Source organism: Sylvia atricapilla, chromosome 2 (assembly GCF_009819655.1).
Source record: "Sylvia atricapilla isolate bSylAtr1 chromosome 2, bSylAtr1.pri, whole genome shotgun sequence".
Taxonomy (NCBI): Eukaryota; Metazoa; Chordata; class Aves; order Passeriformes; family Sylviidae; genus Sylvia; species Sylvia atricapilla.
The window spans coordinates 71,447,383-71,591,561 of NC_089141.1; positions in this window are offsets into that span (position 1 = coordinate 71,447,383).

Here is a 144,179-nt window from a genome sequence, read left to right on the forward strand (position 1 = left end):
TTAACAAATAGTCTAAAGTGAAATTAGGCCAATCATATTTTGAAACAGTCTCATTAGAGATGAAGTTAACTCTAAAGCTAAAGGTTATCCTGGGATTGCAAAACTACAACCAATCCCCTTTTCAAATGAGATGTTAATATCTTTCATGTTCTTTGAAGCCCTATAATGTTCAACCAAAGTTAAAATAGCTCAACAATGTCAAAGAAGTTTCTTACTTCAAGAAACTATCCAGCTTTTTCATCTGTCCTCTTAGGATGAACTATCTGCCTTCCTCATTAGTTCCTCTTCATTAGCAGTAACATATGGTACAAGTCCTGCATCTTGGAAATCCATCATAGGAATACTAACAGAAATCTTATATCTGTATCCCCTCTGTCCTTCTTTTTATATGTTTTGTTGTACCTAAATAAAGATGTGCAGGATTCATGTGCATCACTATTAATACACAATTATTTTGAAGACATAATGCACAGGTATAAATACTTACCTGAGCCATAAATTATAAATCCAGATTCTAAAATCAGCCTTATAGTATTAATTTATATTGATTTTTTATAAGTGATGATACTTTTGAAAGACTTTTTTCCACTGTACTTTAGACTAATTTTTGACTGGATGTGAATAACTTCCATTTATAGGACATGGTAACTTATCTCAGCAAGACATCTCAAGGTGCTTTAAAAGAGATGTACAATAATTAATAACGCAGCTTGCAGTGCCAAGCTAATGATGGGAAGCAAAGAGAAAAACAAGTCAGTTTTCAGTTTTGATTTAAAGCACTCTGACATTCATGGCATTTCTTGGCAGAGAGTGTTAAACCAAGGCTTTTTGATATCTGAAACAGCAGCAGCCCAATATAGCATCTAGTGAGATCTTAGCAGGACAAGTACAGCACCTTGATATGACCTAGTTGTAAAATGTGTGAGTTTTAGAAGAAAATTATATGGGAGGCTTTTTTTTTGTTTGGTTGGTTGGTTGTTGTTTTTTTTGTTTTTGTTTTTTTTTTTTTTTTAGCTGGCTGGTTGGTTGGGATATTTGTTTACTTATCAGAGCCTGTGTGATTCTTAAAAAAGACTATTAAATTAGCATTGTTTGGAAATTAGTAAGACAAACATCTGTCATATTTTTGAAGACAGAATTTGAGTTATCTGCTACAGATCTCCAGTCAGAATTCTACAAACATTATTTTATTTGTACAAGTGTGGAGGATGTGTTCATCTGTGCATGGCACAATTGTGTGAGGAAAGGGATTCCAAAATAACTCTAAAAAAATAATGTCTACTTTCAGCATGGTATATTCCAGCCTTCTCAATATATGAAATATTTTGGAATTTTTCATGGACAATTTATCACAAACATAAAGTCTTCCGATGTAAATCATTGAGAAGTGTCAATACAAGAGTACACATTTCCCTAAAATTTCTCTAACAAAGAAACTTAGAAAAGTACTGTCCAGAAGTGGTTGATTCTTCCTAGTGACTACATTTACTGTATGAAAATACTCCTATTTACTACAAATACTGTAGGCAGATTTATGAGGCACCTAAATTTATGACATTTGATATGATGGCAGAGGTAAAAGATCTGTCTACATCTAATCTCGTATAATAATATCTAATAACAAATATTCAGATAAATGTTATAATGAGCAGTCTATATCTGATGCACCATCTCAACTTCTGAAGATAGTGATTCCTATATGAACATCTAGATCATAAAATTTAATAGCTATTTCTCTATTTATAATAATTAAAACTCCACACCATCTCATACATTTTAAATTCATTTATGTTTTTGTCATTTGCATCTTTTTGCTATGTGTTAACTAATTTAATTACAATTGGAGTGGAAAAAACTCACTATTTTGATTCACTTTCAGTCTGTCAAATTAAGCTCAATATAATCTTTCTAAGCAATGATATAGCAAATTACTTATTCTTTATCTATATTTATTATCATTCATCATTCTATAATTTTTCTAATGCATTTCCCCACATCCATCACTTCTTCTAGTTGCTTATTTATATTCTCAGAAGTAGACATCTGATACAATAATTTATTCTTCTTTCCCTCTTCTGTAACTTTTTTTCAGTTTAGATTATATTTTATGAACTTAGTGGGAAGACCAGAATTTATTTGATTTTCAAGACACAGGTCCAACATGGAACTATGAAGTGGAAAACCTATGTCTTTTTTCCTCTTTATAATACTTTATAATACTACTGTGATGTACTGATCCCACCTGACAACTAAGCCTCCACTCAGTCACTTGCTTATTCCATCTCAGTGGTTACAGAAGACAATAAAAAAGACAAAAAGTGTGAGAAACTTGCAGATCATGGTAAAGGCAGCTTAAAAAACAAAGCAAAGTTTCAAGCAAAACAAAATAAAGAATTCATTCCTTATGTTCTGTTGACATGGAGATTAGCCAGTTTATGGGAAGGAAGATCTCATCACATGTAGTGGCTTTTTGGAAGACAAATAATATAACCAAAATCTACCCCTATCCTCCTCTTTTTCCTGAACTTTTATCGCTGAATACATCATATGTTATGGAATATGGTTTTGGTCAGTTGGGGTCAGCTGTTCTGGGTTTGCCCTATTCCAAATCCTTGATCACTCCCCCAGCCTATTCACTGGGGTGACAGAGTGGAAGAAGTTCAAACGGAAATAAAAACTAAAAAAAACCCACCCTCAATTCTATGCAAGAACTATTCAGCCACAGTCAAAACAATGCTTTTTTCATCACAAATCTGAAATGCAGCACCATATGGGCTGCTATGAAGAAAATGAAATCTATTCCTGCTAGAGCCAGTACAGACATGCTTCGGTTTGTGGCCTCTGCCCTATTCTGTTCAGAAGATTATGTAGGATGACTCTAATACCCTTTTCTCAAACTGCAAAATTTAATTAACAACATATCACTATATATATGTGACTATAGTTGCTTCTCCTATTCGTATCTGCTTTGTATATAAAATACTGAATTGCACTCATCATTCAGTCTTTCAAACTTCTGAGCTTCTTCCAAAAATATTTACTAGTGTTTTAGTTTTCACTATTCTAATTGTATCAGTAAATCTTGTTGCTTTGCTTTTTCCCCCCTCCCTTTTTCATAAACTTTATAAACATGTTAACAGACTCATGCTACTTTTTGAACAACTTCGCTGTACCTTATCGCTATTATGAAAGCATCAATTCATTCATCTATTTTTTTACCTTTCAAGTATATTTTACATATTGAAAGACATTTTCCCTCTTCTGTGACTGTTAATTAAATTAACTTAGTAACAAGACAACTAGTTTTTATTGGTTTCGGGGGGGTTTGTGTGTGTGTGTGGTTTCTTTTGGTTTTGTTGTGAATGTTGTTGTTCTTGTTTTTGGGGTTTTTTCACAGATCTTCATATGGTATGGCTGTATCTGCCCTTACATATTGTCTTCAGCATACCTTGTGGTGTTCCCGGCCATTTTGAACTACACCACAGCCTTTAAGCAGCCTGCACACCTAAAGTTCATCCTCTATAGGCAGCAGTTACAGAGGAGAACACACAAAAATTCTTGTTACTGTGATCTTTCCCCAGTAGTAAATGCAATTGTGACCATGCCATCTTGTCATGAACCCTGTAGCTGACCCTGTTTGATCAGGGCAGTTGTACAAGTTGACCTCCAAAGGTGCCTTCTAACCTCAGCTTTTATGTGACTCTGATACAGTGTGCATAAAGTTCTAGAAAGCTGGAAATGTTTCTAGATAAATAATACAGGATCACTGAATGGATAATTTTTCTTCTTTCATTTGACAACTTCTTAAAAGATGTCTGACGCGATAATTACTTGTGAATGTTTTATTCTTGTCCAAATAGACTATATGTATAAACAAAAACATGTATTTATATTCATGCTATGATTTCAAACATGGTATCTGAGAGTTGATTTCTGGTTTGACTTTGTTCTCTGATTCCTGTGTCTTGTAATTTACCTCTGATTCTATTATCTGCTGCATTTCTTCTGCCCTATGGTTCCTCAGATTAGCCAAAGCCTTTCTAAAAAAGTAACATTAAGGTTAGGGCCTTCCATTCCTCTGTGGAAGAGTACTTAGGATGATAGACACCACATTTAAATGTTGAGTGATTTTAAATCGTCTTTTAGAAATACTGTGTAAACAATCCTTAGTTCATGCAATGTCTTTTTTTTTAATTAATTTTGTTTTAAAGATGCCACCATTGATACAATTGAGAAAGTTTTTGAGACTTACCTTCATAAAGATGAATCTTCAGCTTTAAGGGATATGATATGATTTGATATGATTGATATGATTCAAGGGATATGATTCAGCTCTTTGATCCTACTTCTAGTGATGTCAAAGAAAATTTTATCCCAGCCCATTTTTACTGTATGGCTTGTCTTAATATTTAAGTTAAAAAGTTTATTCTATGTCCACTTCATTTTGTATGCACTGTTTATTATTTTGAATTATCTTTTTTTCTTCTGCAAGACTACATATTGCTGTTCAGTTTGTTTGTTTTTCCATTTCACTTGGCCTAGTTTGTTGTTTAGTGATACTCTTGTTCAAAGTCTTTAACATGTTAAATTTCAAATTAGTTATTACTACAGTGTCATTTGATGAGGAAAACTTATCCTTTCCACAAAGAAGCTGAATTTGAATACTTTACAGCTATTAGCACACTGGACATTGGATTCATCCTTGTGCTGTTAAGAGTTAGATCAAAATGTGCTTTTCCTCTTGCTAATCCTCTAGTGATTTGCTCAAAGAAGCATGGTCCTTAAATGTCAAGGTTCTTTAGTAGTAGTATTTTTCTCTCTATACAGGTCAGCAGCTAAGGACTGTCATCTGTATTTCTGTGGGTTTTATGACACAATAGCAAGAAAAAAATCTATCCCACATACCAATAGCCATAATTCAAGCACTGTAGTGTTGCAACACAATTTTGGTTATCAAGGCGATATTCACCTCTCATTACCTCTGTTGTACGATGTTTATTGTGCATTCTGAGACAGTTGTCTCCATTGTTTCTAATGGCAACAATGAGAAAAAAATATAATTCCCAAGAATACTTCAACTTCCTTGAAACGGGAAGATGGATTTTGTGAAGTTCTTGCTATCTCCCTATTGTAGCATAGACTGCATAGATTAATAGTTTGGATTTTCTAGTCCTAAATTTTAACCTCACATTTAAGTATCTGAATTTAGGAGACAGACATCCCTTCACTGGGGAATAACTTTTCTTACTACAGTCACATTGATTACAAGGAGTCATTAATAGCTTGCAACAAATGAGACATCCGTCACGGTCCAACAATGTAATTAAGACCATGTTTAGCATTAATCAATGGAACTGACTTCAGAGAAACTACTCACAAACTTAATGTTAAGTAGGCATTTAAATATCCAGGAAATCAAGGGTTAGAAAAAAGTAAAATCAAGACTTCAGAAATTCAGTAGACAGTACCAAGCAAATGTAAGAAAATAGCACAGCTAAATATTAAAAGTTTAAAATTATTTAAAAACTCAACCATCTTCCCAGATACATAGTGTCAGATTCAATGTTGGGAATAATAATTTAAAATGCTCAAGGATAAATAATTGCTGTTGGAAAATTAGAAAAATAAACAGATCTAATGTGATCTTCATGGAGGCTATGCAAAGACAAACATCCATGTTTCATGCTGCATGATAAAAGGGACACTAAAAGGATATCTGTGAAAAATGACCCCCACTCCCCAATAGAATTTTTAAAATTTAATAAAGGACAATAGGGAACAAAAACAATAAAGCAAAAGTAACAGCATTGGGAGTGTAGCTGTAGCCAGAAGCACACCAGCTAGCCATAGCAACTCTTCTTATACATCCCTTCCATTGCACTGGCCAAATACATATTCATAAACAGTTATACATATTCAAACATCTCTCTGAACTAATTTACATGTTCTAGGAACTTTTAACATGCCTCTCTCCTGATCCACCCTTTTAGAGCATGTGCAGTAATCTTGGATGTGGTTTTGAGGGTGCTGTGTCACCTCCTGACAATGGCCCCCTCTTCTGTGGTTTCAGCAGGTGACAGTGGCTGATAGTCCAAGTGTCAGTAGGAGGGGTCCTCACACCTCACACCTGTTCCTCAAATGTTATCTGACCATGCAGATAGTTTAGATGTCTAAATGACATGACCTTCTCTTTGACGATATAGAGATTTTACTGTAACAACTGAAACAACTGAGTAGTAGGTGCACATTGATTGCTTAAGACAAGGGATGAAATAAGGATATACCACTTGGAAAAATGTTAGCTCAAAAAATTGGAATAGTTAGTAATCCTGTGCATCAGGATGTGAATGCTGACAACAGAAATGGACGCTAGACAAAAGAGATTGAACTGACACATATACATTTCCCCTTACAATATAAGCACACAATGAAAATACCATGCAACAGACTTGTTTCATTCTGGGCATGAAGCCACATTAGATCTTATTCCAAATCTACCATCAGCATCTTCAGACTAAGCATTTTTATTGCTGTAGATATTTTAAATTATGGGTGCATTTGCTAAGGGATGTCAGAGGGAAATTAAATAAAACTGTCCTTGGCAGTGACTAATATGCTATTGCTTCTGTTTTGGCATGACTTGTTTTGGTTAGCCTTTTTTCATATTATGATATTGCTTCAATAATCAAAAGATAAAGCAGTTTTGAAATTAAGTCTTGAAATCAAGACATGCAGTGGCTTAAAAAAGAGAACCCCATCATAAACTTGGATCAACATGAAGACAAATTCAAACAGAACCTTTGTCAGAAGCAAATTCTCTCAGCAAGTTAAGGATGCAGAAATATTATATTCCCCCACTTTTGCTTAATTGTGAAGGATTAGCAGAAAGAGCACATAGAAAGCCACTTAAAAGTTTCTTTTTTCCTCAGAAAGTGTGACCATGTGTCCTTGTCTCATTCTTTAATAAATGTGCATGAAGATTTAGTATATGAAAACTACAAAACATGAACAGGAAGTCTGGGAAGATCACAGATATGTGAGCAAACCTCAAACAGTATTGTTTTTCACTGTGTCTTGTGGTCAGTCATAGTGACTACAGGTTTTAGGAAAAAATCCTTAAACTTGATGATTTATGAGTACGTATAAAAAAAAAAGAGAGATTATTCCTGAATTATTCCTGAAATTATTTCTGAATCATACCTCAGTAATTGTTTTATAAGTAATATATTATTTGTATTTGTGAAGATTTAATAAGCAAGATTTAAGTTGATGTTACTCACTATGTCAGAGCTGACACTTTTGTATTTGTATTTTTCATTATTATATTCTAAAAAAATATTAATCAAAGTAAAAAGTATCAGTTAAATTAAACTTAGTCTATTGATTTTTTTCATTATTTCATTAATTTTATGTCCTTTTTTCCGACATGAGAATTTAATAATTAATTTTAGAGAAGGATAAATGACATAAATATTTGACACTAATCTAGTCTTCTATAACAATTTCTAAAATCTGAGTGTTCAGTTGAGATGGAATTTATTTTAAAATAATGCAAAATTGGTTTAGAGCCAATAGCTCACTTCCTTGATCCAACATTGCAGGTCCATGAGTTATTTCTCAGTAACTTTGACAGACCATTTAGTTACCTGGCTAACCGGTCATAAACTGCTAGTGTAAAATCTAGCTTAGCACTGTTAATAGTTGACCCTAGATACTATGTTAGGACATGGAAAGACTTATATGGAGAGGCATATTGGAAAATAAGTCCCCTCCTGATATTATACTGTATCTTGAATTAAGCTTCCTTCATCACTCCCATAATGCTGTTTCTTTTAAGTGAAATGGTTTTGTTATTCTTTGGGGATTTGTTTGTTTGTTTGCTTGTTTGTGGGATTTTTGTGTTTTGTTTGGTTTTGTTTGGTTTTGTTTTGCTTTTTGTTTGTTTGTTATTTTTTGGAGGCTTTTTGTTGTGTTTTTTTGTTTTTTTGTTTGTTTGGGGTTTTTTTAGTTTTTTGTTTGTTTGTTTTTGTTTGGGTATTTTTTCATGATGATTCAAGTTAAGGTGTCCACTTTAAAATCTCAAGGGTTTGTACCATAAAAAAAATAACACATGATAAAAATCACAGAACCACAGAATTGCTACATGGACTGGAAGACATTCTCAAAGAGGAACAACTCCCCTGTTTAGAGCAAGGCCAGTAAAGCAGGATGCTCAGGACCATATCTAGTCAGTTTATATTTCCATGAATGACAAAAGATGTTCTCAGTGTCCTCTTTAGAAAGTAGCCATTTATTAAAAATTGTTCAAAATTAGTTCAGGAAAAAAAAAAGGCTTGAATTTTGCAACATCAGTTTATAACTCCTAATTTCTTCATACATCTCTTTTCAACTAGGGAAAAAAATACTTAAGTCTCAATATTTTCTCCCCTTTCGGAGAAAAAAAAAAACCCACAACTTCTGCCAGAGCTTTTTTTGTTTGTTTGTTTTGGTTTGGTTTTTGTTTTGTTTCTTTGTTTTATTTTTTGTTTTGCTTTGTTTTTCATTTCATAGGACCTACTAAGATTCTAAGAGAGGAAAATCCTCACTTTAAGAAGTTTCATCTATTGCACAAATAATTTTGTTTTTCTCAGTTCTCAGTTTTTCAACATAAATTTTTAAAGACAAAAATAACAAAATTATATTCAGAATTAACCTATTCACCTACACCATAGTACAAAGGTAAAATCTATGCATTTATTCTGCTTATTTCCTATTTTAGATTCAAGAATAGTGTTAGCCAACACCGTCTTAAGACCTCTCAGCTGTATAGAAAAAACTGTTTCTTTGTTTTGTTTTGTTTTGGGTGTTTTTTTTTGTTGTTGTTTTATTTTGTTTTGTTTTTGTTTTTGTTTTTTTGGTTTTTTGTTTGTTTTTTTTTTAAATCTCAACTATTTTGAAAGTCTGAGGAAAGTTTTAGAAATCATAGATGGCAGTGAGGGACTGACTGCCTTTGTCTAGTTCATTTACCTTTAGATTTCTACTGTTAAACGTTGCCAGAGACTGAAAAAGTTTGTGCCTCAAACATTGATATAAATTTTTCCTGGTCATTAAAAAAAAATGTATAAAGAAGCTAAAACCAAAGAAGCCTCCCTGAAGATACCTGACAGGGACTTTGGACTGTCAAATTGCTGAGATTAAATAAAGAGAAAATCCATTCTTCAATCACCTGAAACAAACAAGTCAATAAGGAAAAGAATGTGAGCCAAACACAGCAGCCATGGAAAGAATCATGTTTGACTTGCTTCAGAGGAGGGGAGGCGGTAGCCCACAGACCCATTTGCTGGGAGCAGGTTTTCACAGCTGAGGAGGGAGGAAGTTGGGGTGTGTCATAACCTCTGCTCAGGGGCAGTGAAGCCATTCCTTAGACAAACTGGCTATGGAACACCTAGCCCTGGGAAAGCTACATCCATGGGACATTCACGTGAGAGGCAGCTGAGGTGCAGCCTTAATCCATCAAAGGCCCCCCAAAGTGGCCCCCAGAGCCATTCCTGAGGCCTTCCACCACAAGACTGCATGTGATACTAAAAATTTGGAGTCTAAGAGAACATGGCAAAGGTCCCCCACTCCCAGGAAGGCCTATCTGGCCTGAGTGTATATTAACCCATCAGTCTATGCTTTTTGGAGAGACATTCACCACCAAGAAGACCAGCTGGAGAGTATCAACAGAAGTTCGTTGGGATCCACAGAGTGGTGATATTTTTCTTACTCTGTCTCTGTCAGCCACCTTCTCTTCCCCCCACATATTTTCTATTTCTTTCTCTCTCTCTCTTCTCTCATATTTACTATCAAATAAAACTCACACTATTGTTACTGGCATTTGGTCTTGTTTGCACCTTAATTCAGGCAGAGGCATTTCTAAGAACTTTAACAATTAGATCATGACAGACATAGATGATAAAGACCAGTCCTTCTCACAGGACCTACTGAAACCCTTTCCACTCTTTGTGAATGTTTCCCTCGTCTTCCTGTATGATGTTTTGATTTCAGTTGCAGCAGTAGATTATCTCAGTCTTCTGTTTCTCCAGACACTGGAAAGAGAAAAGGGAAAGAAAGATAATACAAGATGATAAATAAGAATGCAAGAAGCCAGGGAATCTGTCAAAGTGCTGTGAAGTTCATTTTTATATAGTAATTAGGAAGAGGGACCATCTATCTTGCCTAAATTTGACTCACATTGAGTACAGCAGTTACTGGTAGTGTGAGATAGTGATGAGGTTTTTTTGTTTGCAACTAATTCTATAAAACCCACCAATTTGTTCTCTATTTGGCACAAATATTTGTTCATCAGAAAAGACCATCCATCCATCACTGATTTTTAGAACAGTCTCTATTAGGCATGAACCTGTTCCTTTTATGTCTTTTATTTTAGGTATATTAAATTGCATTATTAAATTGCATAATTGGACTTAGCTTATCAAATTATCTGATTATCTCTCTTTGATTTGTTCTTGTTATTACTCTTTGTATCAACCCCTTTTACATGTACAAGTGTTATCAGTAGTGATTTATAATTCTGTCCAATTTTTTAATTAACAGCAGTGCAGGTAGCCAGAACACAACTGAAAAATCCCCACTTGGTGATGATCCTTTTTGGATAAATAGTTATTTAGATAAATTGTTATATCCCCATTAACTGTTCTAAATAATTTTAACTGAATAATTTTTCCCCCAGACAGTGCTATTAATCAATCAAATCAGTATATGTCGGCCACATTCTTATAAAAATATTACTGATCTACAATGTACCTGCATAATTTCTTTGCTAACCAAATCTGCAATCTCATCAATGAGGAAAATTAGACATTTTTGTGAATTTGTTTAGCTCGAAATCTAAACTGACTGGTACTAGTTACACTCATATTTTTAAACTCTGCCAGACAAAGGGTCTCAGCTAACAAATTCAAGTTGTTTTCTCAGTCCTTCCTCGTTAAGCAAAACACAGTCATCTGGCAGCATTGGTTACCCTGACTCATAATTGTATTCATAGGATCCTTTGTAAAACTACCTCAAAAATCCACTTACTGGTGTTTTCCTATTCATTATTTCAGCTGCACTGTGTTTTTCAGAAGAATGCCTTTTGATTGTAGAGAGTTATGATGTAGCACAAGACAGACTGTGTGTTTGTCTTGTTGGGCAAGGAACAACGAAGCAGTCTGAGTCTCTCAGGACAGGACTTGGCAGCCAGGTGTAAGGCAGCTGAGGAGCACTGGCACAGTTCCCACCCCAGCTCTGGGCATAAGTCACCTCCCTGGGATGTGGATCAGCTGAGTCTCAGACTGGGATATGGGCCTGTGAATTTGGGTCAAGATCAGACCCATGGTCCCTGCACACAGGATGGCCTGGCAGGGCCATGGAAATGGGGACAGGATCAGGCCAATTCGACACCTGGTGATGGGGTGAGGGGGAGTATGTCAGCCCATGGATGAAGCTTTAGATCCATATTAGCAGTACCATAGACAAGTGAAGGCAGGGAAGAAGTGCCAAGTAAAGGGAAAGAGCTTCTGGAAAGACTTTTTCCATACCTTTACCTTTATGAAACAAACCTTCATGCCAGTATCAGTCAGATGGTTGTATATTTTTACCCAAATCCAAAGGGAGGAGACTTGAACCCTGCTGAAAATTCTTCTCTAAGCCAGGTTCACACAGCAACACTACCTATCAAAGAGATGCTCCTGCTTCAGTTCTGGGATGTCAGTAATAGAGACTGAAATTTTAAGAGGAAGGGAGGTGGAAGGAATGTGCCCGTGGGAATGAATGGTTGCAAGCAAAGGCAAACAGTTCTGCTAACAGGACAAAGCTTGCTCAGAACTACTTTAATTTCCCCATGTATATTTCCTAGCAGGACTATAGGACTTTCTTATCAGAGCGGAAATATATGGTGAAACTCTGTATAGCTGAGAATAAGGAATACATTGTGTTGTAATTAATTTGAGAAAATTTATCAAGTATGCCAAATACTTCCATTATATGATAAAAAATGGGAGAGAACTATCAATTAATATATGGACATAAAAATATTTTATATTTAATTTCTAATTTGTTATGACATTTAGAACATAAAAATAAATAACTAAATAAAATCCAAAAGTGCTTTTATTTGTTGGAATATTTTCCAAATGATAAAAGATTTGGAGAAACTTCCATGTATATTTTTCTTAGGAAAATAGATGTTTCGCTGTGAAGTTATTTAAAATGCATCTAGTATCACATTATTGATTAATTTTATCATCCCATAATATCTTCACTCTCATAGAAAATTCCTCATTTAACTTGTTTGAGATGCACAAATTCATTGCTATAATAATTAAATTCTGTGCATTGGCAGGTTCTCTGGCAAATGATTCCATGTGATAATTTGCAGAGAATCTAAAATGACAACCAAGTCACGTTCTTTTTTGTCAGAACTTCAGAATTGTGGCTCTGCCAATGTAATCATACAGACAATGAACACATGCAAATAAAAAATTATATCCATGCAAACTGCTTTAGTTTTTTTCAACACGTTTCTTTCTGCCTTTAAGGAATGTGAATTCATAACTGTACTGGAACTTGCTATAAGATTGTACAATTTTTTTACACAGGTTGTCATGAACATGATTAATTTTTACATTTAGGAAATTTGTTTGGTCTTCTGTGTCAATAATGTTATTTGATCAAGAGTCCATTTGCTTTAAGGGTAATTATGATGAAACTGGCTTTCACTCATCTCCTCTTGCCTTTGGCAACAATAAGACTGCTTTATTTATAATTGTTACTAATTTTACTGGGTCTTGAAACACTGCTGAAATAGAGAGCACCCTTTGGCATTATTTCCTTAGGTCTGTGTCAAAATGCTGAACAGCACTTGCAAACCAATTTGTATTCTAATTATTCAACTTGGGAACGACCTTGTAAGGTTGATATCTTGCCAGTATTTTAAAGGATTTATGTAAACGCTTTCCACATATGAAGCTGGAGAAAACTATGCAGCTGGTAAAAAAGCTTCTTGTCTATACATGAAGGCAAATTAACCTCTAAAGTGTCTCAATCAAATGGAATAGCTTTTTCACAGAAGTGTTTAATTTTTTATGTATAAATAATAAAAAAACTCCATAACCTGAAATAGAGAACACTTTTGTTGCTGCTACTTTTTAAATCTGGAGAAAAATATTTTTTTCTGCTTCATGAAAGCTTCACTTAAACGATTTGACAGATGGTAAATGATTTACAGGTGCGTTCTCTGTATTATTGTATTCTTCTTTGCATATGGGTAATATGGATTTTCTGGAAGAAAGGAGACTGCTTCTGGGGAGTAACTATGCCTGTGAGTAAGAGAAAGCACCACAGATTCCACAATATGGCAGTAAGAATGAGGAGCCCCTGCAAGAAAATGCAAGACTGTAGCTGAAAACAATGCTGATAAGACCAGGAAACAAGCCCTTATTTATTTTTCTTTTGTTTTGCTTTGTTTTGTTCCATTTCTGTGCTGTCCTTCTTGATATTTCAAGATTTTTCATTTAAAATAGAAATTTTCTGCTTCACTTTTTTTTTTTTTTTTTTTTTTTTTTTTTTTTTTTTTTTTTTTTTTTTTTTTTTTTTTTTTACAGGTAGCTGATTTTTATTGTTAAAATTGTACTTACTAACTGGATTTGCTCTCCATCTTTCTAACCCTTATTCTTGGATGCTCTTAAAAGTTTTTCCTATTGATCTTAATCTCCTCATGCTCTGGCCTGAAACTGAACAGACAGTTTAGGACAGGAGGCTAGAAGTGCTCCAGCAAAATCTGAAAATTTGAAAGGACATTACATTAGACAAAGTAAATTCATTGTATCGCATTGAAAGGCCCTCACAAATTTCAGATTTTCCATTTTTAGAAGGTATTTGTGGCTACAATAAGTTAATGCAAGTGATTAACTATGGATGTGATTTCATCTACTAACTAAGAAAGTTGAGCTGGAATGAAAAGGAATAAAAGCAGATAAATTTAGCACTGGTGCATTATTTATATTCTTAAAAATACAGAAGCTGACTTATGGGCCCCAGAAGTGAAAGCCAAGAGCAAGACTTATTCACCTTCCTACAATAACCTGAAAATCATTTACATTAAATGTACTTGCCCCTAATCCTGTCAAAAGTGAAACAAACATCCCCTTTCACACATTCACAGGTGATTAATATTGTGTGGTTTATAAAAAAACAAACTAATACTGGCGAAAGTTTCTATGAGTAAGTGTATTTGTACTATTTTTAAAAGAAAGGGGAGAGGTCTCTTCAATTTTGAAATATCATTAACAGTCCATGTTTTCATATTGGTTACATGCAGAACCTTTTGACAAATTGAAATGTTATGCAAGTACAGCATTATCAAATGTCAAAGCAGAAAACACTATTTTTGTTTAAAGAGATTAATCTTTTTTCTTCAATTAATTATGTTGAAATATAAACCTAAATATATAAATATATATTTGTTTTTGTCATTATGAAATACGTGTGCAACTTAAATATAGAGTTATTTATTACATTATAGGATGCTCAAATTACATTCTAATTGGCAGTTTGCAGGAGGCAAGTGTGCACACCAAGTTCTTGAAACTGAAGGATGAATCATGTTGCTCTCAAGTTAACTGACAAATGCTGGTCTTGAACATTTTATCTAAAACAGATAAAATTAAATAGTGAGAGGAAATATTTTAAAGACTATAATCAAGGTGATATAAGAGAAACACCAACTCTGCTCCCCTTCTGAGTCTGATATGAGAAAATACAGATGTGCCAAGGTATGCAAGAGATGGACTTGCTTCAGGTTCTGCTAAGTTCCAGGTCAGAAGGCTCAGGCTTTCAGAGATGAGGAAGGATGGCACATTGACCCAAAACATCCCCTGCTTCTGGAAATTCACACTGATCACAGAATACAAAATTATTAACAAAAGAGACAGTACAGGCTGGTTTAGCCTTAGCAAGATGATTAATTAAACCTTCATGATTTCTTGTGTTCAAGGACAAACTATAAAGATACTTTCATTTCATTTCATACCTTCATTTTCATACTTTCAGTTTAACATATTTTATGCCGTAGTATATGTCTTCAGCTAGTTCTTTTAGGATATAAAAAATGCACAAGAGCATCTATATTTAAAAAAGAGATTAATCAAAATTTTAAATCAAAATTTTATACAGCTTATTAACTACACATAAAATAGAAAACCATCAGAGAGGAAGTAACCATTTCTTCTTCCAGAGTTCTTAACCAGTAATTATAATATTTTTTAGACTGTGTCTTTAAAAGAACACTTTTAATAAAACTTAGAAGTTGTCCACCGTGATAAGTTTATCACTACCCTCATTCAAACTCATGATTTACTTAAAGGTTTCTATTGTAATACTATATGTAACAAAAAAAAAAAAAAAAAAAAAAAAAAAAGCAACAAGAATTTAATAAAATTATCTTTATTCTGCCTTTTTTGTAAATTCTCAGGGCAGTTTGGAGGGAAATATTCCTTCAGAATCACCTCAGAGGAAAATTATGTTGCATCTTTACTATCAAAGTTTCAGCTCAGTCAATTTAGGAATTTCCATTTTATTAAAATATTCCAGGTGCATACTTTTAATTGTGGTTTTACTCCTAAGTTTCAAAATTGGTAACTTCCAGATTACATTATTTAGATCTCCCCCTTTATGGATAAATCCAAGTGAAATTGATTTCTTTCTACTTTTTACCTTTTCGAGATCATCACCAACACCTGATCCCTTGTGTGTTATTGTGTCACTCATGATTTTATTGCACAAAGTCTCACACCTATTTATTTACAGTATTCCAGCCACAGCATTTGACTGAATTTAAAACTTTTTGCACTGTTTGGGAAGAATTAAGAAGGAAAATAAGAGAAGTAAATATTTAAACAGAATATACCTCATCTAAGGAAAATTTGTTCTTCATACATAAAATATTACCATTTCCTGTTTATTCAGAGACAGGACAATTTTTCATTAATTTCCTTTACATCAATGAATCAATGATTTCAATCTGTGCACTGAATTAGCATTTTTGTATCTCATTTGTAAGTTTCTGACAAATTAGGTGGAATGGTCAACCTGTGTCTGTTGTTGATATCTGAGAGCGGAGTAGGGCTTTCCTATGTCAGATTATTATGAACACAGATATGTTGTATCAAAACAATCTGTGTCTTGATATGTTATGCTGTGGCGAAACAATCTCCCCTGTTTGGATGTTAGGTTTCATGAGATATAATTTTAACTACTTTGTATCTTGCATGTTATTTGCCAGTAATTAGACTATGTTTTTAAATAGCTGTGAAACAAATGTCAACTTTCAAGGCTCTTGCAGTCTGAAAAAGACTGTGTACTTTTGGAAGCATTTGGCAGTTTGCTCAAAACTGTACATATGTATTGCTTGGGGAAGGGAAGAGTTTTCTAAAACCAGTGCCAGTAAATATCAATAAGAATTTTAAAAATTTAAGAATAACCATTTGTAAATCTAAGCTTGTTCTTGATATTCTTCTTAAGGGTAGAAATATCTTTTTAGAAAATCTAGACTTTTAAAAACTGTTAGTGATAATAACATCCGTATCACTAATAAAGGTCAGGTCATGTATTTAACATGGGACAAGGAGGAAATGTATTACTTGCCCCGCCCCCAAAATAAAGAAAAGAAAGAAAACCTTAACACCCAGAAGTGCATTTGTACTTCTTACACAGGATGAAGTTGCAGATACTCAAATTTTACTTTTTCATATTTGTGATGACTGCCATCAAACATATTTTGAGTGACTTTAGATGTAAGGAAGTTCATTTTTTTCTCTTTTGTGAAAGTGAATTTTATATGATATATATTTAGTATGATGGGTGAGAGGCATGGGGTGGCAGGCTAGATGGCAAAGCTAACACTGTTAGCTAACAGTCTCCTTGTCTTGTCTTTCCTCTCTGCCTCAGACATGTGCAAACCTGACCTGTGAAATGTACAAGACCATGCTATTTAAAAGGAATTCAGGATGTAAAATGACAGCTATTTGAATCTATATTTCTGGAAATGTGTTGTAAAAACTACAGGTTTCTTTGCCAGACCATGCTTGCATGTCAGCGGAATGACATACCTTGTTATCTTGAACATGAGGGGAACATGCTTGTGCTATAAGGCCCAGGTTCAAAATAAGCAAGATTGACCAATTTATTGTGTTATTTCCCTTCAGATTGTCTCCCATTCTGTTTTTGCCTCCATGTATGCCATAGAAAATGTGTTAAATAGAGGTTTTCTTTTGCTATATGTTCAGATACAAGAAATGTAGGAACAATTTACAGGAAAAGTGCCACTTAAATTTCCTCCTCCATTTTCGTTTCAGAGAACACCTGTATGCTGGTTGCCTTATGCGCTTCACTGCTTTAGAAACTTCTGCAGATTTGTGATATTCACTGTATGTAATTTGTGAAGTGCTTCGAGATGAAAAGTGCATTACAAATGTAGGGCATTATTACAGTGTACATCCAAGACTGGAGAAGCTTCTCCAGGAAGATTATTTTATTAGGTTATCTCCTAAGTAACTGTGATTCACTGTAATGATAGTGACTAGTAGTCTTTAAATTGGACAGTAGTGGCACAACTACAACCTAACAGGAATAAAATTACATAGCACCAAATTAGGTAATGTTGATTAACCATGTACTAAATGGATATAAAATTATAAGTTCTGGCTTCTTAATACACATATATTTGCAATTCAGTCTTAAAGGCTCTATTTTCCAAGATTCTCCAGAGGTTTTTACAACTGCAAGAAGTTACTGCATTATCATATTTAAACTTTTGAATTTCAATTGCATTTAAAATATTTAAATCACTGTATTATTTCGAAGTTAAAAGTCATAAAAAAAATGCTTCACTATGCATACTTTATCTATATTGTTGAAGCAATTGCATGGTAATTAAGACCTCAATTCGGCAAAGCTAGTAAGGAAAAAGACTCACTTTTCTTGTTATTTCTGGAGTACAATTCACACATTTGAAGTTCGTATTTGCATAATATGATAAGAAGCCTTTGGATAATCAGATGTCATATTCCCCCTCCCACTGAACTACTACACCAACACAAACTTCTTTCTCTCACTTGTGCATAACATTCCCTCTATATCATCAACCTAACAACTCATTTTAAAGCTTTAGCAGCACAGCTAATCTCTCTGCTGACTTCCACAAAGGATGACTAAGAAACAGGTCACTAAAAACAGATAACAGATTGTACTATACATTCTCTGAGATACTAGACCAAAGACAAAACTTGTCCCTTATTACTATCACCTGTCTTTATCAGCACCAGGGAAGAAAAGCCTCTTATTGCCTTTCAGACTTCAGCAACAAGGCCATGTTCTGGTAACTGCTTGACTTTTTTATTGCTGGAAAAAGAGAAATTTATGCAGGCAGTAGAGGTAATTCTCCACTTGGTAAAATGGAAAAAGGTTCCTGTATGACAGTGAGAAAGCTGAGAGATGTGTTGACAAACTACAGGTTTCTGCCACAAATGCAGCCATACTATAGGGATCTACCTGCAGATGAAAGAAATAAAAGATCTAAAGAGATTTCTAAAAATTTTGTGACAGCATACTTGGAATTTTCTCATGCAGTGGTGAAAGACTCTCTTGATCTTTCTCTACATCACGAGTATACAAAGCTTGAAAAATGCATTCCAGGCGATCTTCTGGAGTACCTATTAATTCTCAGTTACTCAAGTGGGAAATAAAAATTGCCATAGATTTAGATAAAAATGTTAGCTCTTAAATAGGTACTAGGAGAAGTTTAAATAAGTAAGACATGTAGAAACAGTTATTTATCTGGATTATCTGGATTATCAGAAAATGTTTCTGATGTTGATATTTCTGATATTTCTGATGAATTAAGGCATAGGAAAAAGGAAAGAAAAGTGGCTTACAAAGATAAACTTATATTACAATTCAATTGCACAAATTTAAGTTTTAAAGATTTAAATCTAAGCCTGAACTAGTAGAATTCTATGTCCTTATAGTAGATGAAGAGAGAAAAAAATAAGCACTTAAAGGTACAATAAATTTAATCATAAGATCTTAAAAATTGGTGCAGATGCACTACACTTGGGCTATTTATACTGATATTATTTGGGGAGGGAGGAACCCCAATACTTACATGTCCATATTCATGCTCTTTTGTGGCGTCTAAGATATCAATAACCCTGAATTCTCTGCTACAGTATGGATTCCCTCCCCTGTCTCCACTGAAACACTAGAGGAAAGGTCCTCACTAGCACACTGTCCCTCAAACATTATTGCGTTGCCCCCTATGTTTCTCTCCAGCCAGAGTAGGTTTTATCCCATTTTCCCTTCAAATGTAGTTCAAAACTCTTTCAATGAGCTCTGCTGACTCTTGTCTAAAGACCGTTTTCCCACTTTGAGACAGCCTATCTGTCACCATCTGGCCTGGTGTTGCATAAACTTACCTGTGGTCAACATCCCCCCACACCAAATTGCATCATCAACACCAGACTCTGAGCCAAGTGTCTATCTGCTGACTCTTCTTATACTTCTCTCATCATTTCCTGAAACTGGAAGGATGGAGGAAAACACTATTGTGCTTCTGATCCCTTAGCCAGTCATCTCAAAGCTTCTCTTGATTCTCCTCAGGTTTCTTGTAACTTCATTGCTGCCTACCCAAACTAATGGACAGAGATCTGAGGGCTCTACGCAGGTAGGAAGTTTCCTCTTCACTTCTTCAACACAAGAAGCCCTAGGCAGCCAGCAGACTGCACTAAGAAGCAGGTCCAGGCTGCATATTGGGCCTTCTCTTTCCCTCAGGAGACAGTCTTCTATAAGAGTGACAAAACTTTTTGCTTTATGAAAGGATTTTTGGTGCAGGTCATAGGCTGACTTAACGTTAGAGATATTTCCAAGCTTGATGAACCACTGCACTCATCATTGTCTGGTTCCCCTCATATCTGTTATGCCAAGGCATCTGGGAAGGTTGGGCAGTCACAGAGGAAATGTGTCAGCTGCACCAGGAAGGAGTTTGTTGCCATTGCCTCCTATGCCTTGACTCACCATATTTATCCAGGTAGTGAGAGGATGGGAGTACTCTGTGGCATGCATCCTGTCTATTGGGCCTGCCACAGGGAAAGTAGAGTGTGATTCTAGTATAGAAATGATAGGAAGTAGAGAATAAAACTTTTCATTACTACTCTATGGAGGCTCACAGCTCTTGTTTTACCTGTTAAATTGCCTTTATCTTGCTCCACAAGTCCTTTTTCCTTCCTTTGTTTTTCTCCTCATCCACAGGAGAGGGGCTGACAGAATAGCTGTATTAGTACTGGAATGTCAGTTGTGGTCAACTCACGAAACTTCAAGTCACACTTTCTCAGAAACCTAATAGAGGAAATGTGACTTCATGACTTTTTTTTTTTTTTCTTTTTTCTTTCCTTTTTTTTTTTTTTTTTTTTTTTTTTTTTTTTTTTTTTTTTTTCTTGACAAACTTTATGTGAAAATTCCGGTATAAATCATTGAAACAGAATACTAAGTAAATGTATTGACAAAGGCAGTTGTCAGTACAGTTGGGTGGGTCTTGACAGGTAATAATAGAATTTTGACGATATGTAATAACTGGGAATCTGGCCCTTCATATCTTTCTCTTAAGAAAGCTGCACTATGATTGCTTAGGTCTTTAACTGAGAAACAGTGGAAGTAGTTTAACTTGCAAGAAGAATAGATTATTTGGAGGCTCAGTCAATAGCATATGTAGCATGAAATCAGAATATTTGACCCAATTGCTGCTGCTCTGGTCTGCTCTGCCCTGCCCAGATTTTTGTGTACCTGGGTTACTTTTAAATGTGCTTGATCTGATTTAATTTGTTTAATAGGAATGAACAAGGACAAACATATCTATGGTGTGGTTGTTCCCACTGAAATTGTAACTCACTAACAGATACATTTTTTGTTATTGGTATTATATATTTTGATTATTATTTTGTTCAATTTTAGATTAGATTTCAGGAGGTGTTAGATTTTGATGTCTCTGTTATTCTATTAAAGATGCCACAAAATAAATATCAAAATAACTAATTCTGTAATACTTTGCATAAGGCTTAGAATATGGTATTTTTCAATAGTTATAGCTGAAGAAAAAATAAATAATTTTATCTTCAAATAGTACTTTTGTTTTATTTTACTTTTATCATACTTAATTTATGCAACTCCAAAGGTTCAAAGTTTTTGCTAAGTTTCCTTGTGATACTTTACTAGAATAAATGAAAGGTGCAGTACAACCTATAACAGCGTAAAAACGTAGAATCAAGGTTGGAAAAGAGCTCTGAGATCGTGGAGTTCAACCTTTGGACACCACCATGTCAACTAAGCCATAGCACTAAGGGCCACATGCAGTACTTTCTTGAACACTTTCAGGTATGGTGACTCCACCACCTCCCTGGGAAGTCCCTTACAATGCTTAATTTCTCCTTTAGTGACAAAATTCTTCCTGATGTCCAACCTGAACCTTTAACAGGTGTCGTAAAACTACTTCACAGTGGTCATAAACTAACATTAGAATATGTGTAGGTAAAAGCCAAAAGAGATGAACAAATTGTTATGGATTTTCCTAGGAGTCTGTGGAAGAATAGTGTTGAACAAGAGATATGCTCTTTTTCCTGTATCAGTGACTCCACACATGCCAGAAGGCAGTGTCAATGTAAGAGTTACTGCTTTATGGCATGTGAAACACAGAAGACAGAGGCAAGGATACTTTTTTACCAAATGTATTGAAATGTGTCAAAACACAATAGCTTATGAGTTGTTTGATACCCGATGATTACTTTTGGTATATAACACACCCACTGCATCATTGGTAATGAAGACTTAACCAGTTAGATGTTCTCTTCTTTAGTGGGAGATGGAACCTTGGTGACAGTTCTTACACTCTTTTTAAGGGAAGATGCTGTCTTTCAGAGTGTGAACAGAACAGGCCTAGGAATCAAACTACACTACCTTCTACATATATATATGGGAAACACATTACAAACATTATCAGAATATGTATATTTGGCAAGAGAGTGAAGTCATGCTTCACTTCATCCTATTTTTGAATCAAGCTTTTCAGACCTGCAGCAGTTTCCCTTCAGTGAGCTAATATCTCACATATTCCCTAAAAAATCCTGTTCAGGAAAAGATTAACTATATCTGAAATTATCAGCAAAATAAGACTGTAAGAGTTTATGCTGAATTTTTCTGAGTGATGAGGAAGTCTGTATATCACTTCATGCTTAGACCAGCGTTAAACAAAGCAGTCAAGTGACAACTTTTTGGCGTACCTTCTGCTCATTTAGACAGATTTTGTAGCTGTGTTATCAAGAGTAAGAAGTCAGGATTAAAAAGGTGTAGATATTCTTAATAATATATCTGCTCAACTAAAATAGGTTGGATAAATAAATCATGTGAATAAGACTATGGCTTGTTCCACAAATAAAGCGGAAGAGAAAAATGAACCAGCTTCTAAATTAGTCACAATGTTGTTCTTAAGCTTTCCTTAAAGCTATTTGGTACAAGCCTATAAATTAAAATGAAACCTGACTGTTATTTGCAAGAATGAACACAAGTTGCAGCAGTGTTACTTCTTCAATTGTTGTCCATCGACCACTTTGAGGATTTTTACTAAAAATACATCAGTAATACACAAAAAGAAAAAAAAAAAGTAAGAAAAAGGGAAAAGCCTTTCCAAATAATACAGATAAATCTAGAATTTCTACAATTGTTATAATAATCTTATCTTAATGATCTCTCTCTCTTTTTTTTTTTTTTTTTTTTTTTTTTTTTTTTTTTTAATTATATTGAATAGACAGGGGTATGCACCAGGATTTTGTAACTGTGGTCCTAGAGTATTTCAGTGTAACAATGAATTATATAATTCTTTCCAATATTTTGCTGTTATCTTCTCATATTTCTTAAATCTGATTGAACTGCGACTCTACACACTGAAACTGATGTCTAAGAATTTTGATTATTTTCTGACATAACTTCTCAATTTACAGTGTCCACATACTTGTTGCTTTACTTTGACTACTATCTGAAGACAGAGCTCTTCATTTGTCAGTGTAATAGATACTGTGCAATTAAAGAGGAGATAGAAGAGAAAATTTTTTTACTGATCAAAACTTAACTGTCATATGCCTTTAGTAATCCCTTTAGATCTGAATTATTCAGCAAAAATCACTAATGAAAAATAACATCAATAGAGTCACACATTTAAAAAGAAAGGTTAATTTAATAACTCGTGTGAATCAGTTATCATTGTAATTTATTCTGTAATAATGTTCAGTGAATGTTGCATTTTGCAATTTCTACTCTTGATACTATACAGATTATAATGGCCCATCTGACAATACTTTTAAAAGCAAAGCATTCAGTACCTGACCTATTTTGGTGTAAGAATAAATTTGGGAGAGGTTGCAATGGCATAAGGTGTGGGAGCAAAAAAACCCAGCTGTTTGTTCACTGGATTTTTTTTTTAATTTGTCAGTAGCTGTTTCATAAGACAGTGTCCATCTATGATTCTGCCATCATGTATGTATACTGACTGTCTGTCCAAATTTAGCAGGAGCATTTTTAGTTTTATATAGGGTCTTAAGTGGACAACACAATTAAAAAAAAACAAAACTTAATTATGATTTTGGTAGAGGTAGGTCAGGCTTTGCCTCTGTTCTAATGAATTTCACACTTTTTATTTTCATCTATGTTATCTGATGTGTGAACTCTTCAATGGCAGGAATTATCCAAACTGTCAGAAAGAAAGAAAGAAAAAAGGAAGGAGAGGAGAGGAGAGGAGAGGAGAGGAGAGGAGAGGAGAGGAGAGGAGAGGAGAGGAGAGGAGAGGAGAGGAGAGGAGAGGAGAGGAGAGGAGAGGAGAGGAGAGGAGAGGAGAGGAGAGGAGAGGAGAGGAGAGGAGAGGAGAGAAGAAAGAGAAGAGAAGAGAAGAGAAGAGAAGAGAAGAGAAGAGAAGAGAAGAGAAGAGAAGAGAAGAGAAGAGAAGAGAAGAGAAGAGAAGAGAAGAGAAGAGAAGAGAAGAGAGAAGAGGAGAGAAGAGGAGAGAAGAGAAGAGAAGAGAAGAGAAGAGGAGAGGAGAGAAGAGAAGAGAAGAGAAGAGAAGAGAAGAGAAGAGAAGAGAAGAGAAGAGAAGAGAAGAGAAGAGAAGAGAAGAGAAGAGAAGAGAGAAGAGAAGAGAGAAGAGAAAAATACATATAGAATCCATTCTTTGTACATTTAGAATTCAAATCTTGTTTTACAGTCAATTTTGATGTGAAGTTTGTCTAGTCCAGCTCATTATGCTACCAGCTGGAAGACCCTATTTTGTCAGTGAAGCATAGAAAATTGAGGTTGATGCAGTGAAGAATTGAGCTTAATATCCAGAAAATGTTCCACTTCTGTGTTGTTCTGTACTGCCTGGTGCAGAATTGATGTTGACTACACAAGTAGTTGTTAACCTGCCATTTTAGTAGTACATGAGATGGTATTAATCTGCCCTTCTTGTATTAGGATTGGTAATTCAGATACTGTAGTTCTGCAAAAATGGGAGAAATAACCATAGGTCTACTGGGATTCACATTAAAAACAGGAAAAAAGAAACAAGAAGAAGAAGTGAAATTTCTCACCACTGAATCTGCCTGTTAAAATATTCTTTACTTACCTTTGTATTTGGATTTGGGGTTATAGGATGGCTATCTCAGACATCTTGTGAAGATGCCATTTATGGGGATGTAGAAAGTAGACAAATGCAAAATTCCTCAGCTGTGCCTCACTTGCTTCACAAAGCAAGAGCTACCAATTGTTGCAGATCCATTACAAAAGCAGATGATAACTGACCTATTCTGGAAAACATATACGAGTACAGTGGTGTACTTGTAAAAAACCTGTTTAGCTAGCATCATAAACATGATGTCCATTTTACATAGTGGTGAAAACATAAAATTAAAAGGTGATCATTGGTTACTTGTTCTTTTTCCTGTTCTTATGGCTTAAAAATATCTCCTTAATGCAAGTCAGTTAGCTTGGAGATCAAATATGTTATGTCATAGACCTGCATCAGGGGGTTTGACTCTGTTAGTTACTCTTCTTCGTAATAAAATATGTCCACTACATTTTTGGATATAAACAGCAATGTAAACTGTCAATGGTAGACAAATATTTTGTTATTGCTAATGTTTCTCGCACAGCATGGTGGTGGTTCATCCCCCGTTGTCTTTAGGGCATCTTATAATCTCAAGACCAAGAACACTGTTCACACCAAAAGCTTCTGGAACTTCGTTTTACATCCCTGCTCTCAAAAAATATTTAAAAATTTATTCTAATCTGATTTTCCTTTATATGCTTCATTAATGTAATAAGTAATTGAAGGGTCCTTGTAGCTGAAGACAAGGCATAGCTCATGCTTTCCCAAATTTATATGAAACCTGGTTTTGTTAATACCTTTCATGATGATGTTTTGAGACCTAAAGCAGTCGTTTGTGATAAATACTGAAGTATTTTCCATTTCTCATGCTGCACTTATGGTGAGGCAGCAAGAAGTTGGTATTGACAAGGAAGTTGGGAAGTTACATACTGGGACAGCTGACCCCAGTGGACCCAGTTCAGCTAAAACAAAATCTATACCATGTCTAAGTGACCATTTGCATTTAATCACACACAAACACACATATACACACAGTATTCTGAGTTGGAAAGCACCCAAAAAGGATGGTCAAGTCCATCTCTTAAATGAATGATAGTAATCATTCTCAGCAGTAAAAACTACCGAGGAAGGAGGAGGACGTAGAGGACATTTGAAACTTAAGATATCTGGCTACAGAAGTACCTATTACATATGACATAGCTCTGCTTTTCCTGGAGATGGCTAAACACATGACAGCTGATGGGAAGAAGTTAGTAAATTTCTTGCTTTGCTTAGCTGTCATATGCACCTTTATCTCTTAAAATTACTTTACCTCAGAACACTTTCACCCTTGTTATTCTCTTCCATGTCCCGTATCAGGAAATGAACAAAAAACTATGTTGACTAGAACAAAAAAATAGTCAACTTGTGTTGATTAGCTGCCTACCAGGTTTAAATCATAACACTCTCCAAAAAAGAGACAACCAAGTCGTTAATATTTCAAATTCTTAAATGTATGTAAAGAAAATAGCATGTAGAATTTACTGCTTTACTATCACAAAATATAAGACAAACTCATCTACAGCACACCAGCAAGGATGTATGTAGCTTTTGAGTGCTAAAGTTTTTAGAGAAATTAAACGTATAATTGTTACTGGGAAAAGTATGTCTTCAGTGCTAGGAATTAATTTAAATAATCATTATGAACAGTACAGTGGTGCTGAAATGTTAATGAAATGGTGATAAATTTGAATTATTGATGAGTGCTAAAACCAGAGTCACAGTAATGATTTTAACACTGAATTGTGAATTTTTTATGTGGAAAAGTAGCAAATTTTCTACTACTTTGTCATTGAAAAGCATAAAAAAAAGTTATAATAATGTTCTCGTATTAATGCTTTAGACAGACCACTGACTGGTATACATGGGAAATCCATTTTAAATTTCAAAACCCTTTTCGTAGAGCTCTTGTGTTTATCAATTCCAGTCGCAAACATCTATTAATATTATAATATAGTGAAATGGCACTCTTGGTGCTCCTGGTTTTTTGATTTTATGAAGTAGGTGTTATCAAAATCCATTAATTCAAAATGCTACAGTACATTAACTCTGAAAAACTAGAAGTTGTTACAGGCACTTTTTTCTGCTGATCTTTGATAAAAGATTTTAATGGCTGAGCCATCAAACCAAGGTGTAATAATGTCTCAGGGCATACCAAAACTACTGGTTTGTGTTTTTTTTTTCCATTGGAATTGGAATTGCACTACAGAGGTGGACTTCCAGTATTCAAAGCAGGGATTGTGATTTCACCAGTTCTTCACATAATCTCATTACTTCTAAGACATCCATCACCTCACAATTGCCCACACAGTACATATTAGGAATAACCTAATTGATTTAAATATTTGCTAAACAGACCTCACTGGGAGATTGAAATTACATTTTGAGTGCTTTAATAATTTTTTGAACTGCAGAGTATATGCACTCATCCACGATATAAGGCCGTAGTCATTAATATTTTTAAACCCTTTGAAGCTACAAAGTTTTAAGGATGGATGGGAAATATTTTTCTGACTTGAAACTTTTTTAAGGCTCTTGATTTACTTATTTAATCAAAAATATAAACTATGTCTGTCCTTTACAATACTTTTACCTCTGAGTTCATGAAATAATCTGGTTTCACTCCACTTAGTTATTTTTAAATCATACATATTTCTTTTGAGTTAAGAGAGCTTCTGCACTTATTTATTCTACTTTTATATAAAATAAATACTGTAATAACAACTTCTAAATTAAATAGTGGAATAACATGTCCTTCACAGAGTCTATAATATAAAATTCACCTCAACATCCTGCTTTCAAGCATAAAATTCACTTAAATCAATGTCAATAATGTAACCTTTGATGTCAGGTGTAATACTAGCAATGTGTACAAAAGATATTTGCCATTTTGTTTAATGTTTTGAAGTATCCAGTTATTAAAAAGTTACTTTAGGGAAGAAAGTAAATCCATGTTTTGTCATTGCATTGAACTTTAAGCCAGGTTAAAATCTATGCTAATAAATTAGAGAAAAGTAATTACAGGAAGGTTTGATTAGATCTCGTTTAACAATGTCTGGTGTTACATTGTAGAAAAATGACTGTTTGCTCTTTCAGACTAATTGTAACTTATGTTTGAAACATACCCTCTAACTGAGCTTTTTTTTTAAAAAAATAATGTTTATACTAGGAATTTGTTAAAATTTTGCTTATGAAAGACATCAAGAGTTTTAAAATTTTCATCTGCAGGCAAATTTATAATAATTAATTCTATATTAGGATTGTGGATTTAAATAATTTATTTTCTGGAAAATATTGATACAAAACTGACGGCAGAGTCAAAGTGAAGATGAAACAGTTCATGTGTCAATGAGATTTCCTCTATTAAATAATCAAATAAATAACTTTAATTCTGTTAGGTGATCATTACTCTGTCATAAATTAATATTTAATACATATTGGAATAAACCTGAAGGCAGATATCAAACACTGGCTTGACAACAACTGTGCAGATAATCAGCAGTTTAGCATATGTGATAGCCCTGAAAGGTCACTGGGTTTTGATCTTATTTCATTTAGTTAATCTACTTCTACTTCAACTATTTCAAACATTATTTTAAGATATAGTTAAGCCTAGATAGTCTTCCATGGAAGAAACTGATGATTACCATTTAAATTATCATTTTTGTCTACCTAATTTTCTTTTCATTTTAAGAGTGTTTAAAATTTTATTTTACTACAAGTACTGTTCTTTCTCATTTTGTAAGAATATATGACTGCTCAGCAATGAAAAGTTCTGTAGAGTTTTTTTTTTTTTTCTTTTTAATCTCTGAGTTCTGAAAAAAAATGGTGAAAGGGCATTAATGAGAAACTCTAAAGCCAGCCACTTTCAAACCTGATTCTGCTACAGACACTTATTTTCCAATGTCTTTATTTCATTTTTCTACTCCTTTTCATTACAGTCATGTCCTTTTCTCCTCTCTTTCTACTCTTGCTTTTCTTAAGCTATATGCAGTTCTTTCCTTAGAATCAATGATAACTGAGGTGCAAGCAGTGTTGAAAACAGCCTCACTCACTGTATAATTAATATAATTATATTTTATATTATGCATATTATATCACATATACTGCATAATTAAGAATTCATTTTTATAATGTTTCCCATGAAATTAAGTTATAATTTATTGCAGGATTCCTAGTTTCATGTTCTATGGTGTATGCACAAGGATTGATGAAGATTGAAGCAGTAGAAAGTTAGACATACTAGAATAACCAGAACAGTCAAATATGTGCCATAGTTGTTAGGCTAAGAATTACTCATACTTCTATCTGTCTCAATATTTATCTACTGAGATATATATATATATATATATATATCTTTACCAGAAAGATGGGATTCTCTTCTGTTGAAGTCCATTTTTAATTCTCCCAATAACTGGATTTTAAGTCTCTCATCCTACATAGACATCTCAGTTCTAGGGCGTAATATTCTTTTATTAGAGAAAGAATTATTTTATTTGGGTTTTACATGTTTTCTACACAGCAAGAACCAATGCAAGGATACTTCATAATCCATACATACAGTTCCAAGAATCAATGGTCCAAATAATCAAAGGTCATTTCAAATTTTGAAATATATAAGATATTTCTTGAAATCCCACTTTTTTTTGCATTTTCTAGCCATCACTACTCTCTACCTTTTGAGAAAGTATGTCCTACTAGTCTGCCCATAGGTACACTCATGGCTGCTGCACATTAGTTCACAGGGACAGTTGTAGCTAAAATACATGCATTGCTTCCCATGGTTATGACCCATTGAGAATTATCAGTGACATACATCAATATAAAATTACTGAAAATAAACTCCAACCTGTGATTCTCCTCCAGAAAACAAGAGCTTTGCCTTCATTTATCTGATTTTCAGAAATACTGGTAGTGGTTAAACAGCCCTCAAGATGAAGGAGCACAGTAATTCAGACCAGGTGGAGATACTGTGCTTCCTTTAAGAGTTCAGTACTCGGCATCTTATCAAACTGTATATTCACAACATCTTTATTGCTTTGAAATTATGTGTACCTTTCCAATTTATTTTGTTAAATCTTGATTTAATAAAAGCACTTCATTAGATCAGCCATTTCAGAAGCATATTGATTTTATATCCCTCCTCATTTCTCATACTTCTGTTCCCTCTTTAGCATTTTCCTCTTGATACAAATGGAAAGTTCTTTGACCTGTCCTTACCTTGTTACCATCCCAGGCTGTAAAACCCCGGGCCTTCTTGAGGAAATTTTACTGAGGGACTGTATAAAGATATAGACAAAACATAAAAAGCAAGTTACTTATTTGCTACATATGAAGCTACTGAGCTACAATGTTCTGCACTATTATTCTCACCAATCCAGTGAGATCTTTGTTAGCTAGGCAGCTGCATTGTAGGAAAAGAAGATCCCTGAAACAGTTTGATTCTGGTAGTTACTGATTAACCACCCTCTGGATCTTTTAGTTATTTTCCCTTTTGATGCCACTGATTTTTGTCTTGAGTCCTTGACTCGCCAGTTAGATTAATCTCAAAAATTTTACCTTTGTCTGAAATTTTACTTTTCCTATCTTGTAAGGTTGTAGTCCACATGCTTTGTCATGGACCTTTTTCACAATACAGCAATTCTTTTCAGAAATTCAAGCCAAGATTTTGCAGCAGCACTGCTAAGTGTTGGAGTACAGTCAACTGAAGCACAGGGAGGTGGTAGATGATTGCTCTATCTGCTGTCAAATTATTTTGGGAGGATGGGTTTTGGGGGAAGGATAAGTAATTTTCTGAAATGAAGACTCAGTATTTCACCTTTTTTTTCCTAGCACCCTTCCAATGTGCTCTGAAGTAACAAAACTGTTGAAACTGCAAGATGGATAAACCTTTCAGGACTTTTCAGTTTCATCAATACAGAGTTCAGAAGAAGCAGAGGAAAGGTGATATAGAGAAGGAAGGAAGAAGGGTTTTGAAACTGTAGAAACATTTCCAAGGGACTTGTAAGAATAAACTTCACTTTTATACATTTCTTTAAGTGACACTTCCAAAGAGACTTGAAAGATAAATTTGATAATATTCTTGTTTTATTTTCAACAAAAGAATTTATTTGATTTAATTATAATCTTTAATATTTATATTATGATGGATAATCACAACAAGTATTCTGGATTTGAACTACATATTTGCTGTATTTGAGCTGAATGAGGAAATGATTCAATTAGACACTCCCTGCTTCAACCCCGAGGAGACAAGTCTACCAGAGGAGAGAAAGTAAAGCTATTCTGCACCACTGAGCTGGCTAATTCAACTCTCTGTACATGATTCAGACATCAAAGCAGCTCCACCTTTTTTGAAAGTCTCTCCCAATGTTCTGAAGTTTGTCTGGTTCTTTCAGAAAGTCAGCTAGAATTAGGAGTAAAGGAACCTTCATTATTAGTCCAGAAGAATTTTTACTTTTTATGCTATGAAACGCTGTACATTACTTGGAATATTCAAACTGATCCTATTACTGTTGCAATTAATCTACATATTCTTCTATTAAATTACATGCCAACTTCTTCAGAACTGCCAAAGTTAGAAAGCAAGTATTGCAGACAACATCTTCCTGTGTTTGTTTTTGAATCTTCCATCCTGAAAAAGTCACAGAATTTATATTATAATTATTTCCTGAGTGCTTCACAAGCTACATTTTGCTTTCAGGTGTCATTCTCAGTGTCATTGAAGATTTAATTAGTATTATTAAAGAATAATTTACTTCTAAGCAACACGCTTCATTATATCAAAGACCTTTTTCATGTTATCAAGTATAAATAAATGTTGCTTTAGCAAATAGATGTGCATAGCCTTTCTCTCCTCCCCAGAGGAATAATACTAGAATGGCAAGGACATTACCATTTAAGTGAAGCCCAGCAGATGAATTATGATAACTTATTCAGACTTTCTGACAATGTTTAAAACATTCATCTAGGAGAAAATAATGTGATAGATAGCCCTTCACTGGAGACATTTGTCTCCTTTTTTGAGGAGATGTGAATAATCAGCATTTTCTTATTGTGGCCATGATAATCTGATAAGATCTTGTAGCAAAGCATTGTTATGAGCAATGCCTTTCCCCATTTCTGTTATGGAAATGTCACTGTGTTTATCCTAAGGGTAGATGTAAAGAAAATGTTCCTCCAAATCCTAACAGATTTAATCTTTCTTGCTATGCCTGAAAAAGAATTTTTTTGACTGCTGTGCTCTGTCTATGAATGGACTCACCAGGAGTGCATCATCACTGTGCCCAATTCATTCACCCCCTTCCAGTTCACTTCACTGGATCCCAAAGAAGAACATGGGCATGCCAGAGGCAGTAAACTCTCTACAGAACAGCCTTACTGTTTATGGAATTTCTTGAGAGAAACAGCATTCTGTGGACAGAAGGGAAAAAAAAAAAAAAAAAAAAAAAAAAAAAAAAAAAAAAAAAAAAAAGGAGGTTTTTCAAATCATTTTATTTTGGGATAGAAAGAAAATGGGCCACTTCTATACAGAAGATTATTTTCTCTAGCCAGATATTGTGATCAAGGGATTAAATAATCAGATAGCATTCAACTCACAACCTGTTTTGGTTTTTTTTTTTTTTTTAATTTAATTTAGAAATCTTGACCATGCACACTATAATAATAAAAAAAACTTAACTGGAATCAGACAAATGGTTTATCATATTCCCTATTTTTCACTACATTCAAAAATGAGGTAGTGAAGGGGAGAAGGTTGTATAAAATAACGTTTTTTGACAGCACCCACAGTGCAAGTGTGAGAGGTTGCTGAACCCAATAGCCTGATGAGTATTAGAGCGCTGTTGCTCTTTGTCCTCAGGTCCAGCCAGTGGCAAGGGTGAGCACAAATTCCTGATAGGCAAGCATGCATGAATACACACAAACACAATATACGTACACATGGCTAAACATATGGATCAGCAGAGACAAAAAACATAGCACTCAAACAAGCATGGATGGGCTGCTAGCTGTCTCCTGCTTCCTGAATAAGGCTGGAATCTGCTGACAGAACACCTATACATATAAAAATATTTATTTACATTATAAATTATTGAAAATTAGCCAACCCAGTAGTTGCTTCCAGATCCCCAGATCTCTCAAGCTGTTGGCATTGAAATGTACAATGTCCCATGACTCATAGCCCCACTCCATCACCAAGTTCCAGACCTAAGGTCTCCACAGTGTTTGTCTCTTAGACCTTCTTGCCATCTACTTGCTAACTACTCTGGCTTGAACTACATACATGCAGAAGCACAAATGTTATATAAAAATGTCACACAGGGGCCCATTACTTTTATAATCATAGAATATCCTGATTTGGAAGGGATCCACAAGGATCACTGAAGTCCAACTCTTGGCCCTGCAAAGAACAGCCCAAAGAATCACATCATGTGCTTGAGAGAAATTCTTCTTAAGACTCTATCAGGCTGGTGCTGTGTCCACTACCTTGAGGAGCCTGTTCCAGTGCCCTCAAGCTATCCCCCAAGAAAAGAGCCTCTTTCTAATATCCAATCTAAGTCTCCTGTGACACGACTTCAGGCCAATCCCTTGGGTCTTGTTACTGGTCACCAGAAAGTGAGCAACCAGTGCCTATCTCTCCACTTCCCCTCATAAAGACGTGTAGAGTGCAGTCAGGTCTCCCCTCAGTGCCTTCCAGGTTCAAAAAGCCAAATTACCTCAGTCACTCCTCTATAGGCTTCCCCTCCAGACCATTTACTGTCTTCAAAGACCTCATTTGGACACTCTTTAATAGCTTTTTATCTTTTTGTTTTTTTATTATACATTTTGGTGCCCAAACTTGCACACAGAACCCAAGGTAAGGCCACACCAGCACAGAGTAGAGCAGGACAACCACCTCCCTAGCCTGGCTGGTGATGCTGTGCCTGATGGACCCCCAAACACAGTTGGCCCTCCTGGCTGACTCATATTCCATTTACCATAGACCAGGACCCCTGGTCCTTTACTATGGTGCTACTCTCCAGTGTCTCATTACCCACATCTGCATGACTTTTAAATACTCCTTGGGATGCTGACTCAACCACTTCTCCAGGAAGCCTGTTCTTATGAAGAAATTTTTCCTCATATGCAATCTAAGCCTCCCCTGACACAACTCAAGACCATTTCCTCTTTCCCTGTCACTTGTTACTTGGGAAAAGAAACCAGTACTCACCTTGTTCCCACCTCCTTTCAGGTAATAGTAGATACCTGTAAGGTCTCTCTGCCCTGAGCCTCCTTATCCCCCAGCCAAATACTGCCACTTCCATCAACCACTCTTCATAAGACTTGTGCTCTGGATCCCTCTACAGTTTTTGTGCCTTTCTCTGAACTCACTTGAGTACTTCAATGTCTTTCCTGTAGTGAGGGGTGTGAAATTGAGCCCTGGATTCAAGATGCAGCCTCACCAGTGCCCTACACCCATCCAAGCCATGACCATCCAGTTTCTCCAGGAATCAATGCAAAAGATTTTACTAAAGGCCACATAAACCATATCCAGTCACTTTGAATCACCCACTACATGGGTCATTTCTTGTAGAATGAAATCAGGTGAGTGAAACATGACCTGCCTTTTATAAACCCATTGCCCTTGGACTTCTAGTTGCAAATTCATCACTGCCTACCTGAAAAGCTAATAATCTAATGGCTGTACCAGTGTAGGAAGCTTTCTTGCTTTTCTTCAACTTCCTTAATATGTGGGTCTGGGCTGCATATTAGGCCTTTGATTGCCCTCAGAAGACAGTCACCTATGATGACAAAGAACCATCTTTCTGCTTTATGGAAGCAGTTTTGACATAGGTCTTGGGCTGACGTAACTTTGGAGATGCCTCCAACCTTGATGAACCATTGTCTTTGTCATAAGTTCCACTTGCCAGGGCACCTGAAAAAGTGGAGTAGTGTGGGAAGACAGAGATAGTGCTGAAGGCAATCTTGCCTCTGCTATATTGCAGCTGTGTTAATTACCGAAGAGTGGGAACAGCCCTGCCCTCACAGCTGGGTGTGATAAGAGTGAGTTAGGTGGGAGGGAGTTAGAGTCTGCTGGCTGTGCTGTGAGAAGGAAGGGGCAGGAGGTTGTGTGAGGGACAGATAGGGTTAGCTAGCCATGCCAGGGACAGGAAGGACAGAGCAGTAACTGCAGAAGACAAAGAAGAAGGAGAGAAAAAGCCAGAGGTGTGTGGAGCTGCATGTGGGAGGCTACACAGAAAAGGTATGAGAGATTTTTAGATAATAAGATGCTGATGCTTGAAGCCTTCTTTTGTGTCAATTATAACTCCTCTGTCAGGGCAGGATAGAGAAGATGCATCTGCTGTCCCAGGCAGAAACTTCCCATTGCCCTCTACATCTTTATGTTTCCACATTCAGCCAGGTGGGGAAATTATAAGGAATCCTCCCTATCATGTTTACTGTCTGCCTCTGAATCCTGTCCCAGGAAAGGTAGGATGCAATTCTGCAGTTCCAGGAAGTATTTCAGTGCAGTTTCAATTGCTGAATTCCTGATGCTTCTCAACTCAGTCTCTTTCTCCCAAAACAATGTTGCTAAATGCAGGAGTTCCTTTGCCTGGACACATCTCCTGAGGTGCTGGTGTAGGAGCAGGGCACACCCTGCATCCTGGCACCCAGGTGGCAGCATTTTCCCACTATAGCTCTATATGGGCAGCTGTGTCACCATGGCTGCAGCACCTAGAGTTGATGTGGCCATGCCCTCGCTCAAGTGCCACACCCTTGTTCATGTGCCATGCCCAAATTGCCCATTCTGTTCTCAGAACTCCTGGTCACTAGTAATATCCAGAGGCTCTGTTTGCTGAGGGCAGTGGCATATTTTTCCACTGTTGCTTCTCTCCCTGGCAAGGTCCATCAGCCACTGCCATGTGAGCTGTAGGCTTCAGGCCTCTCTCTCTGCTCTTCTACAGATTCTCCAGTTTGGGAAATCTTTCTATGCACGCACTAGGATGCCCCTCTGTGCGTGATTCTGGCACCAGATCTGCTTATAGAGTTACACATCATATCCTATCAGCTTCAGAATCAAATCAAAACAAATTAAGCTCATTTCAATAGAGTGCTGGAGTGATAGAAAGAAGCCTCTGCTGCTCCTACCAAAATTAACACCTTTTAACTCAGGTCTGACATTGATAGGTACGAATTTCATTCATATGTGAAAATATTTCCCTGCTGTTTCACAAAAAAAGCCTCTTCATTTATTGTCATGTTGAATGAAAAATTCTCAAGAAAGTAAATAATAACACCCTTTGATTTCCATTTTCTTTGAATGTCTAAAAGGAAATATTAACTCGCATCCTTACTGAAGGATTATTCTCATCAAACAAATATAAATTGGCAAGGTGGATTAATCTCACCTAATAGTTGTCCACAGCACAGAGTCTTTATCTGAAACAGTCATGTAAAACACTCATATAATCAATAGACAGAATAGGTACTTACAGGGTCTCATTCAGCTGACCTATTTTAGATACTTATATTTGAACAAATATCTATTTCTCTCCAGTGGCTAAGAAAGGAGCTTAGAATGACTAGCTCCAATGTCAAGCAAACATACTTCTAAGGAACTGCAGACTCTAATGAACTAGGATCAAATTAGGACTTGACTTATTCCCACTGAAGTATAAAATTGGATTTTAAGATTCCTTTAGAGCCAGAGAACATCAGTGTTACAAAACACATTAACTTTTTCCCAGATGTCATTATCACACTTTTTCCTAACAACTTTGAGTTACACGTAGATTAATCTAGACCTGTCATCACGTACTTGGGTTTTGCATATGATTGAGGACAATTTCACAGGTAAACTGAGGGTTTAGGCATTTTAGTTTTACAGAAAATTTCTAGACCTGGAATTCTGGTCTAGAGTCATACAACTAAATTTAAAATTTAGAGATCTATAGTTCAGAAGTTCAACTCCAGAATATGTGTACATTTGCACTCATGTGTGAGCATAGGATTCAAATTGATTCAGAACTGGTGCAGCTACTGTCATTTAAGGTGCCTAAATGCGCCCAAAGTATTCAGCTGAGCCTAGCAGTTGTGTCACAAGGCATACATGACCCTGGCCTTGTGAGGCAAACCTAAAAACACCTGTTATTAGATGGCAATTACTTGGACCACATGCCTATGCTCAGGCAACTAAACAAACCTCCTACATGATCCAGTCACCAGTGTCTAAAGAGCTCTTTTGTTGAGCCATATACTGACAAACCGAATGGAGAAGGGAATAGCTACATCTTGACATTTTTTTCATTTGGCTGGGTTTTTCTTCTGAAAGAATGAGGACTGGAAAACATATTAATGCTTTGTAATCACTTTAATAAAATAGCCTATTTGTTTCTAGCAGAAAAATTGACTAAACCTAACCAAAAAAAAAAAACCAAAAAAAAACTTTTAAACCGCAGGAAGTATTTGTAGTTTGAGCAACTGCCTTAGGAAATGGTACAACAGATTAGTAAAAAACAGTTGTGCAGAGGAAAGACAATGTGGGAAAAGAGGAAAACGCATTGTCCAACAGAATCTGTCCTGGTAAACACAACATACATGTGCTGGATTTCTGCTTTTCTTTTAACGGACATCTGTACCTTAATTCAGTGAGAGAATGCTGCATAATGATTCTTCAATTGAATTCATATTGAACTTTAAGATACAGAAAAGTTATGCTATGCAAACTAAATGACCATTACTCTGAGTTATATAATAAGTGTCATCAAGAGGGAAAAGATAACACTTTGCAATTAAATAGAGCTTTTCTGAGCAAAGACAAGTGTTTGGTTTTACTATATGTATGATTTACAAGTAAAGACAAGCAATTTCTTTTTTTAGATGTTTAAATTGAAGAATCATAAAATCATAAAATCATATAATGTTTTGAGTTGGAAAGGACCTTAAAAATCATTATTCCAACTCCCTTGCCAGAGGACAGAGACAATTTTCAATAGACCAGGTTGCTCAAAGTCCCATCCAACCTTGCCTTGAGCACTTCCAGAGTATCCACAGCTTCTTTGGGCAACCTGTCCCACTGTGTCATCACCCTTGCTGTAAGTTCTTTCTTCCTAATATCCAATCTAAACCGACTCTCTTTCAGTTTGAAGCCATTCCCTCTTGTCCTGTCACTACAAGCCCCTATAGCAAAAAGCCTCCATCTTTCTTGTGTCCCTCTATAAGGTACTGGAAGGCTGATATAAGGGCTCCATGAACCTTTCCTTCTGCAGGCTAAAGAATCACAACTCTGTCACCTGTCTTCATAAGAGAGGTATTTAGGTGTTTCAGCCCTCTGATCATCTTCATGACCCTCCTTTGCTATGCTGCAGACCCCAGTGCTGACTCCAGGTCAGGTCTTAAAAGAGCAGAGTAGAGGAAAAGAATCACCTCCCTCAGCTTGCTGGCGACAGTGCTTTTAATGCATCCCAGGATACAGATGGCTTTCCAGGCTGTAGGTGCACATTGCTCAAGGCTGTCAAGGTCCTTCTGAATAGCATCTCTTCCTTCCAGCATGTTGAGGTTCTTACTTTGCGTGGTTCCATTTTCTGTATATCAAAACTTTGAGGTATTTGTATTTTAATCTATTAATTCACGTCTGGATAGCCAATATGGCAAAATTAGGCTTTAGAGTTTGACCCTGCAATAAATCTTCAGAGAAGAGAAGTATAACTCTACTGTCTAAGCCACAGTTGAATTTTTTTTCAAATTGCATATGTGCAGTAGACAAACATACAGATAGGTGTAGTAACTTCAGACCTCTGAAGTCAGATGGCATATAGAACCATAAAATTTAAAAAATAATTTAAATTGGAAAAAACCTTGAAGATCATCAAGTCTAACTATTAATTTAACATTGTCAATGTCACTTAAACCAATGCCACTAAAACCATACCATGTATGTAAGCTTACACTTCCTAATGGGACTGTTTTTCCTTTTCACAAAAAAAATGTCATTTCCTAAACAAACATTGCATATAGGAATAAGAAGGCTGCATTATCTCCAGACAATTACGTGAAATAGAAAATAACTGACTCTTTTCTTTCATTTTAATGACCTTTGAAGTGGTAGTGGTGGTCAGAAAACATATAAGCATTGTGTTTTACATTTAGCACCAACTGTCTCTGAACTTTATTTGGGTGAAGAGTGGTTCTTTACATAAATTCCACACAGAAAAGAAGAATACTACAGCAGAATAAAAACACAGAAATAACTTAGCTTGTATCTTAATTAAGAATAAAGAAATCTACAAATCCAAAACAAAAGGTACAAAGGAAATGTTTCTGCTTCTTTGACTTCCCACATATTCTTAGGAAGATTAACTGTCTGATTATTCTGTGATGTTAAGGTATGAATTTTTAACTAGTTTTTTTTATTCCGAGTACTAAGATACATAACACAGCTGGGAAAAGTGGGGTTTTTGCTACCTAAAAAATACCACTTGACTATCAGAAATACTTTCCACATTGCATAATCATATATTGTGGTACCTATTGAAATCAGTGAGGGATGGACTTCTATTGATATCTCTTTTAATGAAATCAGGACAATAGGGTCTCCATTAGAAGTCCATCCAGAACTTCAGGAATGATGAGGTCTGTGAGAATTTAACTTTTTCAGAAGAATATGTCCCTGATTCCCTTAGGCTGATGCATCCATAATGAATGTCTCTGGATCTATGCTGAGCCCCATGAAATCACTTTCCCGGATACAGAAGTACATCCATATGAATCAGGCTGTTGATCAGACCCTGTGTACTGGCAAAGAGCATCATATTGATGCACAGACAGTCTGGAAGTCCCATTTAACAACTTCAAATAGACTGCAAGTGAGAACTGCTTTATAGGTTTCTGAAGGCTATTCACAGAGGTAATTACACCTTAAGTGAATGTACAGGCTGCTCATATCTTTTATACAGTCTCAGGAATTAATAAGTTTCCTTTGTTCAGAGAATTTCTTAATAATTTTCGCACTGTAGATTTCTCATGGAATTGTTTTGTGTCTCACATACTGATAAAGTTTTATACATGTATGTTATTTTTATTAAACAGCAATTATCAATTTATCACTGTTAGAGAGTCAGAGGATTATGATATTTTTTCATTGTATCAAATCCTTTAGTCCAATACAGGGAATAAGACAAAGTTAACCTGTGGTGTGCTGTATTTTTTCCCCCCTAGAAAGTAAGAGGCATATGTATCACTTATCTCAGATTTCTCTCTGCCTTCACTTACGCTAGTTACTTCATCAAAACCTTCATTGCAAGTTAATTCCAATAGAGATATAACATACTCACACAGGAACACTGAATCATTCAGAGTAGAAGGGACTGCTTGTGAACATCTGCTCCAGTTCCCTGTTGGAGTAGGGTCAGCTACAGAATGGTGCTCAGTACTAAGTCCAGCTGGGTTTTACCAGTTGTCTTCAAGGATAGTCTCCACATCTTTCTGGGCAACTTGTGCCAGTGTTTAAGTACCCTCATAGTAAAGAAGCATTCCCTCATGTTAAGATAGTATTTCAAGTATTCAAATATTTGACATTGCCTCTTGTCTTGCCAGTGGACAATGCTAAAAAAACTGGCTCCCTAGTATGCGTTGCATCCCTTAGGTGTTACACAGATTGATAACATCTCCCCTGAGCCTTATCTTCTCCAGACTGAACAGCTGCAGGTTTGCAGCCTCTCTTCATGTAAGAGATGCTCCTTAATCATCTTTGTGACTCTGGGCTGGACTTACTCCAGTTAAGGTCATATCTCTTTCATACTGGAGAGCCCAGTACTTCAGATGCAGCTGGATAGGTCACATGATAGAAAATTTACATTGCAAAGGTACTATGAAATAGTAAAAAGCTAAAAAATGCACAGAGTACCTCAGACCTCTTTGTCAATGCATATTATTTAGGGCTGAATGTTCAATAGATATAATGGTTAGATATGTGTCTTGTAAGCTTCTACTTATATAAGAACTTTAGTTCTTGTGAAATGCAAATTTTGATAACCTTGACCCTCAATCCTTTTATTCTTATCATATATGATATACATACTTATATGATATTAGAGGACACAAATGAGGGTCTGAATTTACTTTTATCTGCTTGTACTCTAAGTAGAACCTGTGTCTGTGGCAGATTTATTGTGTTTATGCAGACAGTTCTCATTAGGAAATTTCTCAAATGTTTAAATTTTGACAGAGTATTGATTCACAAGCCAATACAAATCCACAAGCCATTGTAAAAGAAACGATTCTGATAACATTTTTATAAATAGCAAAGTTTATTAAATACAGTTAAAATGTAGGAAATTTGGGTTTATATGTAACATTTCTATTACTTATGACTTTTAGAAATATTTTTTCCTGGTTGAATTTATTGTAAGTTTTTTTTTTTTCCTGTCTTCATACATCAACAGATTTTACAAGAAAGAGAAGAGAGAAAATCCTTTCTGAAAGGATAGCAATACATAGTTGTTTGCAATATTAGCTCTCCAAAATCATTAATAGACTATTTGATGGTAAAACTTTTAGACTAAAACAAGCATGAGTATGACAGGTGACATCCCTAATTTTCAGCTAATAAGCTTTTTTGCTACAGAAAATCTTTTGTTCACCACTGGTAGGACCATGACAGGAAATATGTGTTGCCTTGTCTGACATACTTCTAGCATGAAGAGACTCAATGAGATTGAGTCCACACGAAAAAATACAAAATGATTAGGACTTCTTAGAATTTAGCTGAGAAAGTAGCTAAGGGATAGAAGGGGTTTGTTTTTGTTGGGGGTTTTGTGGGTTACTTTTGGGTTTTTTGGCTTTTTTTTTTATGATTTTAAAACTTAAATAGCAAAAGTGAAAGTATTTTCTGTGTGGATGACAGAATGTAATGACACATTGAACTACAGAAAACTTCACTTGGATGTGAAACAATTTTCTACCAAGAACAGTATTAATTGCTTATGTAGGCTGCAACAGATCCTTTGCTTGTAGGAGAAGGGAATACAGGTGACCTCACTCCTGATAAGTAACAGCTGTGTTAATTCCACAATACAACCTTGCCCCTGATGAATCACAGCTATATCCAATAAAGGTAAGTGTGATAAAAGGGAGTGGGTTAGCTGGTGAGAGGAGGATCATGAATGGGGGAAATCATGAAGAAGAAGAAGGATCCTGGGCAGAGAATCACTGCTGTGAGGTCAGTCTGTGTCTGCAGTTAGAGCCTGTTGTTGGAACCTGCAGTCACAGTCTTGCTAGGCAAAAGCCTGCAGTCAGAGTCTGCAAACTAATCCCTGAAGTCATAGTTTAGCAGGAAATAACCAGCAGTCAGAAGCTGTGAGGAAAACCTACAGCAGGAGCTTGCTGCAGCCAGAGTCAGTGAATAGTTGGAGTCAGGATGGCCAAACTGGAAAAAGGATAAAAAAAACAGGACCCTTTTCATGCTGTAATAAACCAGAAGAATCTTGGCTCATTTCTACCCTCGAATAAGAGAGCTGCTGCAACATTGCTGATTTTTTTTTTTTTTTAAGAAGTATGCTTTGTATCAGGAGTACTTAGGGTATGTTAGATCTCACAGCTGATACACCAAAAAATAGGGCTGAGTAAATGTTCAAGGTTTGTTTCTCTTTTTCTTCCATGATATTTGTTAATTTAGTGAGAGTGATGTTAGTGTTTCCTACTAGTTAAGATTTATCTGTTAATCATAGAATCACAGAATGTTTCACATGAGACCAGCCTTTTTCATAGTATTTCCTGTCTTTATCCCACAGACTGCTGGCCCTGCACATTTTCTCATCAGTTAGCATAGCCACTCTGACACTTTGCAATACCCTGGACCCTCCTTATTAGTTATGTAGTTGCGGCTGGCCTGTAGTTCCTGGACAGCCTGTGTCTTCATGTGACTGAGGATATTTATGTCTTGTGTTTGTCTTCAATGCATTGATTGTCAACTTTGTGTCCATATGTTTTGTTTATGGCTTCTCCCTTTTCCACAGTATCCCATTTGACAAAATCTCTACCAGTTAATCTTACTGAAATAATTGTTCCTTAATTCTACATACAATTCTATTATAGTAAGCAGGCCTGCTGGGTCTTGTTAGTGCCTGTTACTGTCTCTCTAATCCTGGTCAGAGAGTTTTGTGTCCGTATATCTTCTTATATATGGCTTCCTACTTTTCTTGTTACTCTCTTTTTGCATTTAAACTGCCCTTGATCTAATATCCTTGGAAGAACATTCCCTCTCTCCTCCCACATGCCCTTCAAAGTAACTGGGCTAATATTGCTAAATTTATTATATGTCAGTCATGTTCAAATTAACAAAAAATTCTTGACTTCAATTGTGAGGCCTTTTCCACCTCTTGTCTATAAGATTTTAAGTGTAAAAGTGTTACCATACAAGGGACAATAGCACAGATGAGTTATATCTTTCTTCCTTTTTCTGTCCGTTACTAAATGGAGTATATAAATAAAAAGTAATATATATAGATACAAATTCATTGTATTTATCTTGCGTCCAAATAGATACTTGAAAGAATTTGGATTTTTTTCACGCCTTACAGAAGGTTTTTCCAGAATAATTCCTATTTAGGTTAATGTGACTTTCTAACTATTAATTACAGCAAATGCAAATTATACAAGGAGATCTAATCTACCCAAACTCTATGAATTAATGTTGCTCTGGAAACAGATGCTTTTCTCTTTTGAGCAACACTCTGATTCAGAATTTTTAAAAGAAGTGTAAAGCAAGCTTTCATGCTTAAGGTATGGAAAGAAAAGCAATCAAGTACTAGTCTGTTTTTTGAAAGACATATTAAAAAGCTTTTGAAAGAGTGTCTCTAAATAAAACCTAATATTTAACCAAATGTTTGACACCAAGTTTCATGCTGATCTTCTGATTTTTAGTCTGGCTCCTGTTATTTTAAGAACTTTTAAAAAGAATAATCTTTGGGGAAAATTATAAGGTTGGCCAAAGGGTAAGTAAAGCTTCTATTAAATTATTTTCTGCTCACTTGATAATCTTGGTGTTATGACCTTTCTGAGCAAAAGCTGAATAACTGAATATAGTGAACAGTGGAGGACAAGGCAATGCAAACCAGGAGGTAACCAATGGTACCATCATGGAGTGATTTGGCTGATTACCTACCCAGACCCTGGTTATAAACCCTTACAATCACATACTGTCACCATCGTGAAACACACAGAAGTTGGGGACTCAAGTCATTGATGCTGAACTCTGTCCAGAGTCTGATTCAGAGACTGGGGGAAGTGGGTGTCACGTGTCCCCAGGCTGGCCTGGTCTGACTCACTGGGGCAGGTGTCAAGTACCTGCATTAGCTACCCATGCATGTGTGCTCCTGTAAGAGTGTCTGGGTAAGTGAAATGCCTCTCCTAACCCAGCCTATTCCATTTCATGTATTCATCTTAGCAATGTCCTTTTCCCACAGTGACAGACAGTTAATGAATTGAAATAATTTATCTTTACACATCTGGACATATTTGAGGTGATTAGGTGAATTTTAGATTATCTCAGATACATTTTTTAATTACAGATAAAAAATAAATTGTTGTCCAACTTGATCTTTATAAATACAGATAGCAGTCCTAATAAAACTGGCCAGATACACAAAACCTTTCATAAGTAAAAAGTAGATGGTCTACACATCCACAGTGGTATAAATAAGTTGAGTTTTTGTGACATTAAAAGAAAACTACAGTAGAGAAAAAGTATATTGTGATTCAAAAGGTAAATAAGTAGCATTATTAAAATCAGTAGCTGCTTGAAAATTAAGGGAAGATCTGTGGGACATCATGTAGTTTTTTTCTGGCTTTCTAAATATTAGTAAACTAAACAAATCTTAAACTATTCTCTTGTAGTGACACTAACCTGTCAGCAATACCATTGAATTCTCTTGCTCTCTCAAATACTGCAACGACTGCAAATTGTATGTTGGAAATGGCTACTGACTGGTCCTTTCTAAAGTATGTCCAGGAAAAGTGTCTGCAATTTTGGCATGAAAGCACACCAGCAATTTTTCCACTAAATAATCAGGATAATAGATACTTTAGTCTGGATGCTGGAGAATTGGTGCTATTTGTTTTATTCTTAGCTACATGAAGCTCAAGGCTAAAGCCTACTTTCTAGACCACATTGTTTAGCCATCCTGTCCATGTGCAGCACGAACCTCCTGATCTCTGCCTCCTCTCCAGCAGAATTAGAATGACTAAGCACGCCTCTATTAAGTTGCAGCATGGGTCGATGGTGACTCACCACAGCTTTCCTGAAGTCTCTGCAAAGAGGGCGTTCAGGGAGACAGGCAGCAATCACTCACAGGATGCACACAACCACAGACAACTTGCCAAATGACAAATGAGAGCAGGAAGAGCCTTTGCATGGAGTTTCAGTGGGGTTTACCTTCCCTGAAAACCAAAGGAGCCAGAGGCAAAGGCAAGGACAGTGGCAGGGTCTAGGCCTACATATGGTTAGAAGGGGGCGGAGCCAATGGCAACAACCAAACATCAAGATGTGCGGGTGGGAAGGAGTACAATGACCAATAGGAAAACATGAGGGTAAATGGACAGTGGTACAAACCAATGGAGTTACAAATAAATTGATAGAAACCTGACCATAGATGGTCACTTGGGGTGTAACTGTAATATGTTCAACAGGGTGTGTGGTGCTGGGGTTGACTGACAGCATGTCAGATAAAACAAGGGGTCCATGTGAGAAGTTAGTCTAGGGAGCATTCTTCCAAGGCATAGCCCCAGAAAGTCCCCTAGCAGGCCCACAGGCCTCCACAACATTACAAAGCTGGAGTCCATTATTGAGCCTTAAAAATATATAAACAGCTACTAATAAAGTTGTATCAAAAAAACCGTATACTTGATATGTAGTTCTTGTGTTTTCAAGAATCCAATTTCCACTGGTTTCAGATTTTTTGAAGTTTCTGAGAGGCAAAAAAATCTATTCTGCTATACATTTTTAATGCTTTACACATTCCTGGTAACAAATATGATGTATTGTTTAACGATTAATGCTGTATTTACTTGTAGTGATATCTTAATGACCAATGCCTTTAGCATTGTCATTAGGTTTTGTATGGAATGGGATCTGTTTGAGTATAGTACTGGAAAATTCTGGAAAAATTACTAACTTTTTAAGGATATTTAGATGAAATCTAGAAATGTTTGGTATAGTCAATGGAATGCTTAAAACCTAGAGATTGTATTCATTTAAAGGAAATCTGTTGCATAAAGTTTCTGAAGAAAGAATTTTATTCAGTGGATTCTTGTTGAAGTTCACATAGTATATTTAGTTTAATTATAGTCCAGCACCCCAAAATTCTACACTGTATGAATTGCAAATGGTCCTTTTAAAGTACAGCAATATTTATATTACTTTTTTAAAGCTTTTCTGAAAACTGTGAAGATGACACATTGATTTGCCTGAACTTTTATTTTATGGGCAGAAAATTGAACCAAACATGATAACATAATTAGATTTCCATCTGATATGAATATCTATTAGTTCTGTTAGATTTTATTTTTAATCAAAGGCCACTTTTCCTTTAAATACAAGCAATAATTAGTTGATGGTAATCAGACAGGCTTTATTGAGTAAGTGGTTAAAATTCTTCTGATCTCAAATCAATAAATATACTAACTATATGCTTTAACTTTAAGCACATAATTTACTTCTCTAGTGGACCAATTTATGTACTGGAGGTGCATTTTGTATTCAAGTGATTCGGTTTTTTTCTTGATTTCAAACAAAGGTAAAAAGACTAATCCCATCAAAAATGTCTTTTTCATTGTTCAGTTGTTACCTGAATTAAATTTCAGAAGGCAGTAACTTTAAGCATCCTCACCCTCTTCTCTTGTGTAAATAAAATACAAATGATCATATGAAAGTTTCCTTTAATCTCCAAACAATTAAATTTTAATTTTTTTACTTGCTTTCATTAAAATGGAGAGGGGAAATTAAATAAAATTAAATGTTTATGTAGCTGCATTAGTGAGACATGAGCATATTGGTTGTGTTTTTTGACTTTCCACTACCCCTTTTACTATAGTTTTGGTGCAGATTCTTAGAGAAGGGTACAATTTTAAAAGACTGTGTTGTCTTTTACTGAAAACAAGATTTAAAAAGATACAAAGCAGCACTACAATAAGCATATAGAGCATATCTTCAGTTTAGAATACTGCAATTGCATATCAGAGTATATTATGCAAATAGTGTGGTAATGTAATACAGAAAGTATTGTTTTTTCTTTACAGTTTGGAAAATTTCTAAGGATTCTTAGCTTAGATTAATGAAATTTGTCTGCTTATGACTTAAGCAATAGGCAATCTACTTATATTCCACTACCTGTTCTGAAGGGTCTGAAAAATTGTTTTACTTTCATGTATCAACAAATTATTTCATTCTTTTAATAGTTATCTTATTCTGCTGTTTAGAAATTCATGGCAGGTAGATTTTTAAATTACAGCACCTCCAAAAATAAAAACCTGATATTACAATTTTTATGACATTTGAGAGTAGCTTTACTGTTGAAGATAACTGAGTAAGAGGAAAAATAATAAATCCTTGAAAACAAACTGAAAACATTGTAGCACATATAGTGGATAATAGGTTTTCCATTATCTGAATAATTCTTAAGCGTGACAAGATTATCTAAATTACTCTGCAGTTGTATGAAAGCTGTTTTCTATTAGTATAATCATAAATGTCATGAAAAGTGATGTTGGCATATTATACAATCAGAATTTACAGAATATAGCTGCCAAGGTTATATCTAAGCTTTTTCAAAGGAACTGGTGTTTAAAATTTGAATCTGAGTTTCTACTTCTTGGAGAAATGGAAGTGTTGTGAATTGGTGTTGTAAGATTATATCAAAGAAATGCTGATTAGAAGAGCAGATGGCCTTCAAAACTTCACAATATAGTTCATAAAATTCTTATTTCTTCAAGATCATAGCTCAGCACTATTCCTTTTTTCTACACCTGGGCACCATTCTTAATCTAGCTTTTTGCTTTATATTTTGTTCGGCCTTGATTGAGGAAAAAAAGAAAAAAAATCATCGTCTTCTGTTGTCCATTCAAGAAGCCTTGATTCTTAGGTCTGGGTTTTGTTTTTTTTTAATTTAATTTGATTCAAAGGTAAATTCTTTTTCCTCTGCAACATCTGTAGGGTTATTGTTCCTGTGAAGCAACAGAGGTCACCGAGTTATTTAATCACCTGTCCTTTCTTATTTTTCAAACCTATTCTTTGTTGGACTTCTCTTTACTCATACAAATAGGAATGCAGTGGCTTATTGTCCTTCGAAGCTGCTGTAAGCAGTCCTTTTTAGAGCTTCTAAAGACCTATAGGTTAGTTTCTACGTAATACTTTGAAATAATAACCTGGGTTTTTGGGGTTTTTTTCTCATTAGCTATCAATTTGCACTTCTTAACTGTTTTGTTTTTTTTTTTCTGACAGGAGAGCAACTGAAACTCTGACATGTTTCTGTCACTGAATGAAAATACTTCTTGGTTACCAAATTAGGTAAGAAAATTTATCAAAAGTACTTACAAATTACCTAATACTTTATTTCTTATTTAGGAAGAAGATTTCCCTGCAATGTCTATTTACAATATAGCTTGGCTAGTTATCTTCAGAGAAAAATCACAAAGTGTTCTCAGTTCAGGAATGCAATAGCATTGTTTATATTCAGTCAAAGAGTCCGATAGCTCAAAGATGCTCTTGACCACTAAAACCAGTCATCATTCCATGCTTCATTACTCTGATGTGAGGTGCACAGAGAAGAGAAAAACACTGGTTGGTATTGCCTATATAGTTTCTTTTAGAAGAATGGGAACACATCCTGGAGTCTTTGTAGATAATTATCCAAAAGCGTGTATTAAATGGTCATTATTAATCTACTTGGCAAATAATGTATGGATGTCTTAGAAAATGAAGAGAATGAATAACATAAGGCTGTTCCCATAGAGACCTATGAGGGATACAGCCCTTGAAAATTGGTTGAAGTTCTTACCACAGCAAAACAAATACGTAATAGTTGCAAAGAAAACCGAGGGCAATCAGAGATAACAAATGCTTTTCATAAGAAAAGAAGTAGATAAGCTAGGATCCATCAGCTTGGAAAACATTGGCCAGCAGAGGGTATGCTTGTGGTCTAAACTCATGGACAGAAAAGGCAAACAGGGAAAACTTGCTGTTTCTCATTATCTTAAATTAAAAGCAAAACAAAACCTCTACAAAAACATTTATACTAAATAATACAGAGTTTAAAACAACTTTTAAATGCATATATATATACACATACATATATATATAACAAGATTACTGTAAGAATTACACTGGCAAGTAAATGTAGAAGCATTTGAAAATAAAATATCCAAATTTAAAATTGATTGCTTTAGACTACAGTCCATGTAAACACTATAGTCAGCAAGATTTTAATGACTAGAAGCTTGTAGGATATTTTGAACAGAAACTTATTTGCCTCCTTTTTTCTTATTTTTGTGTTGTAAGACTCTGTAGATCAAAGTCAAAAACAGAATCCTGGTTTCATGAAGCATTTGTTTTGCCCTAATATGATTGTTGTTGTGTTTTTAATTATAGAGTAATCCAACACTTTAGCCTGCTATGTGCAAGTCTTGTGCCGTTCTTACTCTATGATGAGTAGTACCAATAAAACTTCTTTTTAATAATCTCATAATCACCTGCCCAGAAACTGCAATATATTTCAAACCTCAGTATATATTTTTGTAATGTTAAATTACTAGGTGATGCACAGTATCTATTAAATATTTGGGGCCTTACTGGGATACTTTTGCTAAGAGATGAAAACAATTAAATGAGTATTTGACTTTTCAATAAAGGTAATTGCAATATTAACAGCAATAATATTTTTCCAGTTTTAGTGTAAGCAAACACAGCCATTTTCCCTATAAATTCTTCCTAGCCTTAGGTTTTTGAGCAAATGTTGAAATCATCTTCCTCCTGCCCCCATCCAGAGTGTGCTGGCAAGCTTCCTAATGAGAGCACAAATTTTCATTATTTCTAGGAATTATAGCTGCAATAGAAACAATAATTCAACACATTTGAATTTAATGACCTATTCTTTCAAAACTGTAGCATTTACTCTAGAAAAACCTTTCTGAGTTAGTACTTGTTTTTTTCTTCAATATATTTAGGGTTTTTGAAACTTGATTTTTTGCTTACACAGAGAAGTTGGTCTGCTCCACTTACTAGCCTCAAAGTGAATTGCCTACCATGACTTGTGTTTAGATTGATCATGACAAGCCACCCAAAAGCCATAATATGGCTGTGTGTCACTTGCTTCTTGGTTTTCTTCAAGTTTTATGGGATACCTTTGGAATCACAAGACAAGAGTATTTTGTCAGTGCAGTAAGTTTCTTTTCAGTTCAGAGTATAGGATCTCATGAGCATAAGGTATTATCGGAAGGGTTGGGACTGAATATATTTTGTTGGTGAATCAAATTGGTGGGGATGGAAGTGTTTAAAAGATTGAAAAAAAAAAAAAAAATTTAAATCTTGAAACCAAACTTCGTTGCATTCGTTCATTAGCAACATATGTTATGCTATGGATCAGTTTATACACTGTGGCAAATATGATGACAGGATACGTACCATTATCCAGCAATCTTTTCTTAGGTTATGTGTGAGTACACAATGTCATAAAGCTCACGTTCAACCATTTGTGCTGTTGGCTGAAAGTCCTTGGTAGCTCCTCCTCAGGGTAGAGGTGACTAGAGGTGATCAGGTCTGAGAACTCATCAATGAAACAAGTTGAGGATGAAGTATGCTGGTGGCCACTCTCCTTTTTCTTCTGGTTTGCTTTGTTTGTTCATGATAGTTTTTTCACTGCTCCTGTGTTACACAACAGCACTCAGAGTAGAACAAAGAAAAGAAAATTATTTAACATTTTCCTTGAAAGAAACTGTTGATTTTGGAGTAACAAAATCAGTGAATTTTGAATAAAAACAAATATTATTTTACCCATGTTCTGAAATTGTATTTTTAAAAATGGTATTGAGGGTGTATTTCTGTGTAATATATAATTTCTATTATACAGTATTAAACTTAGCACTTCCACCAAACCTGTTGAACTTCAATTAGCAGTTCTGCTAATGATATTTTTTAAAATATCTCACTGCTTAAAAAAAAAATACTATTAGAAAGTTAGTGTACTGATATAAAGAAATTAAGTTTTAATCAGAGATAGCCATGGAAAATCTATGTTTACTCTTCCAGTGACACAATACCAAGTATTATCTCTACCAAAAATATTTTCAAATTGATAGTCAAGAATAAAAATCTGTCTATTTCCTTATTTATATTTGACTATGCTAATATATAGTTTTCTTTATGAGGTACACCTTTCATGAAAAGAACTTGATAATCCTATTAGAAGTAGTCAAATCAACAATTCTTCAAAAAGAAGAGGAAAAAGAAAAAGAAGATGACCTCTTTGCACTACTTCTGTGTAATTTCTCTCATTAATAGCAAATAGTTTTTCTGGGGGTTTTTTTGTTTTACATTATTGTTAGGGGTCTTTTGGTTGTATGTTTTGTTGTTTAGCTGAGAGGGTTGAGGAGTTTTTGGTTGTTTGGGGGATTTTTCTCAAATGTAGGCACTTCCAATGACATTCTAAATTAATAATTTAGCACTCAAATGCCAGGGTTTTTTTTTTCCAGTGGAAGATCTTTGGAGTGTTTTGTCAATAATTTAAAAGGATTTGTCAATATCAGCCAATTCTTGAATATGTAGTCAATTTTATTTCATTTCCTAAGCATGTTTCAAATCACACATGCATGCACTGCACTATGGTCATATTGTACAAAATTTTAAGGCCGATCAGTGGAGACTTCTAAATTTACACAGCAGTCTGTAATAATTGGTAGGTCTTAAAGTTAAAGCCTCAAGAAAGTTCCTTCTAAATTGGCTCTGATGCTGTAGTGTATAGCTGTCAGAACTGCATAAGATATCCCAAGATAGGATGCCACCTCAGTTACCACCTCAGGCTGTGAACTTTAATTTTCATTTTGTAACTGCTTGAACTTGGTTTAGTTTAGCTTCTTTTTTTATTATTATTTACTACCAGCAGATCAACACAACAGTGCTCCTACTTTGAAGTAACTGTTCAGAGATGGGTTTAAAGGAGTATCTTTTACTGCAGTCTTAGTAACACTTGCTGTATCAGTGCCTTTCTCTGATCTCATGTATTTCCCACTGTCCTTTGCAGATCTCAAGCTGCCCACTCTGAGTTCAGTGCTTCACCAAAAAAAAAAAAAAAAAAAAAAAGGAGAGAAGAAGGAAAAAGCAATGTGTGCATGTGTGTGTGATTAAATGCCAGCTTTCAGTAAATGTGTCCAAAGTCATGCCAACAGACCAAGGGCTTGCAGACAATAGTGAGCCAGAAATAATAATGATATATTGTTATTATGCTGAGTACTTAGTAACTTGAATAAATGGATAAACTTCAATGAGACTGCTTGCTCAACAGGCATGTATCACCTTAAGATTTGCAAAGTTTGGCTGCCATAGGTGCTAAATTTTAGTCCTAGTAGAGAACTAAAACATTTTTTAATAAAAAAAAACATGATCCAGGATATTTAAAGTAATCTGGACATAAAAGCAAATAATATTTTATGAATATGCATAAGGCATATACTAATTGTGCTTTTATATTAAAAAACAAAAAGCAAATTAGTCCTCTATATTGCTGCATGAATAAACATGTTGCACAAGATGAGTTGCAAAAGTCAGAGTATTTTCTTCTATTATCAGACTCCTGCAGCACCAGCATTTTAGCATTTATTAGGTTAGTAGAAATATACTCTAAAAAAACCTTTAGGGATAGCTTTAATTCTTGTAATGCTGGCTAAAAATATCATTATATGTACCAAATACATTTGTTTCCAATTACTTTTTTAATGAATACTGGCACTTTAGACTGTTATTATATATAACTTTTTATATTCCCAATTCTTTTTTGTGATGTCCAAATATATCAGCATCATTCCAACATTTTTTAAAATCAAATTCCGTATGTAAGAACTGGGATCCAATCTCTTCTATATCTGAACTTAATTTTCATTTTTCAGAGCTTTAAGGAGTGCTCTTCCTCGTCCCCTGGCTTTTACAGAACTCTGTGTAGGTACTTCTCTTCTTCTTGATTGTAGTGATGATCTGGTCCTTCTCAGAACCGCTTCCATGAAGTAAACCAGATAGATAAGAAACCAGATTTACTTCTGTGAAGCCTTTCTTGCTTAAGAAGAGTAAATCCATCTGCCACTTAAACAGTTGATAATGTCTGAACATAAGCAAGTTGCCCCCTCCAATGTGTTTTCTATCTTCCTTTTCAGAGTTGGAAATTCTAACTCAGTTTGTCAGACTATGGAAAGAAGTACATGTAAAGGACATATTTTGTTGAAAACAGGCAAATATATGAAAATATCAGCTGACAAAAGTAATGACTTCATTGGTACCATATTGTGTGACATTAATGGCTGGTTGATGAAATCTATACTGGCCAAAATTAGTTCAGGTAGAAACCCTATAAAGCTTGGGGGCTGATGGGTGTGAAAGGCAAACCCACAATAATTAATACAGTTTTAGATCAATTATTCTGTCAGTTGAGTCAGACTTGGCATGGTTTTGGTTGGAGTACTGTATTTCTCATGCCTGAAGTATGTGCCACTATGTTGGATATTGCTAAAGAAGTGAGGAAGATGGGCAGGTGACAGTTTCCTCTACCCTATCTGAGTTCAGCTTGCCTTCAGCTGAAGAGAATAACAAACAGCCATTTTCATAGAGCTGGATGAACTGCAAAATTCTTGTGCCATGACAAAGTGATGAATGAAGTCTAAACAGACCTTTTATAACTTTAAGTGACTTTCGTTAAAATATAGTATATTTCTATACAGGAGGTAAGCCATGGAGGATTAATTATTTGGTTTGGAATGTAGATATCTTTCTTAAAAGTGAGACAGAAACCAAACTTAATTTTTATTCATCCCTATGCTAACTTTGGTAAGTTCATTTACAGTATGACACTTAGTAATATTAAAATATTTGCTGACTATAATGCGCAAAGTCCAAACCTCAGAGGGCCATCAGAAGGAAATAAAGAAGAGAAGGAGAGAGGACCCCACACTGAAGCAGGCTGGCTGGCAGGATTTATGACCCCATGGGGCAAACCAACACTGAAGCAGTCTGTTCCCAAAGAACTGCAGCCTGTGCAACACTGGAGTGATTCATGAAGAAATGTGGCTCATGGGAGGGATCCCATAGTGAATCAGGGAAAGAGAGAGCAACGAGTTCTCTCTTTGAGAAGGAAGGAGAAGCAGAGACAATGTGTGATGGACTGAATCTAAAACTCCATTCTTATTTCCCCTGCACTGCTGAAAGGTAGGAGGTAGAGAAAATGAAGAGTAAAGCTGAGCCTGGGAAGAATGGAAGGAGAAGATGTTTTAAGATTTGTTTTTCATTCTCATTATCTATGATTTATCTAATTTGATTAGGAACAAATTCCATTATTTTTCCTCAGGTTGGGTTAGTTTTATCTGTGATGGTAATTGCTGAGTGATATTTCCCTGCCCTTATCTTGATCCACAAGCCTTTTGTTGTATTTCCTCTTCTTCTCCCACTGAGGAAAGAAGTGATAGAGCAACTTTAGTGGGCACACCTGGCATTGGCCAGGGTCAACCCACCACAGGAGTTTTTAACTTTCTCTCACATATGGCCAAGAGGTTATAGAACCACTGCTCAAAAGGTACATTGTGAAACTCCCTCCATTTTGTTATACACATTCTATGTATATACTATATATTTACTGCTTCTCAGTAAAAGCAGACAGAGAGGGAAGCCTTTAAAGGAGAGATTATTAGATTTTCATTTTTCTGTCTATAAGTAGGCTTAACTGTGGGTCTCTGGGGAAAAGTGTGCTCAGTAATGAAATATTACAGCAGAACACGCAGGACTTTGGCAGATTTATCTTGCTTTTCTTTATCTGTTAAAAAAACAGAAGCCTTTACTAGCTTTCTCAAAGGTTATAAATTTTTTTTTGGAAAAAATTCCTAGGTTCATAGAATATCCTGATTCCTCAAAACTGATTTTTTTTTTTTTAATTTGAGACTATGTTCCTTGTTTTCCTTCCTTCCTTCCTTGTTTTGCTTTGCTTTTCTCTTATTCTCTTTATTTTTCCTCTTTTTATGCATTCATCTGGTACTGAATCCAATACTTTACATTCAACTTTCTCTTGAAAAAGTACAATTTGGACAATAATTTATGTATCATATCAAGTCATTCAAATGTGAATAATTGGGGTAAAATAGACTTTGAAACGGGTCAATAATAATGTACAACACACTAATGTGTTTTCATAGACTAGATATTCACCTTTTTATTGGTGATGAAGTCTCATCAATAGCTCAACAACAGCAATTTCAAAGATGTTTAATTGAATCTTTTTTGTGCAGTTTGGATGTGTGTGAGTAAACTAATCTTAAAAATTATAAATCTAACTCAGCAAGAAGTACACTATTTTGCTATGAGAGTTTCCTGAACAACAGAGTTGTCTGTTTCTGAAAGACTCAGTATAATTTTCTAAAATAAGGTATTCTATTTTCAAAGCATGTAGAATGTGACAAATGTGTTTAGGTTTCAGTTTCAAGACAGAATTTCCAAATTTCTCAGATAAATGATGTAATACATTCTTAGATACATTTTTTAAAATTTTCCCTTATTTCTAACTCCCCCCATAAACATAAGGGGGGGAGAAATGGCATTACTGAGGTGTGTTTTTGTTAGAGTATGTAACTGCATTCTTTCTATTAAAAAGATCACAAAATTTTGTAGATCAGATCCTCAGCCTGCAGAAACCAGAGTGTTTTCATCAAGCATCCAGTTGAGGGTGGATTCAATACCTTTCCTGGCAACATAATTATCTGCTACTACTTCACTGCTTCATGACACAAACAGACATAACACACAGTGGTTAAAGAATCAACCCATGACAAGTGCTGTTTTCAACTTCTGATCACTTTCAATGGTATCTTCTAGAAAATATGATGAAAAATTTTTTTGTGATCCAAAAAAGTACATATAACTGGTAATAGTGACTGCTCTGCAAAGATACTTTTCTTCAGCTATTGCAGGAGTGTAGTGTAGCTCTCTTTTTTTTTGTATCTTTCAGATACACAAGAATTTTCTTCTTGTCTCATTTGTATTTATAGGTAGTATACACTAAACCTATAACCCTTTTATTGAAACACCTATTTGTCTCAGGGTTTGGGTGTGTCGTCTTCTATACACATGCTTTTTTAAAAACACAATACAAATTAACAGAATGCCAGATAATTTATATTATTCATTTTATCTTCTTTCCCTGGGAGAGAAGTAGTCCTGTTAAACTGTAGGAATAATACATGTAGTTTCACGCAATCAAAGTAAATTTGGACAAAGTGTAAATTTGTATAAATGCTTAAAAGTCAAACATAGTAAATAAATGAATGACTGATATTGATCTGATAAACATCGTTGCAGGTTGTAGAAAATTAGTAACGATAAATCAACAAATTAAAACTGCATTATGACTATCCTATATAGTGATTTATAGTATTGCGAGTGATAGTGAAAGTAGCCCTAATTTGATCTAATTATCTACTTTCAAAAAACTGAAAAGGAGTATTCTATAATTATGAAGACAATGGGGGAAGGGCATTGTGGCTTTTGTGTTTTTATTTATTTGGTTTTATGAACAACCAGATGTAGGATATTTAAAGTAAAGGTTGAGACAAAAATGACCAGAAGGTCTGAACTGACTCCATTTCCACATAGCTGCACTACTCCTGTTTTCCCTAGTCTACTCACTGGTTTTCTGAACTCTTTAATTCTTGTGTTACTATTTAAATGGATGTTTTGTCCAACTTAGGAAGGAGTTTTGTTATATTTAAAAATAAATTCGTCTGTGTTCTTAACAGGACATTTATTGTTACCCCTAATTTTTTAAGTTTTGTTCTAAGTTCTTTACCTACAAAGAACTTAGAATAAACTAGATCTTTATACACAGAATTTAGGTATGAAAAAAAATTTAAAAATTAGAAAGTCACATATAAAGAACCTTACCAAAGAAAAGAAAAGCCTAGAATACAATCCTCACTCCAAGAAATCTGTATGCATTTTGCAGTAAAGAGATATGGAAACAAGTGTGCAAACAGTGTTGAGGGTTTCAGCAATAATATTTCTGCTGTTTCCATAGTACCAGCCTAGAGTTAGCTTCTGATTTCTAGTTTTCTAAAGTTAAGAATTATGTATTTTTCTTCCATAAAAGAATGTCTAATAGCAATTTTTCCCCCTCCAATTACATCTCCTGTATCTTCACTTTATATTTTGCCTGTTACCTTAATAAAACTGCAAATTAAATGTTTGAAACTCCATTAGTGGAAAGAAATACAGCAGACTGTTCCTTCCTATTGTGGTCATTTCTAATTAGTTATGAAATAAGTTTGTGTGAGAAAAGAGCAAGCATTATTAGAAGTTTATTGAAAGTATTTTTTTTTTTTTTACTGAACCAAGGAACAGCAAGATCTTTCATGTGCTCTGAGAATAATTAGCAAATCGAGACACTCTAAGTCCTGGGTGAGAGAATATTTCTCTCATGAAACCCTAAACAACCTTAGATATCATACAGATTCACCATTTTCAGGCATGCAGAGGAACAGGAATTGAAAAGCTAGTAGCAAAACAGATGACATCTCTTTTTATGAATATCTAAATAATTAAGTGGGATTATTGTTGCATTAGCTGCTTCTCATTCCCATCAAAAATGTGAAGGAGAGGGAAGCTTGATTACTTGTCTGTACCATGCTATCCAAAATATATTCTATTGGTTTTCCATCACAGTAAAAGTTCTCAGTAATCATTCAAGTTCAAGAGAAAATTCAGTACTGATTCAACCCACTAGCAAGAAATGAAGAACTGAGAACTCACAATTATGGATTTCATAATTCATAATTTATGAATGGATATATACATGTGTGTGCATATACTTGCACATGTATGCATGTAATATCAGTTATATGAGGTTGATTCTACATACATAACTATGTATAGAATAAGTATATATATGTGTACATATATATCTGTGTAGATATACAGATATATAATATACATTGGAATGAAGTCAGCCACTGAGAGCAGCTCTGAGGAAAAACACCATAGGGCACTGGATGATGAAAACCTCAAAAAGATCCACCTATGCATGCTTGCAGTCCACAAAGCCAACATCATCTTGGAGTGCATCCCAAAAATTGAGTCCAGCAGGGCGAGGCAAGTGATTCTCCCCCTCTGCTCTGCTTTTGTTAGACTTGAGGTACTACATCTAGCTGTGGAGGTCCTAACACAAGAAGGATTTGGACCTGTGTGAGAGAGTTGAGAGAGGGTCCACAAAGATTATCAGAGAGCTGGAGGACTTCTATGAAGACTGGGAGATCATAGTTGTTCAGCCTGCAGAAGGGAAGGCTCTGGGGAGAATTTCTAGCAGCCTTACCTAAAGCAGTGTACAAGAGAGCTGGAGAGGAATTATTTTTACAGTGGTTGATAGTAAGGAAAATGGCATCAAACTGAAAAAAAGTTAGATCTGGATTAGATATTAAGAAGAAATTATTTATTGTAAGGGTGAAGAGACAGTAGAACACATTGCCCAGAAATGTTGTGGAGAATCTGGAGGAGTTCAAAGCCGAGTTTGATGGGGCTTTTCCTTGTTCTAGAGGAAGATAACCTTACCCATGGCAGAGGGGTTTGGAACCGGGTGATCTTTGGAAGGTCCCTTCCAAGCCAAATCATTTTATGATTTGAGGAAGTATGTTCTTCTCAGGAGATGAAAACACTGTCTTCTGACATCTTCAATTAGATGACCTGTTACACTAGTAAGACTAATGTGAAATTTTAACTCTGAAGACTTCCCAAGCATAGTATCACAATTTTACTTTAAAGTTGGGAGTGAACATCTTTGCTCTGCAGCCAGGCAACATCCACAGATGACACTGTCTCTTCTACTCAATTTCGTTTTCTGATGATGCAAGGAACTGTTGTTAGAGAAATGTCAAAGAAGTGAAGAACCTCTGAATAATGTCTGTTTCACCACAACATGTTACACATTACACTTCAGTAATTTAATGATATAATTAGGTTGGAGTAGTGTTCACATTTAAAGAAAGAGGATTCATGTGTGTCACTGTTGACAGGAGTCAGGCCCAACTGACAGCACACAAACCCAACTTAACCCTCTGGAAACATACCTTTAGTTTACCCAACCCACTAGACACTGTAAAAGTCCCAAAGTATCAAGAACTTCCCAGAAGCCAAACTGAGAGTAGCAACAGCCAACAACTTTTCTGCTGGACTCCATCACCTCTCTTATGGGACAGAAGGGTCAAGTAATTTTTTAAAAAATACTGTGATTATATCTGTATATCTATATTTGTGATTGTATCCTCTGATTAAAGACCCTCAGCATCTGAGTCCATACACTATCCAGAGTAATTTTTATCTTAAATTTCTCAGAAGGAAAAAATTAGACACCAAGTATTAGAATGTGTAAATACACAAAACAGCTTCTTTCTCCTGATATACCTTCCTCTTATATTTTGCTGTCTTTTTATAATTGCATTGAATTTTCTGTTATGTCCATTTTTTTTTTTTTTTTTTGCATTTTGTGTGTAGACATCTTGCTAACAAGTGCAAACTTTGCTAAATTAAGCCAGGCTGATAATCTATAACAATCAAATGCTCTTTTTTAACTTAGCCTTTGAAGTGTTCTTGAAAGGCTATCAAATGCTGAAGAAAATTTTAGCCCTATGAATGTAATGGCAGGAAGCTACAAGGAACGTAGGTTAAAAAAAAATTAAAATAAAATAAAGAAAAGAGGAGAAGATGCATAAATCAAATAAAATAAAATAAGGTCATAGTAATGAAGTTTGATGTACTTACTAAGTGATCACCAGGAAAATATAACCAATAGAAATGTAACATCTTATCAACCAAAGCCCTGAACATTTGAAAAATGTTTTAAAGAAAAATGTTAAGTGTAACAAATAAAAATAAAAAATTAAAATGAACATCAAAAGCACTTTATCAAGATTGCCTGGACTGACAGTATACATGGCTGAAAAAAAATATCATGAAAAAAAGCAAGTCAGCTGAAGAATTGCTGAGATAATTTAATGGTGCTTGGGGATGATAAGAAACTTATGGGCCCCTACCATCATTACCATTATCATCAATAGACTATGAATGATGAAAGGCCATTTACTTATCTTTTTTCTGGGTTCATTTTTTTTGTGTAACCAGGTGAGACAGCACATATGAGGTTGGTGGACAAAGGATATGAACATGTGCATATTTCAGAATTTTAATCCACAGAACAAGAGATTGCACACTATATTTAAAATTTCTACAAAATTTCTTATCTCTGTCTTCAATCATTAATAATGAACTCTATGAATTTCACTAGGGCATGTTTCATTGCTAATGCTATTTCTTACTACCAGGATAAGACTGTGCTGCAATTAATACAAATAGAATCATTAATGATCTCAAAGGTATTTTCCAACTTAGTTAATTCTCTGATTTTGTGATTTGTTCAGAAAATAACTGAAAATAAAATACTGCATTTAGAGAATGTGGACTTGCATACCTATCCAAGGATTTCACTGTTGTTGCAACAAAACTATGATATATCAATGCAAAATGAACAGGTGAAACATACTGCTGCAGTAAATCAGTGAACTGTGTCAAATTTCTTAAGTTATATCTGTTGGCTACATGACTTCTGATTAAAGTTATCTTTTACCTACTGAAAGAGATCTGAACTTACATATATTTTTGCCAATTATTTATAGTGGTATGAAAATATATGGCATATAATAAGATATTTTACTCAAGGTAATAGAGACAGTGTGTAATTTGACACATGCTATCAGTATAATCACTTGTAGCTTTTGTTCAGGTCCCTTGTGGTTCTAAATTAAGTGACTTCCTTTGTGTTTCTTTGACTATCCTTAAAAGCATTTCACATTTGGAAATCTGACTTGTCCTTTTTTTGGTACCTTGATGACATACTAAAATATTTATTACAGTTGTAGTAACTATATGTATTCTAATAAAATACTATTATTTTTGCTATTATTACTTCTACTGATACTTAATATTAATGATATTAATGTAAAATAATTTGAAATAAAAAATCAAACCTTATACTCAAGCATTACATTTTTGATAATAATATTCTTGAAGGATGATAAAAAGACAATAATAAATAAGGATTGAAGAAAATAATAACAAATCACTATGTAAGATGAAAACACCTGAGTTACAGCACATAAAAACTTATGATGTTGATTCTTCTGAAAAAAGATGATGAAGAGTTTTCAAAGATTTCTGCTCTATTTCTTTAAGTTATATCATCTTTTGCGCATTTACTGTGTTTTAGAGACACTTATTTTCATTTAAAAAGTAATCCTTAACTATATAACTAAGAAGATCACTTTTAAATGTTGCTTATGGGCAATTAAAGACAAATCTTAGCATTTGAAATTAAAATTAGCACTTCAAGATTCAGAAATCTGATCCTTGCTGTTAAATTCATCTAACTGTGCAAAAGAGCCCTTATATAGACTTAAGCATATTTGATATATTCTAAGCATGAATTTCCACTCATTTGATCAAAGGAAGCAATAATATAATTTGTCTGATATCTAAAGTATTATAGCACTAATGAATCTGTTCAGACAAGTAATTTGAGATATGATATCCATACCTGAGCTAGGCAGGTGGCTCTCTTTACAGACCCTGACAAGAATTAGCATTTATAGGCTGTGATTAACCTTATCCCAAAATGACTGTCCAAATCCTGACCGACAGATAATTTGCTCAGAGTATCTGTTTCACACTACTGATTGTAAGGCAAATTCAGTTCAAATTTATAAACCTTCAAATATGGGGAACAAATCATATCCTTAAAAATAAAAAAACACCAGACCAAACCTATTTGTTTAGTTTTATATTTCTGTTATGAAAAGAAGATAGAAATACAGAGCACATGACAAGATATATTTATATTTTTTTTTGTTTTGAATTGACAGTAATCAATTGATTATTAGAAAAAATACCTTGCTTCTCATAGAGTATAACTGGGTGACCCCTAAGCCCTGAACACCTACGTTGCATAATTGCTGCAAGAAAATATTGTGGTGTATCTTTCCTCATCATCTCATTAAGTTTTCTGGCCTTCCATGTCAAATTATTCCTTGATCTTGAGTTACCATTTCTGAGCATTCATAGTTTGAATTTTCTCTTCAACCTATAAGTATTCATAACACAGAAGTTCTATTTCAACTTGATCTAGACAGTTTTAAAGCCATACAGCAGTCATAGTCATTAAGAGTATGTTTCAAGGGTTAAAAAGGTTTAGCTGCCTTAGTAATATCCTCTTCAGCAAGAACTGATGGCAAAATATTTACAAACTTGTTTTTAAAGGAAAATAAAAAACAGCCAAGTTAGTATGGTATAATTGCTGTTCTCCTTTATCCTAGATGTGTGGGTTTGACTATTCATTGATCACATCTGGCTGCTCCAAAAATTCCAGTGATATCCATTCTGGATTATGGCACAGCCATATGACAAGCACAATGGTTACTTTTTATAGTACTGCTGAAACTGTGCTGATAATATTTTACTTGTGTTGGCTCAGTCACATAGTCAATATGGAAGTCCTCAGGGTCTCCAACTATGTCTTTTATAACTGCTTTTTTTCCACAAAAGGATACCTGCTGTTTAACAAGGACCTTTTAAGATACCCTAAAACTAAATCTGTCCTTTATATGTTCTCAGATCAAGAACTTTATGGAAAGAACTTTCATATCAAGACATCTCGAAGCAAATCATTTATGATGTACAAAAATCTCTGAGGCAAAGCTGAGTGAGGTAGAGGTAAAAAAAAAAAAAAAAAAAAATGTTCAAAGAGAATTAAATACTGTTTTTCAGCTATAAGAAATTCATATTCCAAAGATGAAATTATATAGGTCCCTTGTGAATCTTTTGTTCTCACTGCATTCAGCTCAGAATTAGTGAGATAGATAGCAGAATCACCCAACAAAAATAAGCATGGTCGTTTATGTAGAACAGGCATGCATACAAGAAGTAAGGACAAAATGAAAATGGGGAGTGTGAAACGCAATATGAAAGATAAAAGAGTAAACTGAAGATGTAAGCATTTTATATCAGTTTTATATAGGCTGTTTAGTTTTAAAATTCTGTCCCTTTCACACTGACAGTGTGTCTTGAAATTAATCAATAGGTAAAAATATTGACAAGTTAACAGTGGAATTTTCCATTTTAAACATAAGGGAGTGGGGTTGTCTGGTTGGTTGAGGTTTTTTTACAAGAACCATTTTTAAGTAAGCAGTTATTGTTCTGCAGACAGTTTAGAAAGAAGTAGCTAAGTAGTGGAAACAAAGGGTTAATATTTGCACTTTTGCTTTATCACAGAGAAATTTGTAGAAGTATTTCAAAGTGTTCTAGTGAGAAGGTATATCTCATCTATTTGGATATTTCTTTACAAGAATAAAGACTAAATTTCTCTTGGTATTACACATAGTCTCTGACTCATCTTAAACAGTTCAAATCAGAGCAAAAAAAGTGGAATTTCTTCATATTCTGTTTCAAAGAGGAAAAAGTAGACTTCATTGTCCCAAATCAACTTAACCTGAAAGAGTTATTTTTTGATTTATTCTCTATGAGAAATATTTTATTAAATGGGTGAATTAGGACTACCTGTTAGTAGTTATTTCTAATCCGGAAATAGCTAGTAAATATGAGTCACTAAATACTCCAAATTTTCAAATATTACTCCACTAGTTAATGCAATCAATAAAATACAGATGTTCCAGTGCTGTTCAAGTGTTTTGTTTTGTTTTTTGTTATAGATTGTTTACAATCTCTAAATGGCAGGCTTGTAAATTTTCTGGAGTAGACTAAAAGACAGCTATAATTTTCCTTAGATGAGAAGCTATATCTGTGGAAAACCAAATTTTTATTCACTGAAGAACTGCATAGTAATTTTCTGTCTGATAAGTGGATCTTGCTGATATAGTCCTGAGTTTAAAAATTATCCAATTTAATAAGATTTTTCAGGATTTGTTTCCTACTCTTATTAATATCTTAGTATATTATTATTCAGACTAACAAGATACTGTTAGTAGTAAGCCTTTTAATTTCATATAGTTGCCACTTGTTTTATTCTCACTGGTCTGTTGCTTATCCTGCTTCTTATATCTTTAATTCTTTTTGTTATGCCACTTGCTATAATATTGGAGGATTTAAAAAATACTGACCTTCATTAAAATAATGCATGATAGAAATTTTTTAATTTATAAGACTCTTCCACTGAGGAGAAGAGAGATATAAATGTCAGAAGTAATTTTTTGACATTTTTAGGAATTACCATCTGTTATCTGAAGCACCATAGATGCAGCAGGCTATATGAGCACATTACTCTGAATTTGACCTCTCTCAGATCTGGCAAACCTTTAAATTTGCAATATTCAAAGGGCCATTGCTGATGATGAAGTCTAGACTGATATCCCCCCCCCACACACACACACGTCCATACCCCTTGAGGTGCTCATGGGAAACATAAAAGGATTTAATGTCTTTCACTGAACTTTGGAGGAATTTTTGATATGTACCTTTACATACAGAGAAGTGTGCACATCACCTTATCTATTGTGAATTGATTATGGTATGAATGTCACTATTTAAGTCTACAAATAAGTAATTTTTATAACTGTAATAAAGCCTCTAAAATTGCTTTGCAAGTGTCAAAGTACTCAATTATTAAATGCTGCTGAACGCTATTGCACCCTTATCCTTGCATCCATGTACTTTGCACCTTAGCCCCCTCTTCCATTCCTGATTTTTGTGTAAATCATTCAAAATTGCTTCTTAATTGATCTTCCTTTATATGCTTTAATGTGTGCAATAAGTAGAGTGAACATTGAAATGGAGCTATGTAAAGTTTTATTTCCACAAATTCATATTAAACCTCCTTTTGACAATATCTTTTATGGTATTTCTTTCAGCAGTCAAACCATTTGTTTTCGACACAATCTAGTGAGGTCTAGATTATAGGTCTTCAAAGGCGCTGCTTCTTTTACTTGTCTTTTCAGTGAATCTTATCAGGTTACATTGTTTTCTCTACTAGATGTAAAATATTGACATGGAAGTTCTTAAGGTAGACCCCCTTAGTAAAAGTGGAATTATTCCTTCAGATCATGCACATATTTACAGATTATTAGCGTTTTACCAGTAAATGTTTACATTTGGTCTCTTCAGCAAGACCTTTAATGCACATCTATGAAGCAGGTCTGTTGTAGATGCAAGCAACCACAGAGTTGATTTTGGCCCTCCAATTTTCATTACTATCTAGCTATTATTTTGAAATGTTTCATATTTTAAGATTTTTCTGAAAAATAATTGCTCCAGTCATACTTCCAAAAATGTGTGTACAGAACATGCATTTGAGCAAATCAAAAATAGAGCTATTAATGCTGACAAATAACAGTTGAAACAAGGGTGTTACCGTTAATACTTAATATCTCATAAATATTATGGAGTTTTGATTAGTTTGGTTTCTTTCCCACTTCTGTTTATGAAAAAATACGGTCATAACGCAAATGTACTGGTGATAAACTTTTATGAAGATATTAAGAACACTTTTCAACCAAATCTTGGGGCTATTATATTGTAAGAAACAAATTTAGGCATACCCTAATACAGGCTAACCCCAAACCATTTGTTTTTCACAGGAAAATATTTTTGTAAATTATTTTCAAGTATAGTACTGCAAGATAATTTGAAATAACTCTGTGCCTTTTATGAAACATCATTTTGAGGATACACTTCAGGCTACTAAAAAAAAAAGACTGGGAAGAGTTATGCTAGTTAGAGACTGTTTAACTGTGCAGTGATGCAGTGCATTGCAGACTTTTCTGTTGAAGAAGAAAGAGAGAATTTCAGGGGAATCATTCTAAAATGTGTTTGATTTTTTAAAATTATTATTTGTTTTCTTATTGTGGATTACCTACTGTTATGAACAACCTTTCAGATTTTGACATATTCTAAAATTTTGCAGTTCTGTGAATGAAAACTGGCCCACAGGCCAAAAAAATCCAATGTAGTAGTTTAGGACTTCTTTTTTCTTCTGATATTTAAATGCAAAGCATAATTATAATCTTTTTAGGCTGCCTCAGTGTTTTCTGTCAGTCAGCATTAGTCTTGCTGTTGCTTTGTCTGACAGCAGACCCCTGGCCTGTCATGGCAGAGAAAATAAGAGGGAAAATCTCTTCACCACTGAGTAAATGTGAAAGCAAAGTTAGAAACAAACTGTAATTTTAAATCATCATTGCTAACTTGCCTTTTTTATTTAGAGGTATGAACAATATAGGAGTATATTATGGAAGACTAAGAAAATAAATTGTTATTTATTATTACACTTACTGTTTTTGAAATTAGGTTCTGTTAAAGATATGCAAAGGAACGTTTCATGAAAATGCATATTTGTAACAGAAATCAATCACGAAAACATAGAAACAAGAGTTTTCTATTTGTAGAGGAATAGAAAATATACTTTGCTATAACAGACAGATAATGTTCAGACCTCTGTTCTATTTTCTTTCTTTTTACTTTTTTTAATACATATATTCACTATTTTTTTTAATCAAGGGAAAATTGCCTTTCTAACCCTAAATGAAAAAAAGAGATGTGACTGAACTTTGGGTTCTCTTTTCATCTTTCTACTATAATTCATATTTCATCGTTAATTTTTTTTTTATTCTAACCTTTAATTACTTGGTCTAAAACTCTAGGTAAAAATGCTTCTCATGTTCCTAAAAACAGAAGTTCTGAGAAATTCCCTACCATTTCTAGGAACTCTGAAAGAGAACTTTATAACATACATTAGAGAGAGATATTTTAGTTCTTAACAAACTAGAATTCTGATAATGCTAGCCATCACAGGTAATGCAGTGGTAATGACTGTAATACACAGCATTTCCCTTCCACTACCAGTCCTATTTAATTGTCTGTAACAAACACTTCGCATATTCCATGTATAAATGATGGCTTTAAAGATAAGGGTAGATACATCTGGATTTATGTTAGCTGTTTTGAAGGTCAGGGTGGCACTGCTTTCTAGAGCAATGTCTGCGTTTAGGACTCTGCAATAAAATCATGTATTACCTTCAGGTCTCTTCAGTCTGTTCACCTCCTGATGAAGAGGGCAACCCGTCCTTCTTCCCCCATCCCTTTTAAACAGTCCGTAGCCATGGATAGCCACACTCCAGTTATGGAATTCATCCCACTAAATTTCAGCAATGACATCTAGGTCTTAAATACATCCAGTTAAATCTAACCAAAAGATTCAGTAATGTACACAAACTTTATGCAGTAATTTTTGTTATGATGGGGTACATAATTTGGTTTCAAGAGGCTCCTTGCTTTCCCTTAGCCACCAAAGCAGAAGGCCCCGGCTAACATATCTAATGATCTTCTGCAGCAATCCGTAACACCTTCATATATGTCAAATGATACTGGACAAAGATTTTCAGGCAGCTGCAGGATATCAGTAAAACCAGTGCAAAAGGGAAAAAAATGCGGCAAGTTATTAATTCTCTGTGTATTTTGTGTCTCTGGTGTGTAACATCATTGGCTATTGAATGATGATTGGTATTTACCCAGGATTTCATACTGAATTGACTTATTACTGAAATTAGCATAGATTAATCCCACTCCCAGGTTGATGTGGAGAGGGATGTTTGACTTTTTTTTTGTTTTCTTTTTTTTTTTTTTTTTAGTTTTTGGGTTTTTTGTTTGTTTGTTTGGTTTGTTTGCTTTTGGTTTTTGGTTTGGTTTGGTTTTTAATAGCAAACTATTATATTCATATGTCCCGCCATTGGACTTTGTAGCAACATAAAAATGATACCAAATAAGTGCAAAACTTTTTGCTGTATTTTATTATACCCTGACTTGGAACTAGAGTTTTATACATAGAGGCTGTGTAAAAATGCATTCCTCAAAATTGAAAAGAGAAAAAAAACTGTATTTCTATCTGCCAATAAAATTGAATGGATTGTGAGAAAATTATTAAACTGACAATAATACCAACAGTAGACTGTAATAAAATGCTGGTTTGAGCACTCTGCAAGATAATAATAGAAAAAAAATTAATAGATAATGTAAATGTGTTCAACGTTCCATATCTAGATTGGACCTCTTTGAAAAGACTAAAGGGTACAACAAAGTTTAAAACACTTTCTTAAGAACTCAGCAATCCAACAACTGGTTATTATATTCTTTCTGAAGGGTAAGAGAATTAGACTCTTTTTAGCCTCTCGTAAAGAAAAATTAGGAATAGAAGCAACCCATAATTTTAAGAAAACAGCAATAATATTGGCAAAGTTACAACAGTAATATAAATTAAATACCTGAAATATTTCCCTTTAACAAGTGAAAAGAGAAAATAGTACTATAATTTACTACTATTATTTATTAATATTCATGCAGCAGTTTATAATTTAAGGATTTAGGATTCAGGAAACAGCTAGGTAAATTTTTTAAATGGGCAACTACCTTTCTAGAGAAAATGTGATAAAAAACTGACTGTAGATATTTCTCTAAAGGATTGATTTTGCATATGATTATACAGAGCATTTTTATATTATATACATGTACATAATCTTATTTTTTCTGTATCTATATATTTATAGTATATTTTAGTATCTATTTATATAGTAAAATGCTGTATAATTATATATTTAAAATATTTATAATACATGTTACAGAAAAATAGTCATTACAGCTGTTACATTTATTCTTTAGTTTCCTTGTTATTCACAAAACTGGGGAATGTGCTTTTCTGTTCTCTCAAAAGGCTTTTGCTAAATCCCAATGCTGATGACAATCAATTCTACTCCTACAAGCATGAACTACCTTCTGTTTATGCCAAATATAATTGTAAATAGTGTGATAGGGACCAGATTTTCTTTTAACTTATAGATTTTGTGTCCTATTTTGACACACAACCTTCATCTATGAAGCTGTGAACAGGCATTTGGCCCACCACAAATAACCAGCAAACGTTCATGTCATCCAAAGTTCCATAGTTCAGTCCATCCCTTACTTTTTGACTCAAACTAACACGTTTATTTCTGACACACATACAAAAATTATTTATTCATGCTTTCTAAATAGCACATAATTTTTTGTAAATAAGTTTTTTTTCCTGTAATCATTACGGTATTTTTTTTCAATGCTTTAAATAAACTTCAAACCCATCTTCATGGGTGGGGTTTTGTTTGTTTGTTTGTTTTCTTTTTTTTTAATAAATTGTGTAATAGCAAGTTGGTTTGTGCCACATAATTGAACACTGGGAAAACACATGATGTGACATCAAGCCTATTATTCTTTGCATGCTTGAATGCACGGCACACAGTTCCAAATGCCTAGTGATCTCAGAGGTGATCTTTTGGGAATAAAAAGCAAAGAAGTATTAAGCACAACAAATAAATAGTGCATAGGTCTTCTCCACTTGATAAATAATAATAGCTATGATTTTGACATATATTGCACATAATTATTACACTCTCTTTTATAATTAGACAGATAAACATTTTAATTAAGTGGGGAGAATAAACATTTGACTTGATAGTTTTAATTTCCACTCCATGAAAAAATTTAAAGGGTTAGAGATACATTTTAAAACGTGCATTCAAATACATACATTCAAAAAAAGCCATTAAATCTTTTCCTCTTTTTTTTTTTTTAATTTGCCTTTTTTGTTTGCTTAATTTTGCACAGTGCACCAAACTATCCCTTACTGACTCTCCCCTTACCCTCCCTGTTGGACATTCCATAAGAAGATCCATTTAGGATTTTTAGGTTAGATTCTGCTTAGTTTAAAGATGAAACTTGAAAAATTCTATGTATATAGGTAAGTTATAAAAAGTGTGATGAGGTTAACTGCATAGAATCAAACACTAACTAGACCAATAATGGTATTATAATAAACTTGTATGCAACTTTTAAATCATAGATTAAATTAATTGTAAATTAAACATTAAAATCTGCAATTTTGCATTTCAAATACTGAGTATTAAGCAAGAATTTGCAACATATTCAAATCAATTAGGTAGTTAGCACTTTGTCTTAGTTTTTACAGATTAGAAGAGAAAGTAAAGTTTATGCATTGCTAACAAATTGTTAATACAGAGAAGGGAGCAAACTAGTATATAGAAAATTAAAAAAGAAAAAAAATAATTCAAAAGAAAGTAAGAACATACCAAAGCTGTTTAAAAAGCATTGCTTACTTTTGATATTATGACCACGTTGAGTTAAAAATCTCAGAAAAAGCTGGTTTGGGTCCTGTGGCACACTATGATTAACTTTTAATCATTCTTCATAGTGTAGTGAAAGAAGACAGCCTATTGTATTTACAGATCAAGATAAGTCTTCAGATCAAACACACTTTCTCTCTGCTTTGTGTTTTTCTAAATGCAAGATTCCCAAAATACTTCCAAGGCTATCTGATAGTGCCTGAGATTCTTTTCAGTTATATTTAGAATATATATATAGAATGCACCATGAAAATAATACACTTGAAGGTGTCTGTTGCAGAAACATGAAATTTCATCTTCATTTGAAATGCCTAACTTCAATAATCTTAGGCAGTGGGTGTTTTTCAAGGTTATTCTTTTTTTTTTTTCCCTTTACTTAAAATTAGGAAGCTTCATTTTAGATATTTTCCACTTACTATTGAAACAACTATAATAGTTGCCAAATTGCTTATTCCTACTCTGCAAACAAAAGCATGTTGCCCAAATTATTTCTGGGAAAAAAAAAATAAAAATGGAAACAGCAAGTGTTACTTCTACACTAGGGACTAGAGTGAATTTTCAGCAATATTTCCAGTTTCCTTGTCAAAATTGTGGTTAGATCTATGACTATGTAATTGTGCCCAGCAATTGATTTCACAATTATTACACCAGATAAGGACTCAATACAAGACAAGGACTCAGTAGCACTAGGCAAAAAAGGCTGTGTTCAAATATTACTTGAAAGAAAGATTTAAAGTAAAGTATAGAGCTGTTTTTTATACTTATGTGAAATCTTATCAGGGATGGTAGGATACACTTTTCTTAGAAACTGCATATAAACATTAAGGGAAGAGAAAATTAAAAAAAAAAAAAGTATTCTCTTGGAGTCCTAACAGGTCTTCAAAGCTATTAAGCCTCATCTTAGTAGAGGAAAATGTGAAAAACATCCATGCCTGCAGACTTATATTTTTATATTTCATCACTGGTTTCTTCAGGAGGTCAGGCATGTTTGTTTAATATATATATATATGTATAACCCATATAAATAAATTAAGGCAGTAGTGTACTGAACCATGTTTTAGGACATAATCACATCTTCAGCAACATATTGAAAAGACTGAAAGTGAAAGGCAACAGTCAGCCATTTATTAAATTTCAATTACACATATAGCTCACAGTTGGACATCAGAAGGAAGAGATGATGAAAGATCCATGTCTTTAGCTAACTGAGTGTACATCAGAGGGATTGCTTAGCTATAAGTCAAATAAACTCAGAGAAATGAAAATAGACTAATTGTTTCATAATTAGTCTTATAAATTTAGGATTGTAAAAAGAATTATGATCTTGGACTTACACTCCAGACCCTTTACCAGCTTTCTTGCTGTTCTCTGGACACAGTCCTGCATGTCAATGTCTTTCTTGTAGTCAGGAGCCCAAAGCTTAATTATTTTTATCTTTAATTGGTTGTTTTTTTATTATTGAATAATTTAAATTAAATCCTTCTGTTTGCCTTTGACCCTTTTAATCTTGCTTCTCCACATTATTTGAATTTTATTATGTACAGACAAAATAAACTAATTTGCTACCAGATTATCATATGCTTCTAGCATCTTCTTTCCTTCTCCTTGATTTTCTATCTCACATTTCTACTCTTAGTGATATATCTGAGGCTTTTTATTTGTCTGGTCATTGTTTTCTCAGCTTAATGAAATGATGCAATTGAGAGAGAACCTACCTTTTTTATAGTATAAAACACATAGTAGACAAGAATTCATGGTCTGATTCATTTACCATGGAATGACACTCATACTGGATACTAGGGAATCTGCAGACACCTTTTCCTATGCCATGAGAGGATTTAAGTTTAGCATTTGCACAACACAACTCCCCATGATATCTGAGTCACTAGATGGTTTGTCAAGAATACATCACTAGAGACTTTACTTCTTAGATTACCACAATTAGAATGTAATATTTCAATCCCCAGAATCTGTAGTCAAGTGGAAGATAGAGTCACCACAAATTTTCTTATGCTTCCTTAATGGTTAAACAAAAAATTGCCTCTATCCGTTGGAATTTCAAATGTCTTCTCTGCATGAGAAAGAGGATACAACCTGTTACTGACACTTGTGAGGATTTATACAGTATTAACAGCCCAATGTTGAACTTGAAAAGGAATCACAGACTCAATTATGCTGGAAAAAACCTCTGAGATCATTGAGTCCAACCTATGACCAAACATGACCTTGTCAACCAGACCTTGGCACTGAGTGCTGCATCCAGTCTGTCCTTAAACACCTCCAGGGACTCCACTACATCCCTGGGCAGCCCACTGTAGTATCTAATCACCCTTTCTGTGAACAAATTCTTCCTAATGTCCAAGGTAAACCTTTCCTGGCACCGATTAAGGCCTCTTGCTGGTCACCTAAGGGAAAAAGTCAAACCTCATCTGGCTGCAACCTCCTTTCAGGCAGTTTTGGAAAGCAATAGGTTCCCATTGAGCCTCCTTTTCTCCAGGCTGAACAACCCGAGCTCTTTCAGCTGCTCCCCATAGGCCATGTGCTCTGGACTCTATGCCCTTCTCTAGGCATGCTCCAGTGCCTCAATGTAGTTCCTGAATTGAGGGGCCCAAAAGTGGATACAGTTCTTGAGGTGTGACCTGTGGAGTATAGGGGAGGATTCCCTTCCCTAGGCCTGGTAGCTACACTGTCTCTAATACAAGCCAGAATGTGTGGTTATAACTAACCTCAGAAGGAATATTAGTCAAGAAAGGCCAAAATGCTCTTGGCAAGCTGAAATTATGACAATGAATTGTTTCATTCTATTCAGCCTCATGTAGGCCCTGTGTTTGAGGAATGATAGAGCCTAATCTCAGAGGGCTCAGAGGAGAATAGAGTGTGATCAGCAGGAGAAAAAAGCATAAGGCAACATGAGCCCTGTGAGGCAAAGCTGAGGTTTTTGTTGATAACTTTAGAGCAGTGGTTTAAACATATGTACTGTTGATGTAAGAGAGTGGGGTTTTTTTTCTCAGCACTTAAAAAAAAATGTGGAAGACATTAAGAAGCAAGTCCAGTGTTGACAGGCTTATATTGTCTGTATGAAGACCTTAATTTTCATTGGAAACTAATGATATGAGAGATATGAAAATATTTGAAAGGTTTTTTTCAGGCGGCAAAAGTTTAACCTAAGTTCTCTTGTCCAGATACCTTTTTTGGTATAGGTCTACTCTTTCAACTGTCCTGGTGATACCAGAAATAGGAAATCTGAAGCCTATGGCTCAAACCAGCTTTGATCCTAATCATCCTGGCTTTCAGAAAAATATAGTAGGTTTCTGAAAAAACAGTCACATTTGAAAGAGAACTTCTTATTACAGAAAACACCTGCAAGTAGTTCCATTCATTAATGTTCCTCTGTTAGTCATCCACTCTGAGAGGAATCAGCATGTTGCCAGGAATATTGATTTATTGCAAGCATAGGACTCCCAAATATGTTGCTTTAAAACTGCAATAGTGAGATCAAAAGTTTACCTCACATTCCTCAATTATCAATGTTCCTGAAGCCATAGGTTTGTATGGGAGTATTTCTCACTGAAAGTGTGTGCTTGATAGATAATCAAGCATATGTTTTCTTAACACACAACATCAGTTTCTACTGCACGTAGGGAATCTCAGCACACCTAGGGAAGCTCAGTTACAGAGGATTTTTACAGTCATGTTTACAAAGCTTACTGTGCCTCAGAGAACGTGTGAAGAAGAGAATTGTCTTGCTTCTTCATTTGTCCTGATTTCTCTGAAAATCTGACAAGGATTGATTTACATTGTCTTCTTTTGAAGAATTTGGTCTTTTTTCAAGTGGCAAGGCACTCAATTCATCAAAACAAGCTCTAGTATCCTTAAGTTTGGATTCTAACACTTGTTTCAAATCTATCTTCTCCTCCCCTTAAAATTACCTGTAAAGAGAGATCTAAAGGACAATCCTGACAGCAACAATTTAATTATATTTATTTAAAAAATTGAGAAAATTTATATATAATTTCATAACTAGCACCAAACTAAATCTATTTGTTGCACTTATTTTGATGCATGCATATGGTTATGAACTAGCACCACTCTTTACAAAATGTGGTATTTAAATATTACTTTCCACCGACTGGTGATTTGTCATCTTCAATATTGTAAAATGCAGCATTTAATCATTCTCTGCTATAGGCATGGTAAATGTGAAGTAGTTATGAAGAGTGGTATTGCTGCTTCAGTGAGACAATACCGAAAGTAGTTATCCATTTATTGTGTAAATTGAGATCATTATGTAGCAGAACTGCTGCAACAAAATCTCCATAGGCTAAAAAAATCAAATGGGTAACACAACAAGTCTAATGCTACCTTCAGTCACTGCAGATGCAGATATTTACACCATCATCTAATAAAGTATGAGTTAACATGATTCTGTATTATTTGAATTTGATTTCTTCCACATTTCTGTTTAATGTTAAACTTTCATATTTCCATGAGACTGTTTAATATATGCTAGGGAATTTATTTCTGTCAAATACTTTACAAAAATGTTGGAGTTCACAATAAACTGCACTCTGGTGGGGAATAAAAAACAGTAAAGTCTTTAGAAATATTTTCTGATGGGTATCATAAAATTCATTATCATTATAAGTGTACACACTGTGTTAAAAAGAAATTTAATTTCTTATAATATTCCCATAGAACAGATTTGTGTCAGAATGGGGTATACACTACTTTAAATTCTGCAAGCTTTTGTGTACTTCAGAGACTCTAAGGGTTTGGTCATACTATTTAGCTTGAGAAGAGCTGTGCTATTTTGAATGAAAAAGAACCAGCACTTGAATATCTAGAACTCTTTGGGACAATTCCCTTAGCTAAAACACTCTTCAGAATCAATATTCACACTATATTTGAATTGCTATAACTGTTGACTTTAACCATTAGTTTCCCCATTTGGTATTACTTTCTGACAGGAATCAGTGAAATATATTATTTACAATAATTTACCTGGAGAAATTAGCTTTTATGTAGCTATAGGAACACTTGAAAATTAATCTACTCTTATCTTGATGAAACACTGTAACATTTGTAATATCATGACATTTTCTTCAGTTAGAATGGAAATCTTTTTTTGTCATCTTTGTTGGTCCTTTTTTCTCCACCTCCATCTCCCAACATAAATGGATGGATTCAAATGCTACAGAAAATATGGGTCTGCTTTGTTAGATTATAGGCTAAATTTTTCCCCCTCACAAGAGGGGGAAAGCTCATTTTTATCATGCTATAACATTTACATAGAGTCTGACTATTAACAGGATGTGAATCAAATGCCTTTCTTTTTGATGTTTAATCTTTGCTAGCATGCAGCCCAAACGAGGAGGTGGGACAGTTTTTGTTATGGCAGATAAAAGAATTGATTCTTCCTTTTATCTGTATTACCTCTGTAGTTTCTACCAAAGATCTACGAGATCCAACATGACCTCTCCACTGATATCCTCCTTCCATCTTTTGGCCCTTGCTCCTGCCTGAGACTCCATTTCTTCCCACTTCAACACCATGACTTCTTGAGCCCTGCTGCCCTTTCTCCTGTTTCTTCTCCTAACAATATAATCATACTGTAATATCCAGCAGCTTCCGAGAGTCAACCCTTCCATTCTCCCTTTCTTTTCTGTATCACTTCTTCCCTTGATCGGTGAACTCCTTGAACTCATAGATTAGAGCAATTGCCTCAAGTTCCTTTCCTCTCAATCCAACATAGATCCTCTCTAATTTGACTTTTATTGTGCACCAAGGACATGCTAACATCAAGGCCTACAATGACCTTTCCATGTCAAGTCTCAGGGCCTTTGCTCCATACTTGAACTCTGCTGTTTTTATCATGACTGATCATACACTCCTTTTCAAAATCATGTCTTGCCTTTGCAACTCTGTCCTCTCCTCACCATTTAACTACTGTGAGTTGAACATGTAACAGATGGGTCACAAGTGGTAAAGAAACGATACTGTATTAGACCTCTAAAGCTGTGTTAAATAAAAATATAGATATTTTCTGAAAAATACACTTTCATATTGCAATGTGAATTTCTTAATGCAAGCAACAAATGCCTGATTATCTGCAGCTTCTATATTTCTGTTGTCTTCAGCAATTTTGTATTCCACTTCTCATATTACTTTTTGAGTTGTGGAGGAATGGGGCAGGCAGAAGTGTATTAACCCCTGTTCAGGCATTCTTGGCATTTTTTTATATATACAAATAGTCCTGAATTATCATGTCATGACACAATATACTAGTGTTTCAGTATCATGACCTTTATATCAAGCTTATGAAGAAAATGGAATTGCTGATACAGCTGAAACAAAAATTGCTTACTTGCAGCTAAATGAATATATATTTTAAACTTTAGTCCCCTGAACAATAATGAGTTCATATTTTGGACCTGCACAATCAGTGAGGTCCTATAACTTCAGTGGGTTTTTTTATTAATCACAGCTCATTCTCAGTTTTGAGCTCTCTCACTATCCCCACATACATCTGTAAGTATTCTAGGATGCTGTCAAGATATTTAAAGTTTTTCTGAACTTAAAAGTAGTGCTAAGAGAATGCCACTGTGAAATACATAAATGTAATAGTTCTGTGAAGTCAGAAATAGCATGGGATTGATTTGTAAATACTTTTTCCAACATGATTTTGGTATTTCTTTGATATTTTGAAGATTATCATGACGCAGTTAGAAACAGAACATGACACTTCGAAAAGAAGAAAATGTTATTCCAGTTTATTATTTTACCAGTAATCCAGGAAACATATTTAGGTCTCTAGGTGAAGAAATAAATCTATGTTTATCTTTTTTACCCTAGAACAGAAGATTTATGCCTCTGACCAAAATGGATTAATTCTAACTGTTAAATAGGCCTATTTAATAACTTCCATAGAACTTCTGAAGAGGAACAAATTTCAGCTGCCAGAAAAAGCGAGGCATGACATAGAACGGTATTTTAAGGGCTTGCAACATTTATCATCATAATCAACATTTCCACTTAAAAATCACAAATTTGCTTCACAGTCTATAAGTAAGATATTCAGCATAAATGTTGTTTTATTTGGTGTGGTGTGACTATACAATATGCCATAAAATAAAATGTAAGGAGAGGGAAGGGAGAATGCTGCAGGAATTAAGATGACAAAAAAAATACAGTGTCTGACATGATTATTTTGTATGGTAGGACTAAGTCTGATTTTCAGTTTAAGGTGTTTAGTAAGTATCACACATTGTGGAAGTGTTGTCAAAACACTAACGTTTACCTAGATTTTTCTCAATTGCCACAGTATGTAGGCACAAGAATAAGAAATCTTGAAATAACCTGATGCCATATCCTTCTCTAGTCCTATTTGTACCTCTCTTTTCACTAGTTATGCAAATAGAAGGAAATACTCTCATTTCTGTCAACTGTGTAACCCTCTTTTCCACTCCTCTCATGTTTCTGTCCATAGCATTCCTTAAATTATATTCTGTCTTTTACTCCCAAGAGCTGATCTACCTATCAAGTTGGCTCCACATGGGAACAAAAGAAAAATTACTGGGAAAAGAAATGCCAGGTGCAAAAAACCCCCAACAATCAAAACCAAACACAAAGCAAACAAACAAAAAAAAACCCAAACACCCCACCTTGCAAAACAAAGAAAACATCAAACCAAACCAAACCAAATCCCTGCACTGTGCCCCCCAAAAAAGGAAACATATCTGCACTGGTATATAGGCTACTAACTCTGGAGGTGTATCATAACTATAAAGCATTAACATCACATCATCAGAAGTCACTTACTAAAAGCAGTTCTGGTTTTATTTGCTGGTTCAAAGATGTCAGCACAGCAAAATATATAAAAATAGTAAACACTGATTCCTTTAAATGAATGTGGCTTTCACAACAAAGTTAAAAATAGAGACATCACAGCTATCAAGCTAGTGCTTGAATGAAGTTTTAACTCCACCTTGCTGAAATACAGTAACACAGAAGAAACAGAAAGCACAAATAAAATAAAATAAAATAAAATAAAATAAAATAAAAAAAAAAAAAAAAAGCTGTATTTCAGCTCCTTGAAAAGGTTATGCAATGCATCTTAAGGAAATTTGTTTCTTTCATGACCTGTACTAGTTTGTAGTAGATTTTATTTATGTTTCCCTCAGACAACATATTTTTTAAAATTCTGGTTTGTTTTGATACTAATAAGCTAAATGGTGCTAGGGACATTCCTCTGACTCAGACGCTAAATGATAAGGCTTAGCTGTAACTGCACAGTTAATATATCTTCCTTTGGAACTGAATAGCTCTGGTTAGGATTTTTGCTTGTGGTCTTTGCTAACTGCTCCATTGGACCTGGGTATTATTGAAGACAAGTAGGACTATAATCATCCCACAAACCACACGAACAATTTAAGTGCAGAGACAGTTATGTCCTACTGCCTCACAGTACTTGCTAGTATAGCTGAAAAACACACATCATCATCTTGATTCTATTAACCTGATGAACAGAGAAAAGCATTTCAGTGTTGTTCAGTGAGCCTGGAGGGTGCATTGGTTCAGTGGATGACTGAAGCTTACCAGCTGTACTGATGGTACTTCCCTGACAGATTCTGAGGTGTTTGTGGGGAGTTTTTTTGTCAAGTCTCAACAATGTTCTTTTGCTTGTTGCCTCTTGTGGAGGCTGGAACTATTCTGGAATCTGGCAGATACATATCTAACTTGATGTGACTCTTCATTTGCATATACCTTTATTTCCCTTTCATATGTCGTTTAGTCAAATATACAATATATTTCTGGACATTAACTTTTGATTCTCTTGTCAGTTAGTAGTAGAAATAAGATCAGAGAAAAACAACATGTATTTAAACAACAATAAAGAAGTATGATGCAGATTCATCTATTATGAATTTATATAAATTTAAATTCCAGCTTTAACATGAAAAACTCAATATAGTTAATTCATTTAGACTTATTAGTATTAATTCAAATGTTTTATGTTTGGAGGCTCAGTTGCTTCTCTTTTTAAACTCTGGTTATGGAAATAAACAAATTCCGATAGGATCTCTCACAACAAAAATCATTTAAAAATATGAATACTTATTAAAAATGCACTTGGAAATAAAACTACCAAGAGAACAGTAGAGAAATGTATTCTTCATTCAGGAATACATCTAAGGTATCTGTAAGAGAAAAAACTAAAAGTGAAGTAAAGAGAAGTTTAAAAGAAGATGGTATTTTTCTATCATAACAATAAAAAAAAAGCACCACATAGAATAATTAATTTTGATTTGCTTCAATTTGTTGTTAATTTAAATGTGTAAACTGAATTTCCTAATGCTTGCACTTCAGATGTTATCAAATATACCTGATTTACAGAAGTAAATGTGTGACCTTGATGTCAATGTTTTCTCAAATTAAGTACATTAAATTGGGAATATGATGAAATGGAGACATAGTTTATACATATAAGTGTATAAATATCAAATTTGGGACTATATGGACTATTTTACCAGGATTAATAATTCTGTGTCACAGTGATTATGTTGAGTTTAAATGCAAACATTCCCATAAGTTATGTACTTGGGAGATCTATTAACTGATGAGGATCTTTTAATGGGTCACTTTGGGGATGACATTTTGATCCCATGTACTTTAAAGTACTTTACATCCTGAAATTTAGAGTGAAGGCCATCTAAGACAGTCATGCTCCAGCCTTTAACTACACTTGATAAGATACATTAAAAAAAAAAACAAAACAAAACAAAAAAAAAAAAACCAAAACAAAACAAAACAAAAAAACCCTCCAGAGCAAATGCAGCAATGGAGAACCCAAAATACAGTCAGGATCAGTTGTAGAAGTGGAGTGGATTCATTGGCTCTGGCTTTTTTTGCTTGCATGTATGGTTGATTTGTTTCTAGTATGTACCTCATAGTCTTAGCTATTCTGTGGGTAACCTAACGTTTTAATGAGAGTATACTTCAGCATTGTCATACTAGTTGCAAGAGAGCACCAAAATAGAAAGACAATAATGAAAAAGACTAGCACTATGTTAAATAGACACTGAAGACAGCAGGTATTAGTGGAAGAAAAAAAAAAAAAAAAAAAAAAAAAAAAAAGTGGTATATCTTTATATCTTCTTTCTCTTACTTTGCTGGCCTCTGGATAACTTCCTTGATTCCCTTTTTGCCCTTTCCTGATTACATCACTTTATGGTTGTTATTCAGATCTTGAGAATATATCCTGATTATTTCAGCATGTTTAGGTCTACATTTGTCTTCTAAACTCTTTTGTGTTGTTTTTTTTTTTTACTTGTTGCTTTGTTTTGCTTTTTTAATTTTTTTTTTTAATTCTTCTACACATGGAAATCAACCTGTGTAAAGGTTCAGTTCTGCATAATTCCTGTGCATCTAACTCATCTATCTCTCACTCCTTGTCTCTCTCAACCTGATAAGGCTAAGTTCTTGTTGTGATTTTGAAAACAAACCAAGTAAGAGGCTCTAAGTCAGAAATAAAATTTAATGAGAAGAAAAGGAAAATAAAATAGAATAAAATAAAATAAATACAAAAAGAAAAACCACTGACAGAGTCAGAATACAACCTGATCAGGGTGATGGAAACAGTTCAGACGAGGTGGTCTTCTTGAAACAGAAATCTTGTAGAAAGGTCTGGTAGCTCCGGTCCTCTGGGAATCCAGGGGGTGAAGGCTGCTTCTGCTGTCCCAAATCCCAGCTTATATCCAGGTGAGAATGCTTGGCTCTTCCCCATGGGCGGAGCATCTCACAATGGGATGATGAGTCATGGAAGAGAGCCTTAATGGCCCATTAAAGAGAGAGATAACGCCCGGAGGGAGTTATCTGTGAGTCATGCAAAAGGCATTGATGGGCCATTAACTGAAGATGGTGATAGAATACATCTTAAACTACAACCCAGGACAGTTCTGATTATCTCACTTATATAATTCTGATGAGTTCTTTTGAGGCCAAGGAAAACTGAATATTCAATTACCTGGGATATTTTGTCAAAACTCAATTTCTATCTAGTTAAGTTCATTACACTGCAAAAGTTAATAGATAAAATCACAGACCTACTTATCAGAATGTTCCTATTGATCAAAAGCTGTATCCACTAAATTCAATCGGGTTTTCAAAGTACTAAGATTCCACATTAACATTAACATCAGCATCATCTTGACACTCTGCTTTTCATCTTAATAAATTTTAATGTGAATTTTATTGCATGGAACATTTTTATCTGCATTTTTAATTGTCAATATAATTGAAACTTCATGTGTACCAGGAAGATGTACCAGAGGCAAGAGAATTGGTTCCTAAATCAAATCCAAAGATCTTTATATTTAATATATCACCACCAACCATGTTTAAGAAAATTTAATGTTCAGAAACACACATAGAAAAAGCAAGTCAGGATTTTAACTTTCTTTAAAAGATTTTCATATGCTACAGAAAATGTATATGAGTAAATAAAATTAGATTCTTTCTTCTTCAAATTACATATTGATTTATTATTTCACATTCTCATAAAGAACTGAAAATAAAAGCATTACAGTATTTATTTCAAGACCATAGATGAATATACGTGTATGTATATATATATATCTCATTACTGAGAGTGACATAGCAAATTTCTATTAAATAATATTAGCAGGTTCCAAATATTCCTTCTATTGTCTGTTGACAAGACAAAACTCTTAAGTCATGAAGCTCTAGTAGTGCTTTTTTATCTTTTAATAAAGTGAAAAAATAACTTTCAGAATGGAGGAACAAAGCCACAAATATTTATAAAGACATTGAAACATAGCATTTAAAATGAGATTTCATGCCCAGTAAAACCCTTAATTTTTGATTGTTTTCTAGACAACTTTTTTTTGTCTAAATGGGATATGTAAGAATGAAACCAAAAATATGGAATGTATTTATTTATCTGTTTATTTTTTCTCCAAATGCTCTAAATAAACTATTATCACAAGCAGTATAAGACCACATAGAGGAAACCTACCCTGTTTAAAATGAGACTGAATAGAAGTAAATAGAGCAATCTCCGTTAATGTGTTTGCAGCAACTGAGATGGAAGATAATGGCAGAGACAAGACAAAGTCCCTGAAAAATCTCACAAAATATGATTTTCAGTTCTCAGAACTCCATTAATGGATTGAGTTGTATTTTTCAGATCAGCATTCTTGTGTCTTCCCTGCTTTGGTATCCCATGTCACAGGACGAGTAGGTCTGTGAGCATTTCAAACATCTCACCTGGCATACTGTCCAAAAAGAAGAGTAATTAGGCAACATTTTCTTTATGTTACACTTATAAACAATTGTGCCACAGCCATGTGGTACAAGCACAGATTCATTATGGGACTGGGTTCTGCTCTCCATCACCTGTCCTGACGCCTATATCAGGACTTACAATCTTTTCAAGAGGTCCAGTGCCCATACACATGTGTAAGTACAAGTGTTGGATCATGCATATGGATACTTCAACACAGTTAAATGTAGTGATAATTTGCATCGATTCACAGCCAACACATACCATTAAACACTCTTCAGAAGTTCTCATGCTGTAAACTTTTTCTCTCATTTTCTAACAGAATTTTCCTTATATGCTCTTCAGATTATTCAGATATTAATTTCTTGGAGTGGAGCTGGGAGAAACTGAAATATATTCAATGACTGATTTTATTTTGCCATGATTCTATACTTTTCCTATTATCTAGAGATTTTAAATGTATTTGTATAAAACCCTATGTCCATGTTGATGAATTGTCCCTCTACAATCATTAAAACCTAAGGCAATATTTCAAGTACTATTGCTCCATGTGTGAATGTAAAAAGAATTGGCACAAGAGAATTCTCTAAAAGAAGGATTTGGCCTTATGGGTAGTTTTTCCTAAATAAACCTAAAAAAAACCCTGAAAATAAGGATTTTGTCTCTAAACACACTGGATTTTGAAACAGTTTTGCTGTCATGACTCTCTGTGATTTATCTAGAAATTATGCTAAACATTTTCACTATTTGAAGTGTACAGGGAGTTTTTCATAGATAACATTCTTTTCTACAATTTGAATTGTCATGTAAAAAAAAAGATAAAAATGTCTCTAAAACAGTTAACTTAAGCAACAGATTTTGAGGATTCATGGGAAGTTTAGAGAAACTCAATGGAATGAAAAAAAAAAGCAGCCAACCATGTTAAGAGAACTATCTTATGCCAGTAAACAGTGTTACATAACATTAGCCTGGAGCTATGTTAACTTCAAAATATAGATGTATGCATTTAACTTTCCAAGACACTTCCAGACAAGTTTAAGTTTCACAAATATAAAACTTCCAGTTCCGCCTGAGAGTGAAAATGTTGAAATTTTTTGTTTGTTTGTTTGTTTTTTCCCAGACAAGTTTGATATAATTTTTTTTTTTAGTGTATTGAACTAAAAACTTCTAATAAAATATTACTTTTACTTTCTTATGAATGTCTATGGACTACAAGATAACTTGCTCATTTGAAGGTGTTCTATGTCCTGGGGGGGAAAAAAAAAAAAAAATGTAATCATGCAACAGTTATTTTTAACAGTAGTTCTTGGAAATTGGTATACACATGAATGTAGAAAAGAGAAGGAATGGAAAGGGTATTTTTAACATGACTTGTAACAAATGTGAAAGAGGAACATGGGGTTTTCACAGTGTTTGTGATTAACAAAGACACAAGGGAAGGAAAAATGTATGAGTGGTCTATTGCAGTTGTGGGGTTTCTTTCTCATAAATATCCCTTTTTGTCATATCTTATCATTTTCTGATGAGAAACTGAAATAAAAAACCTAAAAACCTTACCTATTACTTTGAAAATATACATCGTGTTAAGGGTAATACCTACAAAGGTAAAATGTTCCTTGTCTATTTCTTTCCTCACTTCAGAAATACATGTTTAACTCTGTCTCGCTGGTACTTAATTTTATCCTTAAAACTAAATGCTATGCAATAAAAATGTTTTTAGAGATGAAAGAAATACTATTATATTTCAGAGCTAATGTATAATGTTCTGCTGAACCTAAGCTCTTCAGGTATTTTTTTAAAATTCTTTATCCTTTTAAAATCAACCTCACATGTGTAATGAGAGAAACTAAATTTGATTGCAATAAGTACTCTGTAAGCTATAACAATAAAACTGTAGTAAAACTATGTGGTAAAAAATCTAGCCAATCAGTTACTCAAACATCAGCAAAGGAAGAAAATTTTAAACACGATAATAGTAAAATAATTTTACAGCTTCTCAGAACTGTTCATCTGGAAGAGGTAGCAAAGAGCTATTGGTTGCTGCAAACTCATTATATAAGAATCCCTCATTTACTCTGAGTTTTACTGTCTATTCTATCACCAGAGTTCTTCTACTAATCTTTATAAAGCACATCTTCGTGCCATCTTACTATACTTTTTCTCTCCTTCAAGTTTCCATTAAATACAATAAACATGCTTTGGTCTGTTAGCAACTGGACTTTGATTTTCTCATTCTCCTATTTCATCCTCAGGTTGCCAAGGAAGTTCCCTTTCACTCCCTTTAAGGACAAGGCTTAAATGATTTATTTTTAAGTAGCTGAAACTTTATGATCTTTCAGATGTAGATTTTTTTTTTATTGATATCTTTGTATTTCCTTTATGATTTTTCCTACAAATTGCTTCAGGATCTTGATATATTATTGACTTATAGTACTGGCTGGTACAGTACAGAATGTTCAAATATTATCCAAAGAGTAAAATTTAGGGCCCAGATCCTAAAGATGTTTCATACAGCTTCTAGATACATTGATGTCTTCTTTCCCCTTAATTAGAGAACCTAATAAACTGCATTACAGTGTTAAGACTGAGGCTTCTGCAATGTATAATAAAATATTTTTTTAAAAACCAGAATTATTGGTCTGAAACATTAAGTAGATATGAAGAACAAAATCATCATTCATAAAAAAATAGTATTTTGTCATCCCTTTTCTTTCTGTGACTTGTAATATAAAACATTCTAACAATCATTTTTCACAATACACATGAAAAATTCCCTTGTCTAAGTGTCAGGACATGTCCCCACCCTCTCTATCACAGATAGTTGATACACATGAAAGACCTAGTAAGGGTTGTTACTAGTTCAGGAGTATGCCTGTGCATAAAGAATCTTAAGACACAGTCAGAATAGCAAAGCAAGTAAATTTTAATTGTCATGTTAACCATTAAATACGTATGACCCCTGGATGTTGGAGAAGTTGTCAAGCAGGAGGACGAGAAAGAGCATGGGTCCTGAGCAGGAGGGGCAGGAGGGCAGTGCACTTTCAGGGAGTCCCCTGGCTGGAAACATGTCATTCTCTCTCCTCCACCACAGGACCACAACTTATATCTCCTTCTCAGGAGCGGCCAGTTTCCCCATCATGTCACACGGGGCCAACACATGAGATGAGGTCACAATGGCCCATGATCACACCTCCATGCCAACAACGGCTTTATAGTGTATTGTTCCCCTTTCACAGGATGAATCCCACCAGGTGACCAATACATAGTTTCATTTCTGAAGGTTAGCCCTACCAAAAAACAGTAAGTTCTTCCTCTTCATTATCTTGTCGATGTGCACAATTGCAGACCAAATATGTCAGGCCTCAAGACCTCGCTTTGGTCCCTGACACAAGGGGTCATCTCTGGCACCAAAAGATCTCAGGCTCCAGCTAAGAATCAACATCTTAGTCTGGAGATCAGATGTGGGAAGAGATAAAATAAATATTCCTGACTGAGAGACACTGTTTTACAAAAACTATAAAATTATCACAGAGGCAGAAGTAACACAAATTATTACAGAGGCCAAAGTCTCCTACACACACCTATCCTGACAAGTGTTCAGGACTTCACCCAGAATTTAGACACAGATTCTGGGGTTACTGTCCTGAGAATTGAGGGAAAGGATCTCAATGTGTGCCCCACCAACAACTGGATGGTAAGATGCATTGAATCCTAGGTTATATTATTTCTTCACTAGCTGTAAAATTAATGGTATCTTTAATGTCATGCTGTGTACACCTACTAGTAGTTTCTTTTTGTCCTTCTTCTTATGTAGTGTATAGTTTGTTTTAAGTCTTATGTCTGTTAAGAGTTTTGTGGCTCCTAAATAATTCACTCTATAATAGACCACATCAGCCATTATTAAAGAACTTGACAATGAGAGTGGGTTTTCGGGTGTTGGCCACCTCACCTCTGCTGGTGGAAGCCTGGGAAAAAAGCAGAGACTTATCTAAACCCCACACCCATTTGTAACACTCTGTTTAAAACAAAAGGAATCTAAACCAACATCAGGAGTTACCTTCAACAAGCCAAAAAAAAAAAAAAAAATCCTAAAGAAAAAAGGCAACATAAAAAATCCAAGCACATAATTCATTCCAGAGGTGGATGCACTGATATCAAATTGTAACCGTGGAGGTGGTATTTCACAGTATCAGTCTATCTAAAGCATCTCTCTTTAGGACAAAAAATCCAAAATTTTCTGCTCAGTTTTCTCTGAATAAAAACATGGAAAACTAGGCCGGGGGGGGGGGAATGAAAGGAGAAGATATCAAATATTTTAATTTATTAATCTTTTCTTATTTTATCCATTTTTGATCAGGTCATGAAAGTAGTCAAATGTTCAAACCTCCATATTATCACTATTACTGCAAGACAAATTACATATTGATGTCAGAAAGTATATATTCTCCTTTATTTTCTGAGACTAAATTAGAACATGTAAAAATGCTTTTTATTCCTTTATTTTGTTTTGGTTTAAAAAGAAGCAGGTATTTTTGCCAAGTTTTAGTTCCTTAGGAATTAAGTAATTTGTTCAGCATGTGCTTTTTAATTAATTACTAAAGAGTAGAATACTAATGTATTCTTACTATTGGGATGAATCTACAGCTTCTGAATTGGTGTCTTGTTAAAAGTAATTCATAAACCCACACACTTTGCTTCTGGTAGTTTAATTGTGAGAAATTCTTGAACACATTGAATATAATAAGCTATCTTTACCATTAGGGTTTTGAAATAAAATTTGCCCATTTATAGAATCCATGAAAAACATTCTCCATTACAGTTTCAATGTCTATTCTATGATATAATAAATCTAAGAACTCACAATACCATTTGAGACAAACACATGATGTTGAAATATGAATACTTGTACAATTTAATAAATAGAGTGTAAATCACAAATCAAGTCAAATAAAGATTAGAATGGCTTTATAAAAAAGAAACTTGCCCTATAGTTCAGAAAAAAACCTGAATGCATATTATAGAAATTGTAAAAGAAGATGTTCTTAAGAGTATAGGATCATATGCATCACTAGCGTAAAATTGTAAAATTTAAAAATTTTAAAAATATGGAATCCTAGAGTTATGGCTCAGAAAAACAGAAAGACCAGAGCTCCAGAGCTCTTGTCTAATATTATTACTGCATACATGGACTTTCTCCTTCTTTTCCCTTCCAAAAAATTCATCAGACAATCTTGAGGTGCAGAATGATAATGAGAAGTTTAAATTCAGTAGTACAGAATACAAACCCATGTGCTTAGTTTGAATTTTATTTCTTCTATTGTTTCAGGGAAAAAAAACTACTCTCCTCTTGTGGTTTATATAAAATCAGAATCATAATGGTTTATTGATTAGTGACATAACATGAACTACACATGCAAGGTAAATGTAACCAATAAAACAGCTAAACCACGTATTAGACACTTAACAAATGTTAGTGACTCTCTACAAATTCCATCTACCCGGAAGGGAGATGCTCTGTAAGGGAAAGCGCTCTGGAAGCCACATGGGTGTCCCCAGGTGAGACAGCAGGACCTCAGCACCCAGACTGAGGAGCAGGGCATGCTGAAAGCGCCATCAGGGACAGGAAGATAGCAGAGTTTAGGAGATCTTAGGAAAGTCTGAGCAGGATAAATAAAACCTGTTAGGAACTCTCAGGGTCCTATAACTAATGGCCAGAAATTCTAAGCGCCTTACACACATGCACGGAGTGCTACAAGCCCACCCTCCATCACAGCCTTGGGGTCTCCCTTATGCACACGTGGTTAGACAGATAGAGACAGTGCCAAAGGTAACCCTGCCCCTGCTATATTTCACCTGTGTTAATTACCAAAGAGTGGGAACAGCCCTGCCCTCACAGCTGGGTGTGATAAAGAGTGAGTGAGTTGGTAGGGAGTTAGTTGGAGTCTGCTGGCTGTGCTGTGAGGAGGAAGGGACAGGAGGCTGTGTGAGGGACAGATAAGGTAAGCTGCTGTACGAGGGACAGATAGGGTTGGGTGGCTGTGCTGGGGGCAGGAGCAGTGAGCTGGAACTGCAGAAGGGAGAGAAGAAAAAAAGAGCCAGAGCTGTGTGGAGCTGTCCATAGGATTGCTACATAGTAAAGGTGTGAAAGACTTCTAGATAACATGATGATGATGGTTGAAGCTCCCTGAAGTTTATATTAAAGTGCTCTGAGTACATGGATGTCTCGACTGCGACACACATATCCTTCCTGCAGGAGACATGCTGCCCCAGTTTTTTGTGCTCTGCTCCTGCTCCTTACATGCTGTTGATACATCCACCAGTGAGGAAGTTCCCCAGGAGATGTGTTTGCTCCCCAGACTGGAGTCCTGCAGACTGCCTCTATGCTGACAGCCTGTTGCTGGGTAACAGCTGTGCTGTTCAACCTGGGCAAGGTTTAGTGTGCCCCAGGGCACTGCCCATGGGGACAGAATCTCTCAGATAGCTGCAGCTGATCAGTCAAAACTTCTTCACAGTATGATCTTTATTTAAAATGTCTCCAGGTAATTCCCTCAATGGTGTTTAATTCTGCTATTATCTGCTTAAAACTGATACTATCTTTTTCCTGGTTTTGACAGGTTTTGGTGAACAAGCTGTCCAGAATAGGCAGGTTTGGGTATTCTATTCACACATACTATCTGAATTTAGTTTTTATCATATCAGTTATTTTTTACTAAAAAACATTTTCCTGAAAGGAGGTACTGCAGATTTCCCCTACAATTTGTGTATAGATATCAAAAAATGTTGAAAGTTGTAGAAATAAATTGTTTGGATTTCCTCTGTATTCATTGTGGGGACAAGTTTATTACAACTGCTAAACATTTATATTTGAATTATTTTCATTACTCTTATTTTATTGACTGAAGAAGTAACAAGACAAATAGACATGCTAACTTTTAAATAGTTAAAATGAGATAAAATGTAGACTGCATCAGGGATGATCAAAACTTCTTTTACCTGCCGAATGTTCATCAAAAGGAAAGAAAAGAGGTAAAGAATGAGCTGATTATACCATGTGATGAGAAGGAACTGAATTCTGGCTTACAAAGGCTTTATTGCTTTCTTTGACTTAGACAAAAGAGAGGTGTCTGCAACCATCTAAGAAATGCCAACATGCTCCCTGAATGGAGCCTGCAACGAGCATGAATCCCTTTGTAGTAAGACAGTGACTCAGATAATCACTTGGTTAGTGTCCATCAGATTCAGGTTCTGTGATAGGAACTGGAAAGTAGCATTGTGATTGTACAAAGCGCTGGGGAGAACACATTTTTCATTAACCTGTGCTCAAAACAGCTCACTCAAACAGCAGTGAGTAAATAAGAATGTTATTAGAACAGTCACAAGAATGGATATTCTGACTTCCAGGAGGACTTTAAGAGATCATAGTCTACTAAAGTTCAAAGTGGTGTTGATAACAGACACAGCAGAAAATGTTTGTGCTGAAAATCAGGTATTATCTTCTGAAAAATAATAGGATAAGAAATGTAATTACCTTAAAAGTAGAACTTTGCCAGCTTGTAAACATAATCATAAAAAAAATTCTGGAACTGACACTGAAAATTCACCCAGACCATGCCCAGGCACCATGGCAAGAACAGCAACATCCCTGAGAATTTTCACCTAATTAAAAAACAAACAAAATTATTAAAACTGTACAGTTTCCCATAGAAGTCTGTTGCATTGTTGGTGTCTATTTCTTTCTTTTTTTTTCCCCACTAATGTCTAAGGAAAAAAGTCTTGATGGCATTAATTGATGTCTCATTCCACTTGATAAGGAAAACACTACTATTGATTTTTTTTGTGTCAGCCTTCCCCAGAACACTTGTCATGCCTGTGACAAGCTTGGTCTTCTCTAAACCATCAGAAACCTAATTCTTTCTGTCTTCCTTACATTTATTTTGGTTTTGTCTAGACTGTTACACAGTTGTTGTTAGACACCATATCACAATTTCTTGCCATAGCTGAGGTCTTGAGTTGGTGACATCCATGGTGAAATCATTTAGTACAGACATTGTTTATTTTCCTTTTTCCTTATCTATCTTTTCTTGCATTTTATGAACAGTACACTATTTGGTGTATTTTTATTTCTTTTCATTTGAACAAAGTAGTTTATAAGGAAAAAAAAAAGAAGGGGGGAAAAAAGATCATACTTTGTTTTACCACCGAGGTAAGTAACATCTGTAAACTTTAGATCCTAATTTCCTCAAGAGGCTATGAAAAAAAAATTGTTATTAGATAATTTTCTAATGGTCACTTTCTAAAGATGTTTCAGATTATGGAAAGTCCACATTTAAAATTGAGAAAGGCATAGCTCTAATTTTCAACAAAAGACATATTTCTGTATTTGAATATACTATCAATCTTTTAAGTCTACCATTCAAAAGCTACATCACTATAGTGGTAATTAAGGACAGAGGTTTTCATTTAGAATATAACTCTTCAGACTTCACACTTTAGGGTTTCCATGTCATATTGTAATTTTTTTTTTCTTAGAACTATTAAGAGAGTGAAAAAGGTTTTTTAGTTTCAGGGACAGAAAACAGAATGTAATCCCTAATGAAAAAATGTTCTTCAAAGAATTGCCTGCTTACTGGGCCTTTCCCCCATATTTCTCATCTCACTTGTTTTGAGCAAGTTTTTGCAATGTTTCTATGACACTAAAAGGAAATAACAGAATATATATATATATATTAAAAAATCCAGCATAAAGATAAAGATCTCCCTGTGCTTTTAACTGAAATGCAATATACTTGATTTTGCTTTTATTTCTCACTGTTCATATTTTTGCTGCTATTTAAAACTGCCTCCTGTTGTACTTGTTACTGCTTGTTCTACAGTTATTTCACTAAAGTGGACTCCTGTCCCATACTAAAATCATGAATTATGCTGGGAGTGCCCTCCTGGTTTATATATACCCATGAATATGAGGATTAGAAAGCAGTAAAGGTTTTGGGGCTTTAAACTTGCTTGCTGCTGGTCTAAATTAGGAACTAATTATTATTCTCTTGAAGCAAGGAGAAGTAGGGGGGGAAAAGTGACCATGAAAATGGAAAAAAAAAACAAACCCAAACAAATCCAAACAAGCCTCCCATTTCATTGTTTGAATGACTTAGAATTGTATTATGTCTTGTAGGGCTGTGCTTAAGACTGTTATTTCTACTTGATTGATTCCTGGTTGTTAGTCAGGGTAAATCTGACCAAATCTAGTTTAAAATTTTAATTACAACAAACATATTTTTTTTTTCATAATATCATAGTTTTCATCTTTTCATAGTATCTATTATGTGAAAGCAGTAAGTGTTTCAAAAGTACAACACACTGTTACTATTAACAAAAACTTCAGTTTTCTATAAATATGAAGCTATCATAGTAAGTTCATGCAAAGGAAACAAGTAAACAAACAAAAACTTGTGCTAAGGTAAACTTAAGAATTCCCATAGGGTTGAATTCCAGGTAGTAATTATAGGAATGAAAGCCATTTTTTTTTTTCTGTGACTGCAAAGCAGAGGGTATTTCCATCAAGATGTCTAAAAATCCTTCGGTATAACTATATTTATGTCTGCTTATTTATAGTCTGGGAGTTTTCTCCCCTGAAAGAGAAAATTAAAATTCACTGTATTAGAAAGAAAAGAAATTTAAGTTGTTTTGTCATAAAAAAAATTCAGTTTGGATGGAATCTTGAGAGGTCTCCAGTCCAACCTCCTGCTCAGAGCAAGGTAAGCTCTGAGGATGCCTGGGTATTTGTCCAGTTGAATCTTGTAAACTCCAAGGGATGAACTCTGTGGGCACCTGTAAGGAATTACAGAGCACAGATGCCCATGTCAAAACACTGCTAAACCTAAAATAAACCAGGACAGAGGAAACTTGAGATAAGCACATAAGGGAGAGATTTGCATCAGGAAGACTCTAATTCCAGGCCTCATGGAGGTAAGATCTGTTCAGCACATCCGGGTTAATGCATCCAGAAAAAAAAAATCCCTCTGTGGCAACAGTGGGAAAGGAAACCACTGCTCATACACATAACACCTTAAGTCATTTGAATGGTATCTGTGCCCTGTGGATACCTGGAACTTGGCCTGTATAAAAGTGGTACCACCAGAAGAACAACTCAGAGACATTCACTACCAAAAAGCCTAGGGTGAAGAAGGATCAATGGGATTCTGCTGGATCTATGGCTGGTGACTGCTTGATCTCACAGTTTCTTTCTCCCCCCTCCCCCACTTTTCTGTGTCTTTCTATCTATCTTACCTTTACTATTAGATATGACCCATGTTGTTGACTTCAGCATATGGTCTCGTTTGCACTTTAACTTGGTCAGAGGCATCTCCCACTAATCAGATCATATTAGCACCTTGATTGCCTTCATGACTATTGTTTCTAATCATAACGTTCTCCTCTTTCGATTTATGCCCTTGTCCTGTCACCAAGCAAGTCTGTAAGACCTTGGCTCCTTTCTGTCATTGCCCTCCCTCATAGCCCCTCTGTGAGGCACTAGTTTTAGGCTGTATTCAGCCCCTGGGAAAACTTTTTTTGTTGTTTTCCTTGGGCCACATTTCTGGATACATAGAGAATTAGACTTTGGGAATAGTTCAAAAGTAAATGGTAAGCTAGACCTAGACAATCTGACTGTCCTCTTCAGGAAAATAACTGGGTTGATGGAGGAGAGGACAGAGAGAGAGTCACTGACTTTGAGTTCAGCGTTTTCCCATTCCTAAAGCCTAGCTGGTCTATAGCAATGTGGGTGAGAAGACAAGCAGAGGAGTAAAGCACAGCATGAATTGAGGTAGCGGCTAAGGGGTTAATGTTTGTGAATGCATTAATATTTGGAGAGGATGTGTAATGCATGAAAGAAATTAAAAAAATGCAGGGAAGAGTTAAATACACTGTGGGCCTGCAGCAGCCGCAGTAGGGACAGGGCAGGGCTTCCTCTGGGTCAGGTGTGGTATTGACTGTCTAGATCTGGCTGGAAATTATTAAGACCAGTCAGAGATGGTTGGATTTTCCCTCTCCTCTCCTCATTTTGTTTCCTAATGAGACTTGGCTAGGGGACTGCCTCTGACTGGCTGGGGCGGATGGCTTGACAGGCATGTGGTGGAGGAATATCAGCACTTTGTGTCACACGGTAGAGGACACCAACAGCTCCCCACAGATGTTCCAGATGAGCCAAACATCAGGCCAGGGAGGAAGAAATGCAATCACAAAACCTTGAGCAGGGCTCTAAGGTTGATGATGGAGGGCAGTCCCACCCTTGATATCCATGATCACCTTCTACTTCACCTTAGATCTCTTGGCACAGTTTTTTGAAGACAGACATTCAGAAAAAAGCACAATGTCAAAGGAAGAGAATAAATTCTCCCTCTTGGGTTTTGGCTTTTTAAAAATTTATTTTTATTTGAATTTAAGTTATTTAAAGCTTTTCTAGTGAAGACACTGTGCAAATAGATAAGCTGGCTAATAGATACAAATCACACATGCAGGTAATTAAAGTGTTAAAACATTCTTTGGTTTTACAAGGTTTAGATCCACTCATATACCCTGTGTTCCCTTTTGCCCATGACAGGATTTAAAAAAAAAAAAAAAAATTTAATTTATGGATTTTTTTTAGACATCAGTGGCATTTCCATTAGATCTGTCAGCTAGTATTTCCCCAGTCCTAATTTTTCCTGCCATACCATCATTCCCTTTAAAAAGCTATTATAAACTTGATGTTAACAAGCTGCACTCCATTCCTAAACTGAAAAATCATAAACCCCCTGTCAGATTAAAAAACTGTGCTCTTGAAATCAGAAGAACAGAAGAAACTTCTCCCCAAAGTAAAACTTCTTCAGCTTTTTCTCGAATACTTTAATTGAGTCATAATTTTCTTTAAACCACATTAGCTGTGAGACAGTATAAGGAATGGAGAACAGAGTTATTGGGATCCTCAGGTGGCTTCAACTACATAATCTAGTACTTAGACAACTTTTCTCAGCTATGGAGGGCACAGGTTCAATCAATTTTGGCTAAGAAAGGAATGAGATTTACCTATATTACTTCTTTTGCTGCTCAACCATCAGATTTGTACAACACGAGGGTACTAGGAATAACTTTTTGTTATAGCCTTACACTAAGGATTTTTTTTTTTCTCAAATCAAGAGACTGATACATCAGTCAATGCAAGAAGTATAATTTCAGATGATGAAATGGAGCTCTGGGCCCAGGAGCACATCTTTTGTGAATTGGAATCTCAATAAGATATTAAATTAGATATACTAGATTATACAAAATTTTTTCTTGTTCAATTTTATTTTACCTCTTTTTCTCCAGACTTTTCTCTAGCCAGTATTTTGAATTATTTTAAAGTGTTCAATTTTATTAAATCTGTTCTATATGTAATGACTTCTAACAGGCAACTTGGGAGAACTGCTAACATGATATGTGCCAAAATTATACAAAATGAGATAGAATAAATATAATTCACTGTATTCCTGAGAATTTTCTGTTTCAAAATCAAGATATTTAATGGATAGCTTCCTTTATCATCCTTACAATTAATTATCATAACTTTCAAGGAATTTGAACCTCATATGATTTGAACAGCCACGCTGAAACAATATTCTTCTAAGGGCAATCTTATATGTGAAGCTCTTGCAGAAGCAGAATATAAGGAGAGATAAACCTTTTATTGATCAAGCTTTGTTGAGCAACATAGCTCTCCTTATATGGCAGGAAATACCCAATTAAAAAATCCCAAACAACTAAGCACCCCAATATTTCTAGCAGGTAAACACCACTTAGAATTAACTTATGCTTGCAGAACTATGCAAGCTCACTTTCTATCTGAACTCATATGAACTATTGCCTTAAGGGTCAGCCTGATATCATTAATTATTCTAGTCTCATTAATTTCAAAAAATTAGGATTTTTTTCCTTTGTAGGCTTCATATTTCTGAATCATAATAGAGTATTTTGCCATAATTCAAAGAACAAGCTGAATTTATGGCATGCACTAACATTATTTTCATGAACACATAATAACCATGGTCATTTTCTTCATCTTCCATCTTCAGTGACTTCATTCCATTATGGAACTCAGTATTAGCTTGAACTGCTGTAAACGCTCAGAGGGAGCATTTTTAGATACATTGTGGTCTCATATTGCAGTAATTTTTAAAAACCAAATAATTCTAAAAATACCAGACTATTAGACCGTTTCCTAAAATATTCATTATGAAGGCAATAACAAATAGTGGTCAGTGATACTATTTTTTTGAAAAACATAGGTGATTTCAGATTTATGAAGCAAAAATTGATACAATGTGAATGAAAAAAAAAAAAAGTAAGCAATATGAACAAATCAATATTCTAGGTAAGATAGGTCCTGAAACAAAGAATAATCTGTATAATATCTAGTTCTGTCACAGAACTTGGGTCTTAAAAAAAGCAAAGAGATACTGCAGAAATGCATTGTCTCAGGGAATTAATCTACTAGAAAAGGAAGAGAAAGAGGTATATACTGTGTTCCCATTACCACTTCTCAGCATTCATATCATAACAATATGGATATTTAAAACATTCTGATTGCAACAAAAGTCTGATTGTTCTTAAATGCTTTCAAATGAAAATACATATTACATGTCCATGTAATATGTTCAATTCTTTATTCATTTCTGCTTACTTCAGACACGTAGACACGTACCTAATAAAGCGACCACATACCATTTTTCAACAATGCTTTTTGAATAAAAGAATTACTTTTTTTTCTTTTTTCAATCCTACCAACATGTAAAAATTGTTATCTTATATTTACTAACACTTATGAAAAATGTAATCTAGTAAATCACACCTTTATGAAAAATGAACACAATATCTATCTCTGGAGACCTAAAACTACAAGATTAATTGATATTTATTTTATATTTTTCTTCTTATAATTTTACTACTGGGATTTAATGTGTAAAATTAAAGCAGCTAGTTATGACTTTCTTTATAAGTAAAATATTGAACACACATTGCTATTATCAAACACCATATTTAATGTTTAATTTCTCCTTCAGATTACCAGTGAATGTTATTTACTAAAAGTGTTTTGAGATGCTCTTTCTTTCTTCTTTTTTTTTCCTTTTTTATTTCTAAAAAATATTACAGTAATATTTTGCTACAATAATTACAAAAGGCAGTATAATATTTTAATAAGCATTTAGTCTGCCTAATTGTAGGCTTGTAAGTGAGGTACTTATATTGTGACTATATTTTTTGCTGGGAAGTGATAAGTTGTGGAGGATAGTTCACATAAGTAAAAATTAATTATTTCCATTTACCCAATAGTGAGATTATGGCAAACACACTCTTATCTCAAATATTCCATTATAGTACTAAAAGTTAGATGAAACATATCCAAACCAGTTTAACAGACTGCGAAAGGGTTGAGGCTGATTACATTCCTTTGAGAAAAAGTTTCTATCCAGTAAGGATAAGAATGGCAGATTAAGGATATAAATTATTTTAAATTTTATCCTGAAAATATAAATAATTTTATTTGCTATTATTTTTTCTAAGAATAAAAAAATGTTCATATGTCTTTTTGAGAGACTCCTAGATTAAATACTTGAGAATTTTTTAACTATAGAGGTCCTTCTATTTTAAGGAGAAACAGAAACTCTGAGTCTTAAATTGCATTACTTAAAATATTGCAGTGCATTTCTCACACACAGAATTGCATAACATTTCTTCACAGTGTCTCATACATCATTGAAATAACCCTGTACATAAAATTGCTTTCACCTTCATAGGCAATAGGGAAGGTCCTGCTTTAGAACTACAACACAAAAACTTTGCATCCATTTTTTTTTTTTTTTTTTTTTGTGTATGTGTTTGATTATATCAGATGAAAGAACATTTACTTGCAGGATGATATATTTTGTCAAGGTTACATTCTAAAAGTCGAGACCCCTGTTAGCCAGCAAATGAATTATAGAAGTTACATGATTTTCATAGAAAACAAGAACAGGTACAGAACAAATTCTGGGTGACCTAACATTCATAGAAGTGAACTCTGAGCTGATTAACAGTTGTTAAATTGTGCAGTGCTACAGGACCCAATGGAATAAAGTCATATTCTCAGGACTAGAAGTTATTTACTTATTGTTGTTTTAGTAGTAAGTTTAACAATCTGAAGTTAATTTCAAATGTCGAGAGGTTGTTTTTTTGGTGGTTTTTCATGCCTTATTTTTTTTTTTTTTTTTGTGGCTGGCTCTTTCATTGAGCTGGAGCATCTCTCCTATGAAGAGCAGCTGGGAGACATGGGTCTGTCCAGCATGGAGAAGAGAAGACTCTTGGAAAGATTCATTGCATCTTTCCAGTGCTCAAAGGAGATACATAAAAAGGACAAGCAATTGAAAAAAGATAGGGTTATAAAAAGGAAACAAGCAAAAGACTGTGATTGGCATGTAAGATTTTCTTTCCTAGGTAATTGTTACATAGAATATGAAAGCACACAAAGTGACTTTATATAGATTTTCTTGTTTTTCTTTTCATTCTTTTCTTGGTTTAGCACTATTTTTTTTCCTGAAAATTGTACATTTAAGTAGCTTTTTAAGTAGCTTTCTGGTTGTATTTTATGTTCATATTGCCGTTTTTGCAAACCAGCTCTACATAAAACTACAAAATGTCACTGGTGTTTCTTTTACTGAACAGCTTTATACTCAACAAACTTTCATAAATATGTTTACCTTTATCAAACATTATTTGGGTATTTTTTCAATTCTCTTTTCTGGGTTAACATGATTTATATTTTCCTGTAAATCCTTCCAGCATTACTTGCCATTGTTAGTTTCTTTGTTTTAGGCTTTTGATGGTTTTGACCACCGTGACATCCAAACACTTGACGAATGCACGTGGATTTAATCCCAGATCATGTCTTTCCTTCTCCAGATGGAAGCTGGGACTAAGTTCCAGACCTCTCCAAAAGAGCTCATTTTTCAGTTTCCATCAAAATCAATGCTTTTAGAGACTCAAGAACTAAACAGTCAATTTAATCACTTTTCAAAAAACATGTACACAGAGTAAGAAATATGTTAAAGACTGAGCTGAATTTGGTTTGATGATTCTGGAATTGCAACATGTAGAACAATGCTGCAGGAAAAACAAACGGCTCTTTCAGAGTCAGAGTATATACATAGCTAAAAACTGGCTGGAGTCCAGATGCTGCTTTGTTGTTAAATATGTTTATACTGAGAAACAGAAAAATAAAGACAACAATAAAAAGAGAATGTGACTTGAAAACCCATCTCTCTCTGCAGAAAACATTGCCCACAAATCAGAGCTGATTAACAAGGCCAGGAATCTTTTCATTGCCTTTCTTGCAAGCCATCGAATAGCAGCTGAGCTATTTTGCAGCTTAAAATCTCTGGCAGCTCTATCAATTCAACTAGTAATCTTCAACATGAAAATGGCTATCACATAATAGTGGCACATCCATAGCCATTCCTTTCAAGGCCTTTCACCATCTTCGTTGCCCTTCTTTGGACACTTTCTTATAGTTTAATAACTTTCTTATGTTGTGGTGCCCAAAACTGCACAGAGCACTCCAGTGAGGTGAGGCCACCCCAGTGCACAGCAGGACAATCCCCTCGCTTGCTTGGATGATAATTTAGTACTTGGTGCACCCCAGGACATGAGTGGACCTCCTGCCTGCCCAGGCACTGCTGACTCATATACATCTCTGTATCTACTGTAGGTGAATAAATTTAAAGAAAAGAAAAATCTGTAAATCCTAGAATACCATAAGCGTTAGGCTTATGTGAAAAGAGAGCTCCATTTTACTCAGATATTTCTCTACAGAAACAGCTTTCATACAAATAATTTATTTTACTGTTTCTTTTTACTGTTAATAGCACTCTACTTCCCAGAGTCTTATATCAGAACTAAGGTATGGGACTGTGTGAAACATTCGTTTTACACCTGGAACTTGTTGAACTGGAGCCTGATTTTTTAATTAAAATAGACTGTGTGTACTCCTACAATAAAAAGAAAAAAATCATATAGGCAGATTACAGTATCAAGGCACATTTGGTATTTTACCACAAAATTCTTTAGTATTTCCTGGATTTGAAAACACACAATGACTCCTTATTTCAGACTGTGATGTTGTCTCACTATGCAGTCATGCACTATGATATGGTACCTCATCAAAGCTGAACTATAATACATGCATTAACTTACAATCAATATGTTGAATAAGTTTATAATAAGAAGAATAATAAGAATAAATGTTTTTGAATACTTGCTAGAATGAGTCTTGTTAGAGGACGACCATGAAAAAGATAAGAGCATTGGAAGTTGGAACACCTTTCCTATGGAGGCTGAATGAGTTGGGGCTGTTCATTCTGGAGAAGACAAGGCTCCTGGGACACTTTATTGTACCTCTGCAACACTTAGAAGGACTTATAACGAGGACAGAGAAAGGCTTTATCATGGTCTGAAATGACAAGATAAGGGGCAATTCTTTTAAACATAGAAGGTACATTTAGGTTGGACATAGGAAAGAAATTTTGCTGTGGTGGGGAATGAGACACTGGAACAGGTTGCTGAGGCAATCTGTAGATTCCCCATCATTGGAAATGTTCAATGAGATTGAAAGGACTTTGAACAGGAAAAGTTAAATTAAACGATTTTCCAAAGTTCCTTGCAACCCAAACCCTTCTGTGACTGTATGAACTTTAACCCACTTAAAGCAGAGTTATTTGAAACTTCCTAGAGTGAAGTTATTTAAACTGAATCCTTCTTTTTTATGGACGCTATCTCCCCAGAGATTCTGCTTCAGTGAAGAAACAAACCTGTATTGCACACACATCAATTGAGTATATATAATGAATAATTTACACAGTAAATACAGATATTTAGGAAGAGTGACAGGATAAATATATGAACAAATGAAGGTAAGAGTTTATGTGTAAGATGGGCAGAGAACAGCTGTCTGAAATTCAACAAAAGCAAGTGCAGAGTCCTGTGCCTAGGGAGGAAAAATCCCCTGTAGCAGCATGGGCTGGGAGCTGGCCTGCTGGGAAGCAGTTCTGTGGAGAACGACCTGGGGTCCTGGTGGACAATGAGCTGTCCACGAGTCAGCAATGTCCTTGCAGCCAAGAAGGCAAATGGTATCCTGGGTGCTTCAGAATGAGCATTGCCAGCAGATTGAGGGAAAGTGATTCCCTCTCTACTCACCCCTGATGAGCACCCGTAGGGAGTGCTTTGTGCAGTTCTGAGCTCCTTAGGACAAAAGAGGCATAGAGCTCCTGGAGCAAGTCCATCAGAATGCAACTAAAGTGATTAAAGGACAAGAGCATCTCTTTTATGCTGAAAGGCTGAGGGAGCTGGGCCTGTTCAGCCTTGAGAAGAGATGTCTGATTACATCTGAAAGGAAGGTGTCAGGAGGATGTTTCCAGGCTTCTCTTGGTGGTGCTGAGCAATAGGACAACAGGCAATGGGCAGAAACAAGTTCCACCTGAATAAGAGGAAGAACTTTACTGATTGGGTGACCATGCACTGAAACAGTTTGCTCAGAGAGGTTGTGGAGTCTCTCTCACTGGAGAGATTCAAGAACCGTCTTGAAAAAATCATGTGCCATATGCTCAGGGATGACCCTGCTTGAGCAGGGAAGTTGGACCAGATGTCTCACTGTGGTCTCTGTTAAGATCTGATTAGTGAGAGATGTCCCTGCCTGAATAAAGGAGCAAACAAGACCTTATGCCAAAACCAGTAATACAAATTTTATTTAATAATATGTGTGAAACAGAGAGAGAGAGAAAAAAAATAGAAAACAGACAGGAGAGAGAGAGAAAGACCAAGAAAAATTAAGTCAAGAACCATTGATTCAGCAACATTCTTCATTCCAAGCTTTCAGTGGCAGGGCTCCTGAGGTAATTTAAAACTTCTAACTTTACTCATCTTGTGATGCTGTGATTCTGTGAATTTCCTATGAAAATATCAACATAAAAAGGATTAATTACAGCTTAATCTTAAGAGTCTCACTCTTATGCTTTGTGAAGTATAAGAGTGAGATTCAAGTAAAATGAAGTTCCTTAGTGATCCTTGAGGGCTTTTGTGAACTATTCCTGCTGAAGTTAGCGTCTAGATTTCTGCATGTGCAAAGAAATGTATATATGTATTATATTAATGGACTCACTCAGAAGTTCCATATACATAGATTGGTACTAAGTAAGCAGAAGCCTCCTGGCCCCCACAATCAATATGATTTATTTCTTTTCCATCAACAATATAAAACAGTTCATTTAGGAGGAATGCTTTAATAGTTATCTAAAATATTATCATGTATTAAGTACCCTAAATTAAGTACCCTATTCCGTGAAATAGAATTTGCAAATGTTGTACAGATCCCCATAAGAGTCTCCTTAGTGGCTTGAGAGTGCTGAGAATCAAGGATTCCCTATAATTAATCAATTACATAAAGTAAGGTCATTTATTAATACACAAGAAACACAGAATTATTTTGTGTGTCTCTGTCACTAACATTTCTCTGAAATGAGGATAGAAAATTGTATGACCTACTGTGAAGTTGGGCTGAGGATCTGTGTAGTAGAAAATATTTACAGATTGATCAGACTAACAGCTATTAGGGGAAGGATTAAACTTCCAGAACTGGTATTGACATTTTGAGCTGCCCTGGAGTATCTGAGAAATCTCTCCTGATCTGGTAGATATGCTTTAGAAAATCATCATGCTCCTGAAACCTCAGTTTACTGTGAGGTAAGCTGCCAAAGGGTATCTCAAGCTTCATTCTATGTAGAAGCAACTGAGTCAAGCCTTAAACTTTTAGATAAAATTACTTTTCTCATCCAATAACTGTGTTTACTAAATCTATAGTGACTACAATAAGAATTTATAGACTTAGTGTGCATGTAAATGCATGCAATACAAGTCAAGATGCCTAATTGCAAGTGCCCTATTCCAAAACAAATCTCATCAGTGGATTATGATTTTCTTTCAAATACTAAATGATCTTGCCTTACAGCCCCAGTACTTGGGCACATCGGATTATTGTCTGAGGAGGACATACATAAAATAATAGTTAGTGATGGAATGCCTTTGTGTTTAAAGCAAATTATCGTGTAGGTACAGCATAGTACATGTACATGTGAAAGTGGGATTCAGATCTCAAATACTCTTCATGTTCTTAAGGTTCTACATCAATTTCCTTTTGAAGAAAGTGCTCATAAAACACCTAGAAGTATTCTGATGACAGTGCAGCAGAACAGTACCACAGTAGCACTGTTATAAAGACTGAGGAATAAATAATTTTAAAGTGAAGCCATATTAAATTACCTGGGAAATAATATAGGAATTTTTAATATAGATATTTAAATAATTCAGCAGTTGATTTCTCAGTTTTAATGCTCTTTTCATCTTGCATGTAGAGAAATGACATATGATGATTTTTCCCAAGCAATTATATTTGTGTCAGGATGATGTGAAGTAAACCTTTAGTTTCTAAACTTTTGTTTAAATAAAGGGACTATTTACTTTAATACTACTAGACTTCAGACAAACAAGAAAACAAACAACAAACAGTTTGGAGAGTCAGGCACCAAAAACATCTCAGAACAACAAGTTCATAAATAATTTCAACATGGATGACACTTTAATAACAGCAGCAAAATGTCAAGTACCAGTAAAATAAGAGTAGGAAAGAGAAATTTAAGGAATTAGGACTGCAAGCCCAAAATAATTTGTGTTGCGCTATCTTTCTTTATACAAAAAATAGCACATCTTATTGTGCATAGTTGTTATACATTTTTAATGTATTCCACATATTTATTAATGTATTCATATGATGTATTTAAAAAACATTGAATCGAAAATAAATATTTAGCTACTAGATCAGCTATAGATATTTGCAGCTGTTGTGAGATGTGATAAATGACACAGTTTCTGAATAAAACTCTCAATTCCAGCTTTTAAGATTTTGCCTACATTCAGCAATTATCCAACTTTAAAAAGTATTCAGAATGTTTTAGCCTCTGTTCTATGTCTGCAGCCAGATAGGAATTTACCTGTGTCTGAACCAGAGACCAGCAACGACAGAAATTGTTGCAATCTGTAAAGAAGAAGTTCTCCTCCATGAAAAAGAAATAAAATTTTCTTCTTTTAAAGAGAAGCACCCCAATACATGAGACCATGCCATAGGAAGTATAGGGAGAGAGAAGGAACATGAAATATTTGGGAATGACTGTGGAACGTAAGTTATGAGCTAAAGACATAAAAAGAAGGAATGCATCACAGTGATTTAGAGAAATGAGGAAGGCCAATATTTAATAGATGAAAGGTCCTGAAGGCTGATAGAATTTGATATATTAGACAAATAATCTATTTATATTGAATTACAGTGAACATTGAGGGTGACTCAACCTAATTATTTGCCCAGGAGAATTAATGTTTGTAAGAAAGTATACACAGAACTAGGGTTTCTAATGACTAATGTGCTTGAGGCTGCTGTAGCCTATTCATTTGAGGAATTTTGAATTCATGGTACTTCAGTTTCGATTTCTGCAATATTACAAAAACAAGTCCACTTTCTTATGAAAATGTCAGTTTTCTCCACCCTTTCTTCAATTTGAAAAGTGAGTTGCAGAAAAATAAACACAGAAACTACATCTATGAATGCCCGAGTAGCACTTCCTTATATAAATAAAAGAAAAATGGTAAAGGGAAGAGAGATGTCTGAATGACTGTTTGTCATTAAGAAAACCTAAAAAAGTTAAAGCTATGCTTTCTCCCTTCACTGATTTTTTTTCCTTCTATTTAACTCTTGTCTCTGACTATTGTACATATTTGTTCCCAGAAAATTCCTTTTTCATGTAGTTTGAAATGTTGTATCCTGCTCTTGTAAAAAAAAAAACCACACAGCTAAAGAATGAAGTAAGGCTTATTCTTTATTTAATTGTTCAGTGTTCTACTTGCTAGAACATGAAGGTGGGATTGATCTGCAAAGCAATTACAAATAATTATCCCTTGGTTTTTAAGGCTAATGAGACCAAGAATCTTCCCTAAGAATAAATGTGCTTGAATTACACTGAAGTTGCCTGTTTTCCTTAATAGGGCATACTGACAACTGCTCTTCAAAGTTCTTTTACTTTACATTTTCTGGGAGCTTGTTTCAAAATTAATGCAACAACAAATTAAAAAAACTCATCAAAACAAAACAAAACGAAACAATAAAATAGTAAATTCTCAGAAACTATGTATTTACAGATCTAGTTCATGAAGCAGCTGCACAAATGCGAAGAGCAGCAGAAGGAAACTATCAGGTTAAAGAGGAAGTTTCCTTTACCTGAACTTCTATAATGTTAATGTGGGAATGGAATAACTGATAATGGACCCAGATTCATATGAATACAAATCAGTAAAATATTTATGTGCTTTAATGATGGTCTGTGTATTTAGATTTCAATTTTTTATTATAATTTTAGGCTCACATTTTTAAAGTTTTTTTAATTATTCATATCTTTAAATATTCCTATGAAATGTGAAATTATTATACCATTTTTGAGTGATATAAGAGATCTGCATGAGAAATAGCAGCCTAAAAATTTCATTGTCTGACTTAAAAATAAATTTTTTTTAGCATAAAACCAGTAGGAAAAACTATAGTGAATACCACAGCAACTCCTAGGGCAAGTTGGAAAATAAAGAGATGTGGTCAAGAAGAGCTGATAGTTTGTTTTTCTCAATGTATATTTCTGGGGGTTGGCTCAGAATTGTTATTTATTTATACATATTACATCAAGATAACTAAACTGTGATACAGGAAGGATACAGCTTCAAACAAACAGAAAAGAAATACTATATTTTAAGCAAGGTATACCTAATTCAGTTCAGTTTGAGATAAAGAAAAGGAACAAAACACTCATAAATAATTTTCCTAAAATTCTTTTCTTCTTCTAACAAAACAGGCATTAGGCAGAAATTTTAAAATACCCTATGCCAAATATTTGCATTTAGCTAAGATTACTATGGAGTATTATTAGGAAGCATAACTGTAGCAACAGTAAGATAACAAAAACACAAAACAATAATGTATTAAAAACATTTTACTCGAATACTTTTGAAAAGATTTTATTAGATATACTGATTGCTCTGTGTCTTGTATGAATGGTTTTGTCAGAATACCTGTGTTGTGGTTTTGAAAACAAACCAAGTGAGAGGCTCTAAGTCAGAAATAAAATTTAATGAGAAGAAAAGGAAAATAAAATAGAATAAAATAAAATAAATACAAAAAGAAAAACCACTGACAGAGTCAGAATACAACCTGATCAGGGTGATGGAAACAGTCCAGACGAGGTGGTCTTCTTGAAACAGAAATCTTGTAGAAAGGTCTGGTAGCTCCAGTCTTCTAGAAATCCAGTGGGTGAGAGCTGCTTCTACTGTCCCAAATCCCAGCTTATATCCAGGTGAGAATGCTTGGCTCTTCCCCATGGGCGGAGCATCTCACAATGGGATGATGAGTCATAGAAGAGGGCCTTGATGGCCCATTAAAGAGAGAGATAACTCCCAGAGGGAGTTATCTCTGAGTCATGCAAAAGGCATTGATGGGCCATTAACTGAAGATGGTGATAGAATACATCCTAAACTACAACCCGGGACAACCTGTGACCATAGGAACAAATTCAATTTCATGTACATATAAAATATTTTTTCATCTACAGGGGAAAAAATAGTTTAGAATGAGTACTTATGAAGAATTAAAAAATATTGAAACTGTGATATTTTGTGTCTGCATTTTTTTTTTTTTTGGGGGGGGGGGGGTAGTGATGGGGCAGAGATATACTTTGCACATGATTTTGCTGCAACTTAAGTGTAAAAACACTCCCATCTCACGAGACTTGGGAATACCTTGACTGTAAATCTCAGACTGCTTTAAGTAGAAAGATACCCATCTCATCTACACTCCCTGAGAGACTCAATGCAGTATGCACATCCAGTCATCCTGACATCATTGAATTTTAAGGACACAATTCAGCTGGAATTTCCCTGCAGGTATAGAAAATTTTTGCTAACATGAAGTAGAATGAATGGTAGTATACACTTTTTAAATAGATTAATGTTTAACCTATTTACTTAAGGAGAATAATTCCTGATTAGAAAATCTATCTCAGTTTGATGGCTCAGAACTCCTGCATTCTGAAAGGGATATTCTGGAAAACTATTTGTGGGGTTTCACCTCAGAGGAAGAACCAGGAACCTTGCTCTCCATTTTTCAAGTAGTCATGAAACTGTATAAAAACATGGAATGGTTCTTAAGGGGAAGATAGATGTAAATGAGCAAAATAACATATTTAGGTAGGAAATCTTGCTTGTGTGAATACTATTCTAAATGCCAGAGTTTTAATTATTAGACACTGGACTGCCATTTTCTGTGTGATATCTGATGAATTAATATGAGAATTCACTTTACATAGTTTAAAAAGAAACTGAACAGGTACTTACATTTTATGAGATATTAACCTTGGAGGGATCACTGAGCTTGAATTATTCTATATCTTCCATTATTCTTTCAGCCTTTGTCTACCAACTCATCTAACCATAACTGTGGATTACATTCTTTCTGACATAAAAGGATGTTCCAGCATCTTTCTGACAAGAGTATCACTTCTGAATCTGTCAAGTTCATACTATTTTATGTTCATTTTTGGTGTTTCTGTAAACACATCGTCTGTTATGCCTTATAAACCTGTTTCCATAGAAACTAATGAGTTTAGTACTATACTTAAAATGTTTCACATTCTGGAGGAGTTCTAGTAGCCTTGATATTGCCCACATTACTTCATAGGCTAAGAGAAACATACACATAATAACAATAATAATAATTAAAATTAATAATAATGATAAAGAGAGAATAATGATAATAATGATAAAGAGAGTTGTTCTCATTGAATGGGACAAACAAAAAAAAACCAATCAAGAGTGAAAAAAAAAGTGGGACTTAAAATTAATACCCTTGGTAATTAATTGGAGCTATTTAATTCTGTGACTTTTTTTGGTTAAATCTTAATTGGTTTACTTTGGAGCAATTTTTTTCTGAAGGGAATATACATATCAATTTGGATGTGACAGGAAGATGAAACTTAGACTAACCATCGAAATGCTTATATATTTTTAAATAAATATTTAGTTTAAGAGGAGCAGTAATGCCTCAGTACTCTTACAAATGGTGATTTTTAAATACTCCAGGAAAAAAAATATGCTACATATTTCTATAGTCATCAATTTAAAAAATAAAATTTATGCAATATATATAGTTAATTAAACAAGAAATTTGATTTCAACATTATATAAAATCTAATTTGTATTCATGAGGAATTTTTAAGAATGTGGGTTTTGTCTTTTTGAATGTATGTGATAATTGCATTGTTCCTTTTCCAAAGAGTTGAACAGACGTGTTCCAGCATTGGTTTTCATTGGTATACTTAAGCTACTCATATCTGAATAAATCTGTAATTAAAAAAAATTTAATCCTTAAAAAATGCCTTATCCTAATGCTGAAATCAGAGGACACTGATTTATATCTATACACTTTCCAACTCAAGTCAGTTATGAAATGAACAATGCTTTTTTTTCTATTTTAAAATTTATTTTCTTGTCTGGAAAGGGTTTTTGTTCTGGGTTTATTATTTTGCTAAATCTTCAAAAATAAAACCAGTTTTATTTTTTTTCCTGTTTTTCAGGCCTACTGGAACAATGACAATTGAAGAGTGCTTACTTAAAGTAAGCTTTTGGTTGCTAGCAAGTCTGAGATCTTTTTCATTTGCTTTAATTGCTTTCTCCCTGTGAAATGGCTTATTACACTAAGTTCTGTATTTTTATTCTTGAAACACCTAACACAATGATTTTTCTTTCCATCTATTTAGAGTTTTTGTGTAATTCAAAATTATTTGGAGGTAATTTCTAATCTGAAGTAAAAAAATAATTAGGGCTTTGGGTTTGGTTGGTTTGGGTTTTTATAATAATCTTTTTTTTCAAATCAGGAGGGGAAAAATATATAGAAGAATCTACATATTTTTAATGTGTAAAGGTCCATCTAAGTGAGTATAAGACTTTTTAAGGATTTTTTTTTCTTTGTCATACACAAGAAACCATATGGGACCTCTATAAAACTGGGCCTTCTACCAAGTTTGTGTAAACAATATTTTCTTATCTAGAAAGTTTAAACAGATTTCAGAGATGAAGGGAGGTAAGAAAGAAAGAGATGAAAAGTACTTCTGCTAGAAATTGCTCACACATGTAAAAGATTGAACAGAAGAGTCTATTCTGAACTGTGGATTTCAAAGCCAAACAAAATTAGAATATTGCTAGAATTTTATGGTTCATTTAATTATGTAGGAGATAGAAATGCTGCTGTGCCAACCTATTATCTTATTCATTCATGGTATTACAGTCCCAGAAAATGGTATTATAATCACGTCATTAAAAATATACTGCTTTCTAAGGCAGCAACAAAGAAGAAACTTATTCAGCTTCAGATCTATACATCCAAATGCCACTTTTCAGACATGAACAAGGCACTGAAGTTCCCTTTCAGAATCAATGGTGCTCTGATCAGCACCGTCAGTAGTCTGGAGACATTTTCAGTTAACAGGGTGAATTTTAGACTGAAGTGAGGCATTTTAAAGATGGTTCCCTGCCTTTGAGAGTTGAATGCCATGTTGCAAAGAGATGATAAAAATCTTAATTCAAAGCCCCAAAATAGCTAAAAAGCATAGATGTGATGAATATCTTAAATTATAATACAACTATACTCTTCAGAACAATAGAAAACATGACTGTGTGTCTCAACAACCATTTGCTGACCTGGAAGCACAAGCCAAACCAATAAAGTTACCACTGCACAACATGGTATGCCCTTAAAATTTGTTCTAGAACACATTTTGCCTTGCAGAAATATCAGTAAATGGATGGGCATATAAGTGTATGCCAGAGAACCTCAAAAAATTATATACGTGAACTACCTTTGTTTCACATGAGGTTTTAAGGGTGGAATGCAAAATAGCTGAATGATGTGAAATTCCCACAGCAATACTTTAAAATATTACTGGAGAAATAATTCTGAATATAAAGAATTATTTAAAACATACCACTGAATAAGCAGAAATTTAATTTTGTAACATGACAGCCTCTTCATGGCCTCTTGTGATGAATTGTTATCATCATCCCTGATGGTAAGTCTCTTATTCTTTCATTCTCTGAAAACTTTAATGCTTTGCCTGATTATTACCAAGGACAACCAAAGTCATGGAGATGCAGAGTAGTTATTCAGTATTTGTAGCTCTTCTTGCATCATACCAATAACTTGTTCTTTGGCTTACACCCAAATAAAAAAAGAGCTAAAGATAACTCACAAGAGAATATAGTAGTATTCTTTGTGGTAAATAAAGTTAGGACCTGTGGTGAGAAACTTCCATGACACAACTCCTTTAATAATCTGAATATAAAATGTAGTCACAGAAAAATAAAAGAAGGGCTATACTAAATAAATAAATGAATTTAATGTCTCAAACAAGCACATAAGAAGCTTAGCATTTGAAAGATGAGCTACAGCTTATGCAGAATAAAATAAACACAATGTAAGTAGAGAAGAAGAAAAACTACAAGTACAGTAATTGTGAAATACATTTGAGAAAATAGAAGATACAGAAAAAATTCTTGAATCAGTTGTGAAATTGTGATCTCTAGAACGCAAAAGTTGAGTTGTGACTGGCCAGTAGGATAGTAGCATAAACCAATATAAGACAAGAAGAAATTACTACTTAAGTTAGACTGTAAGATGTCTTGGTGAAGCTGTGGCATCTAAAGACCTAACTTAAAATATTGTTTTAACCACCAGTAATGATTGCTTAGTTCCTCTCTTGCAAAAGGTCTAAGAGTAGTGTTAGATCTATAAATAAAAGTGAGAAAAAAGGCACTCAGTAATTAATTAATAAGAAGTTTCTTTAGCTTCAACACTGGGGAAAATATGGAAAGGCCTATGAATATTCAGTTAAATATCTAAATCCGATAAAAATATACAGAGAAGATAAAGATAGAGTTGTCAGGAATCATCAAGTAGGGATTTGTCAAGAATTGACGGTGTCAAACTAATTTAATTTAGTCTTTTCATAGAAAACCTGGCAGAGTTAATAAAAGAAATAATAAAACTGATTCACTTTGACTAGTGAAACTTTAGTTTAGATGACATTTTCATAAAAAAAAAAAACTCATGAAGTAGGTAAAATAACCAAGAAGGTGCATGTAAAATCAAGAAAATAACTTTACATTTATGTTATCACACTGTCTTTCTAGTGGAGATTCACAGGGACCTGTGCAGGAATTTGTTATGTTCAGTATTTTCAGCTGTAGTTTGGGTACAAACTTGGTACAGAACTGGAGAGCACATTTAAAAATTTCCAAATGACATGAAACAGTAGGGAGTGCAAGCTCTCTGAATTGTAATTTTTTAATTCAAAATTATTATAGTAATATGAAGAAACAGTCTGAAATCAGTGGGTGAAATCTAAAAAGGCAGAAAGGAGGGGAGGAGAGAATATTTCAGTTGGAAGAAGCCTCCAGTGATCATCTAGCCCAACTTTCTGAAGAATTCAGGGCTGACAAAAAGTTAATTCATGATGCTATGGGCATTGTCCAAATACCTGTCAAACACTGACTGGCTTGGGGTATCCACCACCTCTCTAGAAAGCCTGTTCCAGGATTTGACTACCCCATCAGTAAAGAAAGGTTCCCTAACATCTTGTCTCTGACTCTCCCTCGATGCAGCTTTGAACTGTCCTTGCAATTGAATCATAGGGAGAAGAAGTAAATACCTCCCTCTCCACTTTCCCTCCTCAGGAAACCACAGAACAAAAAGGTTATGTGTCAGCTTCCTTTTCTCCAAATCATAAAAACACAGAGCCCTCAACCACTCCTTGTGGGACATTTCTTCCAGCTCTCTCATGGTTTGCTACCCTCCTCTTTTGATGGGCTTGTTATACTGCATTTGATACACTGCAAGATGCAGTTTGCAATATATATTCCTACTGTTCTGTCAATAGAACATTTTTATATTAATAGACAAAATATCAATAAATTTCTGTGAATTATTGCAATTCAAACTTCAGAAATGTTTGAAAATTTGTTAGAAAAATTATTTTAAAATAACTGCAAACAGCACACATTGCAGGATTTTCTGAACCTAATCAAATTTTCACCTAAATTAACACAGCCCTATTCAAGTGACAACATGTAAAAATATCAATCTATCACCAAACTGAGATTAGTGATATCAAAGAAATATAAAAATGGATGTTGAATAACACAAGCAAAGAAAATTTATCTAGCTGTCAGTAAGACTGATGAGGATTTCTTTCATAATTATACCATTTACTACTCCATGTCAATTATTCAATGGTCTCCTTACCTTGTCAAATATTTAGAGAATATTTGAATTTAACCAGCATTCCCTAAAATGCACATTTTTAAATTGCAAACTTTGTGCATAGTCACTTTCATAACTTAAACTGCTGAAACTCAGTGTTGTATAGGAGCCTTGCCAGTATGTTCTGATTGCCCTTTTCCCATTAAATTGTGGGAATCTATAAAGTCTATAAATTACAGGTTGCAACTACATTAATTCAAATCAGCAGTCTCATAACAAATGAACTCTGTAAATGTTTGAAAAACGCACAAACTTAACAAGACAATATTACACTTGTATGTTCAGTACTAGAAATTTTTTTTTTGTGTTAGTAAGGCTCTTTTTTTTCTATTCAAATTTAGTCTGTGCTCATTTCTGATGAGAATTTTTGGGGTTTTTTTGCATAAAATGTTCCATATAATTGATTTTTCACTGTCTCAGTATACAGATTTTAGTTCAATAGACATTCAGAAATGTGGAGCTGCTTTGTTTGATTCAGTTGCAAGTCCTGAGACTTCCTGAACTACTTAAGATGGTCATGTTCTTGAAATTTTTTAAATTCTTATATTTACTTTTAGAGAAATACATCAATTTAGAATGAGTTATGTCAAGACTTTTTTTGTGCTTTTTATTCTACAAAACGCGCTGCAGACCATGATCTCCAAAGAATATGACTAAACCTTGCAAAATACTTCCAAGATTTACCTGTCCACATGGTTTAGATTTCTGTTACACAGAGGGTCAGAAATCCAGTTTCAGAAAAATATACATTTTCTTCTTGTTCAGTTTTGAGGAGTGCATGTGCATTGCTAAGGAAAAAAAAAAGGAAGAGGGGATAGGAAGAGACAAAAAAAGAAAGGAGAAAAAAATAAACTAGGAGAATAAAAAAATCAGCTGAAATAGGGAAGAAGGGAATGGGTGAGATACCCCAGTTCTGGGACTGAAGTATTTTTGTCTTACAATAGACCAACATGATTCTATGGAAGTTTTGCATGAGAGCAACCACAGCTGGTGTGAATCTCTAAACTACTCTAGGTTTCCACTGAATCAATAAGATGAAAGATAGATTCCTTTACAAAAAACTTTTAAAAAATTTCTTAGTGTCATTACTCCTTTAGCTGTGTGCCTCCATAGGGACCTTGAACAAAGGCAGACATCAACAATTATACCCTTAAATCGAAGTTCCACACTCATCACACAAGAATAATATTGGAATCAGTTGTTTTTCCTCTCTTCATTGGGTCTTTTCATCATGTCTGGGTGGGGTGTTTCTTTTCTTATCTCTTAAAGGTTGTAGCTTCTGCTGATGATTGTAGCTTCCTTAACTTCTGACTTGAGCCAGCTCCAGGGCCTCCTTCTACTGAACTAAGTAAACATATCTAGGTGAAAGTTCACCATCTAAGGCTTTAGGAAATTTAGCTCTCACTGGTAGGCAGGATCTACAGCTGGTAAACAAAATAAGCAGGGACTGAACTTCAGGTTCTTTTCCTACATAAGCACAAACATTTAGGTTATCAGTACTATTGCCATTGTTCTTCCCCAGCTCCCACGACATACAGTCTTACACAGACAGTACTGAAATTTAAAGATTAATTATGAAGACTGAACCTAGAGGGAAAACATTTCTGTGAAACAGGTTCTAATCTGAAAACCACTATGAATTTAAAACTCCCACTTCCTAGTCTGAAAATAAATAGTTATTATGCATCTAAATGATTCTGCTGAAATTTAATGAAAGGATGGGCTCTAACATCATCACCACAACACCTAAACAGAAAAGATTAGATTCTGGGTGGGTTCATTTATTGGATTTTATTGGCCACATCCTTGTCAAAGGAGTGAGGATCTTAATGCAACCTATTTCCTTCCTCCAACAGGGAGTATTTAAATCTATCACAATGCACTATTTTCCAAGTTGAACAAAGCCTTAATCATACTATTTTAATGATCCCACAAACAACTTATGAAGTGACCTGAGCAGACTAGGCAGAAAATAATATTTTCATATGAAACATTCTACAGGAAAGATCAGTCCGCTTTAGACTGGGACATTTTCAGATACTACAACCCTAGCAAGGATGAAAGTTCCTCACAAAGATATTTAAATACTGTCATACTTAAAAATGAGAATAGTCATGTGTAGGAATCTAGATGACACTGCAGCCTAGCATATCCATTAAATTTCAGTTAAGTTAAATGGAAAAGAAAAATCACCCTACCTTCTTTAATATTGTAGATTCCAAAACACTTAAATTAATATTAGATGTTTCTGATATCTCTTACCTGGCTGAGATGGACACATTCGGGATGTGTCAGGCCATCACAATAGTTATTTCATGAGATTGCTTACAGCCACAACACAGCCACAGATTCAGCGGCATTTATCACACTCTAAGATTAGAAATACATAGAGGTCAGTTTGATAGGCTTTGAAGTCCAGAGGAGAGATGGTATTTCCTGTGCTTTTTTTTTTTTTTTTTTTTTTTTTTTTTTTTTTTTTTTTTTTTTTTTTTTTTTTTGGGATAGGTTTTAATAAGATTTAGGATTTTTTTGTCCATAACACTATAAATACCAGTTCAGTTTCCTTACACTGCTTGTAACCTGGTGAATACATCCTCCTGGAAAGGAGGCCAGAATCATATATATGGAGAGAAAATGCAACATAGTCACAGCAACCATTGCACATGAGTACAAGACAAGAATTCCAAAAATTGTCCATAAATTATCCACTTGCCTTAAAAATATAAATAAATCTTGGACTTTTTAAAGGTCCAACTGTGAAAAGTCCTGAAATGCTTTGAGCAGGACATGGGACTTTGGTGTATTTAAACCTGAAATATGGAAAGGAAATGCAGAAGCCAAGGATGCCTCCATTTGAATCAAAATGAAAAGGTGTAACCTTCCACATACTCCTAACTTAGAGTGTTGTGAAACGCCATCTTTCTGTGATTTTAAACCCATATGTGGAGCTAACTACACAAAGTGCCATACCTATAGTACCCATCCTGAAATAGTAGCTAATGGTGTTTGCCAGACGCAATGTGAGGGGCACTAGACAGAGCAGTTAAGAGAGTTCAAGAAAAAGCAACAGAAATGTTCTTCAGAGACTCTTTGTCAAACAAACAAAAAAAATTAAGCTTTCATGAATAAGATTTTTTTTCCGTTTTCTTATACATAAAATTCTTCTGTGGAGAAAAAGAGTTCACTACATCAGCAGAACTTTTTTTCCAGATTAATACTTATATTATTCATACTTTTACTGCATAAAATGATGTTTCAGTTCTTCTCATAAGTAGAGGTTCAGGAGGTGAGTTCAGGAACTCAGATACCTGCTTATCCACAATTATCAATCCTTGCCTGGCTTCAGGAAATCTCCAACTAACTCTCCAGAATGAATCAGCTTTAGAGACACATCTTAACGGAATGGATGCAAGTCAGACAGAGCCATTTAGCCTCAGAGTTTTTCTTCTAGACCATCTTTAATCTGACATTTTAGACTTAGCAAAATATTTTAGCATTTAATAATTCATACATTTTTCTTTGGTTTGTTTTAGGAAAGTTTGACATTGTCACTGCAACATGTAGAAAACTATTTCTCACTAAACCATCCTTAAAGGTCAATCTGATCAAATAATAATAAAGGCAGGTACATAATAGCCATGGGCAGAGACACTTTCCCCTGGACCAGGTTGCTCAGAGTCCCATCCACCCTGGCTTTGAATGCTTTCAGAGATGGGGCATCCACAACTTCTCTGGGGAACATGTTCCATAGCCTCACCACTCTCATGGTGAAAAACTTATTGCAAACATCTTATTTAAGTGCACCCTCTTCAAGTTTAAAACCGTTCCCCCTTACCCTGTAACTTCAAGGTTAAAAACCTTTAAAAATTGTTGGAAAAAAACCCCAAACAACTTAACAAATAGTTTAAAAACTCACACACACTTAAACACTAATTTCTCAAGAGAATTAAAATGACCACCCAGAAAATATGTATTTAACAGGTTGAAAGCTAAATATTAGTAAACCCAAATGCTAATTTGTTTAATATTTAAAAATACTTCATCATGGTAGAAACATAGTCTTCATGATTTTCTCCTATGGAACAGACACACACATACAAAACCCCCAAACCAAGACAGTTGTGAAAATAAACTAAGACATGAAGATGTTTACTTCTGTTTGGCCTTTATATGGATTCAATATAAATAATTTTCAGGACCTAAGATTTGAAACTTAACACACGATATGTCTGTGTTTATAAAACAGACTAATAGAAAATCACACGTTTTTGGGATCCACAAAGATTTTCCTGGCTGTACTCTTTATGGTGGTACAAACTTTCTGAGTTGATGGAAATGCAATGAGTATATAGCTTAAGAGAATGAAAATATTACCATTTCAACATTATATAACTAGATAAATATTATCACTCTATAAATCATTCTATCAGTAAAGAAAAGATGGATATCCATAGTAGTTACACCCATTTATATTAAGGTAGTGAACTGCTGGTCAAATTAAAGGGAAAGAAGTAAATGCATGGGCAGTGGAAACAAGGACAGGTAACGTAAGAAGAGTACAGAGATGAAGTTTGGTTGCGATGGAGTTTGAAGGGACTTTACAGGAAATTCAGAGAGTGTATGCAGTGACTGCACAAGGGGTGCTGGTTTTAAACTGCAAGAGGATAGACTTTAGTTAGATGTCAGAAAGAAGTTCTTTACTGAGAGGGTGGTGAGGCACTAGAACAGGCTGCCCAGAGAAACTGTGGATGCCCCAGCCCTGGGGCTGGATTGGATGGGACTCTAAGAAATCTGCTCTTGTAGAAAGTGTTCCTGGGTGTGGCAGACTGGTTGGAACTAAATGATCTTTTAAGTCACTCCCAACCCAAGCCATTTTTGTTCTTCTTGTCGTTTGTTTAGTTTTTTTCTTCTTTTTTGTTTGAAAAAGAACTATAGTAATATTTACACATACTGATATTTTCTTTAGTAAAGATTTTGAGTACTGCAGTGTTTATCCAGAGTAACTGGATTTTAGGATCAAAAGCATTCAACAGTTTTGTTTATGTACAGTAGCTTGTACCTTCTTTAAGAGCTACTGTCTATCACTCCTGAAAAGTGAATCCTCTCAGAGACTCCTGGCTCACTGTTTGTTCTGTCTACAATGCACAAGAGTTAGTTACAATGCACAAAATAATTACAGAACTAATAATTAAAATCTGTTTTCCTTGGGAACACAATTAAATAAAGAAAATCTACAGTCTTTAACATGGCCAGAATCAACACTTGTTGAAATGCCTGTTTTGAATAAACATAAGGCCTGTTAGGATTTAATTTTATGAGGGGAAAGATATTCTCAAATAACAGTGTCTTGTAACCGGTCCCTCTACGATTTACTTTTATTACTTTTATGACATAAAGATGAGCCCATAGTAAACAAAAAGACATTTTTAAGCACAACCATACCTTTGGACATTTCTTTAGCCAGTTAAGCTAATGAAAGCTGTAGGCAGTAAGTAATGGATTTAGTATCCTGAATAACTAGCAGAACCCTAATTTGAATTTCATCTATTAGTGATAAGTATAATTAAATAAAATCTTCTAATTAACTGAATATTGACACACACACCCCCTTTAGATGTTTGGGGGGGTTATATGTTACTATGATTTAGATTCACACAAAATTAGATCTTGTTTTGGAAGGGCAATATACAAATGTTACAATTTTTAAAAAGTGTGATGAAAAGCAGCAGAGGCAAATACTTCTTCTATTAGCCATAGTCATGGAATTATTTGAGCTAGAAAAAATGGTTCTGGAACAGATGTTCTCATTCAGAGAAAGAGTTCTTGAAGCTCAGAGAAATAAAAGGGCTTAAAATTAGCCTATTCAGTTATTCTATACGCTGAAAAATAACCATTTAGCAAACTCTTCCCTTCCCACCCTTCATCCCTGCCTCTCATTCCAAGTACCTACAACAGAAGTTTCAATTTTAATGAATAAATCATAGCTTTCAGTAAGGCCTGAATCACAGTCTCAGCCTACTTAAATTTAGCACTACTGCTTTTGAGAACCAAGAAACCTTTACCAAAGTCAGAGGCAAGATGGATGGCTGACAAGAAGCATAATGCATTATGCACTGTAGCAGAAGGTAAAATTCTAAAGATAAGGAGAAATAGCAGAAGCAGTTGTGGTTTGAAAAAAAGAAGTGACAGAATTTTTCTCGCCGTCAGTGTGTGTTTTCTATATCACATCCACTGAATACATTCACAGAAAATATTTGCTCCTCCAGATGTAGAAACAAATATTTGATAGGAAATGTCTTGATCATTACAGTAAAAATCAAAGATTTAAAAAGCTTGTAATAAAAGTATGCTGAGTAGCCATCCACATTAAAGATTAGGCTCAGTCACAACAAGAAAATGTCAATTCTTATCTCATTAGAGATTCCTACCATTGAAACAAGCATCTAATTTTTGGGTATATCCTGCTAGCAGAGATAAAATTGGTGAAGCTGAGAATACAGTTTTGATGAATCAGTAATTTGCACATTGTTTTTACATACTTTTTGAAGGCCAGTATTAGAGACTACCCTAAAGAGGATGTGTTAGATACACTAATAGAGAAACAAATACCAACCATAAATCCACATCCATAAGAAAAGTCACAAATCATGATTAAATCTTATCAAAACATCTAGCATTAATTATTTGAATTAATAGGAATTATAACCAAAAATATTGTACATTTCTACTCAAAATACTGTACATTTCTCTACAGTTCCACAGGCTGATGCTAGTTTGATTTTTTCCTCTTGGAGGATGATTTCTTCATTGGACCTGGCTGTCAAACAGTTTTGATAAAATTTTCAAGCTTTTTTTCTGGTAAACATCACGCTTGTATAATAGCATCCACATTAGAAATGTTCCTTTCTCTTAGGCTTGTAATTGATTATAGTGACTGAAACTTAAGCAATTTATTTGAAGGTATCTGTTCAATCATGATGATATTGTTCTGTTTATCCATGGCAGAGAAGATTAATTTATGGCATCAAAATGCCTTCAGAGGATTTTTATTCAGTATTGTTTTGCTGAAAAAAGAGTAAAATGAGTAAGGAAGTGCAAAATAAAGAGAGCACAAAGCTAGGAATATTTTACATACAACTTATTTCATTTTATATTTATATGAAACTCTAATATATAGTCTCTGATTTTTCATATCAGAGTGCAGATAAATATCAATGTAGTGAGTAACAGGCATCTAATACACAAACAGCTCAATAGATTGAATTAAAAATCAGAATATTTTAATTTAAGCTAAAAATGTCTGCATTTGAACGTTAAACTTGACTGAAAATTGCAAATCCACAAATATATTGCTTTTACATCTATAATATTATAGTATCTCTAGATTTTTTTTTGTGAATAATATAATACTGTCTTTTGTTCATTACATGCTCCTTTCATTTGCTTAAATTACAGACTATAACAAAGAATTACTACCCTTTTGTATCAACCAGAATCCCCCAAAAACAACAAACAAAGATAGAAAATTTTTTGTACATTTCTTAGATCCATACTGTAGAAGTGTCCTTACCAAACAGCACGTTCTTAGCTGTGTTTAAAATAAAGGAAAACTTTGTGTACATATGGAATTATACAGGAATTAAATTACTGAAAAATAAGAAAAGAAAAGAAAACAATGCACAAAATTACTGATAGGAAAGTTTGAAAAAGCATATAATTTGCAGAGAAAGAAAACTTGACAAAGGTAAGCAAATTTAATGGGATGATGTCATAAATTAATCAGACATTGCTGACAATAGTTCCCATGCTGGAAGCAAAGAAAACCAGTCATCTTTGAGAAAAGGGGACTGAATTCTCATCCTGGGTGATCTTGAATAGAATTTAATGTCTTTTATTAGGATAAAGATGAACATGATTTTTTAGGACACCTCTGCATGGCAGAATAAAAGTGTGATCAAGAGTTAGCATAATTTTCCTGACTTCTAAGTCTTTCAATATCAGCAATAAAGACATTAATAATTATGAATATACTTGTGAGAAAGCAAATACTTCAGGATTAGGATTTTTTCTTTAGATTTTTGTTTTATGACTGTGTTTTATTGTGTAACAGTGGTGATAACCACTTATTCTGACAAGCCTGTGTCTATGTGATATCCAAAATACATGGACAAAAGCAGACTCATGCTTCATTTCTCCACTGATTCAGTTGTTTCTGGAGCAGTCACGACCCATCACAACTTTTTTCAATTAGATTCTACAAATTCCTATTCTCTCTGATAGAACAATAGTCAGTAAATAAACTTTCCATCACCTAGACGTCACATCAATACATATTGAATATATTTAAGGTACAGTAAGGCTCCTTATATATTTTATGGTAGGCTTGTACTTTATGTATTGCTACATCATGGCCATTTCATTGACAAAGAAACAAGTTATTTGGCTCTCATGTGTTCCATATCTTATCTCCATACATATATTATACATGACAACATAGATACAACTTATTATATAAACCATATATATAGTTAGTATGTAGTCTATCTCTCTCATATAAATATATATATGTGTGTGTATGTGTGTAGTTTATGTGTGCACATGAGAATTAACAAGCAAGGTATACAGTAGCCTTTACTTTCCTATTTTCTTCTTTTTTTGAAAAGTACAATTGAGAAGTCCAAGCATTAAATAAAGGTCAACACCGTGGACCTTAAAAAGTAACTTAATGTTCCAGTCAGGTTAACTTTTTAAAAATCTGCTGATGAGACAAATGATCAGATAAATAACATAAAAATGTATAAATTGTTAACTAGAGGGCTGGAATCCATCTCATTACACTTGTCTTCCTTCTTCCCCAACTTGCTTCTCAGAACTGTAATGCCACTATGGGGGTTAAGCAAATTGAATATGCATTCTATTTGATTATTTAATATTTTTCATTAAAAAAAAAAAAAAAAAAAGTAATTCCAAACATGGAATTTGGTTAGAGAGGATAAGACAATTTTTTTTGCAAACGCAGATGTACTTCAAGCTATTCAATGCTAGATGTTAGTGGGTTTACATTACAAGGTTTTGACAGCAGGAGAACTACAGATCACAAGCATGGCACCTGTAAGTAGAGGCTAGAAGCTGTTTTCATATATATAAGAGATGGTTCCAGCCAAATCCAAGATGGATCCCAGAAAAATGAAACAATCAGCTGTTCTGGTGGCGTGTCTACGATAACATATTTTAATAAAGGCTAAAATCTGCCCTAAAAAAGCAGATGGGAGAGAGGAATGAGAAGATTTGAGAGAAATAACCCTACAGATACCAGGGTCATTGAAGAAGGAAGGGGAAGAGGTGCTCCAGATGCCAGAGAAGACATTCTCCAGCAGCCTGGGGAGAAGACCATACTTATACAGGTTGTTTTCCTGCACACCATGGAGGTCCACAGTGGAGCAGAGAACTTGGTAGTGAGTTTGAGCTCAGTGGAACAAGGAAAGAGTCAGGGGAAAATGTTTTAAGATTTGCTTTTATTTCTCATTATTCTATTCTGATTTGGTTGGCAATAAACAAAATTAATTTCCCCTGGCTGAGTCTGGTTTTGTCTGTGACAGCACTTGGTGAATGATCTCCCTGTCCTTATCCTGATTAATGAACTTTTCACTGTAATTTCTTTTCCCTATCCTGTTAGGGAAGGGGAATGAGAGAGCAGCTTTTTGCACATCTGACAGTCAACCAAGGTTAACCATCATTATGTATTTCCCTTTTGTGTCGCACCAAATGGATGTGGAGGTGCATGCTTTCAAGGAAAATTCAAATTTAATTCACAAAATTAAATACATTAATGCCATAAAGAAGCCTTTTGTACTGCTATAATCTTTATTCTGTGTTTTAAATGGGAAACAACTCTAAGTGAATTCCAAATATATTCTTTCATTGTTCAAGAGAAATGTTATATGCTACTACTGAATTATGGAGGTTTTAAGGGATTTTACTCAAGAATCATTTTATTGTTGCCACAATAAAAATTTAATGCCACAGTAAAATTTTAATACCCTCTCTGGCTACATACATTTTATTTGCATTTGAAAATAAAATAATTCTTCTGCCATCTTATCAGAGCTTTGGAAGAAAGATAAGTTTTTCTTTTAATCAATGTATTTTTGTTTAATATTTATTACTTTAATTATGGTCATAAATTCAAAATATTTAGAGCAAAATTCAATTATATTGACTTTGTATTCAACATGACATACATAGTTAATGTCTGTACAAAAGAATTAAGTCAGAGCCTTCAGGAACATTTTGTCCCTTGTCTTCTACTGATGTTTTGAAGAATTAAATGCTGGTATGTGAGGTGTTGCATTTGAAACCTCAGAAGAAAAAATGGAATTTCTCTGCTCAGATGATTTGCATCAAAGAAGTCAAAGCCACTGTTAGTATGCTAATCTAAAAGGCCCCACACTAGCAAAATGAACAAGGAATCTATTCAGGCACAGGATATTACTTTTCCATAGTGTTTGTAGCTAGCTAGCCCTTTTCTAGACAGGGCTTGGGAGCAATTAAAGAGGTACCACCAACACTCACTCTATCAAATAGCACAAATAGGACCATCCCGCTCTTGAGGGAATAAGTTCAATCACGAAGGTGTAAACCATGACCTATTTCCTACCTTCAGGGACGAGAAAGGGCCTGAGTGCGATTTATTTATATCATAGTTTTATTCAAGATGATGCAACTTCCAGTACATGAATTACTACTGTTCTGTGTAATGTTTAGCAGTTTGTTTGAAATTTGATTCCTGAGAGAATCAGCCAGTCAAAGGAGTCTACAAACCTCTTTAGCTGACAGACATGATTTGTTCAAATTGAGGCACCATGAAAAATTCTCTGGACTCCATTGAACATATTGATTTTATTTTCTTACACGATTGCAATTCCTTACTATAAAGTGTTTATATGCTCCTTTTCACCCATACTGGTGAATTTGCATCAGCAGCTGAATCCCACACAAAGGTCTGAAGTGTAAAGGTAGCTTTCAGGGTATATTTCAGTCTGTAGTACTGAAATTAGTGTTTAAGATTATTCATCTCCCTGCAGTTTACTCAAATTAATTTCCACTTCTAATCTCCACAGATATCATGATGGAGTCTGTTATAGATCATCCAACCAGGATGAAGAAAAAGACAAAATATTCTATAATTAGAATTCCTCAAATGTTGTGGAGTTATTCAGGAAGATTCTGGAGTGAAGTACATGGAATCTTGTTTGTACACTAAGTTATGTATAAAATTATTCACTTGCTGTGGTAAATATAATGGATAAATTCGTGTATCAAAGATTTGTTCTATTAAAAAGCTACTCCACGGCATCTCTGAGATTCCAAGACCTGTGGTGCAAGCTGCGAAACCAACAACATTTGCAACAGATATGACATAGCTGGACTGGAGATGGCCCATTTATCAGGGATGGGCCTCCACTTCACAGCTGCTTGTCATCTGATATCAATCTTGATAGGGAATCCCAGAGGATGACCAAATCAGCACCCCAAAGGTGAGAGGTGGGAAGACTATCAATGTCTTTTCATACCTATGGGGACCCCTTTCAAGACTTCGCTTGGAAATAAAAAGATACTTGAATATTTGGACTTTCAATGGACTTAGCCTCAAGACAAATAAACTATATAAAAATACTTTACACCGGACCTAGAGTGGGTGGCTGAGGTTGGATGGTACCGTTGTTACTGTCACTCTGCCCACTCAGCATTCGATTGATGTTGTCCAATTTTATTGTGGCTTTTAATTGTTTTGTTTTGTTTTTTTTTTTTTTTTTTTTAAATTTGCTAAATAAATTCTGTTATTTTGAATTGGCTTCTTATCATTTATAACACTTGCTAACATATGTTATTTTCTAGAGTTTTCTGACCTGGAAAAGCAAATAAGTGCATAAGGAAGGAATAAGTATGTAGGCAATCAATAAAGACTATATGAACTGGAGGCTGACTCACAGAAAGGTATTTTGAACTTTAAAGAAAGGTACAGCTAATGAATGATACCTTGCACAAACTTCATAAATCAGTGCAGTTCTGGAGGAAGTTGAAAAAATCAAAGATTGCTTCATTCATGTCAAATCCTCTTACTGATGACAAAAGAATCTGTTTTGAGGTCTATGAGATATATCTGAAATATACTGCCTCCTGGTTGTTCAGAGAACAAGCAAGAAAGTGCCACATAAAACCATAAAACTGACTGCACACTTAGGGATAAAGGGTGCCTAAAAGGATTTGCATCGCATGTTTATTCATCGAAGATTTTTCAGTCACATAGCTCTGTATGTCTGAATCCTACAAATTCTGAAAAATTCTGTGTTTCACCTCTCTTTTTCATACAGACCAGGAATAAAAACCTTGCCTAATGAATTGCATAAATTACCTATTATGAGAATTGCAAAACCAGTAAAAACCTGCTATCTCAAAAGACAAGGTCTTAACAAATAAATACATGGGAGGCAACACCTTAATAGGCATTACCACCTCTGGAAATATAATTAATGGATGAATTTTTATTTCACAGGGATGCCAGCTGTAATTGTGGGATTGTGAGGGTTTTGCATCTTGTCCTTTTTTTGGAAACTAATTTGTGGCATGAGAGAATGATCTGATCAACAAAATAAATAAACTTTCTAGTTTCCCAGATATCATCTGGACTTGGCAGCAATGTAATAATACAAAATTACATTGAGTCTGTAATTACTAATATATTTGCAAAGGCAGGAAATAAGACTTTTATCTCTAAAGATTAAATGTTTGCACTGGAAGGAAAAAACTATAACAGTAATAAAATATTGCTTGAGGAAAATGAAAAATAAAAAGGGAAACAGAAAAACTTTTTGAGAGACTTCTCAATTATTTCTTAATTTCATGGCATGAAATATGAAGAGTCATACAAAAAATCCAAGAACCCTGTGAAAGGTGCACAAGTAATTCAATCAAAGAAAGTGCTAAATAGTTTTTTTTACTCTCTACCTTCCTACTTCAAAGTCGTAACAAAAAGTAGTAGCTCTACATTATATGGAAATAGCTTAATAAAGAGTTCTAAGACATTGATATTCTGCTACATAAAGCAATTTTATAAGTTTCATCTTAACCAGAAGACACAATTGTTTTAAAATACTTAATTAAATTTAAACTATTAAGTATAGAATAAAATGCAACTTTCTGCACTTTTGTATATGCTTCTGTTTCTTCATCCAAATTTTTTAACCAATTACTTTTTGAATATTGACAACTTCTATCTTCTCTGTTCTGCCAGGAAACCTTATAATAGTCAAAGAAGAAAGTCTTTAGCTATGTCTTTATTCAAGACATTGCGTTGTCTGGAGATGAGGTACCAAAGAAGTTATCTCAGTTTAAAAAGTCAAAAGAGTAAGACATAATGGCTACATAAATGACCTCTCAACATCCAGTATGAACTGCTTCTGGTTGTCAAGTGCTAATTCTTTCTGCCTCAAAATTTGTCCTCTTACCAATATTTGTTCTTTCTTTCAAAGTCTTTGTGTTGTTATAGGTTGTCTGGTCCTCAGGACACTGTCTGCATCATATTTATTTTCAGAGTTATTTATATAGAAATAAATGCATAAAAATCATCATTCAATTCACTATTTTATTATAAATACCAACAATGTTATTTCAGCAGACTGTTTTTTTAGTTGCAAAAAATATATAGATTTTTACTTTTTAAAGGTGAGGAACTGTACACTTTAGGTACTGAGGTCAAATTCTGCCTCCAGTTAGGAAGGTCTGATAGGATTCATGGTTGTGGTGTAAAGCCTGTGCACTGCCTATGTGACAGAACACTGACTTCAAGTAAAATCAGGTTGTTCATGTTCCCTGAGTATTTAAACCCTGGCCTGTCTTCTGAGAATTAACAGAAGTGTAAATTAACGGTAGTGGTGGAAAATTTGGTTTACTAAAAGAGTTGTTTGAAATTATCTATATAAGTATTATGGTCTATGAGTAAACCATGACATCACAGACTCACAGACTCACTGACATCACAGACTCACATGACCACATGAAGTAACCTTCCTGTTGGGAAAAGGAGGCTACAAAAAAAATTTCCAGAGCAGTAGTTTTTTTCCTCTCCAGTAAATGACAGTTTTTCATCTATCTGATTGTTACTTTTGTACAGATAAAATATCAATAATATGGTAACATAAGTAATAGGTTTGTTTAACTATTTACCAATCATTATCGGAAAATTAAAAAAGTTATATATCAATATTAAAAGTCATATTACAACTTACATGTGGAAAAAATAAACCTGTTTGCATCTCAATGAAGTAAGACTCTATGTTTACAAGAACTGAAAGAGACCTTAACATAAAAGACAACAACAACAACAACAACAATAATAATAATAATAAAAAATTTTCAGGAATGATTTTGAAGTATGAAAATTTGGACTACATGAATAAGATGAGATTAGAGTCAAACATTTTATTTTAGGGACAATATTGTGAAGACAATCCATATAACATCTATAAACCCTAGAACAAGTCTGAACTCTTCCCATATCCTTTAAAATGTCTTGCACTTACCTCTAAATTGAAGTGGAAGGAATAAACCAGGGCTGTAACCTCGAGTCAGAGAATTCTTCAAAGATTTAGATGTTTGAACCAATGCTCAACTATTAAATTATGGTAAAACGGGATAGAAGATCTCACTGGTAAAAAAATAAATGCTGGCATTACTCTAGAAAGTGGTTTAAATTATCACGCTTCACCATTCCCAGAGTCCTGTTACAGCTGTAACATCATTTAACTAGGTGCCAGGTGTCAGTGAAAAAAAAAGAAAATTAAACCTGCTTAGTCTGATTCATAACAGTCAGGTAATGTTACTTTAAGCAGTGCCAGTTAAGGTTCTAATTCATCTAACACTGCATGGAAGCACATCATCAGTACTCATACAATCAGTTACAGCTGACACACAGCTTCTTTTTATAGTCTGTTTTCTATCATGTCTGTTTAACAGCATACTTACAGCATACTTGCACAGGAAATATTGGTGTATGTTTTGCATAATAATAATATAACATGAAAAATTTCCAATCTCTTAAGGATCCTGTCTTTATTAGATTTCCTTTGTCATCTACGTATGATACTCCAGTGAGATACTTAATTCAGAAATAAACTTTTCTAGTGTGAAATAGTAAATTGAAGTAAATAAAATAATTTAGTAACAGTATCAAGTATTCAGTAAGTGTTCCTTTATGTGAGTTAGAAAAAAAAGTCCAAGCTCTTAGTCACCATAGCCATTTTGATCAACTAAACTAATCTTCTTATTAAAACTGTTTTCTCTATTTCCTTATCTAATACTCATTTTGGACAAAGTTCCTGGTGTCCTTAATGCTGAAATGTTATATGCTTTCCTGTGTCAATCTTGATTTAAAATGTCAGTACATAAAGGAAACTATGTGAAGAAACTGTAATTCTTACTCTGGAGCTCATTGAAAGGTTCATATAATATTGGCAGAATAATGACTGGGAGATGAAGCCATACAAACATAGTTTAAAATGAACAAGTACAGAGGGCTGTGCCCTCAATATTAACAAAATTATGCAACAGTCATAAGAGTGGTCACTGCTAAGGGAAGCTGACTTCTGTAAACATAATGCTCAAGAGATTTCTTCCACTTGCTTGCTGCTGTTTCTGTTGCAGGTCCATCCAGCAGCAAGGTGGAACACATATGCCAGGGATTTAGTTATACACACTCATAATATGCACACAGCACTTGTATAGATTGTACATGCACAATACCTCCAGTCCCTTCCTTCCAGCTGAGCAGGATGCCAGCTCATGAGCGGACGTAAACATACTCCCCTTTGATTTGCACTCATTCCCAAGGTTGTGGAACATTCAAAATCTTGTACCAGACCACAATAATCCAAGCCTAGGCCCTGTTTATGCAGGCTCCAGATTCAACCTCAAGTGTTTCCAGACTGTGTCTTCCTCCTACTTACCAGCTGGTGTAGGTTAACTAAAGCAAATAAACACACAGAGTGGAGAGCAATATCATGCCCCAAGTAGGACTATAACCTAATAATAATAATAAAACATGACAGACTGCATTGATCAGGAACAGTGCTTGGCCATACAAGCATTATCATGAGCAGGGTATTTACATATGTATGGCCCCTTTTATCCTCTCTCAATTTTCACACACTCCCCACCCCTCACCTTGAACCTTCCTTTTGACTTTTTATCTGAATGTCTGTACAAATGTTTTGTACATTTGCACCAATAAATTAATTTCCTATATTGAATTTTATGTAATCACACAAGTACTCACAGGCTTTCTTAACAATCCTGAGACCTGTGATCATTTTCCCCTGTCTTTCTTACCAGCTACAAAATTCTGACTCAACACCTATAAGGCTACAGTGGAGAGGTTGCCTCAATGGCACTTCAGCTACTAAACTGAGAGCTATGATCTTTGAAAATATATGTACATTAAAAAATAATTTCTGACTAGGTTTCACTTTTCAGGGATTAATTTGAAAAATACAGTCAGATGATTCATTACCTACTTATTTCTGAATGCAGGTGAATTAATTTTCCAAGTTAACAGACAAATTGTCAGCTTAAGCTGTTTTAGAAGCTTTGAGTCCCTCTTCCATGTTAGCCTTTCATTCATATCTATAGGAATTTCACACAAACAGAGGAATTCTCACAGTGTTACCCAGCTATAAACAGAAAGTAGTTTGCTCTGTAGCACTTCGCAAACTCAGAGCTAGTCCTTTGGAGGACACAGTCAGGAATTTCCTTAATAACACTGCTTTATAAAGAACTTGAAGGGTGAAATTCACTTTGATTGTGAGGGTGCCTATATCTAGGTATCTATAGGTGCATGTCTACAAATATAATTAGAATTAAATATGTTCTGTCGATTTACTATGCAGAATCTGTGGAATTCTTTAGCTCCCCTTAGACACCTGCAGTTTGTTCAATAAAAAGCCTTGTATACCTCATTGGCTGTGTTCATGTGGCATTAACCTACCTTGCCAAAATAAATGCATTCAAGAAGTCTCTAAGGCATCCCTCCTGGTTTCCAGGTACAAAGACAGAAAGGAAAGAATCTCTGCTATGTCCAAAGACTTGTCAAATACCCCTGTACAGCAAACTTGGGCATCCTGTGTCAGTTCCATGACCACTGGGTGCCTAACTGTGACAACTACATTAACTTCCTCAGGGACTAAATAAAGCAGCCTGAATCATATACTGGAGTGTGGAATTATTGCTCATCATTTATTGAGAATGAAGTACAAGATAATACCATTTAGAATTTCATTTGTGTTACCCAAAGCACTGACATCACAGAAACCATTGCTAAGATTCAGGATAAATTATTTAAATACAGGCTGGGGAAGAAGCCCAGAAACAATTACATTTTTAAAAAGTAATATAAACAAAAGAGAAAAAAGTAATAAAAAAAAGAATGTGAAATTAGCTGTCATTGAAATAAACAATTGAAAATTGGCATATATTTCCCAAATGTGCTCATTTTGTGTTTCTATAGTCACATTTTTTGTGTACATGAAAAAAGAAAAATCAGGAAATTTTTATTGGAAAATATTTTTTATTTTAAATATTATTTTATTTATTTATTTATTTATTATTGTTTTTTTATTTTAAAAGTATCTGCTTATATGCAAAGATGGATGGTAGTGAAAGATTAAAGAGTAGACTTTAATTAATTAAAATATTTTTTTCTCAAGAATTTTTTCTAAAATAAATTGAAGTTTTTATACACTCAGGTACAAAATTTGAAATGGATGACCATATATTGTATTGTTTTAACTGGCAGTGTTTTCTGACTGTCTTCCTAGCTACCATTAGATACTGTATCTGAGGTCAGCACTTCATGATCTGCTTGTGAGTCATTATTCTAGGAATAAAACCAATCATTTAAAGAGAAAAAACTACCATACAAGAGAAAAAATAAATAATAAAAAAACAAATATTATGGTAATAATAATACAACTTTTGTTCTGGAGTTTGCAAATATATTCAACAAAAATTGCCTCTATTTTTTTTCCTCTTTGCTGTTTTACACATCTTTTGCATCATGATCATTATGACTGCTTTTAACTTCATCTGTCCTTCACAGACTGCACAGTAGCTATCTATATCTGAGCTTGTAATTTAGATTATGCTTACACTCAATGGCAAAAAAATGGTTCTTGTCAAGAATGATTCACCAAACTTATTTTAGTTGTTTATGCAAATATGAAATCAAAGTCATTCTAGAAGTTCCCATTTCTGCCCTTCAACCACATAGGGAGTTCATACAGTGAACTGAAATGGTGACATCTGGGTTTTTTTAGGCTTCTGAAATCAGACAGAATTAATTAATTTTTCAGGAAGAATTTGGCTCTGTACTGCTGTAAGGTAGGAATATACTATTCTTCTATGGTGGGGGAAAAGTGTCTTTTGTTTTCTATGGGGGAATGGCTATGAATAAACATGTTACACTTCATTCCACAAGACAGATATGCATTTACAGCTTCAACACAGGACTAGAAAGAGAAAAGATACTGGATTGAAAAAAGGAATGCTATTTTAAAAATAAGAATATAATTCAGTTGTAAACTGAAAGAAGGGAGTCAATATTAAACTGATAAGATTTGATCTATCCTGCTTATGAAATTATTTGCACTTGAATATAATGTGGTGTCTGAGATAGTATTCAGAGATTAGTAATGGCTGTAAGTGAAAATGAGGTGATAGGTCTTTTAAAAAATATTAAAAACATTATTATTCTTGCATAAATTGGAAATATATCAAACTTCTTTTTTCTGTCTTCTACAATGCCTGTTTTTCTCCTTACGTCATTTGATGTAAATTATGGTTCTGTATCTACATAAAGGCCCTTTTTCCATAGAGATTTTCTTTTAATGAATTGTTTGAGCTGCTTTCCACCTTTTCATAAATACAGCTTGATACACACGTGCACAGAGGTGCACACACACACAAAAAAACCCCAACCCATATGTACTCTCTCTTATTTAAATATAGTGACTCCCATATGGTTCTGACCAAATATTTTGGATTTCCTAGATGTTTTCAACTCTACTGTTTGAAATTACTTAATATTCTTCCACGTGATATGAATTTACTTCTGGAAAACTAAAATTCAATAAGTAAGCAAACCTCAATTAGCTTCAATGTTCATATTCACTTAGTTACTCAAATGAATTTTATATATATTTTCTATAAAATGGAATTTAGTTACATGACATGGAGTTTTCAGACATCATAATACTAATAAAATCATATCTTTACACAATCAGAGGGTTTTTTTAAAAAATTAACAACATTGGCAGAAACCAAAACCATTAACAACAAAAAAGATTTAAACTAAAAAGACCCACTTAAAATAATTGAGAGAAGAAATTACCCTCAAGAAATTTTCTGTCCTCTGGGTTATTCATTACAATGGACTGAAGGTATGTGTGCTCAAGCTTCTTTGTATTCTTCTGGTAAATAAAAAGGTAATTTGGCTAAAGTGTTAAGCCAAATACTGAAAAAACTTCCTGGAAATGTAGTCAATGCTCCAGGCCTGCCAGTGTTTAAAAGGCATTTGGACAATGCCCTTAAAACCATGCTTTCCTTACCTTTTGGTCAGCCCTGAGATGGTCAGGCAGTTGAATGATCATGGCAGATCCTTCACCTCTGAAATGATCTATTCTGTCTTATTCTAAAGAGATATTTTGTGTAACATTATTCAGAATATAGAAATATTATCATTACTGACAACATAAGTGCTATGTGTTTTAATTATAAAAAAATTGCTTACCTCCGAAAAGCAACACAAAATACCCGAAAGAAAAAAACTGAGCAGTCTTACATATTGTTTTTACTGAAAAACTTGAAAGAAAACTGAGATCCAAATAGATGCAAATTTTCAAACCCGGCCTGTCTTTATTTTCTATCAGACATCTTATTAACTTTGACAATGTAACACTCTGCTGCATACTGAAAAACCTGGTATGTTTGACTACAGCAGATGTCTCTGTAGGTGTCTGTGAAGAGCACCCATCAAATTATCTTTGAGTATTGAACAACATTTAAATTAACTAACATTTTTTAATTTTTTTAAAAAAATTATTATGTTTATTAATATCAATGTTGGATTATTATGATCTGTTGTTTTAGCATGAAAAATCATTATTTACACCACCTACCTGAGGAAATAAGTGTCATCAACTATTTTTCTGATAATGGGCATATCTGAGCTGCAAAACCATAGTCAGAAGGGCTCTGAACTCAACTCACCCTAACTCACTTATGAATATTTAGATTCAGAGGAACTCCTGGCTGTAACACATCCTCAGTTGCTGCAGGAATTGAAAGTAAGATATTCTCAGGCGACCCAAATGTACATCAATCAAAACTTATAGCTCAAGGCCAATACTTTCAATATGCCACATAACAAAACAGAATTCTTATTTTTCAGTAGTTAATAAATATATATACATATTTAAATTATACCAGAACTGAAGAAAAACACCCCCTCCTAATCACTCAGTAGTGCTTATGATATAGTACCAAATTCAATAACTTTTTATTTTTTATTCTGCTGAGAACCCTCATCAGTGCAATCACTCTGTGGGCTGCAGTTCCCTTCAGGACAGACCCACCTGCTCCAGCATGGGTCGTAGGGTGGAGATCTGCTCCACCATGGCTGTCCATGGGCTAGAGGAGAACTAAGAGCTTCATCATGGTCTCCTCCAAGAGAAGGAGGGGAACCTCTGCTCTGATGCCTGGAGCACACCTGCTTTCCTTCCTTCTTTTCTTACCTTGATGTCTGCTGGGATGTTTTTCTCACATCTTTCTTAGTCCTCTCTCTCACTTACACTACTAAAATTTTTATTTTACTCTTTTTAAAATGTGGTCTCATAAAAGCGCCACAAGCACTGCTGATGGGGTCAGCTTTTGACAGCAGCAGGTTTATTTTGGAGATCGCTTAAATTGGTTCTGTCAGACATGGGGGCAGCTCCTGGTGTCTTCTCACAGAAACCACTTCTGGAGCCACTGCCCACTACAAAAACCTTACCATAAAAACCCAATGCAATATTATTTATTGTTATATTCATATACAACATTTTGGCAAGAGAAAAAAACAACAAACAAACAAACAAAAACGCGTTTCTAATTATTCCATTATGTGATTCCAAACAATTTCTATATAAAATTTTGATTTCTTATTATCTCTCTGTGAGTATTGTAGATTGTGATGATGTAGAGTGTTGATCCTGGCTGGATGCCAGGCATCTGCCAAAGCTGCTCCATCACTCCCCTCCACAAGTGGACAGGGGAGAGAAAATATGATGAAAGATTCATGAGTTGAGGTAAGGACAGGGAGTAATCACTCACTGATTACCATCATAGGCAACAGACTTGGTTTGAGGATATTAATTGAATTTTTTGCTTAACAAAATCAGAGTAAGATAATGGGAAATTAGATAAATCTTAAGAACACTTTCCCACCACCCCTACCTGCTTCTTAGGTACTATCTTCTTCCCTGCTGCGGCTCAGGGAGACAGGGAACAAAGGTTACAGTGAGTTCATCACATGTTTTTCTTACTGCTGCTCAGTGGGAGAATCCTTCCCCTGCTCCATTGTGGGGTCTTTCCCATGAGAGACATTCTTCATGAACTACTCCAACACGAGTCCCTCCCACAGGCAAAGTTATCCATTAACAGCTCCGATGTGGATCACTCTTCCACAGGGTGCAGTCCTTCAATCACAAGCCTGCTCCAGTATGGAGCAGGGTCACAAGTCCACAGGGTCACAAGTTCCTACCAGGAAACCTGCTCCAGAGTGGGCTCCTCTCTCCGTGGGTCTGCAGGTCCCTGCCAGGACCCTGGTCCAGCACAGGCCTCCCACGGGGTGACAGCCTCCTCTCAGGCACTCACCTGCTCTGCTGTGGGTGTCCTCCATGGGCTGAGGGTGGATCTCTGTGTCCCCATGGAGCTCCATGGGCTGCAGGGGCACAGCTGCTTCACCATGGGCTGCACCAGGGGCTGCAGGGGAATCTCAGCTCTGGTGCCTGCAGCATCTCCTGCCCCTCCTTCTGCACTGACCTTGGTGTCTGCAGGGCTGTTCCTCTCATGTTTTCACTCTACTCTTCTCTGGTGGCTATTACATTGGCAGAACAACTTTTTTCCTTTTTAATGATGTTATCACTGAGGTGTTACCACAATTTCTGATATTGGCCCAGCCTTGGCCAGCAGTGGGTCCATCCTAAAGCCAGCTGGCGTTGGCTCTGCCAGACATGGGGGAAGCTTCTGGTACCTTCTTTCAGATATCCTGCCTGTGTCCTCGCCACTACTGAAATCTGACCACATAAACTGGACACAAACAATATTATTTCAAAACTAAACTTCTTACAGTCTTTCCCAAAGGCCCTGTACAATTGGGCTACGAAATGTGTGAGAGATGGGGTTCCAGCAGACGTAGATAAAATGGCTTTCTGAACATTTGAATGATTGTTGTATACTATCCCTTCAATATTCATGAGAAACTGGTACTATTATAAAATTACTTTCTTTGCTTCAAGTTAGATTGACATCTAATGCATGTGGTCTGTGTAAGACAAATATTTCTGTAATATATAACAAAAAGAAAAAAAAAATCAGCTTCCATTTCTTAGCTCAGGATTCTACAATAGAGGGAAATCAGCCAGAAAGTGTTACAAGTATAAAACATTGGATGCTAGAGATAAAAATTAAGGAGTGAGATATACAAATGGCTCATACATGAATACAAAATATAGGAAAAGTGACTAAGGTAGAAATGATACAATGAAACATTGTATTTCTTTTCTACAAGTAATAAGACTGAGTAATATGAATGGTTAAATTGTCTATAATTTTATAACTTAGGAGATTCCTTGGCAGCAAGCTAAAGATCTTGGGTAAGGTGGTTTGGATATATTACGCGCTATAAAATCTTGGATTACTTTAATTTTGGTTGTTCAACTGTTAAAAAGGCACTTGAATTCTGAAGTTATCTTGACAATTACAATGTAAGGGCTAGGAATATTTGCTTCTGTTTTAGAAAATTCTCATATTTAAGGGAATGCATTCACATTAGAGCATTTAAAACACATTTTCTCTCCATATTAAGAATGGAAAAGAGAAAAAATGTTCTATATTATTTCCAGCATTGTTGAAACTGTAGACAGAGTAGCAAAACAAAATTAAGCTGCTTGGACAATTTCAGTGTATGCCTCATCGACTCTTTTGCAGAAAAAAGTGACACTTTTACAAACAAAATACTGGTGTAAGAATCTAATATGAAAATTGTTTTTCAGGGTCAGAGTCCTAATTGTAAAGAGCTGTTGCAGATTTGAAACAGAAGTGAAACTCATTCAGAAAACAGAGTTTCATAAAACTCTCTCCATGATGTTTTTTTCCATATTTTAGTCTCAGAATCCTAACAAAGTTAGATTTTATTGTGTTGGTTCTTATAAATCACCATTTAACACACACAGCTTTTGTTGCAAAGGCATTTCCACATTGCTATTATGATCTCCTTTCCCAGAGCTCAACTTAATTCTTCATAATTGCAAAAGTCATGGCCTTGTAAAAGCTTATGAAGTATATGCAAATCTTTCCAAATATGTTTTTGAAAGTTTTTTATTTTAAGCTAGGCCTACTGCCTTGTCAGCACAGTTGAGCCATTGATTTAAGTTAAATTTAAGTGATTTTAAGCCATTTCTCATCTGAAGTTTCACTACACATATATATAAATATTAAACAAGATGTCCTATGACAGCTTCTGTTGATTCTTTAATATGTCTAAGGAAAGAGTATGAGAAAAGGAAGAGTGGGAAATAAATTTTTCAGTATTCAAATAATGACTATAATACAATGTCAAATAAGAGATGTTCATTTAAACCAGAAAAGGCTCTGATAGTACATGAAATGTAAAGTATAGACAGCACTACGTAAGGAGAAAATAATTCTTCAGTTTGAGAGGAGGAAGGAGAGTTTATGTACATTCTAGCTTATGATCTTGTATAGGAAGTAGGGAGGTATGTAGGCAATTTTCTAAGTTATAGGGTTAAGACACAATCCTGACGTGGAGAAATAATCAAATCCACAAAGAACTGGATAAAGAACAAGAAAAAGGTGTTTGAAACTTAAGGGATCTTAAACAACCTTGTACTTGTAGATCCAAAATCCAAATCAAGAATTCTTGAACTATAAATAAGTGTAAAGAAAAACATGTTAAATTATCACTACATGAACAGAAACTATCAAAACTCAGAGCTGAAAATAGACAATGACATTTAGAACATGATGAATTAGACATATACTCTCTCACATCTATAAAATACTGCAGATGCTTCATCTGGAATATTTCATCCCAGGATTAGAAGATGTTAACTTCAAACCAAAGAATAAGAAAAAATCTCCTCTGGCCAATCAAGGAAATATAAAACTTTCCACGTAACAGAAAATAAAGCACATTTTTTTAAACTCAGCATAATAAAGACGGAATGAACTGAGTTGTTTGTTTCAGTTTTGGGTACGTGGGTATTTTGCACTTTTGTTGTTGTTGTTTTCCCCCGGAAAAGCTGAAAAGGTGACTTAAAAGAAATTCCTATAAAAAATTTCTGTTAAGAACTCTGATATTAAGACAATCTTGATTTGATTATGAAGGTTTGTGCAGCTCCACTTTCTTATAAATGCAGTTAATAGATTTTACAGGTTATATAGTTCTTTTAATATATTTTTTCCTCATTAGCACAGCAGACCTCTAGATGACCCATTTTTTCCTCTTCTTTTTACATGCAGTTTATATGCAAGCATCTAATTAGAGCTGGTCTAAACTGTCCTATTTTCTTCTGAGTGTTTATAGTCTAGTAATAGTCAAGGTTATTCTCAAATATGCCATTCTGCCTACTTAATTGTTGGAGACAGTCTTTCCTAATTATCTTCATGGCCTTAAGATCCAAAAGCAGTGACTGGAAAGTGTTCAAAAAACTGTTCATTGCATTTATCCTGCAAAGACAGGGCAACCATAAGTAAGAGCTGAAAGGCAAAATCTTGTTCAGCAAAAAGACAAATTAGAGTGAAAACAAGTGTCAGCAGTGAAGGAAACTCCAGTTAAACTTATAGAAGTTTATACAAATCCCTGAGGGCATTTTAGTTCCTAAGAAATGATAGGAATTTTATGTTTACTTGTTTGTTCTTTGTTACTTTTGCATATCCCTAGATCACTGGTTATTTTCTACACATATCAATGTACATGTCTCACCTTTTTTTTCATTTATGCTAAAAACTGGTTTTTGTTTGGACTCAGGCCTTAACTAAATGAAGATGATAGATGTGTGCATGAGGAAAAAAAAAATAGTGACATTTGCTTTTTTGTGTTTGTTTGGTTTTGATTTTTGTGGAGTTTTTAGTTTTATTTAATTTTGGTTGCAAGTTTTATGGACCAAAATATCCAGTATTGGAAAATAAACTTTTTTTTTTTGCATATTTTTAATATAATTCTTAATTACGTTTATTAGTATTAATATATTCAATTACTATTTTGAAAAGTAACTTGATAACATATGAAAAATTATCATTACTTTGCTAAAATTTTTTAGAATCTCTAAGCAAAAAACTTTCTTTACACAATACTGTATAAGCCAATTTAAAAAAAAAAGAAGAAAAAAAGAAAAAAGAAACAAAAAGTAGAAGCTGCAGTTTTTGTTTTCTTTTGGTCTTTGAATGAGCATGTGTTCTGGCATCTATACTAAATTAAACCCAGGTGCCACTTGACTGATATCAGCATTATATCCACTAGACTGTATCCTTTAGAACAATTAAGCCTAGATGTTAACTGACTCAGAAGTCATATGACATCAAGTCATTCCTATGATATTCAAATGAAAATGTTAAAGAATAACTAGTTTTCTCCAAAACAACCTGGGCCAATTGAAATTATATTTCTTTTTGGTAAGATAAAATAGATAAACATAATCTTGGCCCATATGATGCGATTCCTGAGGCTGTTTTATGCTGGACCAGAAGTTGAACTCTGATGATTCTGAAGTGGGTCCCTTCCACATCAGTTTAACCATTTTACCATTTATCAATTTACCCATCTATGAAACTTCACTTTGCTTCTCCAGAAAGATTTCAGGATACCTTACACTTTTGAACAATGTTAGACATCCTCATGCCATACCTATGTCATGTATCACATATTCTTGACCTCATCCGATGAAATTATGGTGTATTGTAAAATACCTGTAGCTCTTTTTCAGAGAGACAGCATCAGCTTTGGAATAGATTATCCCTGAGCAATGGGATCATGAGACATATATGTTTGCCTGAGAACATGCAAGTAGTACTGGAGATTGAGCTTGGATGATGAAGTGCTAGCTGTTTGGACTTCCTTTTCTTGTATATAGTTCTATTTCTATGTGAAACAACCTCACAGAGCAATGCACATCATCTCCAAGTCTTTGCAAAGGCCAAGTACTTTCTGCATCTAAACGTCTCCTAAATCTTCTGGAATAAGATCACTGATTCATGTGTGTGCAAAACTGTCCAGGTGAGGTACTGGTATAGTATCATCACTACCATAACTTAGGTTATATCCCATATTCCATGGTGGTGGGTGGGGGGGGGGGGGGGGGGGGGGGGGGGGGGAATAGAAAAAGGAAAAGAAAAAAGGAAAAAGGAAAAAAGGAAAAAAGGAGAAAAGGAAAAAAGGAAAAAAGGAAAAAAGGAAAAAAGGAGAAAAGGAGAAAAGGAAAAGGAAAAGAAAAAGAAAAGAAAAAGAAAAAAGAAAAAGAAAAAGAAAAAGAAAAAGAAAAAGAAAAAGAAAAAGAAAAAGAAAAAGAAAAGAAAAAGAAAAAGAAAAGAAAAAGAAAAAGAAAAAGAAAAGAAAAAAAAAAGAAAAAAGGAAAATATAGATAAGAATGAAAGAAAAGAAAGAAAATACTGTAACTCAGGATAAATCCTATGGATAGCTCTTTTTTCCACATAGCCCCAAAGAAATATCTAGATTTTTATTGGTACTATGTGTTCATGACAGCGCTTTGCAACTTTTCAGTGGATGAGGGAGGAAAATGGAAATTTTCAGAAAAACAAGTAAGTGTGGGAGTAGTCAATCTTGCCTAATTTTGTCTTTTGTCTATTGTAATTATTCCGCATTCTATCTATAATCAAAAGAAAGAAACTTAGTTGCATGGAATACGCAGTTCAATCTAAAAAATCTGAGACAGAAAGAATGAATTAACTGAAAGAAGCAATGTATTTTTATTTAATGTGGAGAAAATTTTGATGACTGTTATACTACACGACTGATTTCTGAAATAAAATATCTGAAACTATGTAAAATGAATCCCATTAGAGTTAGTTTTCATCTCTCTCTCACAGTAATTAAGTAATTGCTTATACAACTTCTTTGCACTAGGAGTGTAATTTGTTTGCATGCTTAAGGACAAGAGCATCACTCCTACCTAATTTGCCTTGCTTTTTACATGAAATTTGATGACCAAAATCACACTTCAGGCAGAGGAAAACACAAAACATTTTATGGCATAAGCTGTACACAGACTGAGAACGTGGTTTTCCATTTAATCATTGAAATTTTTTCACATTTTACTGCTCAGAAATTTTTCTTTCATAGACTATTTATTTATTTAAACACTGCCCTTAATTCAGACATTTTGGTTCTTGTCACATGGGGAAAAACGTGTAAATCAGGATTCCAAGGAAATATTGCCTAAGTAAACACAACACTATTTATGTATTTTTATAGAAAGATTTAGTAATCAAAAAGGAAAAAATAGACTGTGACCAGAGACATCAGAATGAATAAGAGCAAAAATCATACATACATATAAGATGTCAATGAATGCAGTAAATTTCTTTCAAATAGTTAAAGGAAAATGCAATTATTTTTAAAACATCTTGCAAAGAAGATTAGTGCAATGGATTAAAAAAGTTCCCTGAATGCTAGCTATAGTTAAAAATAAGTTTAAATTCAAATTACAAATGTAGTACACTCATTCAATATTCATGGACTACATATAAAGGCAAATATAGACTCTCATTATATTTTTAATGGATTATATTTTAACATAGGCATGAATTCTTTACCCTTCTGTATTATGAGTGGTAATTAATTATTATGTAGTTAAAACAAAAGATATTTCTAAATGAACTTTTCATTTTACCCAACATTCATGGCAATATGTTACACTTGCACTTCTTTTTATAATTTGTTGCATAGATATCTGAATAGAACTGAAAAAAACTACATATTAGCATTTCAATTTGTTTTTTTTCTGTGTTACATCATGAAAATATGTGTATTAAATGTAAGGAGGGATAGAAAGAGGTCATATGCTTCAGACTTTTTAGAGTTGGTGCTGACATTTTGTACAGGCACCAACACCTTATCCAGTATGATAATGTAACAAGTATTTACAACAAGCAAACAAATCAATGAAAAAAATAAACAATAATGGCTCTCAGAAAAAAAACCCAAACATCTAAATTATACTATCATATTCTTCTTTATAATATAAAATGTGCACAAAGTCACTGAGACTAAACTTGAGAAATACTTTATTTCCCTTTTAACAATAATAAAAAGGTAAAACTCAAGTTTGTGAGTGTGATTAATCTTCCAAAAGCCACAATATCCCAAACTACAACGTGCAAAAACCTTCTTTGTACACTTTTGGCTGCAGATTTAGAGTCCAAAATTATTTGTCAATTGTGAATGCCCATAAAACATGATTAGCCTATCATATAACGGCATTTTTTCTGATGCATGAGCACCCTTGAAATAGCTAGTTTATTATTTGTTTATACTGAAAAATGCCCCTTTTTTACTTTAATGGGTTATTATAAGTAAAGTACATTTTTATTTCTATCTCTTTCCATTAATTTTCTCATGCTTCTTGTAGTTACCATCAGAAATTTCAAGAGATGATTAGTATTAAGACATAATTATCTTTGTCTGCTAAAAAAATGATTTTATAAAAAATAATTTTAATAGCAGAGTAAGATAGACTGATCTTGGAGACATTTATTTATGCAAAGTCTAAATTGCAATTAAAGCTACCAATTGCCACAGATTTTTTAGTATCTACCTTAATAACATTTACCTAGTAGCATTAGTATTGGTGTTGATACTTAATAATGATGTTTTAAAGTTGAATATTATGTTTAGAAGGAGCCCTGCTTCTTCAGGATAGGATTTACTGATTCATTATCCTTGATGATCTCAGTCAAACCAATAGTACAAAGAATGGTAGAAAAAGCAATCTGGAAGCAGAAACAAATCACAGAGGATTTTCTATAAATCAATATCCACTTATGCTCCCTGTGATTACATGAAGGCCTCTTTTTATTACACAGGCATCTATTTTTATTAATTAACTTTACCTCCCTAGTTATTCTATGTTTCTCAAGCATAAATATGTATAAGAGAAATGTGGTGCTAAACTGAAAAACAGTATGTCATATTATCGCTACTGCAATGCATCAATGTTCAAAGAAAATACCATGAGATATCAGTTTTATGCATCAGTCTTTTATCTTTTGATCAACACACAGTAGGAAATTTCAAGATAGCTGATATTAGAGTTTTGCCATTCATTATACTGTATGTCCATTACACTATTTATAAGTAAAAGAAGTATAGTGGAGAAGAAAGGAGGGACACAGAAATTAATATTTACAAACTGCACCAAATTTGGAACTGTTTATAGAGGAGTGAGGTTTTTGCGTTTGACAAAGACCAATCTGAACAATATTGATCAACATTTACAAGGATGTCTTCAGTAATACATTAGTGCTAAAATATTTTTAAGAGTTGATATTCTCAGAATAATTTTAGTCTAATTAAACCAGTTACTTAAATATTTTTCTTCCTTCTGTAAGTTTGAGACATGTTTGCTTATGTGCTGTCATGTAGAACTATTTCAGTGTTCTTAAAATCTCTCTGTGACTCAATAATGAATTACTGTATAACCTCTGTGCTTGCCCTTTGTATAGGGGCAAAATTTACCTCATATATTAAAAGAATTATTAAATGCTGATGGCATAATGAAAATTAATTTCACATCAGGACTTTTGGTGAAAACATTGATATCAGGTGGAGAAGGAATCTTACTTTGTGAAAATTACGTTTGACACTTCAATATTATCTGCACTGGTTTATTATCAGAAATGAACGAAGATGTGTCAGGCAACAGTGCAATCAATTACTACTTTCTTATTCCAGACTGAGCTGTGTTCTTCAATTTGTTCTTTGCTTCTTGTTGTGCTTGAGGAAGGAATTATATTCTCCAGACTGATGTAGGATGTGTTTTGCTTCTTTCAAAGATGTATAATCTATTAATTCAGAAGTCTTCACCTATAAACTATGCACATGCATACTCACACATTTTTTATGTGCATGTATGAAGACTTTTTTTTTTTTAATATACCATCATAAAATAGGAATAGTACATACAAAAAGGCTTAACTTTTTAATTTAATATTAAGGCCAGATGTTTCTTTATAATTTACTTTGTTGTAGAGGAAGAGGGTATTTTTTTCCTTTGAGGGACATTAATTTTTTGCCTTTCCACACAGACAAAATCCACTTTCAATCTGACATGGAGATAATTTTATTACTTCCCCTCCCCCCCATTCTTTTTCATTAATATGTTTACATTAAGTTCAGAAGTAGTAACTTAATGTAAAAAGTAGGTTTCTATAAATATATTTGTATACAACTTAATATGCTTCTGCAGAAATTAAAGTTTATTTCTCTGAGAATACAAAACTATTGATAATTACATGGTTTCTATGTCCAAGACAGCCTCCAAGTATCAGATCACTGCAGAAACCTGCTCAACTCTTTCCTCTTTGTATTGTACTTTCAGTAAGTGGAAGTCCTGCACAAGGACAAAGTCTAGCCATTGTGAGATTTCTCCCAGTTGCTTATGGAATATTTCATTTGCTTTCTTCTTGGATGAGTGGTCTATAACAGACTCCTACCATGATATATGCCGTGTTGGCCTTCCCTCTGACTCTTACCCATGGGCACTCAACACCTCTCATCAACATCATTGAACTCTAGACACTCAAGTAGTTGTATTTGCAGTTATATCATCAGTTATATATAATCACAGTCTAGGGTGTGTGTATCTCACTAATTTCATTAAGCTAATAGGAAGATTAAAAAATTGTTCCTGTTGTCAATGTAAAAATGGACACGTGTAAACCTCCCCCTATTAGTTCCAGCATTGGATGTGCTGAAAACTAGAACAAAATAAATTTTGTCAGTGAACATAAATGAGAAGAGTAAATGCAGGTCTAGTTCAAAGCAAAGCTCAGTTAATGTTCTTTTTTCTCATGCTCTAAAACTTGCAGGGCATTGCAAGATTGCTGTGGTTTTGACAAAGTTTAATCAATGTCTACTTATTGAAGATGAGCTTTTCTAAAGATCTATAGCAAAGCAAACATTCATGGCTGCTCCAGGCATGTTCTTCTGTGTGTATGTCAAATAATGTAAACAAGAAATAGAATGCATTTCCCAATGTTTATGAAGAGTGATGACATCGACCAACTCCTAACCACTCTTTCTTTAAATCAGCTTGTGAATATCACATAGGATTGCCAAAATCATTCAGCAGTAAAATGTTTTTATTAGTGCTTATAAAAGTCCAAATTGCTTCATCTCATGAGAGGAAAAAAAAAAAAAAGGCAAAAAAACATTCTAAGTGGCATATTTGTGGATAATATATAAAAACGAAGATCAGGAAGTGCCATGCACACGTTTGATTCCATAATTTTATCTCATGGTAACAGATATAAAGGAATAAAACATGACCAATATTAATTTTTAAAATTAAAATCAAATATTTGTGCTAGCTGACCAAGAAGTTTTAATTTCATATTTGAAAGACAATAATAAAGACTTTAGAAGATAGCTATTTTTTTAATATTCTATAATAGATTTACTATTAGTATATTTAGATTAATATTGACAAAGACTATTCTTTGTAGCAGAAAAATAAAAAGCCACAACTCTGTAAATTTTGGTAAGACTGTTTAGAATGCCTTGTAATCTTTGTAATACTGGGATTTTGTTTTCAATTTTGGTC